This window comes from Tamandua tetradactyla, chromosome 16, assembly GCF_023851605.1.
Source record: "Tamandua tetradactyla isolate mTamTet1 chromosome 16, mTamTet1.pri, whole genome shotgun sequence".
In the NCBI taxonomy this organism is placed as follows: Eukaryota; Metazoa; Chordata; class Mammalia; order Pilosa; family Myrmecophagidae; genus Tamandua; species Tamandua tetradactyla.
The window spans coordinates 51,065,297-51,185,948 of NC_135342.1; the positions used below are offsets into that span (position 1 = coordinate 51,065,297).

The following is a 120,652-nucleotide window of genomic DNA, read 5'->3' on the forward strand; positions in this document are numbered from 1 at the left end:
CATTCAGAGCAGAAGCCACATACTTTGCCTGTCTTCTGTAGTAAAGATGTAAGTCATAAGACATCGGGGATTTTTTACCTTTGGGTCTTTGCTGTATCCACAAAGACTGATGCATGTGGGGGCTTAATAAAGATTTTTAGAATTGAAAACAAATCGACATTCTAAATGATATGAACAGCAGCTTATTGGAAACTACATGACCTAAATTGATACCTTTGATACTAAATTCTTAGCTATTCCAGCAGATTACATTACTAGCTTTTAAAGTTTTTTCCCTTAACTATACAAATAGTGGATTGTAAATTAACCCTTGGACTTTAATTAATAATACAACTATAAAAATGTGCTATCATCGATTGCAACAAATGTTTCACACCAAGGTGGTGTATGGGAATCCTGTATTTTATGCATGATTGTTCTGTAAACCCACAACTTCTCTAATAAAAAAAAAAAGAAGCAAAAAAAAAAAAATGAGGCCAGAACAGCTGGAGCAGAGCAAACTAGTGGGGTGAGGGGAGAAGAGGTCAAAGGGGAAGGGTGTAGGAGCACACAGGGCCTTGGGGCCACCCTAAGGTCTTCGGTTTTTCCTCTGAGTGAGATGGCGAGCCACTGGAGCAGAGGGCTGAGGGAAGAGGGAAGGAGAGGAACCAGGAGGAGAGATGGCGGATTTGGGGTGTATTTGGAAGGCAGAAGTGGGGTGTGGGAGAAAGAAGCATGAAGGATGGCACCTGGGTTTCTGGCCTTTCCTTCTGGAAGGAAGGGGCTGGCAAAGAACAGGGGCAGGGGGAGCAGGCGGGAGTGGGTGGGAATCAAGAATCTGGCTTTGGATTTTGGTGGGGTTGAGATGTCTATTACACATGCAAGGGGGATGTTGAGTAGGCAGCTGGAGAGACAAGTCTGGAGTTTGGAGAGAAATTTGGGCATATAGATGATATTTAAAGTGAGGAACACGTACCCGCTGCCAGCTGTAGGCACCCAGGCGGGTGATGCGCATCAAAGCCCTTTAATGGAGTTACTATTATAATCTTCCTTCTGCAGATGTAGAAACTGAGGCTCAAAGAGAAGTGATTTGTGTAAAGTCTCCCCGCCTGTTGATGGGGGAATTGAATTCAAAACCAGGTTGCCTGACCCAGAGTCTTTGCTCCCCAAATCCTTGGCTGTGCAGTGATCCCTCGCTTCAGCTCGTATGGCAGGGTATCAGAAAGGAATCAAATTTGGTTCTAGGCAGTATAATCCACACAAGAATAGGACAGGACTTTGGAAGAAGCGAGACCAAAAATCACACAGTGAGGGAGCACACTGACCCCTGCAGAAGTTGAACATTGGGGAGTGGCAAGGTTGAGGTTGAACAGTGAGAGAGGGGCCAGATTGGGAGTAGGGTTTAGAGATTGGGCTGAAGAGTTTGGGCTGGTGGGGGTAAAAAGCTAGGAGCCATTGAAGGTTCTTAAGGAGGGCATGACACGGCCAGAGCAGCCCTTAAGAAAGACTCACCAGCCGTGGGCGTGCAGGCTGGACGGAGTCAGGAGAGACCAGAAGGGAGGAAAGAGGCCCAGGAGTTGTTGTGACTTCCTGGGTGTGAAGGATGTAAGATGAGCCAGCGGGAAGAAGGAGGAAGTGAGGATTCGGAGCGTCCGCTGTAAGGCAGTCCCACGCTGAGTTGGTGCCCAATGGGATGTGGGGGCTGGAGGCAAAAGATTAGTCAAGGGCAAAGTTTCAGACCCACGGAGCAGATGAGAGGTGGGGAATGCTTCCAGCTTAAACAGAAAAAGGGAAGGAAGTTGGTTCAAGAGGGAAGTCAGTCCAGCATTTCTTGTTCTTGGGGCTGGTGAGGACACAAGTTTCTGCTTCCCAGGAGCTCACAGTGCAGTGCGGGAGACAGACCTGCTCTCAAGATGGAGCCAGCTGAGGGATCTAATAGATAGGCAAGAAGAGGCCAGTGGGGTCAGGACCCAGACACAATAGGTTGGGGCCGGGACAGAGATTTAGGAAGTGTCTCTCCCAAGGTCAAAGGCCTGGGAATGGATGACATCAGGGAGAGAGAAAGAGGGTCGCTTGAAAGAAAATGGCTGAAAACAAAGCCAGGGCACACTTCTGCCGCTTGCTGACTCTGTGTCCTTGGACCAGTTTTCTTAACCCTTCTGGCTGGTCTCCTGTTTCCTCATCTGTAAAATGTAGATAAGAATAATTCTTACCTCCCAGGGGTGTTGTGAGGGCAAAGCACATCAGAGAAGAGGAGCCCAAGGAGAGCTGGGGGAGAAACCGTGCCTGAATCCCAGGGAAGAGGGGTGTGCAGAAGGGAAATGGGGGGCTGGGTGATGATCAGGAAATTCCCTGAGCATCACCTGGAGGCCAGGTTTTTTATATGCATGACCTCAGTTAATTCTCCCAGCAACACCATGCAGGAGCATCTACCACCATGCCCATTTTACAGATGAGACAAGTGAGGTTCATAGAGTTGTTCTTGGTCCCACAACCAGGAATAGGTAGAAGAGGGTCATGGATGATGCCTCCTGAGCATCTGCTCATAACCACCACAGCATGCTGCCTTTGTGAGGCAATGGGAAGTTCAGAAAACAGCCATGGGGAGGGAGCTTAGAGGCCCAAAGAGAATGACTTTCTTTCAGTATCAGAGCCAGAGTCCACATGGCTAAGAATTAAATTGTAAGTGGGCCGAGAGGAAGTGGCAGTGGGAGATGTAGACCACACATTAGAGAAATTTTGTCATGAATGAAAGGAGAAACAGGAGGGTATCATGAGAGGGTGTTGGGATCAAGGAGAGGTTTTTGTGGAAGTGGAGAGACTTCATATTATCATCAGAAGAAGTGGGGTCACAGGGTGGGTGAGTGTGAAGAGGCTGGAGGTGGGGTGGTGTAACTGAGGGAGGGAATCCCCCCCTGGACTAAGAAAGATTGAGACCAAAGCCACAGCTGTAGTAATTTAGGTTTGGCAGGAGGTGGGAAATGGCCACAACCCACAAGAGAGTTGTAAAGTAGGTGGAAAAAAGTCAAAGAGTACCCTTGGTTGTGTTCCTCTGCTTTATCCATGATAGGAAGGTTCAGGTGTGTCTCATGAACTGGTGGAACGTACTGGATCAAAAATAATTTGCACTGGGGTAGAGGAACCTCTGGTATAGAATGTAAATTGGATTCATGCTATTGTTCAGAAGTGTGTAAGTGTCCATCCATGCACCCACCAATCCATCTATCCAACCGTGCCTCTCCCAAGCCATCCATCCATCCATCCATCCATCCATCCATCTATCCATCCATCCATCTATTCATACATGCATCCACTGATCCATCCATCCATCCATGCATATACCAATCCATCCATCCATCCACACATCCATTACCTACCCACTCATCCATTACCCACCCATCCATCCATCCTCCATCCAACTATGAATCCATTCATCCCATTCACCCATCCATCTACCTATCCACCCAACCACTCACTCCTCCATCCATTCAATAGACATATATTTTGATCACCTATGAAGTACTAATTCCTGGAGGGATAAACTGGAACCCAACCAAGATCCCTGTTTTCAAGGAGTTCACCATGACACCCAACAAATAAATCAGCAATCACAATGCAATGCAAAGTGTGCCATGCTGGGAAAGTCAGTGACCTCTGTGGGGACACAGAGAAGGGACAGGGCCGAGGGAAGACAATGAGGTTTTAAAGCTGAGATCAAAAGAAGAGTAGGGAAGAGGGGAAGTGGGGTGAGTGGGACCGGAAGAGTGTTCTAGGCAGGGGGAACAGTCTGTGCAAAGGCTGGAACATAGAGCAGGGGTGGAATAGTGAGGCTGGAGACCAAAGTCGAGGCTGGAGAAGTAGAGGAGGATCAGTGCTTCATCTTGAGGGCAATGCAGAGGCAATGAAGGATTTTGAGAAGGGCAGACTTGCGCAGACGTGTGCTTTGGAAGGGTCATTGGGCTGTAACGAGGAGGAGGAAGTGGAAGGACAAGCCTGGAGTCTGGGAGACGAGTGTTGAGGCAGGGGCTAAGGGCCAGTAGAGACTTGGGGAGGGGATGGCCATGCGGACGCTGAGAAGGGAATGGATTCAAGGCACACGGTCTTATTCTACAGGTCTTGGCGATTGGCTGGATGTGGGAGGTGTCAGAGAACCTGAAGGCAGGGATGCCCTTGGGTCTCCAGCCTGGACTCGGAGAGACGGCCCTCTTGTCAGGAATGACCCCCTCATCAGGCCCTTGGGACCCGGGGAGTGGGATACACTTTGGGGTGAGGGTGGAGACAATATTGGGGTTCCTTACATCTCAGCTGGGCTGCCCTGGTCCCTGGTCCTTGTCCCCAGGTGCAGACCAGGATGAGTCCAGCTTCAGACATTGGAGGGTAGAACCGAGGTGATAAAATACTAGATGCTCTGGGAGACCCAGGGCAAGTCACCCCAGCTGAGCTGAGCTGGCGTGAACTGGGGTGACAACCCCTTCCGGCCCTCCTCTCCTGGTCAGGGACATCCATCAAGTGCAATTTGAAGACGAAGAAGCGCTCCCACCCCAGCCCTGCTTCCCCAGCCTCGGCCCGAGGCTAGCAGGGGCCCTCCCTCCCACCCCTCAGGCGAAGGCCCCGGAGTCAGAGTCGGGCTGGTCCGGCCACTTCAGGCCAAAGCAAGGGTGGGGTGGGAGATGGGAGGTTGGGGTGTTTGCTCCCCTCCAGCTGGTTTGGCCCCCAAGGGCCTCCTGAGTGGCAGGAGCTGGGGCGGGAGGACGGGCAGGTGTCTGGCTGGCTTTAGTCAGGGGCGTGGGGACAGGGCCTCCCACTCAGAGCCAATTCCCTTTCACACCTCCCAGCCCCGGCTGCCCTGGCCCTTGTCTTCAGCCTGAGCACCCTCCCCCCTGCTGCCTCCTCCAGGGAGCCCCCTTGATTCCCCGAGGGGCTTCCCAGCCCCCCAGCCCTGAGACCCCCGTAAGGCCTCTCAAACTTTCTCATAGGCCCAGACTCCAGGACGGGGGATCTGGAAGGTCCCTTGGAATCCACTTCCCAGCTGGCAGAACTGAGGAGGAATGTGCCTGTTGAATCCCTGGTGGGGAAAACACCTCAAAACTTTCCCTGAATCCCGCTGCCTCCCCAATATGGCCCCTCTTTAGAGAGGTCCTCATAGCTGTTTTCCCCGCAGATTCCTGCTCAGTCTTGCCCTTCCTTCAGTCCTGGATTTACTCGCTCAAACCTCGTGGAAAGGGGACACAGGGTGGGCAAGGCAGAGTCAACCCCTGCCCACGTGGAGTTTGCTGGCTCTCCAGTATCTCCTCCCAGTTGTTTTGGCCCAACAGGGTTCGTTTCTTCAGTTACCTCTGCACTTCCCTTTCTCTGTGCTAAGCGGTTCCTTGATGCTAAATGCCCTTCCCTTCTTCTCTTGGAATGAGCCCTACCATCCTACAAGGCTCAGCACCCCTGCTGCCTCTTCCATGCAGCCTTCCGACATGCAGCCTTCAAGACTTCCTGGTCTGAAGCAACCTCTCTCCACTCAGGCCCGAGGCCCTTTATCTTACCTGCATGGTAAATGTGACGCCGGGCCTCGCTCCCCCAAACCCATTCTACTGCAACCCCAAGGGAAGGGGCTGTGCCCGATCTCTGCCTGTCCCACAGCCCCTGGCCCGGCACTGGGCACATGGCACACCCTCCCTGGCATATTTGCTGCCCTGCTCCCCCGCCCCTGAACAGTAGCCAGCACCTGCACAGGGTCAGTCCAGAAACTTCTGCTTTGCTGTTGTGACCCATTCCCTAGAAGGGACAGGGGAATTTGGGGCCTTCTGGAGAAAAGTTCTGAGTCTGTAGCAGAACAAAGCAGAATCAAATCATACCAAGGGAATTTCCCCAGAACTGGGAACTAGGGGTGGGGGTGGGGGGGCTCACTACTCATGAAGTTGCCAGATGATAGCAGGCATCTGGCACCGCAAAACACTTGCAGCCTCTTTGGGAGATGGTTAAACCACAGGAGGATCTCCGGGGCAGAGGGCACTACACAGGTCAATCAGCATTAAGAGACATCCCGCCCCACCCCACGAGGGGCAGCTCTGGCAGAGGCCTCTCCCTTCACCTCCTCCTAGGACCCAGGCCCTCCCCAAACTCCCGGACAGTGGACAGCATCTCTGAGGCTTCTGCATTTCCTTCTTCAGCTCTGAGAGCCCCCATCCCCAGACCAGCCCGGCCTCCCATGACTCGGCAGGAGTGGGGGCTCTGCAGCCGCTCCTCTGATGGAGGTGATGGTTGCCCCCCTTCTGCAGGGAGCTGGAGGCGGGGCTGTGCACAGGCAGGAAGATGGCACCTGCTACCCCTCTGTGGCATGAGCCAGTGGAAGTCTGGCTGGGATGGGGGGCTCAGCCCAGCTAGCCCACCCTGGGCTGTGGCTTGAGGAGGGGTCAGGGTAAGGGGGTCTATGGCAGGGGACATGACTCCAAGGGACTCACAGAAATGCTGGCATGAAGCAATCCATTCAGGAACCCCATCCGTCTCAGATCTCAGCAGGGTCCCCCGGGACAGTCCAAACTTCCCTTTAGAGGTGATGGAGGCTCAGAGGGGCCATGAGCCACCGCGGACCTGCCCACAAGGAGTTTCTGACTGGGCCAGAGGAAGCCCCCACCTCCGCAGCCGCCCAGGGGGTCCTGCATGGGAGCAGCGCACAGTTCTTCCCTCCTCCCTCTATCCCAGTGTCACAGCTCCCTCCTTGCAGAGACAGGTTTGAACAAATGGCAGCTGCCCTTATCATCATGGTCCACGGACATTTAATAGCAATTCAATGCCGGAGAGAGGGCCGAGTGCGGCTGTGCCCTGCCGGATGTCACTCTGAGCTCCCCTGGGTCACACGTATCAGAATCAAAGTCCGGGTGCCTCCCTGCACTGAGCCACCCTGCCGGCCCGGTGCCCACCTGGGCCCGGTGCCCACCTCCATGTCCCACCCTGGGGAACCCTAAGCAGACAGTTGGCCATTTTCCCGGCCACCCGGGGGACCAGCCAGCACATAGTGATGCTGTGGCCTGGGGCTGGCAGGACGCCCCACCGGGGATCCTGGTCTGGTCCAATCCAGAGTCTGCCAGAAGCCAGACGTGCTCGTCTCTCCTAAGACGTGACTGGGGCAGGCTCCCCATGCAGGGGACTCTGGGCTTCCCGATCAGTAGAGCTGGTGACCAAAGCTCCTCTGGGCTGTGGCCGTCTGTGGTTTGGGGCCTTGCTGGGGGGGAGGAGGGGGGGGGGCGTGCAAACAAAATTGTTCTGGGCCTTTCTGGGCCCCAGGCTGTTTTCAGATTCAGATGAGGCGGTGCAACACCCTGCAGCGAGACGCCCAGCACCCCAGGTGCTCCTAGCACCGTGGAGCTGGTTCCTGGTCCACACTGCAGCAGCCCTGCTCTGCCCCTGCCCTGGTCATCCACCTGCATCCGTCCCCTGCTCAGGGTGCCAGCCCAGAGCAGAAATGAACCCAGCTGAGCTGGACGTTTTCCAGCTCTGCCAATACAGGAACCAAGAACTGCCCCCTTTGAAAGGAGAAGTGTATCCCGGTCATGGCCCCTGTCCCTGCCATGTGTGGCCCACCCATCCCTGTCCCAGGCGAATGCCCATTCTCTGAAAAGCCACAAACATTCCAAGACAGGACATTTCTGCAGAATTTGTCTCAAATCCTCTCAACTGTCCTGGACTAGGGAAGGACATCAGGGAGGGGACAGGAGGTGGGGCAAACCCCCCGCTGAGCTTAAATAGGTCATCTCCCCACTCAGCCTGATCCTGCCTCCCCTGCACAGAGGGAATCACAACTCAGAGACCCTCTCCCAGGCTCCTGGCACCATGATCCCCCTGCAGACGCTGCTTCTAACAGCCCTCATCCTGGGGACTTCTCTGCAACCCAGCGAGGCAGGTGAGAGCAGGGGGCAGGGGCGGGAAGGGCAGCCCCAGCGTCTGCATGACTCACACCCCCCTATCCCCACAGAGGAAGGTCCAGGAGCAATCGAATTTTATTATTATTATTTGGGAATTTGTACATTGACAGAAATATCATGCAGGAAATAGAGAGCAATAAGATTTTGAGGGAGGTGATCCAAAGAAAAATAATTAGTAAGGGTGCCCCCAGCACCCAGGGGTCAGCTTCCAGCAACAAATGGCTTGCAAGGTGCGTCCTGCAAAGGTGGGGCCAGTCACTGGGACACTGGCTTTACGGTGGAACGTGGACAATTCTGAACATGAGAATTATATATTATTACATATAATGAGCTTTATATAGAATGAAGGAAACAACATGAAGACAGGAGACTTGGTTCCCAGAGCATGTGCAAAAAGAGATTTTTATATTGAGTTGGGAAAGGAAAGTGAGATAAGTTTGCTACATTAGAAGCAAAGCTGGTAGCGCCTGCGTGGTTCCAAAACTGTCATCTTTGAAGGTTAGCGAAGAAGATGGTTGTCCTTTAAGTGGGCGGACGGTTTGCTCAGAGTAGACAGGGCTGAGGAACGGCCGGGTCCCGTCAGCTCTGCAGAGTTGGTCAAGCTTCTTAGAAGTCCCCCAGTGGGATGTTAGATAAACAGCACCTCCTTAGTTTGCCGGCTTCCAAGGGTTGGATGTGTTTTCTTGTGCAAAGATGAGGAAACTGAGGCCCAGGAAAGTGTCTTCCGACCTTGGGCCTCCATTTTACCATCTGTAAAATGGGGTAGCGACCACCCCTATCTCCAAGTGTGCTGTGGGGACGGCATGGCCCGCTGCAGGAAAAGGCTCTGCCCAGAGACTGACTCAGAGAGAACACGTGGGGATGGGGCTGCTGCTGGAGTGTGCGTGCGGACACACACCAGTGCACAGATGTGGACACACATACACACACCTACAATGACACACATGCACACACTTACACACAGACACCTCCACCAACTCCCCACACAAAAACACACTTAGATCCCCCGTCCCCCCAAACACACACACAACAGGACCCTCGGCAGCACACAGACCACACAGGGCCAGCACCCAAAGCCCCTCCCAGGCGCACACAGGCAGCCTGCCGGGCTTTCTTTTCCTGCAGCTCGAGGGACCAACGTGGGCCGGGAGTGCTGCTTCAAGTACTTCCAAGACGCCATCCCTGTGCGGAAGCTGGTGGGGTGGTCCGAGACCCCCGCGGAGTGTCCCCGGGCCGCCGTGGTGTGAGTCTGCCGGGGCTCTGCGAAGGGAGGAGGGGGCGGCCCTGGAGCTCCCCGCACAGCCCCGGGGAGCAGAGGAGCCCGCAGGGCCCTCCTAGCACGTGGCCATCGCCCTACTCCCCTGGGCAGTGCCCGCTCCCCAGGCCATGATCCCCAGGGGCCCCCAGGCCGGGAGGGCCCACCTCCTCACCCAGCTGGCCAGGACTGCTGTGGCCGCGCCCCTCGGGCCGGGGCCCCTCCCACGCCTCTAGTTCCCAGACTCCAGGGCCGGTCTGTGGGTGCAAGGAGGGGGTGCAGAGAAGCCTGGAGCCCTGGCTCCCTGGCAGAGATCCCTGGGGGATGGAGTATCACTGAGGACAGACCCTGGTGTCCCAGAGTTGTTCCCCCACCCCCACACCTGCGCCCTGTACGGCCTCAGGCAGCTTCCTCACCCCTCCGGGTCGCAGGCCTCTGGTGGGCTCAGGGCAGGGCTGGGCCCCCCCCTCATGTCCCTGGCGGCTCTGTCCCTCTGTGCAGGCTGAAGACCGCCCACGGCAGGTCCATCTGCTCAGACCCCAACAACCCGAGGGTGAAGAAGGCTCTCCAGTACCTGAAGAAACAGGTGAAGTCCCGGGGCTCCAGTCCCCGGGCTTCCTGATCCCCTCCTTGGCCCAGGAGAGGCTTGGCGAAGACACAGGAGCCACAGCGATGGAAACCCCGACCCCTTTTCTGAACTGTAGCAGCGAGCACAAAAGGACCCCAATTAAAGTCTTTCTCCCTCAACCGGGATCAGTGTATTCTCTGTCCTCACAACACAGGGCGCCCTCCCACCCCGGCCCTAGGAGAAAATCTGGTGTTGCCCTGTCCATGTCAGAAGGGGAAACTGAGGCTTAGAGGGGAACATGGCTGCTACAGGCCACACCAGCGGAGGGGCGGGGGGATGAACAGGGCAGGGGAGGGCAAGAGGCTGGCCCCTCCTCCCTCTGCCCCCCCCCCCCCCCCCCCCGCACAGGGACAGGGGGTTCTGGGAAGGGCCTTCTCTGCCACTGAAGTTCCCCAGGGTCCTCTCAGATCTACCTCTATTCTCAGCTGTAATCCCCTTGTCTGATGCAGAGCTGAGAACTGCTTCCCCTTACACATTTCATTCAATGTTTCCGGGTACCTTCCAAGTGCTGGGGAACCCCGTGGCCCAGGGGTTCCTGTAACCCCTCTTCCCACCTCTCAGTAACCCTCCCCCCGCCCCCTCGGTGGGGCCAGGCTGCACCTGTACCTGGCCCCGCTCCCAGCTCAAACACCTCCCCACTGCCATCTGAGCTCCCTCCTGCTGCAGCGTCACCTCCTGCTGGCCTCAGCCCTCACCCACCCCGGCCAGCCTGGTCCCCACAGTGCCCCGTGGCTCCTCCCGAGTCGATGCTGCCCATCACCCACACATGGCCCAAGCCCAGCCTCGGGGAAGCTTTTCTTGAGAACAGCTGCCCACCAATTCTCTCTTCTTCCCTGATTTCCTCCAGCTCTTAGGGAACTGCAGAGCTTGCAGGATTTTTCTCCCACTGATTCCCCTGTGTGTCGGTCCCAACTTTTCCATTAACTGGGAGCTCCGTGAGCGGGGATGGATGCTGATCCGCTGCCCACGTGCTCTGAAGGGAGGGGGCGGGTGCTGGACTTTCCTCCCCCAGGGCTGGAGCCATGGTGTGCAGGGGGGGAAACGGTCAGGGTCTTTGGATTCTAGTTCTCTCTCAATGTCCAGGATGCAATCCAGGGGCAGGGGCACTGAGTCCTTCTTCTAGGACTCTGTGACTCACACTATTTGCTGGGGGGGTGGGGGGTGGGGTGAGGGTGGCAGTTGCGGCTTAATTTGGGGGCAAAGTCTTGGTCTCTTACTCCCCCTTGTGGTCAGTTGCATCATTGCAGGCCAGATGAGAGTCCAAGCCCGCTTTTCATCAGTGCCAGGACTAAAACAAAACAGCAATAATTCTAAGTCTAATAATGGTGACAACCTGGCTTCTCTGTAACTCCGGGGTCTCCTTGGACCTGAGTGGACTCTTCCCTGCCCTGAGGCCGAGGAGAATCCCTTGAACAACTTGGTAGGGACAGCCTAGTCTGAATTCTTTGTGGAAAAATGTCCTCTGGATCCATGGGATGAGGGTAAGATGAGTGCAAGAGGACAGCAAACGGGCAAGTGCTGGGGCCCGGACCCCACACCTTGCAAGCTTAAGCTGGAAGGACCCTCAGCAGAAGTTTAATGCAGCTCATTGCCAATTTTTCTTAAAAGAAGCATAACCTTTTTTCCTAGTTATATCTTACTCAGGAACTATATTGTAAAGTCAGATAAATGGATCTGTTACTGAGGGCTGCATAAAAATAAATAAAACAAAATAGAATTACTACATCTGAGATATTTAAAATGGAGTTGGAAGGTCATTTTGGAGGTTACTCTTGGGCAAATCTCAGCCAGATATCAACAATGTTCCTCAAAACTTTAAGGACACCCGGACACCATAAACAAACCACAAGATAAAGAACTAAGTAACTATTAACCTGAAGGACACTTGGAGTTCCCCAGATAGCCACAAGCTTATCTAGTCTTCTCTTCCTTTAAAAACCCTTGCCAGGAAATGCCAAGACAGGACGCCGTTTGGGTTGTTGCCTGATTCTTAAACCTGAAAGAAATGGTTTTGTTGTCTTGCAGCTTAGTTTGTTACTTCTCCATGGACAACTATAAGGAGGTTGGGAGTTGCCAGAGGGCCCTAAAAGTAAGAGAGCAGGGGGTGTGCATAAAGGTCAGCCAGGACAGATAACAAATGGAGGACTCAGAGTCCAAGAGTTTAAAGGCAGAATCAGGAGTGCAAGACGGGCGGGACAAGATGCAGAAGACCAGCCACTGTGGTGACTTAGAGACTCCCTTGGGGCCACTCAGTGTCCTTCCCCTTGGAGGGACACTGTTCCCTCTTCCATTTCTGAAATCTAGTTTCTTTTCCAACCTTAGTTCATGCTGTCTCCTCCATGAAGCCCTCCTTGGTCTTCTTGGTTGCATTTGGTCCCCACTGTTTGCTCTGACCTCAATATAACATTTATCATACACTATCTCCTCCATTCTGGCTCTCTGCATGTTTGATTCACCTTATAAATTCATCGTGGCAGGTATTTGGGTCAGATGACTCAGTATCTGATTCATTTATAAGGGGAAAAAACGGTTTTGTGCATAACGGACGTTTGATTTATACATTCTCATCAACAAGCACCAGATGAACGTCACAGGTGGACTACGGGGGAAAGAGGAATTCCCGGGAGGAGCAGAGCCCTGTAACAGCTGGGCTATGTGCACATTCTTTAAAACGGTGGAAATGAGAATTGGGTGGTGTTTCAACCGCCCACTAGGGGACGCTCCAGCCCTACAGGAAAGATCTGAGGCTGCGAGCGCAGCCCTGACCTGACCACCCAGACCCTGGCCTCGCGCTGTCCTCAGTAGGGGTTCAGAACCCCGCATCCGATTGTGGCTGCTCGGGGCAGGGATGGCTGAAGCTGGCCGGGCTTTCCCCTGCGAGAGCAGAGGCAAGGAAACTGTCATCTCAACGCCCTGGGGTTAGCTGGATGCAGAGGAGGAAGGCAGAGCCGCCCCAGCCCCGCAGGGCCTCGTCCCGCACGCGTGCGGCGTGGGCAGCGCCAGGAGCACCGCGGGCTTTCGGTCGCTGTCCTGCTACCGGCTGGGCCTTGATGCCTCCGCTTCACCTTTCAGGTTTGTCTCTCAGTAAAAGGACGAAATGGGACCCTTCTCTCGGCTGCTTTAGCCCCAGTGGGGAGAACGGGGCTGAGTCCTCTGCCCTTCCTTCCGTCACATGGCCCGAAGGGGACAGTGTCTTACAAACCCTGCAGCTTCCCCATAATTGAAGGCCGCAAACTGGGTCCTCCCCAGACCTCCTCCAAAGCCAGGGAGCACCACAGGGGCGCCTTGCTGAGAAGTGAGCCCCAAAGCGCACGTTCAGTGGGACCCTCCTTACTGCAGAGAAATGGTATAAAGGCACGCGTGTGGGATGACATCACTTCCCGGGCACAGAAGGCCTGGGGTGGGGGTGGGGCTGAGGACTATGGGAGGATTCAGCTGCCTGGGGAGCACTTCCCGCATGCAGGCATTAGAGACATCGGAAGGAAAACACAGCGAAACGCTAACAGCTGTTAACCCCAGTCATATGTCATATTATTTCTGTGATTTTCTGTATTTGAAATTTTTCATAATTTTAAAGAATGATACGTACAAAAAGAGAAGGGAAGGAGGGAAGGAAGGAAGGAGGGAGGGAGGGAGGGAGAGAGAGAGAGAGAGAGAGAGAGAAGGGAAGGGGGAAGGGAGAGAGGACCCAGAGCACTTGGGAGCCAGCTCTAAACGTGTCCCCAGATTGGGGGCAGGGGCGAAGGCCTCCTGCCTGGTGTGGGCGGGGGTGAGGGTGGGGTAACAGGTCGGGCCACCAAGCTGACTACAGGGAAGACAACGGGAGGCAAACTTGGGGTGGCTAAGGGGGGTTCAGACCTGTACTGCCCTCTCCAAGCCTGCCACCTTGAGGAGGTAGCCATGGAAGCCAAGGACTTAACTGGATCCTTAGCAGAGGAAAATGCTAAGCAAAACCCGGAAGCTCTTCTAGATTCACTATTTCACTCCGTTACAAATAGCAACATTGTTTTATGATAAAGGAGTTTAAGACTAACCATGCCTTCTTTTCTTTCTTTTTTTTTTTTTTTCTGGTTCTATATTTAATTTGATTTTTGGGGGGGTTCTATATCCAATTTGATTTCAAGAATACTAAAGCAGGAAATGCTTTATATACATAAACACTTTCTTAAAAGTTTTTTACTGTTAAATATTACATACAAAGAAAAGAAAGAGAAAGCAATGATTTTCAAAGCACACTTCAACCAGTAGTTACAGAACAGATTTCAGTTTGCTATGGGTTACAACTCCACAGTTTTAGTTTTTTACTTCTAGCTGCTCTAAGAAACTGGAAACTAAAAGAAATATCAAGATAATGATTCAGCAATCATACTCATTTGTTAAACTCTATACCTTCTCTGTATAACTCCACCATCACCTTCGATCTTTCTCCCACTCTTTAGGGGTATATGGGCTCTGCCCATTGTAACTTTTTCATGTTGGAAGGTGCTGTCAATAATGTGGGATAGGGGGATGGAACTAGCTGATGTTCTGGAGAGGCTGGCCCCTCTGCATTTCAGGACTTATTATCTGGTCCAGAGACTTATCTGGAGGTTGTAGCTTTCTGGAAAGTTACCCTAGTGCGTGGAAGATTTGTGGGATATTATATAATGCCCTAGGTATTCTTTAGGATTGACAGGAATGGTTTTGCTTGGGGGTAGGCAAGTCATGGTAGGTAGCCATATCTAACTGAAGCTTGCGTCATAAACACTTTATATACATAAACTTATGTTTATATACGTAAGTTGTACTTGAAAGCTTTGCTAATTCAGGATATCTGGGATTCATACCTAACCAAAACTCGACCACTGAACTTATAATCAGGTGATATTCTGCACTGCTGTCTTCTTTCATTCAAAATACAGTTCATATTGCAGCATTACTGACATTTCCAAAATAACCCATGAAAGGAGAGCTGCCTTATGTGAGAACCACAGCCAAATGACATATACAAAACTATAAGATGTATATAATAATAGCCCCCAAATTATTAAATATCTTAACCCAAATACAGACAGGAAGGAAGATATACAGAGTGGAGATTTTAAGTGTATCTGAATCACCACGCGCATGTTTATGTGTGTATGCATGTATTTGGAGGTAAATTCTTATCAATGAAACCCTTTTGCACAATTCAGTGACGAGACTATATTCTGTGCACATTGATGACAAAGAATCATGGCACACCTTTACTAGCAGTTGCTTAGCTGTCTTCAAATGTTGGGTTGGATATTGTTTATCCGTATCCAACCTTCACATAGGTGTACACTGGATGTTATTTATCATTATCCACCCTTCATGTAACCCAATGCCTAGATTCTAAATGATGTTTAATAAATGCTTGTGGAACTGAATACATAACTCAGACAAGTTTGGAGGAAATAGTCAAGAGGCGGGACATACCCTTTCTTCACTTTTCCTTTGGCTGGCTCTTTGGACCATGCCTTCTTGAACAGTACAGCCTCTGCACGTGCTGGATGATGGGGACTCTAAATGAGAGCTAATAAAACTATTATTTTTACCAGTGAACCTTCTGAGTCACTTTTCCCTTCAATCTATACATCAACTCTTATTTCTGGAAAAGGTACTGAATTGTATATGTAAATTCTGATATATTATTTGTATTTTTTCTATCATGTGTCTGATCATTTTCTCACTGATCCCTTTTTTACTTATTTCCTTGCCATCCAGGTTAGTCTTCTTATTCCCGCCTTCTATGTCCCTGTTTTCAGCATTGTCTGGTCTTCCTAGTGGTATTTCCAATACCAATTTCATTTCTGAAGTGTTTTCTCTTCTTGTCTGAGGTTTGCCATTTCATGTTTTCATCTCTCTGTCTTATTAATCATTTCTTTGAGCTCTTGCATCTTTTATTTTATATGTTTGTATGATTTGTAGCAAAAACTTGGGTCACAGTATTCACCTGCTCTGTGGCAATGCTCTCCCTCTTTTATTATCAGTAGTAATCGTAGTATTTTGCAGTATCTTTATCTTGTGCTGGTCCCACTTTCCAGATTTGGAAAGAGATTTTAACTGGACCAGATATTTCCTGGAGGCTCATGTCAGAGCATAGGACTTTGCTCCAGGTAGGATGGAAATTCTCCTTCAGATTGAGGGTTTTATGAATGGATTTTTCTAGTTTTAAAAGAAAATCCCTTATAGACATAAAATAGTCTCTGTAAGGTATACAAACCAGTAACAAAATAAACACCTGTATACCCACCATCTCAGCTTAAGAAAAAGAAATTTCTGCTCCTTTGGAGTCTCATTTCCCCCTCCTTTGGCCATCCTGCCATCTCCCTCCAGAGACAACTAAGGTCCTAAACTTTGCTTATCATCCCTCCTGATTATCTTCAGATTGTCACATATGTGTGTGTGTGTAACATATATATTTATCCCTAAGAATATATTGGTGCATGTTTTTAACTTTATATAAATATTACATACACATACACGTGCACACACACATACACCTCTGGGACTTGCTTTTGTGGTTCTGCATTTTGTGAAATCCTTCCATTTTGACGTGCACAGCTATAGTTCATCATTTTTTGCTGTGACGTATTTCACCTTGTGACCACGTAATCCATTCTCTTGCTCATGGCCATTTTGGATTGTCTCCAGGTTCTTGCTATTACAAACAGTGCTGCTTTGAATATTTTTTTAATTTATTAATTTTTAAAAAATGTAACAACAAACACATTCTTAACATATGATCATTCCTTCTACATATATAATCAGTAATTCACAATATCATCACATAGTTGTATATTCATCATCATGATCATTTCTTAGAACATTTGCATCAACTCAGAAGAAATAAAAACAAAAAATTCATAAATACCATATCCCTTACCCCTCCCTTTCATTGATTACTAGCATTTCAATCTACTAAATTTATTTTAACATTTGTTCCCCCTATTATTTTTCTTCCATATGTTTTATTTGTCTGTCGATAAGGGAGATAAAAGGAGCATCAGACACAAGGTTTTCACAATCTGCTTTGAATATTTTTAACTTGTCTTCTGGTGTACGTGTACAAGAATTTATCCAGGGCAGTGGCTCTGCACCCTAGATGCCCTTTTGAATTACCTGGGAAAGCTTTGCAAAAATACTGATGCCCTAGGCCTCACTCCAAGACACTTAATTGATGTTTGGAAAAGAGGAGGCTGGGCATAGGTATTTTCTCGCCTGGTTTTAAGTTATCCAGATACAGGCAGAGTGGAAACTGACACTACAGACTGTATAGTGCACAGGACGTAAGTGCTGAACCACTCCCACTAATACGGCGAGGGGCTCCAGATGGGGCCATCTTCTTCAGTACCTGGTGCTGTTCACAGGCTTACACCTCCTCACTCGCAGCTGCGAGGCCCTTCGCCAAGCCTTTCTTCTGCCCAGCACGAGTGCTTCCTACACCTAAGGCTTCTCTGTGGGCTTCTCCTTTCAGCCCCAAGACCTGCCTGTACATTTGGAACCCACCGTCACAACCAGAGTATTTGTTTTGCAACTCAAGGTGTGCCCTCACCTTCAAGCAGGTTTGCACCTTCACTCATTCTCTTGGCTCCCTCCCACGTTCCAGCTCCAAAGCCTTCTTTTGGCACACTCCCAACTATTTTGTGGTTCTATTTTAGCTGTCTCCTAACCTTGGGAATGTGTGGCTTGTCTTTGCTGCCCATTCCATTTATTGCCTTAAGAGTGAATGAAGGAAACCCCAAATGCCTGCTGCCAGGTCCTAAGCGAAAGACCTAAGAAAGTTTAAAAAAACAAAACAAAACAATAATCAACTAAGTTTCCCAGCTCCATCTCAGGTCTATAGACGCGGAATGTCCAAGGGCAACACTGGGCACCAAGACTTTCAAAAGTTCTTAGGTGGTTCTGATGGTAGCAGGCCACCCTCTTGCTCTGTTTCCTCAAATGTAAATTGAAGTTTTATTCAGTGATATCTGAGATGCTTTCTGGCTCCAATACTGTGAACTTATAAAGACTAAAAGCTCTGCTCAGAAATGCTGTCTTCCAAAGTCACACGATGTGAGGACTAGCTGTCCCCTCCTATGTCCCCTTACTGGGCTGCTGACTGCCAGGCCCTATTTCTAGCAGGCTGGACCTGACTCTCAGATTGGCTGGCTTCCCTCTGAACCCCCAGGAGTGACAGAGCAACTGACAATGTGATACCGTTAGCCATGCTAATTGTGGCAGACAGGAGGCAATATCAATCTTTCCACCAGCTGCAGGTGGGACTCAGAACCATAAGGTCAGCCCTGGCTTGTGGCATTTGCCTACGACTCCACTAAACCCATACCAAGAAGCCCTTTGGCCCAGGATCTCTTGCTCCCAGTCCAGAGGTAGATACCTTTGTCCATCAGCAACTGCAGCAGACACAACCAACAGTGGTCTAGCAACTCAATAAAGAGTTGTTAAACCTAGACTGGGAGGATATATTTATTTTCTATCACTTTATATTAAACTACCACAAATTTAGTAGCTTAAAAAAAACATACATTTATCCTACCAGTTTCTGTGATCCAGCTTAGCTGCATCCTATGCTCAAGGTCTCTTAAGGCAGCAACCAGGGTGTTGGCTGGACTGTGTTCTCATCTGGAGCTGGGGTCCTCTTCCAAACTAACATAGTTATTGGTAAAATTCAGTTTATCGCAGCTGTAGGACAAACTGAGGTCCCAGTTTTCTTGTAACTGCCAACTGGGGCTGCTCTCAGGTCACTGTCCTGTGGCTCTCACTGACCCTCTTAAAACATGGGGATTCACTTAATGAAGGCCAGCCAGGGAAACTGTTCTTTTAAAGGGGCCAAATGTTCAATAAAGGGTTATTGAGTCAGGCCCACTCAGAATAATTTACCTTCTGGTTAATTTAAAGTCAACAGCTACAAAATCCCCTCACTTTTGCCATATAACATGACCTAACTGTGGTAATGGTACCTTATCATATTCACAGGACCTGCTTGGACTTACTATACAAGGGCATGGGTCATGGGACGCTAGAACTCTGCCCACCACAGAGTTTACTAGGATTTAACCACACCAATAACTAAATCCACTGGCAGAGGCCAAGATAAACAAAAGCAAACTTAAAAGAATCAAATCAGGTTTGAAGGACGGACACCAATGAACACTTTCATTTGCTGGTATATTTGGCAAGATCAATTCCAAGTCTGTGTGGGTAGGTGACATGGAGAACCAAAGAGCTCCTGCTCAGGGAGACTTAGTCCAGATTCTTTCCTGCTTCCCTCTCCATTCTCATCTCCCCGAACTCTTCTAAAGTAAATAGAGAGAGGTGCTATTCCACAAGCCTAGGACTGAGCACCTGGATAACACTGAGTCCCTCCAAAAAGAAAGTTTAGTGACCCAAGTTGGGTTAAGATAACTGTGTGCGTCTCTCTCTCTCTCTCACACACACACACACACATACACCCTCTCTCCACAACTGGCGGATAGAAATACACAAGTTTAATACTGTATAAGAACAGAAATGACAGCAGAACACAAATGCTATGCTATAAGGAAACAGTGTGGCTGGAGTGGAAGGGGCAGAGAGGCACTGCATATAATCACAGCAACCAATGAATTCCTTTGGTGTGCTCTTGAGGTCCTGAGACACTTAACTTATGTCACCAAGAACTGCATATTGAATCAGCCACCAACTCTGGAAGACAAGTAGGTAGCACTATTGCTGAGCCTAAAATATAGGCAAGTGCCTGGGATTTTGCCACAGTATTAATATTAATATTCAAGGATGTCTGGGCTCAAGAGTGTCATGGTCAGCATTTTAACCTCAGAGAGGGGCTCTTCAGGCACACTCCCTTTCCCTAACATAAGAAGAAACAGGTCCCCCCACTCAGGGTAACTGGGCCCCACTATACCTTGGTCTTTTGATACATAGCAGCACTATTCACCACTCTCCTTCCCACTCCCCCCGCCACTCCCAGCTTCACTCTATCTACTAAGGCCCCTCTCCTCACACAGATTTCAAACAGAGTGATCAAATCAACGGGATGAGAGGAATGACAGTGGTGGGATTCGAGGGGCGAGAAGCGACCAAGGAACAGAAGGGTCCAAGTTGGTCCCTCTTAGGCATCATGGAGATTGCTATTGCTCAGGAGAACCTTCTCCCCAGGTTTGAAAGCTGGCATCCCAAGGTAGGGGCAGCTGGCACAGCGGAAAGCATCGCCCAGGTAGCACTGTTGAGAGAGAAGAGGCAATCACACAGGGAAGGTGGGTATTAGCTTACCCCAGATATCTAGGCTAGAAGATAGAGCTTTCTAATTATATAACATGGCCACAGTGGCCTGAAGGAAAATGGTGGGGTGAATTTGAAGATCCAACAGGGACTGAAATACTAAGAATTTTAAAGATCACTGGCTTTATGAAAAACAACAGTCATGAGAACTTCCTAATGATGTCTTATTTCTATAGTCTAAGCACTTCAAATCATAGTCCAGAAAACAGCCAAATGGTGAAATATCAAGCCACACTAGGAAGTAGTAGACCCCAAATAAAAAAAGGACAAGACAGCCTCCCCCACAGACATACTAACCCACTCTCAGGAAAGAGCCTCCCCTCCTCGTTACCGCCTACTTGCGTGTTCTCACACTTCCGCTCATCATTAAACCATTTGGGCAGTAAGTTCCTTAGGGTCAGTGCTAGTCTTGATTAGTTTAGGATGAGACCCAATCAATCCACTGGGGACTCTGTAAAGGCTGAATGATGATCCAGATATTTACATTTCCACAAGCTGACTTGGGTTGGGAGCTCTTCTGTTCCCTTGACTTCTCTTTTTCCAGTTCTTCTGCAAGGCCACAAGTGCTGGAAGGAAAATCAGTAACTGATGAATGAGATTTGACTTCACCCAGAAACTCCAAATTCTTGACTTTTCGCTTTACATCAGGGTGTCATAACTCAGACACCTCCAGGGCCAGGTATGTAACATCAATGAACCAGGCCCTTTAGATACAATGAGAGTGACAAGAATGCAAACAGCTATGGGGGTGTGTCCTGTTTAGAGAGGGCAGCCACTATTCAGTTCAATCAGCCAATTATCATTGTGGAAAAAGCAGACCCCGTATTGCCACATTTTCCAAATTTAAGAACAGTCCACAAAATCTGGATTTTAACTTGAAATCTCCTGACTTGCAAGTGCTGGCAACTTTCACACAAAACAACAACAACAAAAAAAAACCACTGATGATTAAAACAGGAAGGAGGAAAGCTAACACAAGATAAAAGGGAAAGGAATCCTCAAGGGCCAGTGAAGGGAGACCCCTACACTGAGATGTCAACTCTACTCCAGACACAGAGCTACACATGCATACGAAAGCAAGTGACTCAAGAGACAGGCAGGTGAGAGAAGGCTGCCACCGTCAAGATTTCCGCTGCCTTCATACCTAGGGGCTCAGATCTCCCAATTAGCAATTTGTCTTCCACTCTTTTTTTTTAAAGCAGCTTTGAGACAGAATTCATATACAAGTTATCCATTTAAAGTGTGCAATTCAATGACTTTTAAAATAATCAGATATATGTAACTAGTACTAAACCAATTTTAGAACATTTTCATCACCTCAAAAAGAAATTCTAAATCCTTTTTCTATCACCCTCCTATCTCCCCATCCTCCATCCTCCAGCCCCAAGCAATCACTAATTTACTCTGTCTCTGGATTTTCATTTTGGATATTTCATATAAATGGGATCATACAATATATGGATTTTGCGATGGGCTTCTTTTGCTTAGCATATTTTCAAGGTTCATTCGTTCTGCAGCATGTATCAATATTTCAATCCTTATTATGGCTCAAAAATATTCCACTGCCTGGATAGAACATGTTTGTTTATCCAGTTTTCAGATGATAGACATTTAGGTTATTCCACATCTTAGGCTCTTTTAAAATATTACTACTATGATTATTTGTTTACCAGTTTTTGCATGGATATGTATTTTCATTTCTCTAGGGTACTGTCCTCCACTCTTCATCATGAAGACAATCAAGGTTTACCAGACATCTTAAGAAAGCTTCTAACATGGAAGTCAGAGACCAATGCAAAAGGAAAAAAGCAACTTGGAAGAATGGAGACTGTGCAGGGAGGGAAAAAAAACTGAAAAAAGAATCACTATGCTCAAGGGAAAAGAAGACACACCAATGAAATAAGAACAGGATGCTATAAAAAAGGAGAAAACACAATTTAAAAAAATTTTGCAGCACTTACGGACATGACTTTAGTTTATATTGAAAAGACGCATCAGGTACCTGGTACAACAGATCTTTATTGAGGCATGCTATCCCAAAATGACACCAAGGATAAAGAAGATTCTATACACTTCCAAAATTGGAAAAAAGGTTTTATAGAAAGAAAAGAAACAGAATGGTCTCAGATAACTCAACAGCATCACGGGAATTATGACGATAATAGAACTGCCTTCAAAATTAAGAAAATTATTTTCAATCTAGAGTTCTATATCCAAATTACCAATTTAAGAAGGCAGAAAAAAAGGCATTTTCAGACACAAAAAGTCTCATAAAAAAAGAAAACAATTTACCTCCCAGGTATCTTTTCTATAGAAACCATTAGAGGATTTGCTTTACCAAAGCAAAAGAGAAAACCAAGAAAGAAGATAACACAGGAAAGCTAACACAAGATAGAAGGAAAGGAATCCTCAAGGGACAGTGAACAGAGACCCCAAGATGTCAGTTCTGTGCCGACACAGATCCACACGTGCATACTAAAGCCAGTGACTTGAGAGACAGGCAGGTGAGAGAAGGTTGTACTCCCAAGATCCCTGCTGCCGTCATACCATCCTTTTATCCTGATGGCAGGTGAGCTGGCCCAGATTCTGTCCATGGCTTGTTTTGACCAACATGCTGATAATGCTCATCTCTGCTTTTCATGCCCTGGTATTCGATCAGCTGATGACACTCATTTCACCCCATAAACATTCTGCTTTGATCTATTCCTGACAGTAGACTATGGTGAGTTTAGAGCAGTCCATTCCCTCTGACCATATTTCTGTTGGTCAGAGGGAGCGACACCACACTACGACCCTGCCAGTTGTTCTACTTGTGGCATGCCTTTCATTTCCTAGAACTAACTCACGACTTTTCCTACTGACTTCTCCAGAAGGGGCTCTCATAGATTCTCAGAGAAGCAGAGACCAAACCATGACTCACTGACCCTGTTCACCTCCTCCTCCCCTGGGAGTCTTTATGCAACAATGGGAATACTGACCTTTCCTTATATAGTTAGGTGTAGGCTTACTACTCCGTTCTTTACAACCAAGTAACACAGTTTGACGATTCATACATAAGTGGGAAATCATGAGAAAAGCCAGTGAGTGATTAACATAAACTTAGGAGACTGGTGACTTCTTGTGGAGGCAGGAAAGGAGATGCAGGTGAGGAAGCACAAACAGGGACCATCTAGCCCTAGTAATATTTCTGTAATCAGTATATGGGTGTTCACAGCCAGCTCTGCTTACCCCAGCACTTACCAGTTCTTACAAGCCTTCCTCTTTTTCCCTTCTCCACATGGAGCAGCCCGCAGGGAAGCTGGATCTGGCTTCTTCAAATCTTCTGGATCTAACAGCTCATCTGAGTCAATGAGATCCTGGAGAGTGTTCAAAGCAAATTTAACAACACAGTTTTGTCTCTGCCAATGAAAAGCTAAAGTGCTCATCAGTTTCAATAGCAGACTTATCCCATCCAGCATAAAGAAGGCTTCTGCCCAGTCCTACAGCAGGTTGATCATCACCCTCACTCTGAGCACCACACTCAAAAGGCCAATGGCAAACTAACATATGTCCACAGAAGATGTGTCAGGATGGCGAGGGAATTAGAAACTAATTCACATGAGAAATAGTTATAAAACTGGCCTACAGCTACTGAGAATATGCATGTATAGGTATTGAAGGGAGGGAAAAGCAGGTAGGAAAAAAAAAGAAAAGTGTCATATCTAATTATATGAAGGTATCATATGAAAAAAGGAAACAATCATTTTCTATATAATTAGAGAAAAAAAGGCAAATAATTATGCATCCATTTGTGAAACTGTTTGTTCAATACGCAGATAATTTGTCTGCAAATCCTCTGAAAGGGCACAAGTCAATCTATATTGTGCACCACTCTAATCTCAATGTTTGTACAAATGAAAAACTTTACTAAGACAGAGCTGATTAAAGATGAAAAGTGCTGCTTTTCACATAAGTGGATGTTCAGTGAGTTGCCCAGACAAAGGGGCCAACAAAAATACTTTAGCTGATAAACTCTTTTCAGGTTAACAAATGCCCATGCCAGTCTTTACTCTATGACATGAAATGAGAACAACAAAACCTGTGGGGAAGAGATGTTAAAAAGAAATTTACAGTTCCACCAACATGAAGTTTCCATCTAAATAAAAAATGCCAGTAGCAGTACAGCTATGATGCTGGGCTTTAAACACTCTCAACATTAACAGGTCCAGGAAGCCCACTCCAAACTACACTTATTCATACCCAGTATGGGACCTGGAAAGAATGACCATGACACCCACTCACCATGCTCTCATCCTCCATGTCGTTGGCTGAAAGGGTCCAGAGCTTGGCAGCAGCAGGGTCCAAAGCAGGCTTCACTGACCAATAAAAGAAAAACTACTCTATAAAAACAGCCAGATTCAAACAAAGAGCCTCTGACTGAAAAACCATGCACAGAAGAAAACACACTGGACTAGGATTTAGAAGCCTTGGGTTTAAGGCCCAGGTCTGTGAATTACAAAAGGCATGACCTTGGGCCAAACACTATATGAGAGTAAAAGATGTTGTCACTTGTTAACCACTTGCTTTGTACCTGATACTGTATTAAACGTTTTTACATGCATGGACTAATTTAATCCTGCTAACAACCTTATGAGGTAAGTGTTTACTTCTTCTAATTTTACAGATGGAAAAACAGATTCAGAGAATCTAATCAATTGGCCATAAATACAAGACTGTCTGACTTCTAAGAAATGCTTTTAATCTCCACTCCAAATTGCTTTCTCCTCCATATCTTGATTTCTACCCCTATAACATGGGGTTAAATAGTACTTCTCACCAGTACTTTGAGGATTAATTGAGAAAAATATGTCAAAGACTTCATAAGCAGCAAAGCTTTATTTAGCCTTACACACACCTGTCATTTAAAGGCAAATGGGCTCTAGAGGTGATGGCAGACACACATGCTGCAGACCTCTCACCTCCTGATTCTCTGCCTAGGGGTCCTATCTTCTTGTAGGCCAGGAGAATGCAAGGAAGGGCCTGAGAGGGCTGAGACCACTGGATTCAGTCTGGGACAGATCCTCGACCAGGCCTTTGGGGCAAGTGCATCCTCTAGCCATCACAGACACAACTGAATGCTCAGACCTTCCACAGGGCAAACTGCTCAACAAAGTGGTTCCTGTTCCTATCTACTAGGGGACTACGATTTCAAAGGATTTCTTAAAGATTTAGACTGGATAGTCGAAACAACATGGTGTGAATGTACCAGAAATTATTTGTAAGATTTTGCATACCTCACAGCTAGGACAATTTTTCTTAATTCAGGTATTAAAACATAGTAATAGAAGCATGAGAATGGGAACAAAGGGGCTGGGGGAAGGTTGCAGCTATCCAGGCAGAAGAAATACTGTTTTATAAGTATTTTACGATTTCCTCAAAGTAAGAAAAGCTTACTTTACGAACATAGAAAGGGGGGGGGAAAGGACATATGGAACAAGACACCTTGTCTACTAGTGTCATACTGTGAGGTCCTCTGAGGATAACTGTACTTCTGGGCCTGAAAAGTCTTCATTAACCAAAGTATGTGACTAAGGCCTTTAGAATGAAGATACCTCAGAGTCCTCTGGTACAGAAAAAGGAGCTGAACAAGGTAATGTCTACACATTGTTTCAGTTCTGAATACGAATATGATCAGGATATTAGCACATCATGGATTCTTCTACTAGAAATAGCAGGAATTCAGGAAGGACTAACCAACCCTATGACTTAGCTCTCTAGTTCAATTTCTAATGTCTCTCCAGACCCATTTAAATAGAATAATTTTCCTAGGCCAGGCTTACCTGAAGGAGAAGACTTTGTGGCAATGGAAAGCTTAAGCTGACTAGAAGAACCCACTTCAAAGTCTGGTTTTTTGCCTGTGATCTGAACGGAAAGCAGGCTGTCACTTTGGTATCCCAGATGTTCTTGGACAGACTGCTTCTCCTCAGGGCTTAAGGATTCCTGCTCCAGCTAGAATTCAAGATGTCAAAAGGAATTAGTCCATATATTTTCTGTATAATATATATATACTTATATATTAAGTACATTAATGTATTAACATATAACATACATACTTATATGTTAAGTATAAGATAACTGACAGTAACTGTGCCTATGTGAAAGTATTATGTACCCCAGAAAAGCCATGTTTTAATCCTGACCTACTATTACGCAGACAGCTGTCTTTTAATCCTGATTCAACATTGTAGGTGGAAACTTTTGATTAGCTTATCTCTACTAAGACATGACATCACTAATTGTGTATGTGACCTTTCGATTAGCTGGGGATGTGACTCCACCCATTTAATTCACTGGAATCCTTTAAACAAGGAAACATTTTGGAGAGAGCCAGAAACAACAGATGCCTCAGATTCGACAGAGCCCAGAGCTGTAACAGATCCTGACACTTGGAGAACAGATGTTTTGAGATGCTTGGAGCCCAGCAGATGTCACCATGAGATGTTAAGCAAGCCAGAACCTGGAGAGAGCCAAGGAATGCCAAGATATGAAAGCCAGCCCTGGAGAAGCAAAGTGAGGAACTTCCACAGGAACAGAGGCTGAAGGCATGGGAGCCCAGGAGCAAGGGACTAGCAGAAGCCAGCCACGGGACTACCCAGCTGACAGAGGCATTCCTGACCCAATGGCCTTCCTTGAATTAAGGTATCTTTCCCTGGATGCCTTAGTTTGGACAATTTTATAGGCTTAGAACTGTAAACTTATAACTTATTAAATTCCCTTTTTAAAAGTCCTTCTAGTTCTGGTATATAGCATTCTGGCAGCTTGCAAATTAATACAGTAACAGACTATTTCACCTTACATTCAGTTTCTCACTGATCAGAATCCTAGAGTATAACTTTTGTCTACATGTTTACTTTGAGTTTACCCTTGGGAAAGTTTTAAAGTAGTTATCAAATATCTATCAGGTATAAGGCTAGTCACTGTGGGAGTTATAATGATTATGATTATCAAGATGATTCAATGTCCTATTGAACAGGATCAAAGCCTATAGTAGGGAAGCAGATGCACAATGAAGATAGGAGAAATTTATATCCTAAGAGGGAAAGAACTTTAGGGGAAGGGAAATGCTTTCTACATTCCTTGGGAAGAAGTAGCAGATGGTAAATTACAAATTGGTCCAATAAATCACAGTCCACATACAGCATATAATACTGTTGCATCATCAGTAAGAATGAAGAGAAATACTCTGAGATAAATGTAGAAAATATCTTGGGAAGGGGAAAAAGCCAGTGATGGATCAATGTATACATATGATCTTTTTTACATTAAAAAGAAGCATGTGGAGTTGACTTCCGGAGAAGATGGCGGCTTAGTAAGACGCGCGGGTCTTAGTTCCTCCTCCAGAACAGCTACTAGGGGAGTAGAAACGATACAGAACAGCTCCTGGAGCCACGACAGAGATCAAGAAGACAGCGTACCCCATTCTGGAACGGCTGACTGGCTGGGAGAACCCGCTCTGGTGAGATCGCCGAGGGGGGCGGGCTTCCCCGGGCCGGGGCGGCAGGCGGCCGGAGCCCCTCCCTCCCTCCTTCCTGGCTGGCTGGGAGAATTGGACAGGTGGTCCCCTCAAGCTGCGGCGGCTGGTGCCCCCCCCACGCGCGGCCCCCTGGACCAACTGGGAGAATTGGATCGGAGATCCCCACGCCACGGAGAACGGTGACCGGGGTCCCTTCCAAACATGTGGCTTCCCGGTCCGGCTGGGAACGGTGCACTCCCCCGGGCTGCAGCAGCTGGCGCCCTCGGCCATGCTTGGCGCCCCGAGCCAGCTAGAAGATTTGGACGGGCGCTCTCCCGGGCTGCGGCGGCCGGCGACCTTCCCCGTGTTTGGATCCCCGGGCCAGCTGGGAGATTCGGACTGGCACTCTTCCAAGCCACTTCAGCTGGCGAACCTTCCCCACGGCGAGAGTTTTCCAAAGTTAAAGGACCCACAGCACCTTTTTACTGGTGGGACCCACAGACAAACGAGTGCCATGAGCGCCACCTACTGGGCAGGATAAGAAAAACAGAACCCAGAGATGTCACAGAAAAATCTTTCAACCTGTTGGGTCCAACACCCAGGGAAATCTGACTAAATGCCCAGATGCCAGCAGAAGATAATGGATCACGCTCAGAAAATTAAAAATAATGGCCCAGTCAAAGGAACAAACCAATAGTTCAAATGAGATACAGGAGCTGAGACAACTAATGCTGAATATACGAACAGAAATGGAAAACCTCTTCAAAAACAAAATCGATAAATTGAGGGAGGACATGAAGAAGACATGGGCTGAACAAAAAGAAGAAATAGAAAAACTGAAAAAACAAATCACAGAACTTATGGAAGTGAAGGACAAAGTAGAAAAGATGGAAAAAACAATGGATACCTACAAGGATAGATTTAAAGAGACAGAAGATAGAATTAGTGATTTGGAGGATGGAACATCTGAATTCCAAAAACAAACAGAAATTATAGGGAAAAGAATGGAAAAATTTGAACAGGGGATCAGGGAACTGAAGGACAATATGAAGCGCACAAATATACGTGTTGTGGGTGTCCCAGAAGGAGAAGAGAAGGGAAAAGGAGGAGAAAAACTAATGGAAGAAATTATCACTGAAAATTTCCCAACTCTTATGAAAGACCTAAAATTACAGATCCAAGAAGTGCAGCGCACCCCAAAGAGAATAGACCCAAATAGGCGTTCTCCAAGACACTTACTAGTTAGAATGTCAGAGGTCAAAGAGAAAGAGAGGATCTTGAAAGCAGCAAGAGAAAAACAATCCATCACATACAAGGGAAACCCAATAAGACTATGTGTAGATTTCTCAGCAGAAACCATGGAAGCCAGAAGACAGTGGGATGATATATTTAAATTACTAAAAGAGAAAAACTGCCAACCAAGACTTCTATATCCAGCAAAATTGTCCTTCAAAAATGAGGGAGAAATTAAAACATTCTCAGACAAAAAGTCACTGAGAGAATTTGTGACCAAGAGACCAGCTCTGCAAGAAATACTAAAGGGAGCACTAGAGACAGATACGAAAAGACAGAAGAGAGAGGTATGGAGAAGAGTGTAGAAAGAAGGAAAATCAGATATGATGTACATAATACAAAAGGCAAAATGGTAGAGGAAAATATTATCCAAACAGTAATAACACTAAATGTTAATGGACTGAATTCCCCAATCAAAAGACATAGACTGGCAGAATGGATTAAAAAACAGGATCCTTCTATATGCTATCTACAGGAAACACATCTTAGACCCAAAGATAAACATAGGTTGAAAGTGAAAGGTTGGGAAAAGATATTTCATGCAAATAACAACCAGAAAAGAGCTGGAGTAGCTATACTAATATCCAACAAATTAGACTTCAAATGTAAAACAGTTAAAAGAGACAAAGAAGGACACTATCTACTAATAAAAGGATCAATTAAACAAGAAGACATAACAATCATAAATATTTATGCACTGAACCAGAATGCCCCAAAATACGTGAGGAATACACTGCAAACACTGAAAAGAGAAATAGACACATATACCATAATAGTTGGAGACTTCAATTCACCACTCTCATCAATGGACAGAACATCTAGACAGAGGATCAATAAAGAAATAGAGAATCTGAATATTACTATAAATGAGCTAGACTTAACAGACATTTATAGGACATTACATCCCACAACAGCAGGATACACCTTTTTCTCAAGTGCTCATGGATCATTCTCAAAGATAGACCATATGCTGGGTCACAAAGCAAGTCTTAACAAATTTAAAAAGATTGAAATCATACACAACACTTTCTCGGATCATAAAGGAATGAAGTTGGAAATCAACAATAGACGGAGTGCCAGAAAATTCACAAATATGTGGAGGCTCAACAACACACTCCTAAACAACGAGTGGGTCAAAGAAGAAATTGCAAGAGAAATTAGTAAATACCTCGAGGCAAATGAAAATGAAAACACAACATATCAAAACCTATGGGACGCAGCAAAGGCAGTGCTAAGAGGGAAATTTATTGCCCTAAATGCCTATATCAGAAAAGAAGAAAAGGCAAAAATTCAGGAATTAACTGTCCACTTGGAAGAACTGGAGAAAGAACAGCAAACTAACCCCAAAGCAAGCAAAAGGAAAGAAATAACAAAGATTAGAGCAGAAATAAATGAAATTGAAAACATGAAAACAATAGAGAAAATCAATAAGACCAGAAGTTGGTTCTATGAGAAAATCAATAAGATTGATGGGCCCTTAGCAAGACTGACAAAAAGAAGAGAGAGGATGCAAATAAATAAGATCAGAAATGGAAGAGGAGACATAACCACTGACCTCACAGAAATAAAGGAGGTAATAACAGGATACTATGAACAACTTTACGCTAATAAATACAACAATTTAGATGAAATGGATGGGTTCCTGGAAAGACATGAACAACCAACTTTGACTCAAGAAGAAATAGATGACCTCAACAAACCAATCACAAGTAAAGAAATTGAATCAGTCATTCAAAAGCTTCCTAAAAAGAAAAGTCCAGGACCAGACGGCTTCACATCTGAATTCTATCAAACATTCCAGAAAGAATTAGTACAACTCTCCTCAAACTCTTCAAAAAAATCGAAGTGGAGGGAAAACTACCTAATTCATTCTATGAAGCCAACATCACCCTCATACCAAAACCAGGCAAAGATATTACAAAAAAAGAAAACTACAGACCAATCTCTCTAATGAATATAGATGCAAAAATCCTCAATAAAATTCTAGCAAATCGTATCCAACAACACATTAAAAGAATTATACATCATGACCAAGTAGGATTCATCCCAGGTATGCAAGGATGGTTCAACCTAAGAAAATCAATTAATGTAATACACCATATCAACAAATCAAAACAGAAAAATCACATGATCATCTCAATTGATGCAGAGAAGGCATTTGACAAGATTCAACATCCTTTCCTGTTGAAAACGCTTCAAAAGATAGGAATACAAGGGAACTTCCTTAAAATGATAGAGGGAATATATGAAAAACCCACAGCTAATATCATCCTCAATGGGGAAAAACTGAAAACTTTCCCCCTAAGATCAGGAACAAGACAAGGATGTCCATTATCACCACTATTATTCAACATTGTGTTGGAGGTTCTAGCCAGAGCAATTAGACAAGAAAAAGAAATACAAGGCATCAAAATTGGAAAGGAAGAAGTAAAACTATCACTGTTTGCAGACGATATGATACTATACGTCGAAAACCCGGAAAAATCCACAACAAAACTACTAGAGCTAATAAATGAGTACAGCAAAGTAGCAGGTTACAAGATCAACATTCAAAAATCTGTAGCATTTCTATACACTAGTAATGAACAAGCTGAGGGGGAAATCAAGAAACGAATCCCATTTACAATCGCAACTAAAAGAATAAAATACCTAGGAATAAATTTAACTAAAGAGACAAAAAACCTATATAAAGAAAACTACAAAAAAACTGTTAAAAGAAATCAAAGAAGACCTAGATAGATGGAAGGGCATACCGTGTTCATGGACTGGAAGACTAAATATAGTTAAGATGTCAATCCTACCTAAATTGATTTACAGATTCAATGCAATACCAATCAAAATCCCAACAACTTATTTTTCAGAAATAGAAAAACCAATAAGCAAATTTATCTGGAAGGGCAGGGTGCCCCGAATTGCTAAAAACATCTTGAGGAAAAAAAAACGAAGCTGGAGGTCTCGCGCTGCCTGACTTTAAGGCATATTATGAAGCCACAGTGGTCAAAACAGCATGGTATTGGCATAAAGATAGATATATCGACCAATGGAATCGAATAGAGTGCTCAGATATAGACCCTCTCATCTATGGACATTTGATCTTTAATAAGGCAGTCAAGCCAACTCACCTGGGACAGAACAGTCTCTTCAATAAATGGTGCCTAGAGAACTGGATATCCATAAGTAAAAGAATGAAAGAAGAACCGTATCTCACACCTTATACAAAAATTAACTCAAAATGGATCAAAGATCTAAACATTAGGTCTAAGACCATAAAACAGTTAGAGGAAAATGTAGGGAGATATCTTACGAAACTTACAATTGGAGGCGGTTTTATGGACCTTAAACCTAAAGCAAGAGCACTGAAGAAGGAAATAAATAAATGGGAGCTCCTCAAAATTAAACACTTTTGTGCATCAAAGAACTTCATCAAGAAAGTAGAAAGACAGCCTACACAATGGGAGACAATATTTGGAAACGACATATCAGATAAAGGTCTAGTATCCAGAATTTATAAAGAGATCGTCCAAGTCAACAAAAAAAAAGACAGCCAACCCAATTACAAAATGGGAAAAAGACTTGAACAGACACCTCTCAGAAGAGGAAATACAAATGGCCAAAAGGCACATGAAGAGATGCTCAATGTCCCTGGCCATTAGAGAAATGCAAATCAAAAACACAATGAGATATCATCTCACACCCACCAGAATGGCCATTATCAACAAAACAGACAGAAAATGACAAGTACTGGAGAGGATGCAGAGAAAGAGGCACACTTATCCACTGTTGATGGGAATGTCAAATGGTGCAACCACTGTGGAAGGCAGTTTGGCGGTTCCTCAAAAAGCTGAATATAGAATTGCCATACGACCCAGCAATACCATTGCTAGGTATCTACTCAAAGGACTTAAGGGCAAAGACACAAACGGACATTTGCACACCAATGTTTATAGCAGCGTTATTTACAATGCAAAGAGATGGAAACAGCCAAAATGTCCATCAACAGACGAGTGGCTAAACAAACTGTGGTATATACATACGATGGAATATTATGCAGCTTTAAGACAGAATAAACTTACGAAGCATGTAATAACATGGATGGACCTAGAGAACATTATGCTGAGTGAGTCTAGCCAAAAACTAAAGGACAAATACTGTATGGTCCCACTGGTGTGAACCGACATTCGAGAATAAACTTGGAATATGTTATTGGTAACAGAGTCCAGCAGGAGTTAGAAACAGGGTAAGAAAATGGGTAATTGGAGCTGAAGGGATACAGACTGTGCAACAGGACTAGATACAAAAACTCAAAAAGGGACAGCACAATAATACCTAATTGTAAAGTAATCATGTTAAAACACTGAATGAAGCTGCATCTGAGCTATAGGTTTTTTTTGTCTGTCTGTTTGTCTTTTTTTTTTTACTATTATTATTATTTTTATTTTTTTCTCTATATTAACATTCTGTATCTTTTTCTGTTGTTTTGCTAGTTCTTTTCCTAAATTGATGCAAATGTACTAAGAAATGATGATCATGCATCTATGTGATGATGTTAAGAATTACTGATTGCATATGTAGAATGGAATGATTTCTAAATGTTGTGTTAATTTCTTTTTTTTCTTTAATTAATAAAAAAAAAAGAAGCATGTGGAAAAAAGAAAAAGAAGCATGTGAATACAAGTGGTCAATGAGAGGGAGGGATAAGGGGTATGGGATGCATAGGATTTTTCTTTTTTCTTTTTATTTCTTCTCCTGGACTGATGTAAATGTTCTAAAAATGATCATGGTGATGAACACACAACCATGTGATGATATTGTGAGCCACTGGCTATATACTTTGGATGGACAGTATGTGTGTGAATGTATCTCAATAAAAATATTTAAAAAAAATTAAAACCAAAAATAAGAAGCATGTGTATATGTCTGTTTGTAAATACACAGAAAAGGTATAAAATGATGTATAAAAAATATATTGGTGCTCACTTCTGGAATAATACAGAGAAGATAAGCATGGCCCCTGTACAAGGATGATGTGTAAATTTGTGAAGTATTCCATATTTTTGTGGTACATTTATTACAACTCATGAAAGAACATTTTAAAATTTGTACTATTAACTAAAGTCCATGTTTAACATTAAGGTTCATTGTGTGTTGAACAGTCCTCTGTTTTTTGTTTTTTTTTAATTTTTTATTCAAGTAACATACATATAACCTAAAATTTCCCCCATTAGCCACATTCAAATATATAATACAGTTGCTGTTGATTACATTTACAATGTTGTGCTACTGACACCAACATCCAACGCCAACACATGGTCAACAAATTTTAAACAGTCATGTAATCTAAATAAAATTCTGGTAGGAAGAGTGAAATTTATATTCCAGCATAAGAAATGGTGGGAAATTGCAGAGTATGCCTTGGGGAATGACATAATTGAAACCCAACATTCAGAGAGGAGAAAAGTTGGAGATAAGATCAGAAAAAGTAAAATGGTGTCTTCTTCTGGGAAGGGAAGTACAAAGCAAGGACTGGAATTTCATTTTATAATCTATATTTTTCCATATAATTTGAATTTTTACAAGCATTCCTTATTTTAGAATGGAAAACAGAAAATCTTAAACTAGAAGAAAAAAAGAAAGGCCAGGCATAAAGAAACAAAGAACCCACGTAATGTAGCCTATCAGTGGCACAGTTATAAATGAAATCTGTTCTCATGGTATAGCATTAATCATGGTTGAACACTTACTTTTCACATACAAATTTCAACACAGAAGATGAATATAGAAACAGAAATACCTCTATCTAATTGAAATAGCTCTGTTGAATTGTCAAAAATGGGAATTCGCACCCCAACCTACTCCAACCTTCCATCATAAATCCGAGGTTGATCTAGGTGACCACATCTCCCTGGTTCCTAGATTTGGGTCTATAAAGAGATGTGTCTGAAGCAGCAGAGCTGCTGCTCTTCTGACCTCAGCTGTCACCACTGCTACACCCAAGAGACCAGAACATGCCCTGAACCACACAGGCCCAAGCTGAGTCTCTTCAAAGGAGATTATTTCCCAAAGGTTTTGTCCTTTGAGGCATGACTGTATCTCACTTAGGTAGCATTTCCCAACTTATTTCGTAGTTCTAAGCAACACCAGTCACCTCACCTTCAGGGCTGTTATTTCCCCGATTCTCTCTGTATGGGTCTGACAAATAGACACCATTTCATCACCCAAGGTTTAAATTCCAGCAAAGAAAGTAGTCTGCAAACATACCTCTTTCACTTCCACCAGACCAGAAAGTGTCATAGCCGAACACAGTTTGGATGCTGTCTTCACTTTGCTATTGTTAACTGCCAAAAAGAAAACCTCAGTTAACAGCTTTATAGGTCAAAGCAAGAAAAATAATAAAGGCTGTACCCTATCTGGGTCAGCAAGCATTAAAACAAAAATAATCTATTCTGTTTAATGAATACATATTTTGATGATAGTTTCTTATTTTTTTGCATGGGCAGGCACAGGGAATTGAACCCTCGTCTCCAGTATGGCAGGTGAGGATAGTATTTCTTTTTTCACTAAAGAATGAAACATTTATTGATTACCTGCTATGTGCTAGGTACTGTGCAAGTTAACAAGGATGTCTAAAGTTAAAAAAATCAGCCCTGTCTTTATTAAAGTATGACTGAAAATGTAATGGAGAACAGATTTTCTAAATAGAATAAAAAACAATATTTAATGGCTACAAATTTAATGATTTAAATGAAGAAAGTATCTTATGATATAATTTGCTTTAGACACAAATCTTTGTGCTGGAAAGGCAGTGTATCACAGTAGATAAAGCATGGGCTAAGAATCAGGAAACCAGGTTCACATTCCTCCTTTATTGCTGTTCAATCATTAATTCAACAATTTATCAACTATTTTCTGTGAGCCTACACTGTAGGAGAAATTGTATTAAGTTCTGGAGGCATGGTAGTAAATTAGAGACCAATTCCTTGTTTTCTGTGTGAACATGAGCATGTTTTCACTTGCCCATGCCTTGATCCCAAAACCTCAGGTTAGACTAGATGTCTGAAGTCTCTTTCAAATCTAAAATTCTCAGTTTTGTGATAGCCTTGTGGAGGAAGAGGCTGTCCAAGTACCCTTGGTCCTCACATGTTTTCCTTGGAATTAGCTCCCTCTTAGAGGGCTAGCCCTTGTTCTCATTTCAAAATAATTTTACATGCACTGTTTTTAAAATGTTTTGGTCAACCTCTCTCAGTAGCATCTAAGTCATTTTGGCAAAGCCTGGGTGTGGCAATTCATGCTCATAAGACTTCAGAGGTAGGTCAAAGTTTGGCAAAAGTGGATGACTTTCCTTAAGTAACAGCAAGGCAGAGGTTCTTGCAACAGTTCTCTCTGTGGTTCCGCTTGGCCTTCCAAGCAATAAAACAGCTACTGCCTGGATGACCTTTTGCTCTTCTGGTCTACGGACACATAAATCTGTTCTAGTACCCTGTTCATCAGGGTACTAGAAGTAATTGGTTTCGTGGGGCTTGAAGAATTTTTCTATCCTCTCAGTTTTTTCAGTGGGTATCAACGTGACAAATTTCTTAACTGCCTTAAAAATTGCAATAGCTTTCTTGCTTGTAGCCAAGAAGAATTTTTCAAGGCAAAAAAATGGATTTCTGTATCAGAGAAGGAGAGAGATTGAGACTAGATCACATATTGTGTCAGAATACAAAAAGTAACAATCAGGGAAGCCTCTGCGTAGCTGTAGGGAAATGAGCTGGACTCCTCAGCCAATCTGAACTTCCTAATCAATGAAAAAGACATCGGGTTTGTGGTTCCTTCCAAAACAGGGCTGGCTAATTTAGCACCTGGCATGAATCAAAGGGTTTGTATCTCTGTTCCTTGAGGAGCTCTCTCACTAAGACCTACCACAGCCAGAAGAGACTGGAAAAAGAAATTTAAAAAATGAGGAAAGAGGAAGAAAAGAAATACTATCACTTATGGACGATATTAAGGGTAAGAGCAAAATTGATTTGATCCGAATTTAGAAAAAAAAAAAAAAAGACGAAGAAGGAAAAATAAAAAGGTCATATCAAAAGCAAATATTTGAAATAGCAAGAGGCAAAAGCCCTGAATGAACTTTCCCACCCTCTTTCTTCTGAGAAGAGGTAGAGAAAGAACTTTGGGAAACCTTTTAGGAAGTAAAGTCTGGAATTGTTGTCAAGGGTGGCTCTCGGGCAAGCTGGAGGGGCTCACGGATATTCATTATCAACTTGTATTCAGATCTGGGTTTTTGAGAGGCAAATGACCTCTTTAATCCCTTTGCAGTTTAAGAGGCAGCTGTCTTTCTCCTCTACAGTCTGTAGTTATCTTGCCCCTGGTTGGTACCTCAATGTGTTTGCTTAAAGATGCTATGCTCCTGTATAGGGGATTTGTTTTGTTGTCGAGTTTCTTGCATGCTTTTCTGTTGTGAAATTAGCAACGACTTCTTTCTTTTGGGCATTTTCTGCTAGAAGGGAGAGCCGCACTTGCTAGCCCATGGGAGCCAGGAAGAATCTCTGCAGCAGTGTGGAGCTACCTGAGCTCAGAAGACAGTCCTCTGGAACGTAGAATCACAAACCTTCATCATCTCTCCCGTCTAGTATCCCTAGAGGTTTAGCTTGAGGTCAGGAAATTCCAAACCAAGGCATAATCAAGGAGAGGCCTTCTTCCCGAAGACCAGCTGCTGGTGATCCTTGGTTCCTAAGCCACATGGCAAGGCATGTGGCAGTGTCTGCTGGTCTCTCCCTTCTCTTCCAGGATTTTGTTGCTTCCACCTGCGTGATTCCATGACTTTCTCCAGTGAGAGTGTTTTAATTTGACAGATTATTTTGGTTGTTTGGAGTGGTCCTACCTGTGCTCCTAAGTGCTATACTTCATATTACTGTTTCTGACCACTCTGTGCTTCTTGGAAATAACTACACTTTCAGGGGTTGTTGGACAATAATTGCAAAAGAGGCTTATAAACTGTAAAGGACATATAATTACAAGTATTCTGTCTGTGTAGTTCTGACAAAAAGACATCGTGTTTTGCCACTGAAGTTTTTAATTCCTGAAGAACACTGATATCTGCTATACATACCACAAGTCTGGATTTCAATATAAACAATGAATACCTTTATATATCTCAAAACACTTTCATTTTTATTATCTCATTTGATGACATACTATTTTGATTGAAGGCTAATAAAAATTGCTAAAACTCCAGAAGTGAATGACCCTTTGATAGCTACACTACTGAGCAAAAAAGAGATTTTAATTTCTTGGAGCCTATCATTAGTTTCACATGAACCAATAATTATCTCACCGCTCCCAAACTTCCAGTCATTATTATTCTTACTTTTTACTTTGAAATATGTATACAGTAACAGGAAGTTTGGGGAAAAAATAGTCCAATGAGGCCCCGTGTGCCCTTTACCCATTTCCCCCCCAATGGCAATGTCTTACATAACTATAATTTGATAAGAAGACCAGGATATTGACACCACCATAGTCCATAAAGCTTATTCAGATGTCCTCAGTTTTACAGGCCCTTATTTGTGGGTGGGTATGTAAGTATAGTTCTATAAAATCTCTTATTTTTTCATAGTGCACATCAGGTGTAATTTTTTCCATATGCCATTCTATTATTAACATCTTGTATTAGTGTCACACATCTGTTATAATTCATGAAATAACATTCTTACATTTGTAACAGTATTAACCCCAGGCCATGAGCCACAGCAAGGTTCACTGTTACATAGTCCCATGTTCTATCTTCTATCTTTATTTCTAGTAACATACACAACCAAAAACTTTCCCTTTCAACCATATTCACATATATAATTCAGAGCTGCTAATTACACTCACAATAATGTGCTATCACCATCATCCATTTCCAAAACTGAACAATCAACCTAAACAGAAATTCTATAAAAGTTAAATATCAGCTTCCCCTTCCCATGAGTTTGCTTATTATAATTAGTTCACATTACTGAGATCATACAATATTTGTCCTTTTGTGTCTGGTTGATTTCACGGAGCATAATATCCTCAAGGTTATTCCATGTTGTGGCATGCATCAGGGCTTCATTCCATTTTACAGTGGAATAATATTCCATTGAATGTATTACCACATTTTGTTTATAAATCAGTTGATGGACACTTGAGTTGTTTCCATCTTTTGGCAATTGTGAATAATGCTGCTAAACACTGGTGAGCAAATACCTGTTTGAGTCACTGCTTTTGATTTTTTTCTGGGTATTGTAGTAGCAGGATTGCTAGGTCATGCAGTAAGTCTATATTTAGCTTCCTTAGAATCTGCCAAACTGTATTCCACATTTCACACTCCCACCAGCAATGAATGAATGTTCCTATTTCTCCACATCTCCAACATTTGTATAATTTTCTGTTTTAAATTTAGGTATTTGATCCATTTTGAGTTAATTTTTTACTGTGAAATATACCATATATTCAAAAAAGCAATTAATTTCAAAGTACAATTTAACAAGGAGTTACAGAACAAGATTTTAAAGTTTGGTATGGGTTACAGTTCCACAATTTTTCTTTTTTTCTTCTAGCTGCTCCAAGACACTGAAGACCAACAGAAATATCAGTATAATGATACAGCAGTCACGTGCATTTGTTAAATCCTATCTTCTCTGTTAATACTCCTCCTTCTCTTCAAATAACATATATACATAAAAGCAATAAATTTCAAAGTACATCACAACAATTAGTTGTAGAACAGATCTCACAGTTTGGTATGGGTTACAATTCCACAATTTAAGGTTTTATTTCTAGCTGCTCTAAGGTACTAGAGGATAAAAGAACTATCAATATAATGATTCAGCAATCATACTCGTTTGTTAAATCCAATTTTCTAATTCCACCATCATCCTTGATCTTTCTCCCACCTTTAAAGGGTATTTGGGCTATCCCCATTCTAACTTTTTCACGTTGGAAGGGGCTATTGGTAATATGGGATAGGAGCATGGAATTAGTTGATGTTCTGGAAGGGCTGTGCCCTCTAGGTTTCAGGACTTACCTGGTCCAGGGACCCATCTGGAGGTCGCAGATTTTGGAAAGTTACCCTACTGCATGGAATCTTAGTAGAATCTTATATAATATCCTAGGTATTCTTTAGGATTGGTAGGAATGGTTTTTGTTGGTGTTTGGCAAGTTATGGTAGATAGCAATGCCTAACTGAAGCATGCATAAGAATGACCTCCAGTGTAGCCTCTCGACTATTTGAATTTTCTCAGCTACTGATACCTTACTTGCTACACTTCATTTTCCCTTTTTTGTCAGGATGACATTGTTGATCCCATAGTGCCAGGGCCACTGAATCCCACTCATCCTTGGGATTCATCTCCCATGCCACTAGGGAGAGTTTCATCTCTGGATGTCATGTCACATGTAGGGGGGAGGGCAATGGTTTCATCTGCAGAGTTGGATTTAAAGAGAGAAAGGCCACATCTGAGCAACAAAAGAGGTCCTCAGGAGGTGACTCTTAAGCATCTCACAGGTAGGCTAAGCTTCTCTGCTTCATACTCTTGCTTACAACAGCAAGCCACTTTGAGTTAATTTTTGTATATGGTATGAGAGGGGGAACTGTCATTCTTTTGCAAACAGATATCCGGTTTTCCCAGCACCATTTGTTGAAGAGATTATTCTTTCCCAACTGAGGGGACTTGGCAGCCTGTCAAAAATCAATTGGCCATCTCTCTCCAGCCAACACAACAAGCAAACTCACCACCCTCCCTCTGTCTATGTGGGACATAAATCCCAGGAGTGTGGACCTTCCTGGCAATGTGGGACAGAAATCCTGGAATGAGCTGAGACTCAGCATCAAGGGATTGAGAAAACCCCTAGAATGAGCTGAGACTCAGCATCGGGGGATTGAAAAAACCTTCTCAACCAAAAGGGGGAAGAGTAAAATGAGACAAAATAAAGTGTCAATGGCTGAGAGATTCCAAGCAGAGTAGAGAGGTTATCCTGAAGGTTATTCTTACGCATTAAATAGATATCACCTTGGTCAAGATGTAGTGGAGAGGCTGGAGGGAACTGCCTGAAAATGTGGAACTGTGTTCTAGTAGCCATGTTTCCAGAAGATGATTGTATAATGATATAGCTTTCACGATGTGACAGTGTGATTGTGAAAACCTTGTGTCTAATGCTCCTTTTATCTACCTTATCAACAGACGAGTAAAACATATCGAATAAAGATGAATAAATAGGGGGAACAAATGTTAAAATAAATTTAGATTGAAATGCTGGTGATTGGTGAGGGGGAGGGGTGGGGGTATGGTATGTATGAATTTTTTTCTGTTTTCTTCTATGTCTTTTTCTGAATTGATGCAAATGTGTGGGAAATGATCATCATGATCAATATGCAACTATGTGATGATATTGTGAATCACTGATTATAGATGTAGAACAGAATGATCAAAAGTTAAGAATGTTTGCATTTGGTGTTCTTTGGTATTTTAACAAAAATTTTAAAATTAATAAAAATAAAAATCAATTGGCCAGAGGTGTGAGGATCTACTTCTGAAATCTCAATTAGAATACACTGGTTGATATATCTATCCTTGTGCCAGTACCAATGTGTTTTGGCCACTGTAGCCTTGTAATACACTGTAAAGTGAAATAGTATGAGTCCTCCAACTTTGTTCTTTTTCAAGATATGTTTGGTTATTTGGGGCCCCCTACCCTTCAACATAAATTAAATAATTGGCTTTTCCATCTCTGCAAACTAGGCTGTTGGACTTTTGATTGGGATTGTGTTGAATGTGTAAATAACATTTAACCTTAACGATATTTAGCCTTCTAATCCAGGAACACAGAATGTCCTTCCACTTATTTGGGTCCTCTTTGATTTTTTTACAAGGTTTTGTGGTTTTCTTGTACAAGTCCTTTACATACTTGGCTAAAATTATTCCTAGAAATTTAATTCTCTTAGTTGCTATCATAAATGGAATTTTTTTTTAAATTTCCTTTTCAGCTTGCTCATCATTAGTGTACAAACAGTACTGATTTCTGCATGTGGATCTTGTACCCCAGCACTGTGATGAATTTGTTTATTAATTCTAGTAGCTTTGCTGTCGATTTTTTTAGACTTTCTATATATAGGATAATGTCATCTACAAATAGGAAAAGTTGCATTTCTTCCTTTCCAATTTGGATTTGTATTCGTTTGTGAAGCTGCCAGAATTGCAATACCAGAAATGGAATGGTTTTTAAAAAAAGAATTCAGTAAGTTACAAGTTTAGAGTTCTAGTGCTGAGAAAATGTCCAAACTAAGGAACCAACAAGAGGTGTTACCTTCACTCAAGAGAGTGGCTGATGCCATCCAGAACCCGTCAGCCGGGAAGGCACGTGGCTGGCATCTGTTGGTTCCCTGCTCCTGAGCTCTGTTGCTTTCTGTCTGTTTCCTATAAGGCTTCCTCAAATGGCATCTGTGGGCCTTCAATTAGCTCCTCTGAGAAACAACTCTGGGTTCTGGCTTGCTTAGTATTTCATGGGAAGACACATGGTAACATCTACTGGGCCTTACATCTCCAAACATCTGGGTCTTGTGTTTGCTCTGTCAGCTCTGAAGCAACTGTTCTTCAGGCATCTGCATAGGCTCTCTCTGTTGTTTCTTCAGAATGTTTCCCCTTTTGAAGGACTCTGGTAAATGAATCAAGACCCACCTTAATGGGTGGAGTCACATCTCTATCTAATCAAAAGGTCATACCCACAATTGGGTATATCACATTTCTGTGGAGATAATCTATCAATGTTTTTTTGATAATGGCCATTCTAGTGGGTATGAGATGATATCCTACTGTGGTTTTGATTTGCATTTCCCTAACAGTAGGGAAGTTGAGCATCTTTTCATATGCCTTTTAGCCATTTGTATTTCCTCTTCTGAAAAGTATCTGTTCACGTCTTTTGCCCATTTTTAAGTTGGGCTGCCTATTTGTTGTTGAGTTGTAGAATTTCTTTATATATTCTGCATATTAAATGCTTATCTGACATATAGTTTCCAAATATTTTCTCCCATTGCGTAGGCCGCCTTTTTATCTTCCTGACAAAGTTCTTTGATGCACAAAAGTGTTTAGGTTTGAGGAGATCCCATTTACCGATTTCTTTTTTCATTGCTCACAATTTGAGTGTAAGGTCTAGGAGACCACCTCCTATCACAAAATTTATAAAATATTTCCCTACATTTTCATCTAAAAGTTTTATAGTCTTAGCTCTAATGTTTAGGTCTTTGATCCATTTTCAGTTCATTTTTGCATAGGGTGTGAAATATTTCTTTCATTCTTTTGTATATGGCTATCCAGTTCTTCCAACACCATTTATTAAAGAGGCTGCTCTGTTCCAGTTGGGTTGGCTTAAACAGCTTATCAAAGATACATTGTCCATAGATGAGAGGGTCTATTTCTGTACACTCAATTCAACACCATTGGTCAGTGTATCTCTTTATGCCAGTATCACGCTGTTTTGACCACTATAGCTTTGTAATATGCTTTAAAGTCAGGTAGTATGAGCCCTCACTGTTTACAGATGACATGATACTATGTGTGGAAAATCCTGAAAAATCGACAACAAAGTTACTATAAGTAATAAATGAGGACAGCAAAGTGGCAGGGTACAAGATCAACACCCAAAAATCAGTAATGTTTTTATACACTAGTAATGAGTGATTCTGAGTAACAGTGGTGATACTAGGCATCCTGATCTTAGAGGGAAAGCTTTCAGTCTTTTCCTATTGAGTATGATGTGAGCTGTGGGTTTTTCACACATTCCCTTTATCGTGTTGAGGTAATTCCCTTCTATGCCTATCCTATGAAGTGTTTTTATCAACAAAGAATGTTGAATTTTATGAAATGCCTATTCTGCATCAATAAAGATGATTATGTGGTTTTCTACTTTGACTTATTGATATTGTAAATTACATGAATTGATTTTCTTGTGTTGACCCATCCTTGCATACCTGGAATAATTCCCATTTGGTCATGGTGTATAGTTTTTTTAATGTGCTGCTGGACTTGATCGGCAAGTATTTTGGTGAGGATTTTTGCATCTATATTCATTAGAGAGACTGGTTCATAATTTTCTTTTCTTGTGGTGTCTTTATATGGCTTTGGTATTAGGGTGATATTGGTTTCATAAAATGAGTTAGGTAGTTTTCCCTCCTCTTCAATTTTTTTTTGCATGGGCAGGCACCAGGAATCGAACCTGGGTCTCCAGCATGGCAGGTGAGAATTCTGCCCCCTGTGCCACTGTTGCACCACCCTTTTCAACTTTTTTTTAAGAGTTTAAACAGAAAAAAAAAAACAGTTTAAGCGGGATTGGTACTGTCTTTCTTGAATGCTTGGTAGAATTCACAAGTGAAGCCATCTGGTCCTGGACTTTTTTGGGGGGTAAGGTTCTCGATGACTGATTCAATCTCTTCATGATTGCTTTATTGAGGTAATCTATTTCTTCTAGAGTCAATGTTGGTTAATTATGCTTTTCTAGAAAGTTGCACATTTCATCTACATTGTCTAGTTTATTAACATATAGTTGCTTATAGTATCCTCTCATTACCTCCTTTATTTCTGTGGGGTCAATGGTTATGTCCCGTCTTCCATTTCTGATTTTTTTTATTTGCATCCTCTCTCTCTCTCTTTTTTTGTCACCTTAGCTAAGGGTTCATCAATTTTATTGATGTTTTCAAAAACCACCTTCTGGTTTTGCTGATTTTCTTTATTGTTTTCATATTCTCAATTTGATTTATTTTTGCTTCAATCTTTGTTTTTCTTTCCTTTTGTTTGCTTTGGGGTTGGTTAGTTTGCTGTTCTTTCTCTAGCTCTGGGTGAACAGCTAATTCCTTGATTTTTATTTTATTTTATTTTTTTAGTTTTGGAATGCATTTATTTTTATTATATTAGCACATGAAACAGTGAAAATCTGCTTCTGGAGAAACTGAAGGTTCTCAATTCTTTCTTGTATCCCACTGTGTGTGTGTGTGTGTGTGTGTGTGTGTGTGTATATATCATCTTTCAAAATCCTCAAAAATAATACTTTCTGATGGATCCAAACTTTACTTGGAACAAGGAAAAATAATTTAAAGCTTTTACTTAAAGTCACTTTGCTCACATGCTACTAAATATAAGTAAAAGCAAACAGAAATAACAGGACTTAACTGAGCAAGAGAAGGAGCTCTTCAGGTTATGTGGATGCTGCATCTAAGAGTAAGGAAGATTGATTTTCTGGTGAAAGGCACACACACAAGAAAACATTAACTGACATTCTAAACTGAGGACAATTGTTTATGATGTATGCTTGAAGATATATTTGGCAACAAACTGGACAGCCAGCATGGTCACTTCACAGGTTGACTTTATCCAAGACTCTGGAAGGAGAAAACCAAGTCTGCCTTTATCTCGGAGTTCAAAGTCAAATGTGTGTTTGATGCCTAGATCAAAAGCCCAGTCTAAAGAAGAACCTGATATTGGGTAAAGTTTTTATACTAATGGGCCACAGATATAACAGGTTTCATATCAAGTTGATAGAACAACTGCGCCAATCTTTGCAATTTGGTGAGGTCCTTGTGGTTTGCGGCGTTCTGAAGTATAGCCATGGGTAAACAATAGTATGTGGGAATCGGGATGGAAGGTGAGGTAGGCCTTGATTGATTTCAGGTGGTCTCGAATGAAGCCGGTGACAGCTTCTGTCTCTTTCTTGGACTCAGGTGCTGATCCTCAATAGGTACTGGCGTATGGGTCCTTAGTGTTTGGGAAAGCTGCAGAGGACATTCATGGAGAACATGATCCGCTCTCATCAGTGCAGCCCCCTCCTCTTCTGGTGGGAGTTCTCCCCATGTTTTAACCATTTCAGGGTGACATCAGTGTCTCTTTCGTCACCATGACTGCAGACTAATTTGTATACATACCAGATTGTAGAAGCCTTCATCTCTAGGAACATTCTGGCCTCATTTATAATCTCCTCTTACCAGGGTCATGAGAGTAACACATGGAACAGTGCAAGGGATGGGGCCAATTCCACCCCACCCTTCTTTCTTCTTTTTTAATACAAGCATTCAGGGCAATAAATTTCCCTCTCAACACAACATTTCCAGCATCTCATAAGTTTTGATATGTTGTGTTTTCATTTTCATTTGCCTTGAGATATTTACTGATCTTTCTTGTTAATTTCTTCCTTGACCCACTGTTGTTTAGGGGTGTTTTTTAGCCTCCATATATTTGTGACTTTTCCAACCCTCTGCCTGTTATTGATTTCCAACCTTATTCCATTACGATCCAAGAAAGCACCTTGTATTATGTCAGTCTTTTAAAATTTACTGAGACTTGCTTTGTGGCCCAGCATATGGTCTATCCTTGAGAATGATCCATGAGCACTTGAGAAAAATGTATCCTGCTTGTGGGTGTAATGTTGTATAAATGTTGTGGGGTGTAATACTCTGTAAATGTCTATTAAGTCTAGTTCATTTATCTTATTATTCAAGATCTCTTTTCCTTACTGATCCTCTATCTAGATGTTCTATCCATTGATGAGAACAGTGAATTGAAGTCTTCAGTTATTATTGTAGAAGTGTCTACTTCTCCCTCCAGTGTTGGCCTTATGTATTTTGGGGCACTCTGGCCTGGTGCATAAATATTTATGATTGTTATGTCTTCTTAATGGATTGTTCCTTTTATTAATATATATAGTTTCCTTCTTTGTCTCTTTTAATTACATTTTAAGTCTAATTTGTTGGATATTAATATAGCTACACCTGCTCTTTTCTATTACATGAAATATCTTTTTTCAACCTTTCATTTTCAATCTGTTTTTGTCCTTGGGTCTAAAGTGAGTCTCCTGTAGACAGTATAGAGATGGGTCCTGTTTTGTAATCCATTCTGCCAGCTTATGTATTTTGATTGGGGACCTTAATCCACTAACATTTAGTGATTATTGTAAAGGCAGTACTTTCTTCTACCATTTTGTCTTTTGGATTTTATATGTCATTTTATTTTTTTTCTCTTTTTCCCTTTACTGATAGTCTTCATTTCTACACTCTTCTCCAAATCTCTCTCCTATCTTTTCCATCTGCCTGTAGTGCTCCCTTTGGTATTTCTTTTTTTTTTTTTTTTTTTTTTTTTAAGGAAAGACAGAGAGAAGGAAGGAAGGATAGAAGGAAGGAAGAGAGGAAGAAAGGGAAACATCTTTTTAAACATTTTCTTGTTTTATTGTATTTTGTTTCTCCGTTTTCGTTACATGGGCTGGGGCCGGGAATCGAACCGAGGTCCTCCGGCATAGCAGGCAAGCACTTTGCCCGCTGAGCCACCGCGGCCCGCCCCCCTTTGGTATTTCTTATAGCGCCAGCCTCTTAGTCATAAACTCTCTCAGTGACTGTTTGTCTCAAAATATTTTAAACTATCCCTTGAAGGACAGTTTTGCTGGGTATAGAATTCTTGGAAGAGTGTTTTTCTCCTTCAGAATCTCTGAAGGAGAAAATTTCATACCACTGCCTTCTTGACTCCATGGTTTCTGCTGAGAAATCCATAGTCTTATCAAGGTTCCCTTGTATATGATGGATTGCTTTTCTCTTGCTGGTTTCAGAATTTTCTGTCTTTGATATTTGACAATCTGATTATTAAATGTCTTGGAGCAGGTCTTTGGGATATATTGTTTGCTGCACTTCTTGGATCTGTAATTTTATGTCTTTCATAACAGATGGGAAATTTTGGGTGATTATTTCCTCCATTGGTCTTTCTGCTCCTTTTCCCTTCTCTTCTTCAGGGATACCCATAACATGTATATTCATTTACTTCATGTTGTCATTCAATTCCCTGAGACCCTGCTCATATTTTCCCAATCTGTTCTTTTGCATGTAAAATTTCAGATATCCTGTCCTCTAGTTTATTAATCCTTTCTTCTCCCTCTTCAAATCTGCTGTTGAAGGTCTCCATTGTTTTTTTTTTCATCTCTTTTATTATGCCTTTCATTCCCCAAAGTTCTTCAATTTGTTTTTTCAAATTTTTGAGTTCTTCTTTATGTTCACTCAATGTCTTTATATCCTTCATGTCTTTTGCCACGTCTTCCCTCAATTCATTGATTTGATTTTGCATATCTGTTCAAACATCCTTAATTAGTTGCTTCAGCTCTTGAATCTCATTTGAAATGTTGGTTTGTTCCTTTGATTTGGCCATATCTTCAATTTTTCTAGTATGATTCATTATTTTTTGCTGCTGTCTAGGCATTTGATTTCTTTAATGAGTTTATTCTGGAGGTCATTTTCACGCTTCTACCTAGGGTTTTCTTGTTGCTTGGCTTTCTTCTCCATACGTTCTTTGGCCTTCAGTTCAACTTATTCTAGACCTTTAGCATAGCTTCTGTTTAACTGATAAGAATTGTTCAGCTCCTGTTTTTGTTTCTTGCCCTGCCTATACAGAACTTTTTTGAGGAAGGTCTCCTCAGATATGATCAACCCCAGGTCAGATTTTCCCAGACTACACAGACCCACATCTCAGGAGGAGAGAGTAAGCAGTGTCAAGTTCCCCTGAGGTTGAGACACAGTAGGTTGTCAGACTTTCCTATGAAAGACTCTGTGCTTTTCTTATCCTGTCCAGCATTTGGCACTTGTCAGCCCACAGCTTCCCAACAGTGTAAAGAGATGAGATGACTTTAATTCTACGCTGACCGTGTACCTGCCAGGGAAGCGGTCGAGACAAAGGCTGCAGTAGAGAGAGGGCTTACGTTGCTTCTGTTTCCTGGCTCCTGGGGCCTGAATTCCCTGAAGGAGGGCTGCCACTTGAGCTAGGCCCTGCCTCACTTTTCTTGTGGAAGATGCACACTCTAGGAAATACCACCATTGACCTTACTAGTTACAATTCCACCCTTGCCTGAGGTAGTGCTGAGGCTTGAGAATGCTTCCAGTTCTATCTAATGGGCTGTCAAGAAGTTAAAAAAAAAAAAAAAAAAAGGGAAAAAGCCTTTTCAGAATGGGACCCCTGTTCCCTGGGTTTGCCAATCAAGAGCTGGAGTTGATACATAGCTTTGTGTCCCCAGGCTCTATGGACCTCCTTTTCTTAGGGTTCAGCTGTTTTCCAGTATTTTGTGCTGTCCAACTAAAAAGCCCAATTGTTTTTTTTCTCCATCAGCCCCCAAATCTTTCTGCTGGGGCAAAAACTCCCAGTTCCTTTAGTGCTTACTCCAGGTTTATCTGTGATCAGTCTGAAAACAGTCCAAATTTGTTAATTAATTCCCCAAATGGACATTGGTTCATGTCCCTTTCTTGCTACTAGTAGTCTGTTTCTTTCTCCCTTGGGAACCAGGCTGCTGTGCCCATGGGGGAGGGGTGCTAGCCTCCAAGGCTTGGGAGACTTACAGTTCTGTTCAGTATCTCAGCCATTACACCCATTCTAGATTGGTGTATGATGTGTGCTGGTCTCTGGAGTACCCCCCAAAAGTTTTCCAGATGGTTCCTGGCTATTTACTAGCTGCCCAGGAGGACTAATTAAATTCCATACCTCACTATGCTGCCAGCTTGCCCTGTCCCCCACATCCCATAAGTTTTGACAGGTAGTGTTCTTGCTTTCATTTGTCTCAAGATATTTACATATTTCCCTTGCAATTTCTTCTTTGACCCAGTGATTGCTTAAAAGAGTATTATTTAACTTCAATATAGACTGTGAATTTTCTAGTTTTCCACCTGTTACTGATTTCCAGCTTCATTCCATCATGGTCAGAGAAAATACTTTGTATGGTTTCAGTCTTTCTAAGTTTATTGAGACCTGTTTTCCAACCCAAGTGTGGAGAAGTATCAATGAGGACTCAAGAAGAATGTATATCCTACAGTTTTGAGGTGCAATGTCCTATATATTTCTGTTAGGTATAGTTCATTTATCATATTATTCAAATTCTCTGTTTCCTTCTAGATTCTCTGTCTAGATGTTCTATCCATTGATGATGATCCAAAGGCTCCAACTAATTTTTAGAGGTGTCTCACTCTCTTTTCAGTTTTACCAGTGTTTGCCTCACGTACTTTGGGGCATTATGGTGAGACCCATAAATATTTATGATTGTTATTTCTTCTTTGTGGATTGCCCCTTTTATTAATATATACTGTCCTTCTTTGTCTCTTATAACAGCTTTTCACTGAAAGTCTATTTTGTCTGCTATTAGTATAGCTGCCCCAGCCCTTTTTTAAGTTACTGTTTACATGAACTATCTTTTTCCATCCTTTCACTTTCAGCCTATTTGTGTCTTTGGGTCTAAACAACATACAGCTGAATTATGCTTTTTCATCCATTAACATTCAGTGTTTTTACTGTAAAAGCATCACCTATTTTATACTTTGGTTTTTTTTTAAATTTATTTATTAATTTAAAAAATTTAACAAATGAACTAAAACATTAACATGTGATCATTCCATTCTACATATATAATCAGTAGTTTACAATATCATCACTTAGTTGCATATTCATCATTTCTTAGAACATTTGCATCAATTCAGAAAAAGAAATTTAAAAAAACAGAAAAAGAAATAAAATGAAAACAGAGAAAAAAAATTATACATACCATACCCCTCACCCCTCACTTTCATTGATCACTAACATTTCAAACTAAATTTATTTTAACCTTTGTTCCCCCTATTATTTATTTTTATTCTACATGTTCTACTCATCTGTTGACAAGGTAGATAAAAGGAGCATCAGACACAAGGTTTTCACAATCACACAGGCACACTGTGAAAGCTGTATCATTATACAATCATCTTCAATAAACATGGTTACTGGAACACAGCTCTACATTTCCAGGCAGTTCCCTCCAGCCTCTCCATTAAATCTTGACTAACAAGGTGACATCTACGTAATGCATAAGAATAACTTTCAGGATAACCTCCCGACTTTGGAATCTCTCAGCCATTGACACTTTGTCTCATTTCACTCTTCCCCCTTTTGGTCGAGAAGGTTTTCTCAATTCCTTGATTGAGAAATGAGTCTCAGCTCATCCTAGGGGTTTTTCTCAATCCCTTGATGCCGAGTCTCAGCTCATTCTAGGATTTCTGTCCCATGTTGCCAGGAAGGTTCACACCCCTGGGAGTCATGTCCCATGTAGACAGGGGGAGGGTGGTGAGTTTGCTTGTTGTGTTGGCTGGAGAGAGAGGCCACATCTGAGCAACAAAAGAGGCTCTCTTGGGGGTGACTCTTAGGCCTAAATTTTAAGCAGACTTGACCTATTCTTTGTGGGGTTAAATTTCATATGAACAAACCCCAAGACCGGGGGCTCAGCCTATAGCTTTGGTTGTCCACACTGCTTGTGAGAATATCAAGAATTCAACTTGGGGAAGCTGAATTTTCTCCCCATTCTCACCATTCCTTGAAGGGGACTATGCAAATACTTTTCCACTCACTGATCAAATCACTCTGGACAAACCAACAAAATCTCATATCCTACCCAAGATTCTAAGTACTTATAGTGTTCAATCAAGCTATCTACATAAGTCATATTAGGACATGCACTAGTCAAATTATAAATTTTTGTACTTTGGTTTTTATATACTATATCTTTTTTCTGTCTCTTTTCCTTTATTGAAACTTTCTTATCTGTATAGTTGATCTTTAGTGATGTATTTGACTGACCCCTTTCTCATTTCTGTTTCTGTATATTTTTTAAATATTTTCTTTGTGGTTACCTTGGGGTTTTATATTACACAACCTACATCTATAACCTACTAACTTGAAAAAACCCCAACTTAGTTTCAATAGCATACATGTTCTCTGCTCCCAGATTCCTCTGCTTTTCCTCTTTATGTTATTTTTGTCCCACTTCACCACTTTAGATTTTGCATGTCCATTATCAGGAAATATGTCTTTTTCTTGTTCAACTGTATTCTGATTCTTATATGAAAAGTAGAATTGTATATTAAAGATACTGAACTTTTTATCCTTTTGAATTTACCCTCCTAGTTACCCTTACTGATGATCTTCATTCCTTCACACTACTCCAAGCCACTCTCTCCTGTATTTTCCTTTAACTCTGCAGAACTCCCTTTAGTAATTCTTGTAGGGCAGGTCTTATATTGATAAACTCTCTCACTTTCTGCTTATCTGTGACTATTTTAAATTTCCCATCACTTTCGAAGAGCAGTTTTGCTGGATAAAGAATTTTTGGCTGGCAATTTTTTTTCTTTTAGTACCATTTCTCAGTTACATGGATTATGATTAAGATATCGGAACTTAGTCTTAATGAGGATCTTTTATATGTGACCAACTACCTTTCTCTTGCTGCTTTCAGAAAATTCTCTTTATCTCTGGCATTTGATATTCTGATTAGTATGTGCCTTGGAGTAGGTTTCTTCAGATTTATTCTGTTTGGAGTACTTTGTTCTTCTTGAACACATAAATTTATATCTTTCCTAAGAGTTGGGGAATTTTTGGCTATTATTTCCTCAAATATTCTTTCTGCCCCTCTTCCCTTCTATTCTCCTTCTGCGATACGCATGATGACTATGCTTATGTACTTCATGCTATCACTCAAATCCTTGAGACACAGCTCAATATTTCCTATTTTTTTCTCTTTCTGTTCTTCTGATTGTATGATTTTGACTGTCCTGTCTTCTAGTTCACTGACTATTTTTTGCAAGGGTGAGCACTGGGAATCGAACCCAGGTCTCTGGTGTGGCAGACAAGAAGAACTCTGCCTGTTGAGCCACTGTGGCCCACCCTGACTCTTTCTTTTGCATTGTGCAATTTGTAAGACTGCACTTTTTTGTGCAATTGTTTGACTTCAGAAGACACCTTCCTTTCCTCTGTACCTTCTCTGGGAATCCAAATCTGTTCTGTCTTGTTTTTGTGAAGACTTTTTTCCTAGCTCTTATGATTTGTTTAAATTCTCTCCCTGACTCAGTGTCCTGTTTTCCCTACATTAACCACCACATCAAGATACAGAACATTTCTGTAACCACAAATAGCCTTATATTACCCTTTTAGAGCCACACATACATCCCATTCTTAATTCCTGGCAATCGCTAATCTGTTCTCCATCACTATAATTTTATTTCATGAAGGTCATATAAATGGAATCATACAGCATATAATCTTTTGAAATTGGCTTTTTTCACTCAACATAATTCCCTTGAGATCCACCCAAGTTGTTACATGTGGCAATAGATTATTACTCTTTATTGCTGTACAGTTTTCTAAGTTTGGGATATACTGTGGTTTGTTTAACCATTCACCCATTTAACAACCTGGCCATTTTTACCTGGGCAGTTTCTTTATATTTTACTACATGAGTGGACAGAGATCACAATCTCTTCAGGTCTGTTGCCTCATATTTTAGCAATAATTTATCCCAAGGGAGAAGGTTTTACTATAGGAATACTGATCTCTAAACCACATCTCCTGCTCTGAGAGATACAGCCAGGATATCCAGAGATTCAACCCTGTTAAAACTCTTGTCATTCAAATGAACACTGCCTTACCTACAGTGGTCTCTACTGGCTCTTTCAGAAAAAGACAGCCACCAGGCCGAAGAATCCGCGCCATTTCAGCCAAAATCTCAGCACTGTGCACAGTGGTACTTCCCGGAATTACACCAGATAAAATAAAGTCAAAGCTGGATTCTTTGTGGGCAGCTGAAAAGATGGAAGAGTCTCATCAGCTAGCATCTGAGTCCCGAAAACAATCTCCCAATCCTTCCCCATCTCCCACAAAGTCTACAGGCCTTACCCGAGGAGAGTGAACACTGACTTGTTCAGCAAACACAACAGTGTTACCACCATTACCAACAAGGGGGGTAGTGAAGATGCAGCCCTGCTTTCCCTCAGTTTTACTACTTTCATATCCTTCTATACGCTCAGGGAAAAAAGTAAAGAAAGTGGGAAAAAAGTAAGCTTTTTTTTTGTTTTGAATGGAATGGCTAATATGAAACAATAACATACACAAATCATCAATTACACTCCTGTAATATCTCAACTGAAAAACAACAGGGTGACTGCCACTACTATCATATACCACCCAAAACAAAAACTCAGATATCAAGAACTACACACCTGCAGCCCTCCCATCAAAAGCCCTCAGATCTGTAAAGTCAACATGGGCAGGTACTTACATTGCAACAGCTGGTTGATGTTTTCCACAGATACTCGGCCTTCACTGCCAGTTAACACTTGAAGCTTATCTACCAGATCCTTCAGAGCCTCTACTGGGGATGAGTTATCCCAGACCACTGCTACAAAATGGCCAGCTGAGATCCCAAACTCCGCCATTTCTGCAGTGTTGATGGACCTAAAATCTAGTGGCCAAAGGAAAATCACGACTGAGCTGAAACAAAAGTGCAGTTTAATCCATGGGGTACCATCAAATAAGATTAGAATTATAACCTAATTTCAGACCTTCCAACAAGGAATCCTGACATTAGAAAATCTTATTGTAGCTGCTATAATGGTTTTCTAGCCTGAATAAATGAACCCATTATCTCAGTTTCATAATCCCAGCACTCTTGAACAAGGCATTTGACTTCCTTGGGGAGAATCCTGACCTTGCAGAGTCAAGAAAAGGGGATTAGAGTAAAGTAAGAAGGTTGAAGGCACAAAGCTTATTTCCTCTTTAATTTAGAAGATAACAGTTTAAAAACTGTTTAAAACAGTAAAAAACACACAAGATGTTAATTAGGCAGAAGAGTGATTCAGCAAGGAAGGCATATAAATTGGCAGACATAGCCCAACTACAAGTTTAATTGAAAAAAAAATGACACTTTTAAGTTTAGCAAATTTAATACTATTTCCCCCTTCACCAAAATAAATACAAAAATTCTATTGAATTCGCAGTGATCAAGAGTAGCTACTTTGTATTTGCAAAGTCCCCTTGGGGGAATGGTGAGAAAGGAGGAAAATTCAACTTCCCCAAGTGGAGAATTCTTGCTATTCTCACAAGCAGTGGTGACAACAAAAGCAACAGGCTGAGTCTCCAATCTTGGGGTCTGTTCATAAGAAACTTAATCCCACAAAGGACAGGCTAAGCTTACTTAAAATTAGGCGTAAGAGTCACCCCCAAGAGAACCTCTTCTGTTGCTCAGAAGTGGCCTCTCTCTCTCTCAGCCAACACGACAAGCAAACTCACTGCCCTCCCCCTATCTACGTGGGACATAATTCCTGGGAGTGTGGACCTTCCTGGCAATATGGGACAGAAATTCTAGAATAAGCTGGGACTCAACATCAAGGGATTGAGATAACTTTCTCAACCAAAAGGGGGAAGAGCAAAATGAGATCAAATAAAGTGTCAATGGCTGAGAGATTCCAGAGTCAGGAGGTTATCCTGGAGGTTATTCTTATGCATTAAATAGATATCACCTTTTTAGTTAAGGTGTAATGGAGATGCTGGAGGGAACTGCCTGAAGATGTAGAGCTGCGCTCTAGTAGCCATGTTTCTTGAAGATGACTGTATAATGATATACCTTTTGCAATGTGACTGCGTGGTTGTGAAAACCTTGTGTCTAATGCTTCTTTTATCTACCGTAACAACAGACAAGTAGAACATATGGATTAAAACTAAATAAATAACAGGAGGAAGAAATGCTAAAATAAATTCAGTAGATTGAAATGCTAGTGATCAATGAAAGGGAGGGGTAAGGGGTATGGTATGAATGAGTCTTTTTCTGTTTTCTTTTTATTTCTTTTTCTGAATTGATGCAAATGTTCTAAGAAATGATCATGATGATGAATATACAACTAGGTAATATTTTGTGAGTTACTGATTATATAACAAGAATGGAATGATCATATGGTAACAATGTTTGTGTTTGTATGCGGCTATGTTTCATTAAAAAAAAGATTATGGTGAAGAATGCACAAATATGTCATGATATTGTGAGCCACTGATTGTATACCATGTATGAACTGTATGTTTGTGAAGATTTGTCAATAAAAATATATTTTTTTAAATTGAAAAAAAAAAGAGTAGCTACTTTGTTAGTGAAGCAGTCAGAAGGCTATATATTAGAAATGGAACATCTTTTAAAAAGGGAATTTAATAAGTTTATAAGTTCATAGTTCTAAGGCCATGAAAGTATCTAAATTAAGGCACCAAGAAGAGGTTACCTTCACTTCACTGATGCCATCTGGAACGCCTGTCAGCTGGGAAGGCATGTGGCTGGCATCTGCTGGTCCCTTGCTCCTGGGCTCCATTGCTTTCAGCCTGTTTCCTGTAAGGGTTCCTAACTTCATGTCTATAGACCTTCGTTTTGCTGCTCCGGGACCAAACTTATGGTTTTATGTCTTAGCTTAGTATCTGCCAAGGCCAGAGATTTCTGGCTATTTCTGTGAGTTCTTGTTTAGAGCCCAGGCTATTTCTGACTCAATCTCTAAACCTCTACATCAATTCTGTCTGTCAGCTCTGAAGCAACTGTTCCCTAAGCGTCTTGATCTGTTGGCTGTCTCCAAAATATTTCCTCTAAAGGACTCCAGTAAACTACTGAAGACCCACCTGGAACAGATGGAATCACATCTCCATCTAATCAAAAGGTCACACCCACAATTGGGTGCGCCACATCTCTAATCAAAGTTTATGCCCTACAATACTGAATTAGGATTAAAAGAAACTGCTGCCCCCACTGGATCAGGATTAAAGCATCACTTTTCTGGGGTACATAACATTTCAAACCAGCACAATTATTATCTTTCTTTAATATTTACTATTAGCCAGATTGCTCAAAGCACTTTATATACACCATGCCACTTGAAGCTTAAAAGTGCCTTAAAGTAGACATTATTATTTTATAGTCAGGAACCTGAAGCAGTTGACTTTGTCTGGGTCACACAGGCAAAGTCAAATGCTGACTGCAAAGACCATGCTTTTAACTGATGGAAATTTACCCTATAGGACAATTTTCCTTTCCACTCGATCCTCAGGTGAGTATAGATTGTGCTCACAATGAAATGAGACCAGGAGACAGTATTTTACTCAGCTCTTCCTTCTATTTCTTAAACATTAATGCCACCAAGTTTTCAACTTAAAAGGGCTCAAACAAATGAAACAAACACACAGCTGTAGTTGAGGGGTCAGATACGGATTAGGCTTATTCTGAACACTTTTAACTCTGCAGAAGTGGCTAACTCAGTGACAATTATGCCACCAGAGACACTGTGGAAGTGAATTTAAGCCACGTCCACTACACTCTTTCTTCTTTAAATTCAGTCACTTCAGATGACTCCTTCCTCTTTGCCTACAAAACATGCCAAGTTAGCCAGCCGCCCTTAAATACCACAGTACGTTTATCTTGTCTCTCATTTCCTAAAGGAGTTTCTAAATAAAGGTTTTATTTTCTAGAGCAAATGTCAAATCTTCTTAGCCTTCTGCTTCAGGTCCTTCATAATCTGACTCCACCTGTATCTCTCACCCTCCTGTTCCCACAGCTCAATTTTCAGTCTTGTTCTTGAAAAAAAAAAAAAAAAAACTTTGCATTTTCATTCTCACGCTTTTTTACCTGGTTCCTTCCATATGGAATGCCTATCTATTATTATCCTGACAGCACTGCAAACCCCAATAAAGGACATTTTCATGGCGTTAGAACTATAAACTTGCAACTTAATGAATCCCCCTTTTTAAAAGCCGTCCTGTTTCTAGTATAGTGCATTTCAGTAGCTAGCAAACTAGAATACTAGCTTAGAGAGAGAAGCCATATCTGATAAGAGTTGCATTTTGTGACATCTTAAACTGCAACCCAGCGCGACCATGTCAGTAAACTAGAAAAGTGTAAAATGCTGTGTTTCATATCCTCCCAAACTAACATTCTTATGGCAAGAGGCAGCTCATATGCAGCCTTATTAAATATCAACCCTCAAAAGAGAGAAACTTTCAGGTAGCACATTTTCCAAATAAAATGGGAGATAATGCTCTTTTAAATATCTAAAAGCCAGAGTATGCTACTTGTCACTGAAGTTTTGTGTTCTTGTTGTGAATCTGTTTTTTTAAAAAATCATAGAAAAAAGTCCAGCACTTAAGCCAACATACTCAGAAGCTGTGACTCAGAGCCTGGTTTAATAACTAAAAAGAGGTGGAGTGGAAGTCATTGTTACACCACTGGGCTTATTCATTAGGCACCTTTTCAACTCTGACCATTACACATACACGTCCACAGCTCTTTAAAATGTTACTGGCAGACAGTGAAAGCAGTTGTCTCAGAATACCTTCTTGGAGATGCACTCATTTATTTCAAAGTAGCCAGTAAACATAAAACAAGGTTAACTTTAGGCTTTAGTTCAAACCAAAGACTAATCTTTTTAAGTTAGGGGCACAAAAAATTCTGAGAATACCAAGTTACTGATTTATAAATTAAAATGAGCTAACTGAAGCATACATGTGCTCTCATGCACACACAAAGACTTGAAAAAAAAGGGGTGGTGGTGGTACAAGGGTTGTTCAGTGATAGAATTCTTACCTGCTATGCAGGTAAGAGACCAGGTACTTCCCAAACAAGCAAAAACAAACAAACAAAAAGTTAGACAAAAACAAAAATTCAACAAATGGTGTTGCATTTCATAGAAAAAGAATGAAATGTGACCCTTGACACACAGCATACAAATAAAAAAAAAGTAATAATCAGAAAGGAAATGGAAAACTCAAAGGAAAAGTGGAATACTTTGTCTCCAGACAACTGGGTATCTGTCACAAGTTAAGGGTTTCAGTACTGGTATCCAAGATGAACTAGAGTTTCCACAGGCAGGGCTCGTTTGAAGATGGATAGATGGAACTCACAAAACAAATCCTCGTTAACTGATCAGCAGTGCTTTAGCTGAATCCAGAGATATGGATCCAAAATGCTAACATATGTGGAGTAGTTTCAGCTTAGGCCCTCTCTCCTATGCCCACACCCACAGAAGGGGAAAGCAGGATACTCTGAAAAAACTAGAATTGATAAAGTGGGATGCAAAATACAACTTTCAAAGACACAAGGAACCTGGTTTAATTGCACACACAAAATGTACAGAATCACATGCTTAGCTTCTGTCAGTTATCCCGGATCCAAAACCCACTTACTTCCTACTGAGTCTTCCCTGATGATAACCCAGGAAGGTGCTCTGTGCTGATATTCCTATCTAGTCCCTAGGCCATGGCCTCCTTAAGCCACCCAGAGCCTGGCACTCAATAACAGCAGAATGAGCAACACCAGCCTTTCCCGAACTTGCAGATCTTTAAAAAGTACCTGGGGTACTTTTTAAAATAAGATTCCTGTACCGCACCCAGACACGCTGACTCAACTTTCCAGGAGAAAAAATTGAGTGTCCGCTTTATTAATAAGCATCGTAGATGATTCTTTCGATCTGGCAAGTATGGGAAATAGTTATATCAATTCAACACCATGGAGACTCAGGCAAGCAATAGGCTCAAAATTACAACCTGCAGTACCCTCCGGGGGCTCAAATCCCGGCCGGCTGCACGAAAGACGAGGTCCCCGGATAAGCCAGAAGCCGGCCGCCGGCCCCTCGCACTGGCTTCCCTTAGTTAGTTAAAAGCTACGGAGGTTCTCAGGGGGGTGGACATGGTTACGTTCCCACCGAGGGTGGGGACAGGGAAAAGGCAATGAGAAGTGGGGGATAGGGGGAGCCGAGGGCAGGGAAGGAGCCATTGAGAGACAGCCGGCTTTCAGGCCTCCAAGACCGCGCTCACCTTGCCGCCTGGGTCGCTAGGAGTTTCTTCGCAAGCGGCGGCTCGGCAAATCGCACCTATCGCGAGAGGAGGAGGAGGCTACGGCAACCCCGAGAGAGCGGAAGTGGAGGCGCTACATTCATGTGGCCGCGCTGCACGTCACGTGGCCGACGGCGCCGTCGTGGAGGCGTGCCCGCTTCCAAGATGGCGGTGGCGGTGTCCGGTGGTCTCAGCCGGGTGGGCAGGAGGGTCCTGCAACTGCGGTGCTGGCCCGGTGAGGGGGCGGCTGAGCCGGGGAGACGGGAGTAGGGGGGTGGGGACTCGAGGCCGAGCCCGCTGAGTGCGAGGCGAAAGGGGCCATCGTGGCGGCCCGCGAGCAAGGTGAGGTGAAGGACATCGGCGCCGGGTCGTCGACCTGTTAGTCACGGGCCTAACGGACCGCCTGGCGGGGCTTGGGCTTCCCAGCCTGGAGCTGTCGCAGGCAAGAGACAGGATCTATCACCCCCATTTTATGGAGTTAAAGAACCCGTAGAGACGGCAGGGGTGGCCGGGGTCAACAGCTCGTCGATTGTAGAGCCGGCAGACTATCATCTTGTCACTGTAAATTTAGTATTTTTATTTGTACGTCTGAGTTTTTATAGTATAAACATTTAACTCTAAAAGAAAGCTTTTTTCATGCCATAATTGGAAAGCTAGTATCACCTTCCATAACTAGAATGTATACGTTGACTCGTTAGCATAAATATATAACTAATGAAATAATATTCTCTGTGGTCCACCTAAAATTTTCTCTTGGACCACAAAGATTGCACAATCATACTTTGAGACCTGTCACCTTCTTTTAAAAATGTTGAGTATTTGCTCCAATCCTTTTTTCTACATGAACTACATAAAAGTACATTAAAAAAGATACTGATATTTTTACACATATTGTTCTGTTCCAGCCCTTTTGAAGCCATTATTCCCTGAGTTATTCCATAGATTCTTTTTTTTCGTAGTAAGTCCTCATTTAATTGGAACGTGGAAGAACTATGACTTTGAAGGCACTAGTTTTTGAAAAGTTTTTTTGTTTTGTTTTCTCTGTTCGTATAATTTTTGTTTTCGTAAACATAATTCTTCCCACAAGATTGTCTTTCTTTAGTCATAGAAGGGACTGGTGCATTGGGTTCTCTATTCTGAAGAGAAAGATTTCTAGGCGGGACCACTGATGCGGAGGATGGCTGGCCTGGATGTGTTTGATTACAGGATAGCTGCTAGAATCATGCTTGTGATTGAAATCCTGATATAAAGTCATTTGTTTTGTGATGTGTCTCTTCCTCCTAAAAACTAGGTGAATAGTACCCAGTTTAAAAAAGGAAAAAAAAAGGAATGAGAAGAGAGATTTCAATTATTCAGTGTTCTCTGTTTTCCAGTGAGGGATAAAGAAGTATAAACCAGGTCCTCCTCCCACAGAGTTTACATTCTGGGTGGGGAACAATAAAGATACCATTTAACATAGTCAGATGATTCCAGAAGATAATGTACATGAATGTTTCAGAGTACAAATTCTTATACAAATACAGAACCCACTACTGTTTCCATGGTGCCTTGGTTATATTTGACAGGGCTCTGAGAAATAAGAAATGCTGTTACTAGACAAAACTGGTGGTCCATCTAATGCAAGATCCTTTCCAGTAGCACCAAAGGAAATTTTAGAGAGAGAGACGTAACTCTTAGATAATTTTTTTAAATCTGTAAACTCACCCAAAGCTTGAAAATACCATGCAGAATCTTAGGGATCCCAGTAATCAGTGAATAGGATAACTATATCTCTATAGCATTCACAGGCTAATTACATATCCACTCAATTCTTCAAGTGGGGATATATGAGAAGTTAATAATTTGCACATCCAACTTCCTCTTTCTTTGCCTTTCCCTCTCATATCTTCAGTCAACTATTATGTGACGCAGAGAAGTAGTGGAAAAGTGTTCAGTTCTGACTAAGATAAAATCAGACTTAAAGGCAGATGTTTAACCACTCATGTTCACATACAAGCTAGTGAATGAGAATTTTGGGTTCAAAGAGTCACATATTCTCCATACCTGAGAAATCTCAGTAAGTTTCTCATCCAATGAATATTTTCACATTGTGTTTTGCTGCCACAAGCCAAGTGGGTGTACACTTTTGAGTGTTGATTCATCGCTAAAAGATCTGAGTAAAAAACAGAAAACATATGTATCTATGCACTTAAAAAAAAAAATCTGTTCATGAAAAGGAGCCAGGTGTCAGTTTCCAAAGGAGAGAATCTTCTCATGGAGGTACTGTAAAGCTAAGTCTGTCCCCTTCATTGTTTTTTTTTAGCGGGTTCTGTGGTGCCACCATTGTCTTGTTCAGGTTCAGGAAGCTCATTCACTGGTATTGCAGTATACTTACAGGGCAGCTTGTCTTCTCACCAGACATCATTAATCAAATCCAAAATCCTTCCATCTTGCTGTACCTCACTGTCCTTCTGAAGTTCTGAGCTTGTCAGATTGGTACCGGGCTTGCCGCAGTAGCCATATCTGCTGAGCCACAACTAGTCCTTAGATTCTTAAAATCAATGCCCTTTTGTTATTTTCATATAGAATTCCAAAATAAATGTTTAGTGAAAGTAACATCTAGGGTTATGATTTCCATCATGACAATATGAGTTCTGCTGACCTGTTTCCCTGAAAAATTAGTGAAAACTTTAAAAAAAATCAACCATTTAAAGCTTCTGGAAATAGTCCCAAGGGTAAACAGCAGATGAAGAAACATGTCTTTAAGAACGTCTTTGAGAATTCCAGAAAGGAGAGTCTATTGTATTTGGACCAGGACTGTTCCCTCCCACCCCACTCTGAGCTCAGCAAGGCGAAATCTCTACTCCAAGATGCTGAAGCCAAAATACAGGGCTCAGCACACAGATGGAGGGTATGCTTCTCAGGGAGTGTTATTGAGAGTTGGGAACTCTCTTCTGGCCACTCATGGAACAGAGACCCTGCCTTCAGTGTGGTGCCTTGAGATCATTCTTGCCCCTGTGTGAAGTGGTGTTTCCCTGCCAGGAGAGGCAAGAGGAGAGAATCCAAGACTGCTTCCTTTCCCTACCCAAGGGAACATCTAGAATGGGTTGCCACTGAGAAGCTTCTCATTGTCCCCAGCTCCAAAGCCCTGGTTTAGAGATTTTGCCTAGTGCAAGAGATAGATTATAAAACAGCTCAATCTCCCAAAGCAACCATGTCCTCTGCTACAGACAGTGAAGAAATTGAAACCTAAAGACACACTCATAAGAACAATATAGGTTGTGAGAGGCAGTTGTGAGAGGAGGACGGTCAAGATACTGCCTATACAGAGCCCCCAGTCTTGGGGTTTGTTCATATGAAACTTAACCCCACAAAGGATAGGTCAAGTCTACTTAAAATTTAGGCCTAGGGGTCACCCCCAAGAGAGCCTCTTTTGTTGCTCAGATGTGGCCCCTCTCTACGTGGGACATGACTTCCAGGGGTGTGGACCTTCCTGGCAGCGTGGGACAGAGATCTTGGAATGAACGGAGACTCAGCATCAAGGGATTGAGAAAAACCCTGGAATGAGTTGAGATTTAGCATCAAGGGATTGAGAGGGCCTTCTCGACCAAAAGGGGGGAAGAGGGAAATGAGACAAAGTATCAATGGCTGAGAGATTCCAAACAGAGTAGAGAGGTTATCCTATAGGTTATTCTTACGCATTAAATAGATGTCACCTTGTTAGTCAAGATGTAATGGAGAGGCTGGAGGGAACTACCTGAAAAAGTAGAACTGTGTTCCAGTAGCCATGTTTCTTGAGGATGAATGAATAACGATATAGCTTTCACAGCGTGACTGTGTGATTGTGAAAACCTTGTGTCTGATGCTCCTTTTATCTACCTTGTCAACAAAGGAGTAGAACATATGGAATAAAAATAAATAATAGGGGGAACAAATGCTAAAATAAATTTAGTTTGAAATGCTGGTGATCAGTGAAAGCAAGGGGTAAGGGGTATGGTAGGTATAATCTTTTTTTTCTTTCCTGTGTTCGTTTTATTTCTTTTTCTAATGTCTTTTTATTTCTTTTTCTGAATTAATGCAAATGTTCTAAGAAATGATGAATATGTAACTAAGTGATGATATTGTGAATTACTGATTATGTATGTTGTTTTATTTTGTTTCTTATTTTTTTAATTAATAAATAAATTTTTAGAAAAAGGTACTGCCTATATTGTAGGCCAGCTAGTTTACAGGCGAGAACTTGTAATAAGATAGCTGAGAGGAACCTTCCTGTGATCAGAACAAAAATCAAATCCTGATGTCAGAAACTATTCCTTAAAAGGAGCCGGAATTTGATTGCATTAGTTTGTAGAGCAGCTTATGCCCCCAGGGCATTGTTGGAAACACTAGAGCAATCAGTGAGCAATTAGTGCAGTTAGTAACTGAAACTGGTTAAGGAAAGAGGAAGACAACCCTATCCAAACCACTGTTATCCCTGTACCTTGAGATACAGTGTGAGAGGCTGAACAGGGAGGATAAACAGACTTCTTTAAAATAAGCCAAGAAGTCGCTAAACCAATAAACAAGGAGATAGCAACAATAAGCCCGGGGGGGCGGGGGGGTAGGGACCTGTACCTGTAGAATATTATGTTCAGTTTCTGAGAAAAAAATTATAATGCATGCAAAGAAACAGGAAATTTTGACCCATACGCTGGGGAAAAAAGCAGACAGAAATTGCCTTTGAGAAAGACTAGATGCTGGATTTATCAGAAAAAGACTTTGAAGTGCTATTATATACATGTTCACAGAACTAAAGGAAACCATGACTAAACAAGTAAAGAAAGGTGTGACAACAGTGTCCCATCATATAGAGGATATCAGGAATGAGAGAAATGATAAAAAAGAACCAAATGCCCTTTTATTGTAGAGTTATAAGATTATTTTTAAGATATTCTAGATACATATCTCTTATCAGATATATGATGTGAAATAATTCCTCAGAGTATGTGGATTGTCTTTTTGCATTTATTTAGTGTTCTTCAAAGCACAAAGTTTTAAATTTGAAGTCACATTAAAAAGAAAAAAAGAACCAAATGGAAATTAAGGAGCTGAAAAGTATAGTAACTGAAATAAAGAAATTCACAGAAGCCCTCAACAGTAGATTTAGGCTGGCAGGAGAAAGAATAAGTGAACTTGAAGATAGGTTGATAGTAATTATGCAAGCTGAAGAACAGAGAAAAAAGAATGAAGAAAAATGAAGAGAGCATCAGAGGACTGTGGGGCACTACTAAGCAAACAACACATAATGGGAGTATCAGGAGGAGAGAAAGAGAGGAGCAGAAAAAATACTGGAAAAAAATGATGACTGGGAATTTCCTGAAGTTATTGGAAAGTGGAAGACCTGTCCAGAGATGCCAGTTGGAGAGTCAAGACTCAGATCTAATTTCTAGCCCAGTGCTCTGGCCATAATATATAACTGTAACATTTCCAAGGCGCTTTCACTTTTTATTTGGATCTTACAGCCTTTCCACTGAGCAAGTACAGATTACTCTTAATTTGCAGATTTTAAAATAATGCACATGGGCTTGGGTGATGACTTGCCAAATATCACACAGCTAACAAATTACCGGTAAACAGGCCTAAAAGCCAGGTCCTCTGTTTCCAGCTCACCACTTTTGCTGCCACACCGTATTCCTCAGTTGCCAGTTTATCTGTGATGTTTGTGTAAGACCCCAGTGGTCAATTGAACTGTCCCAGTGTAGACTCAACTCTGCTTTTCCTCCTCCTTATCCTTGGTATCACTCTTGGTCTCAAAAGTTCTTCCCTGAAAAGTGTGCCTGAATGACCTACCCAATTTCTGTTTCAGTGTTTCGTTACCGACCACCTCTGGTGCCACGTGCTTCCTCTGCTTCCGCTGTGCGGCTCACATCTTCAGGGGGGCAGAAGCAGCAACCTCCCCCCTCTTTTTCTCAGCAACACTCTGAGACACAGGGGGCAGGAGAGCCCAAGCCAGAGTCTTCTCGTTCACCTCCCAGGTAAACGCCAGATCCCCAATCTGCCCATTTCTGGGTGTATTTGGATATTTCTATTTCTCCTCCACTTCTTCCTCTCTCCTCTCCACGCCCCTCCTCCTCCTCCCTTGTTTTCAAGGCTGTCTTTGAAAAAACTTGTTGTTTTTATAAAAATGGTGCTTGCCTATTCTAAAGCATCTAAACAGTACAAAGAAATGCATAAACATAAATCAAAATAACCAAAATTTATGAACCCAGAGATACTCATGCTCACATTTTGGTAAATATACTCTTAGTAGATGTCTCGCTAAGCATATTTCATGTATTAATCTATGTATATAATAAATAATTGCACTATAAACTATATATGCAGTCCCAGATCCTGTGTATTTTTTCCCACTCTTTCATCATTTGCCTTATTTTAAATGGCTAAATAATGTTCCAGTAAATAGCTGTGCCAAAATTTTTTTAACCTTTTATTGATGGGTATTTAAATTTTCTCTGCTAGTATGAAAAATGATTTAAGTATGTGTTTCCTTAAAAGCGGGAGCGTTGATTAAAGGATGTGTACATTTAACCTTTTAATACATATGTGGGGCCAAACTGTCCTTCAGAGATAATAATAATAATGTACATTTTTGTTAGATATGTTTTTTTCTTCTTATGCTGTCACTGTGAAGTTTCTCTAGGTCTGAATAGAATATTCCTAGTCATTTATCTGATTTCCTGATTAAAATACTTTTCATTTCAATTCGCAAATTTTTTGAGGGTCTGCTGTTTGCCAGACCCTGTGAATAATATAAATATAATCCCTGCCCTCATGGAATTACAGTCTGGTACAAATACAGTTAAAGAAACAATATAAGCAGTGCATAGTGAAGGCTTTAAGTGGGGAAATCCAGGGTGCTACGGGAGCATTTGCCTTTATATTGCATGTCCTCCCCACCCACTGAATCCCTTTTCTTTAAGTCTGTATGGGAGAGGAGGAATGACATCATTTCTGTCCTGTGGGCATTAAAACATCAATACTGATAGAAAAGTAAATATCCTCCCATTGTGTGCTTAGAGATGGAGCATGGTTTCTGGTCAGGCATATCTGGCTGGCCAGGCAGTAGCCTGTGAAGAGGTGTGCTGGTTTTGTCCCCATGTCTCTCTTGGGTCTGGGTCTCAGGTACACAGACCAGGGTGGCGAGGAGGAGGAGGACCATGAGAGTGAGGAGCAGCTGCAGCACCGCATCCTGACGGCAGCCCTGGAGTTCGTGCCTGCCCATGGGTGGACGGCAGAGGCGATCGCAGAAGGTGCCCAGGTGTGTTGAGGCAAGGGTCATCTCTTGCCTGACCCAAACCATCCAGGACAGAGTTAGACCAGCAGAGCAGAAGGCCTTATGCTTTCTTCCAGCTTGGCTCTGAGGCCCTCCTGGCTACAGGATTTTCTGGGGATTTTGTTTTTTCTTCCAAAATAGTGGAAATAGCTTTATTTTACTATTATTTTTTAATATAAAAAAATTAAAGGAATATGAAATGTAAAAGGAATGTACCATGGAGTTGATTCTTAGGAGTTAGGTTCTCAAGGCATCCTTTAGGCAAAAATTGCCTATGGTCAAAACTACCATATTTTATTGACTCTCAGATACCACTGGTTGTAAGAAACACTATTATTTTGTGCATCACTACAAAGAAAAAAATGCTGCCTATTAAACTATTGCACATCATCGACTATACAATTAACACTGATTGCTTAAAATGAAAAAAAATTGCATCTTAGAATCGATGAAATATATTATTTGAAAACCTCAGGAAACTATCACTTTGGAGGCCAACACACATGATTGTTTCTCACTAATTCCAACAGTCAGCTTCTCTTCCTGCTGCTTTAGATTAAGTAATAGAATTATATGTAGGCCATCTTGTATAAAAAGGAATCATACAGCATAGACGTATACTCATAAGAGGTAGATGAGTTCAGAGACTAAGGGAATTACAGATTTATGTCTCCCATTCCAAGCTCCTACAGGGTGTCTGTTCGTGGAAGGGATAGTGGGAAATTTGGCTGCTTTACTTAAATTTAAATTATTTCTTTTGTCTACTCCCACTCTCTCTCAAGAGCACAGTGGTGATAGAAGTTACATAAGTGAATGTGTATACTCTATAACTCCACTGTATGCTCATTGTGAAACTGTGAACAGTACAGATACAAAAAAGTATAAAAAGTTATCTGTCATCACGCTAAAGATTCTACTATTAGCATCTCAGTACCTATTCTTCCAAACATTTTTTAAACCTTCATTTATTAATCATTCATTCTTTAAATATTTATTGACTAAATAGTCTGTGCTAGGGCCTAGGGACATCATAATGTTCAGAGTGGACTCGATTCCTGCCTTTGTGAGCTTCCAGTCTAGCATCATTAATCAAATATATACAAGTTTGTCAGTTGCTTGATGAACCTGGTTCTGCAAATATATACAAGTATAGATTTGATATTGCTATTAAATATACACTTGATAAATGCTATCAAGAAAAGGTGCTTTTCATGTAATGAAGGCACCTGACCTAATATGGGGTGTGTTTGGGGAGTGGCCAGGAAAGGCTCTTGAAATGAGAGCTGAGGAGTGATGGAAAGAATGGGCAAGTCCAGATAGAGAAACAGCTTGTAGAAGTGGTAGAGTAGGAGATCCAGAGTAAACCATTGTACAGTGAGCAGGGAGCACGAGGGAAGAGAGATTTGTGATGAGTAAGACTGGAGAACTCATTCGAAGCCAAATCAGTCAAAGCCCTGAAGGTCAAGTTAAGTTAGGATTTGATTCTAAGAGCAACTGAAAATATAGGCTTAAATTTGGCATTTTGTAAAAGATCCCTTTGGCTGCTGCATGTAAAAATGGATTGGTGGCACAGAGAATCATTGTGAGCTGTTGCCCTTCATTCAGGAGAAATGAGGTTCAGCCAGGAGCGATGGCAGGGAGCATGGAGGCAAGTGGGAAGGTGACGAAGTGGAGAGGGTGCAAGTAGATTGCTACTTTGAGGCATTTAGCTGTGAAGAGCAGAGGAGAGATAGAATATAAAGAGGGGAAATGGGCTGAAAGTAAGAGCATGTTTGAACATTGATGAGAAGAGTACAGAAAACAAGAGTAAGGACAGAGATACAAGAAAAAATAGGCAGAATCTTCACGTGGAGCCAGAATAATCTTTCTGTGAAGGTAAGAATTATGAGATCCAGAAAACTGGTTGAAGGACTGGCTTTAGATGTATTGGGGGGGAAACTGGAGAAGATGACTGTGGGTTTAGTTTCTAGAATGTCAAGGGAGTCCCTAGGGGCTGGTTTTCTCTGTGAAGTAGATGTGGTTGTCTCATATACCTGAGGTTAGAAGAGGTTGGGAAAGGTTTGAGGGGAGCTCATTACAGAGGGTGGTGGAACAAGTAGATGACAGAAGTGTGAAATGATTTTTTGGAAAAAAAAATCTGATTTTTTAGTATTATATAACATATATGAGCATATCTCTGATTAGTTTTCTTTAGGGTAGATTCCAAGAAGTGAAAATGCTCTTTCAGGGAATAGGGGACAGAAACCACACCAATTATTCAAACAGAGAGAATTTAGTACAAAATAAAATGTTAACTACCTGTAAACTTGGTAACTAGGTAACTGAAAAGATAAAAGTTAAACCCAGGATATCATGAAGGTAGCAACTGTGGGAAGCCGCTCCTGTCCCTCAGGCTAAGGGAAAAGGGAAGGATTAGAATTACTAAAACTGGAAGCTTGGGGAAGAGACCCTGTGGCGGTGAAACTCTGACCTCTGAGGAGGAGATGCTACTCAGTTGATGCTGGGGTCTCTGAGTTTGGAGGAAATCCCTTGAGGCTGGCAGCCAGACCTTAGGAGGAGCCCTGGCCAGCTGGTGCTGGTGAATGGTGGGGAGGGGAGGAGAGCAGAGAGAGGTCAGTTGCTTGATGAACCTGGTTCTGCAAATTTTGGAAAAACTGCAAACTGGATTCACCTGCTACTGTGGGAGAGCACTGCTGCCTGGATGAAGAAGCATTGAATGGTGATAGTTACACAAGCAGACAGGAAGTAAACAGGAAGGAGCAAGTCTCTTTTTCCTCCTCCAGACTTGCAGTCTCCCTCTAGTGACCTATTAGCAGAGCTTAACCTGGAGCCAGAAATGTGGTTTGCAGAATCCCAGTTCCTGCATCACAAAGTAGAAAATAAAGAACAGGTTTAGAGTTGAGAGACAATAATTTAACAGCTGGCTCATAGAGTATGTATATTTTTGAGGTTCTTGTCACATCTTGGAAGCAGTATGGTATACTAGTTAAGAGCTTTCTCTCTAAGCCTAGGTTTCCTCTTCTGTAAAATGGTGATTATATTACCTGTCTGGTAGACTTGGGAGGAGTCAGTGTACCATGTGCTCAATAACGAGATCCCTGGCACCCAGTGAGCACATGATAATTGTGGGTATTGCTGCTGCACCTCTGCTGTTGTCCACATTGCCAAGTTGTCCTCCAGAAAGACCATACACTTCCAGCAAAAGAGAGGTGGTTTCCCCACTGTCAGAGTGGGTTATTTTTTGTTCCTCTCTTGCCTCCTGTCTCTGCTGTCAAGGTTCTGCCTCCAGTCGATGCTCAATGATTGCTGTGTATCAGAAATAGAAGTGGTCTTCACGGCTTTGTTAACTCCTTGACAACTCATTGTTTGTTTGAAACAACTGAGAGACACAATTCCCAGGAGACTTGGACTCTATGAATTGCTCAGCGAGAGAGTTACGAGTGCTCTTTTAATCTTTTTCTTTTCCCAAGCCTGCCCTTGCTATGTTAGTTAGGGCTCTTTAGGTTGCAAGTGGTAGGAGCCCAACTCTAACTGGCTTAATCAAAAAAGGGAATATTTTGGCTCACTTAGTAACAGAAAACATCTGAAAGTGGTTCTGGTACAATTTTTTTAGATTATGCTGCCAGGAACTAGCTCTTTTTGTTGCCTCTGCTGTGATTTACTCTCTGTGAGCTTTATTCTCAGCAGGAGCTTCCCATGAAGGATTGAAAATAGCTCAGCAACCGTAGCAAGAGGGGAACACCTCTTTCCCATTAGTGTTAACAAAAGGCCTAAGGCAGACTCTTAGACATAGATCTGATCTTATACCCATCCTTGAGCCAGTCACTATGAGCTCCAATTATCTGAGCCTATATCCCATGCTTTGCATACACACCAAGGATTTTTTTTTTGCATGGGCAGGCTAGGAATCGAATGTGGGTCTCCGGTATGGCAGGTAAGAACTCTGCCTTCTGAGCCACCATGGCCCACCCACACACCAAGGATTTTTTTTTTTAGTATTTTTATTGGTAAAATTTAACATAAAAACATTCTTTTTTTCATCACATAATTGTGTATTCATCGTTATGATCATTTCTTAGAACATTTGCATCAATTCAGAAAAAGAAATAAAAAGAAAACAGAAAAAAATTAATAGATACCATACCCCTTTCCCCTCCCTTTCATTGATCACTAGCATTTCAATCTATTAAATTTATGGTAACATTTGTTCCCCCATTATTTATTTATTTTTAATCCATATGCTTTACTCATCTGTCCATAAGGTAGCTAAAAGGAGCATCAGACACAAGGTTTTCACAATCACACAGTCACATTGCAAAAGCTTTATCATTATATAATCATCTTCAAGAAACGTGGCTACTGGAACACAGCTCTACATTTTCAGGCACTTCCCTCCAGCCTCTCTGTTACGCCTTAACTGAAAAGGTGATATCTATTTAATGCATAAGAATAACCTCCAGGCACACCAAGGATTTTGATGTGGTTTGGGGGGATCAGTAGTCAGTCAGCTTCACCTACATCACATGAACCAAGAGTGGGGAGTGGGGAGTGGGGGTGCCCCACTGAAAAGCCAGTGTTGTTACTCGAAAGAGACATTAATGATAAACAGGCGACAGATGTCCACTGTACTTCTCACTACTTTTCTGTTTCCTCTGTCCCCTTTTGTAGTCTCTGGGCCTCTCCAGTGCAGCAGCCAGCATGTTTGGGAATGATGGCAGTGAGCTGATACTGCATTTTGTGACTCAGTGCAATGCTCGGCTCAGCCGTGTGCTAGAAGAGGAGCAGAAGCTGGTACAGCTGGGCCAGGCAGAGTGAGTCCTGTGGCATTATTGCTCAGGGTGGCAGCTGAGGAGCAGGGAACTCAGGCTACACGAGCTGTCCCCAGGAGATCAATCCAAGCAGAGCCAGGAGAGAGTGGCATTGAGTAGCCCTGCTGCTTTGTTGGGACTGAAACCCAGTACCCTGTCACTGGCAACTTTAGTCAGGCCAGCATCAGGAGATGGTGGGACCTGCCTCCCTAAGGCTGAGTAGACTGTAGTGGCACCGAGCCCATTCCTTTGATCCAGAGATACACTGTTTTCTTTTCCCTCTTCCAGGAAGAGGAAGACAGACCAGTTCCTGAGGGATGCAGTGGAAACCAGACTGAGAATGCTGATTCCGTACATTGAGCACTGGCCCCGGGTACAGAGTCTAAATCCAGGCCCAAGAGCAACAGTAATATTCACAGCAGCAGTAATATGAATGTTCAGAATTCTCAGCACGTTTCACTCAAGGACTTTCTACACTTCAAAAGTTAACTCTTATCTCCACATACACATGAGTGCGCTCGGTGGAGCTAGGGTTCCAACATGGTAGTGCCAAAGAGTAACTGAGACATCTGAGTCTCAGTCCCTGGAAATGTGAGTGGCCTTGGATACTAAATCATACTCTAGGTAGGGTCTTGGTGGCCTGAATGTGCTACCAGGTCTTCAGTGAGAAGGAATCCATGGAGAAATTTAAGAGAAGTCAGAGGATTTGAGTGGGCATCCTTACTTTTAGAAATAGTCCTGTCATATTCCAGATCTCAGAGAACTGGCACTTCTTATTGAATTGTCAGTATGATGCTTGGAAATTGGAGTATTCATGCCAAGAGCTATTTTCCGTTTTTTGAAGATTCAATTTCCCTTTGTTTCAAGGATGTCACAATGCTGGGCCATTTACTCAGTTGAGAAAGTATAAAAAGTCAAAGCATATCAGGAGTGCAAGGGACTCAGAAATCATCTCCTGTACTCTGTCCAGCTGGAAGACTATTGAGCATGTACCAAATCAACATGAGTTAACTTAAGCAAAAAAGGGGGGGAGGAATTTATTGTGACATTGCCATAGTGCATCAAGGGCAGAATGCTGCTAGGCCCTAGGAGTGGCCCAGATTTTGAAACTGGAAAAGCCCCAGCCTCCACTCCACCCCCCATCTCTGCTGTTTCCTCCATGTTCCAGAACAGGGATCCCTTTTCCTTCCTTGTTCTTTGTAGTTTTAGAGATACCAGTCCCAACCCTCTAGCTATCTGCATTCCCAATTCCAAATGCCAGGGATGGAGAATCTGATTGGACCAGCTCAGGAGAGGACTCCGCCCCTGGCTTTCATCAGCTGCACGTTGATGCCAGGAGCTCACTCCAGTGGGGGCGGATGGTGGGTCTCAGAGAACTGGAGCTGGGAAGGCCCCTTTGTACCTTTGTGGCAGGGCAAGATACCAGTCACCTGTACTTGGTTGTTACCCATGTGCAGTACCTGTTCCCTGTTGTTCTCTCCTCAGGCCCTCAGCATCCTCATGCTCCCTCACAACATCCCACCTAGCCTGAACCTACTCACCAGCATGGTGGATGACATGTGGCATTATGCTGGGGACCAGTCCACTGACGTGAGTGCTTTTCACGGGACCGCAGAATCCTGGGAAAGGCTTAGGTTACAGCAAACTGGTGTCTGCCCTGAGCATTTCTTCAAGACATTTGTGAAATTTCTTTGGTCACAAGTCCCTTCAGGGGACATGCAGTGTCATTCTATCTTGGAAAGGAGAGGCTAAGATGTAAAGAAGGTCACTCAACAAGCCAATCTGGTATCTAGGTCTTCATTTAGCATCAGCATTCTAGCTACAAATTGGTGATTATTCCTTCTGACCTATAGTGGGACATCAGGCATTGGAGGGACTTTTGATTGGGCTGCCTTTTTATAGCTTTTTTCTTTCATTCTCCTAAGATTTAGATTCTACTACAGAATCTCTCAGTGTGTGTCTTTCCTGCGACTGATTTTTTAAAAAGAAATGCCACAGAAACACCCATTGCTTTAGAAAGAACCTTCCTTTCCCCAGCCTTGCTTTGCTGAGAGAAGAAAAAACTGTTTAACAGGCACCAAGAAAGAATCTGACTTGTTAATGCTGCCATCTTTCTGGTAGGAAATTTTTTTCATGAAAGAAAGAAAACATATACCTTCATAAAATAAATTAATATGTGATGATACTTTGTGGAATTCGGATGGGGAAGAAAGTGATGCTCCCATCAGAGTTGTAACAAAGTGCTTTAATAAACTTCCCCTATGTAGGAATAGACCACCAACTGAGATGGTGGGAAAATGAAATTAGAAAGAAACAAAATTAAAGGAATAAAATACCAAGCAGCTGAGCTGGTGCTCGGAAGCATAGTTTGCCAGGACAGTCAAAATTTGTCAAGAGACTTGAACTCTCAGTTCTTCCTAGATGTTCTAATCTGTCCATGACCCTGCTCCAGTCCTCACTTCATTGATGAGCACACCAGGGTTTGGTCATAACTGGCTGATCACAGAGTCCCAGGACCAAGTTGTTCTAAGAATTAGTCTTTTCACCAGTAGTTCCAAAATAGACTGGATTTAGCAAAGTCACCTGAGGTACTTATTAAACATCTAGTTTCATGATGCTTACTTCAACCCACTGACTCTAAACTTTAAGAAGTTGAGCCCATGAGCTTATAGTTTTGTTCTCAGGTAATTCTGATGCCCAACAGGTTTGAAACTAGTAGGGTAATTCATGTTGTCTGGAGGGCTGTATGGATCTGAGGATAAGAGGAAATAATGAGAGAGCCTATAAATCTCCATGGGCTTGGGTAGGGACTGCTTCAAACGTCCTCAAACCCACAACAAGGGTGACTCACCTTCCTGGATGGGTTCCTTTGCAGTTTAACTGGTACACTCGCCGAGCCGTGCTAGCTGGCATCTACAATACGACAGAGCTGGTGATGATGCAGGACTCCTCCCCAGACTTTGAGGACACATGGCGCTTCCTGGAAAACAGGATTAATGATGCAATGAACATGGGTCACACCGCCAAACAGGTAATTGGGGCCAGCCATTTGGGAAGCCTCACTAAGCACACGTGTTCTCCTTGGACCACAGCTGTTCACCTTTCTGTTCTCTTGATCCCTTTTGGCCTTCCCAGGGGGACCATCCAGTTTTATCTCATGCTGGCAGTACCTTTGCCCACTTAAGACTATATTGTCCATAGGCTCTTCCCCTAGTACCAGGCCCCCTCATCCCCACCTGTTGTAATTTACAGGTCTCCTGATTTGTCCTGTCTGCCCCAGTTTTGGCTTGTGTTGGGGCTTAAGGGAACCTGACTCTGACTTCTTCTAGGTCAAGTCCACTGGAGAGGCACTGGTACAGGGACTCATGGGCGCAGCAGTGACAGTGAGTATCACCCAGCTCGTTCCAGCCTGCCCCCATCCCACTCCAGCCCTGTGATACTTACATATGTCACTTCCCCCACAGTTTAAGTAACCTTAAACTGGAAAGCTAATAATAAGACTGACAGTGGTTCAGCCTTGTAATCTTTTGATTCAAATACCCTACCTCTTTATTTTTTTATTGGGTATCAAGAAAAGTCACTAGCTTCTAGGGCCCAGTTATGTCAAGTCACTGTATCATAGCCATGCCTGCTCCCTTAAAAATGCTGATTTTTCCCAGTGGAGTCCCATAGGCAAGGCTAGGCCCCCACCATTCTCTCTCTTTTTTCATCCCTGTATCAGCTTAAGAACTTGACAGGTCTAAATCAACGCCGGTGAGAAAGAAGCCTAGTGTGCCCAGAAAAAAAAAAGCGGATATATTTAAAGGGCTTTGAAAAGTGTGACTGCCATCCATAAACAGGATATTGATGGAAAAACACTGAAGGACATCTGGGTCACTACCACAGCCACCTGGAAACCACAGGGCACTTGATCCATTTCTGGCCTGGAGTTGGGCCACATCTTCAGTTCCAAATACCAGACCAGGATTCCTGATGCCTTCTGCATTGCAGCTGTATGATTGAAAAAAATTAGTGTCTCAACCAAGAATTCAACACAGAAATTCACCTCATCCCCATCATGATCCCATGGGCAACTTGATCTTGTAACCTTAGAAATGCTTTCTGGGGCTCCCAAGCCAGGGTCAGTATCTGAAGTCACCGCTAGGTGGCAGCTGAACCCCAGTACAACCCGGGCATATGCACCAGAAGTGTTCCTTGGGTCCCCTTTCCCTCTCAAAAACTCTTCTGAGTTGCTGCACCTGGGACAGGTACCTGTTGACAGTGATACCCAGCCTGGCCAGAAGTGTGATCCCAGGCCTGGTTTTGCATTATACCAGCATGCATTGCAGGATCATTCATGAACTTAGAATCTGTAAAAAAAAAAATATATATATATATATATATATATATATATATATATATATAAAATAAATGTGTTTGAAGCAGTTTCCTGTTGTGTAGTTGTTTCCATATAGGCCTTAGCAGGTATCTGAGACCCCAGAAGAAGAGAGTATTGTGGAGAATGCTTCAGGCTAGCAGCAAGGCTAGCTAGTTCTGGAGCTGGCCTATACCTAATGAGTAATTATGGCGACTCTGCCTCTCTGGGTCTGGGTCTCCCCAGAACTGCCTTGACTGCTCATCCAGCTATACCTAACCATTTGAACTGGCTGGGCTCCCTTTGCAAGTCTGGTTAGCTCTGTCCTCTGCTGTACCCTCCCCTAACCATGTCTGCTGCATATTGACAGAGGAAGTCATGAGCTAATAGGAACCTCAGGTCTCGTCTCATGGGCTTCTCATTAGATCCTTTCAGCACCTCTGTAATTCTTTTCATCTCTTGACACCCTGGCAAGTTCCCTGCAGCAGCTGTTTCAAATTTCATTCCATTCTTTCCTTTACCCTTCATAGTATCTACCTCACACTCAGCAGAGGACCTGATTCTGACTTTATTGAGAAGACAGACTGTGGAGCAAGGGTCCATTCAATGCCCTTCCTCTCTTGAATTAGGAAGAGGTGTCTCTCCTTGCCAAGGCAAACTCCTGTATATCTCCTTCCCTCATTACTTTTCCTTCTCCTGCCCCCTCAATGTAGCCCTGCCATGTTCGATTTTAGGGCCTCTCTCTTCTCTGTATAAGCTTCATTATTCTCAAGTTCCCAACCACTCCTACGAGTTCACCTTTTTGAGGTCTGTTCAAACCTCTCTCTAGACTGTTGGTGAACTTTGGTATTTCTTTATTGAGCATGCACCCTGTGCTGGGCACACTGCCAGGCAGTGGGGCTGCAGAGATGAAGAGCCCCCTCAGGAACTGCACAGAGCTCTAAATGATTGTTTTTTTTCGAGCAGTGGTAAGTTTACAGAAAAATCTTGCAGAAAGTACAGAGTTCCCATATATGTCCCTCCTCACACATGGTTTTCCCTATTATTAACATTTTTCATTAGTGTGCTACCTTTGTTATAATTGATGAATCAAAATTATTTAATTATATCGTTAATTAAAGGCCGCAATTTACATTACGGCTCATTCTTTGTGTTGTACAGTTTTATGAGGGATTTTTTGTTAATTGTGGTAACATATATACAATATAAGAATTTCCCTTTTAACTACTTTGCAGCCTACAATTCAGTGATTTTAATTACCTTCACAATGCTGTGCTACCATCAACACTGGAGATAATACATTTTATTAAAGTAAAGAACATTGGGCTTTTTTCCCAGCAGCTTCAGAAGCCACATATGTGACCCAGACTTGAGGGTGGAGGGGAAAGGATGAAGGCCTATCATTTAAGGACTTGAAAATAACTAGGGTTTAATATTAGCAAGAGTGGAAAGATAGGACATTCTTAATACACTCTCAATGAAATTCGTAGAATCTAGTGGACAATCTGACTATAAAAATCTGCATAGTTGATTCAATTAAATAAAAATGTATTCAAAAAGATCACTTTTAAATCAGATTAACAAAGAATAAAATGTTTGATAATATCCATGTTGCCAAGAAATGGTGTTCTAGTTTGCTAGCTGCCGGAATGCAATATACCAGAAACAGAATGGCTTTTAAAAGGGGAATTTAATAAGTTGCTAGTTTACAGTTCTAAGGCCAAGAAAATGTCCCAATTAAAATAAGTCTATAGAAACGTCCAATCAAAGGCATCCAGGGAAAGATAACATTGATTCAAGAAGGCCAATGAAGTTTCTCAAGTGGAAGGCACATGGCGAACACGGTCAGGGTTTCTCTCATCTGGAAGGGCATGTGGCGAACAGGACGTCATCTGCTAGCTTTCTCTCCTGACTTCCTGCTTCAGGAAGCTCCCCAGGAGGCATTTTCCTTCTTCATCTCCAAAGGTTGCTGGCTGGTGGACTCTGCTTGTTGTGGCTATGTCATTCTACTCTGCTCTCTCTGAATCTCCCTTTCTCCAAAATGTTTCCTCTCTTATAGAATACCAGTAAACTAATCAAGACCCACCTGAATGGGTGGAGATGGGCCGCCACCTAATCCAGTTTAACAACTGCTCTTGATTAAATCACATCTCCAGGAAGATGATCTAATTACAGTTTCAAACATACAATACTAAATAGGGATTAGAAGAAATGGCTGCCTTTACAAAGTGGAATTAGGATTAAAACGGCTTTTCTAGGGTACATACATCCTTTCAAATCGGCAAAGATGGAAAATCAGGAAATAACATCATGAGGGGATTTACTGGAGATTATTTGGTCATATTTATCAAAAATGTATTCATACCTTTTGAGCAGTTTCAGGTGAAGGAATTTGTTTAACTGGTACTTAACTGTGGAAAAGGATGTTCATACAGCCCTATATATAAAAGTAAAAAACTAGCCACACCCTTAATGTCCATCATTATAGAACTGATCAAATAATTATATTTTTATATGATGTAAAGAATTATATAAAAGGAACAAGTTGATTTGTATGTACTGATCCTACACACTTTGGAAGGCTCTATAAGAAATTTAGGTTTTCCAATTTATTTCCACAGAATAGCACTTCCAAATGTGTGTTTTTTTATTTAACCGAGAAGGCACAGGCTGTATTAATTTCCTGTGGCTTTCTAAACAAATAATCACAGGCTTTGTGGTTTAAAACAACAGAAACTTGTGCTGTCAAAGTTCTGGAAGCCAGAAGTCTAAAATCAAGGTGTCCACAGGGCGTGCTTGCTCCAGAGGTTCTTGGGAGGTTCTGCCCTTTACCTCCTCCATCTTCAAGTAGCTATTGGCATTCTTTAGCCTGTGACTGCATAACTCCAACCTTTGCCTGCACCTTCACATTGCCTTATTTGTGTGTGTCTTCTCTGTGTGTTATCAGGACACTTGTCATTGGATTTAGGACCCACTGGATAACTCAGAATGATCTCTTCTTAAAATCCTTAACCTAGTTATATTAACAAAGACAAATACGATATTCACAGGTTCCAGTGATTAGGATGTGGACATATCTTTTGTAAGGGCCCCCATTCAGCCTCACTAGACAGGTCATGGAGCTAGGGCCCTCAAGCTCTTCCTCTCAATCTCAGGAAGAGGTCTCATTTCTTTTATTAAAATAAGGAGCATTAACTTTTGTCTTTTGTTTTCAGCAATTTGAGAAGCCACTAGAGGGGAAGGGATAGGGTACAGACCTGTCATTCAAGTATACTTTGCTAAAGTATTCTCATTACTAAAGCATACTTTCATTTTCCATAGAGGTTAAAAATTTACTTCTGTCTTCTTATGGGCTTCACTTTATTCTTATGTATTTAACCAAGTCTCTATCAACAGACAATTGGTTTTGTTTGTAATCTTTTGGCATTATAAACAACACTGCAGTGAATGTCCCTGAATATGTATCTTTACTCACAAGTGCAAATATATTCTGCTGAGGAATTCCTAAAAGTGTTATTGCTGAGTTAAAAGCTATATGCATTTGGGTCTTTTCCTAATATAACTTATGTGGACAGCTTAATCGAACACCATAGTACTTGGAACCTTGCGTAGGGCATGAGATTTTGTATGTTTGTCCAGAGTGATGTCCAGATAAATCCCAGAGCGATTTGAACAGTGAATAGGAAAGTATTTGCAGAGTTCGCTAGGGGAAATGGTGAGGAAGGGGGAAAATTCAACTTCCCCAAGTGGAGAGTTCTTGATGTTCTCACAGGCAGTAGGCGACAGCCAAAGCAATAGGCCGAGCCTCTAATCTTGGGGTTTGTTCATATGAAACTTAATCCTGCAAAGGATAGGCTAAGCCTATTTAAAATTTATAGACCTTAGAGTCACCCCCAAGAGAACCTCTTCTTTTGCTCACATGTGACCTTTCTCTCTCTTGGCCAACACAGCAAGCAAACTCACTGCCCTCCCCCTCTCTACATGGGACATGACTCCCAGTGGTGTGGACTTTCCTGGCAACATGGGACAGAAATCCTAGAATGAGCTGGAACTCAGCATCAAGAGATTGAGAAAATCTCGACCAAAAAGGGGGGAGAGCAAAATGAGACAAAATAAAATATCAATGGCTGAGTGTTCTAGTTTGCTAGCTGTGGGAATGCAACACACCAGAGACATTGGCTTTTAATAACGGGATTTATTTCGTTAGTTCTTCAGAGGAAAGGCAGCTAACTTTCAACTGAGGTTCTTTCTTACGTGGAAAAGCACAGGGTGATCTTTGCTGGCCTTCTCTCCAGACCTCTGGGTTCCAACAACCTTCTCCAGGGTGATTTCTTTCTGCATCTCCAAAGGCCTGGGCTGAGCTGTGAGTGCTGAGATGAAGTATATGAGCTACTTGGGCTGTGCTACCTTGAGCGCTCTCATTTAAGCACCAGCCAATTAAATCAAACATCATTCATTGCAGCAGGCACACCGCCTAGCCGACTGCAGATGTAATCAGCAACAGATGAGGTTCACATGCCATTGGCTCATGTCCACAGCAATAGATCTAGGCATGTTCACCTGGCCAAGCTGACAAGTGAATCTAACTACCACACTGAGAGATTCCAAACAGAGTTGAGGGGCTATCCTGGAGTTTATTCTTACACATTAAATAGATATCACCTGTTTAGTTAACGTGTAATGGAGAGGCTGGAGGGAACTGCCTGAAAATGTGGAGCTGTGCTCCAGTGGCGGGCCGTGTTTCTTGAAGATAATTGTATGATGATATGGCTGTCGCAGTGTGACTGTGTGGTTGTGAAAGCCTGTGTCTGATGCTCCTTTTATCTACGGTATGGACAGATGAGTAAAACATATGGATTAAAAATAAATAAGGGGGAACAAATGTTAAATTTAGTAGATTGAAATGCTGGTGATCGGTGAAGGGAAGGGGTAAGGGGTATGGTATGTATGAATTTTTTTCTGTTTTCTTTTTATTGTTTTTTCGGAATTGATGCGGAATCAAGAAATGATCATGATTATGAATGTACAACTATGTGGTGATAGTGTGAGTTATTGATTATATAACAAGAACGGAATGATCATATGATAAGAATGTTTGTGTTTGTATGCGGTTATGTATCATAAATAAATTAATTTTTTTAAAGCTATATACATTCAGGACTGGGGGCAATGTCAAATTTCCCTGCGAAATGAACCTGGTGCGTTTTGAAGCAGTTGGATTTACAAAAACTTCCTTCGATAGTCAGGCCCGGAGCAGTTTTGGTCTCCGAACAGCAGGAGACGCTGTGAGCGCGTCTTAGCGGAAGTAGCCGGGGCCTGCAGGCGACTTCCGGTATGGGCGGCCGCTGAGACGCCGCGGAGCTGACGGCAGAGGCTGGGCCGGCTGCGAGGCGCAATGCCGTACGCCAACCAGCCCACGGTGCGAATCACCGAGCTCACGGACGAGAATGTCAAGTTCATCATTGAGAATACGGACTTGGCGTAAGACTGCGGAGGGAAGAGACTGAAGGCTCTAGTGCTAGAGTGTCCCAGGGAGGGGAGGCTGGGGACCTCGTATCCTTCCAGAACTGGCACCTCCTGTGCCAGGGTCTTCGCTTGGGAAGTGGGGCCGGCCGTGGCGGCGCCTTCACCCTGCTTCATTTTCCCTCCTCAGGGTGGCTAATTCTATTCGGAGGGTCTTCATCGCCGAGGTGCCTATAATAGGTAAGCGACTTGGCCACATTGCCTCTCCACCCATGGGGCTTCTGCTGCAAACCCTTGGGTGAGGCTGGGGGTAAGGGTGGGGTATAGCTGGGAGCACTGAGAAAACAGCAATGCTGGAGACTTACCTAACCCCATGTCCTTGGCCTGGCCACTGTTGGTCACTTCCCTGACTCTCACGGGTCACTTAGGTCCACCGTTCCATATACACTGGCATTTAGAGGGGACAGACTCGATTTCTGCTCTGGTTTTCCAGGTACTTGATATATTGACAAGTATACTACAGAATTTTCTGAGTGTCTGCTCCCAGAGTTTTGCTTAAGCAAAAGAAGAATGTTATAGGTACTGCATCAGTGTGCAGTCTATTGTGAAATGAACAGGCCAAGTGATAAGCCACAATGTTATTTTGTGGCTTATCTCCCACCTCGGCACCAATCACTTCTTCAACTCAGAGCATGGAGTGCTAGTTGGACTTAATGATACAGCCTGAATTCTGAGTCTAAATGCCACTTGTTCCACAAATTCAATTCTGCAAATATTGGGTACTTCCTACAGTCCAAGCCACAGCCAAGAATACAAAGGTTAAGGTATCTCAAGACTCTACTGCAAAGAATTTTCAAAGCTAGAAGTAGAGTCAAGGTGCACACAAATAAAATACAAGGCAAAATATGATAAATGCCTTGAGAGGTTTGGACAGTTTTTTGAGTGAGTTCAAAGGGAGAGAGTGATTGCTTATGTCTCATGGAAGGCAGGCAAGGCTAGGGTTTTGGAGAATCAGGATTTCAGCAGGCAGAGGGGAGGGTAAGGGTATATCAGGGGGAGTAATGAGGCAGAAACAGAACAGCTTGGGTTATGGTCCTTTTTCGGCTGAAGCAAATGGCTTGGGTTGGGGAAGCAGTAGAAAGCATAGCAGGACAAAGGAAGTCAGGGCTGGCTAGGGCTGGCCTTCTTCTGACCCCATTCCTCATGTTTAGGCCCTTCATTTGAATGAATGAACGTGTGTTTAAACAAGTATATGTGAGAATAGAGCCCTTTTCCTCCCACTAGCTCATTAGAAGGTATGGGGTTCTATACTTAGTATGCCTTGTCTGTTGAGGAATTCAGTTAACATGAATTGATTTAATAAAGTGCAAAATTGGGTGAACTGGTCACTAGTTCATAAACTGAGATAAGGGCCATAAGTCTGTGTTACTTCTGTGAGGTTTTACCCAATTTTTAAATGTCCAAATAATTTGTGTTTTTGGAATTCATGTTCCCATGGGTAGCAAATTAGTGCTTCTCATGAAAGTATTCAGCACAAAGAAATATGTTCCCACTCCCAGTCTCTAAGACAATGTTTTGTTTTTGTGATAACAAAGACCCCTTTGCATTACATTCACCGTGTGTCTTGTTAAAATGAAGATTCCTGGGCCACTCTAGAGCTGTAGGATCAGTCTCTGGCAGCCTGGCCAAGGCACCTATGATATAATAAATAGCAGGTGATTTCTAAATCTCACAAACCACTACTCTTAATTCTGTAGCTGAATTTGGTGGCTAAACTGCATCTCTGTTTCCTTCACTTTTAGCCATTGACTGGGTACAGATTGATGCCAATTCCTCAGTCCTTCATGATGAGTTCATTGCTCACAGGCTTGGTGAGTGTTGGGTTTGGGTGTTGGAGGGTGCAGTGCCTGGTAGAAACCTTACTTGCATCCATCGTGGCATCTTCTAGGTTCCCTTTTGGGTTGGCTGCTTAGCCTTTAAAGTGTTTTTTTTGTGTTTTCCAGGATTGATTCCCCTCACAAGTGACGACATTGTGGAAAAGCTACAGAACTCCCGGGTATGCTTTGTGGTTGAATAAAAGGGGAGGCAGAGTGGGAGATGCCTACCTACAGTTCTCAGAGTGGTTTTGCCCAACAGTCTGGATATGTCAAGAACCTGAGACAGGGCTTGGTCCTCAATTCTGACAGGGCTTCAGATTCAGTAGGCTCAGGGGGCATCAGGAAGTCCCATTAGGTAGCCACACAAGAGGATAGTATATACCCCAGAATGCTCATTTATACTGAAGAGTGAGGGCTGTATCTTCTCAGAGTCTGAGCTATTCAGACTCTGTATTCCAGGGCCTCTCTTCCCAGTGACGGAGGCTTAGGAGGCTAAAGGAAGTCAATGGGAAGTTGGGATGGTGAAGGAGAGGAGCAGAAGGATTGGGAGCTGTCCCACAAGAACTGCACCTGAGGGACTGGCTATTCGTGTCTGCCAGGTTCATGCCCCTCCCCCGCAGGTGCTGCAGGTTTGCTCTCTACCTGTACGTTTGCTCTCCCAGAGGATGCAGTAAAAGGTCTTTGTCAGACTGGGGATAGAGTGGGATTGGGTTGGGTTCCCTTCACTAGGGCTGCATTAGGTAATTTGAGACTATTAGCTCATGATGTCTTTGGGTGATCCTGAATTGACCCTTTTCTAATATTCCCAAGGGCATGTCATTTCTGCGGTGGCTAATTCAATATATCTTGTAAGTCTATATGTATTTTTAAAAAGACATTCAAACATCCAGAAAACTATGGAGGTAGTTTAACAAATGAAGATGTTCCTATTAATTAATGTCCCATCATAACATTTTGCCATATTTACTTCACATCTCCAGATTTTTTTAAAGAAATAAAATGTCACAGATTTTGGTAGGGACAGTTGTACAACCAAATGAAGAGCAGTTTGATAATATCTTATATAAGATATGTATACCCTAATACCAACCATTTCCCTCCATTACATTTTTTTCACTATTATATTTATTAAAGATGGTATGTTCCTCTTTTTTTCTTAAATTTGTCCAAAAAATTCCAAATCTACAGGAAAGTTGAAAATGTAGAATAAACCTCTATTTACTTTTCACCTGTATGTACGCATAGTTAATATTTTGCCACATTTACTTTGTTTTTCGTATCTGTTCGTATTATTGCTGAACTATTTGAAGGTAGGTTACATATCATAACATTTCTCCCCTAACTGCTTCAGCACACATCACATAAGAATAAGGATATTGTACACAACCTCAACACTGTTGTCACCTCTAAGAATAAAGGTTTTCTATGAAGAGTAATGCTGTCGTCATACTGAGAATAAAGATATTCTACACAACTGCAACACTGTTGCCATATGTAAGAAAATTAGCATTAATTCATAATGTCAGTAAATAGTCTATGTTCATATTTTCCCAGGTGACCCCAAAATATTCTTCGTTGTTTTTTGTTTGTTTTTTGTCTGTGGGCCTATAATCCAACCAAGGTTCATGGATTGCATTTGGTTGTTTTATCTTTTTAGCCTGTTAATCTAGAACAGTCTTCTCTCTCTTCATTTTTTTTTTCTTTTTGAAGAGGCAGAGAGAGTACCTTTTCATGTTTTTGTCTTCCATTACATTTTTAAAAGTATTGTGATTATAGGTATATATCTATAAAACCTAAAATTTGCCATTTTAACCATTTCTGAATACGCAATTTAGTGGTGTTAATTACGTTTAAAACATTGTTGTGCTACTATTCCATTCCATCTTAAGTCTTCCATTTCTTATTTCTCTCTAAGGAGTGATTTGGTCTCAAAGGTCTGGTTGCTTTCCTGCCTCACCCATGTGTGACTGCAGACCACCAGTTGTGGTCTTTAGTTGTTCTCTCATCATGTTGCAAACTTCAGAAGGATGTTGTATTTTCCCCACTGCTGTGAGGGAGAAACAGTCTCCTTGATTGTATTCCAGTAACTCTTCGTGGGAAAATTAAACTGCAACACAGACCCTGACATGGGAAGTATATTGTGTAAAGAATGGCAACATGTTGGTAATTAATAATGCTGGCCAGTAGTTACTTAGTGGCAGTTTATTATACTGTTCTCTACTTCATACAAAATCTCCCATAGTAAAAGTTTTTTGAAGAAAGGTTAATAGTCTAGAATTTGAACTTGTATTTTCCCCTGCTGGTCCCTGGATTGATGTGTTTTAAGTGTTGGTTACATTCCTAAGCTAGTCCACTTAGCTCATGGGAAGCTGTCCTAGAGAGTATGAAAGCATCCTTCTCTCGCTTATAGTCGTGGTCCTCTGATGAGAGTGCTCCAAGGGCCAGGGTGAGATATTTGGAGTATATCTCCTAGGGGTGGCCTGCCAGGTTTGGGGGTGGGAAGGAAACATGGGTGTCAGTATGCGTATAGGATGTCTCTAAGCCGGGAAGTGCCTGCACTTGAACTACCCTTGAGAATGGTGCACCAGATTGACACAGCACACAAGAGGCTTGAGACTACTGAGCTCAGCCCCTGTTTACATAGGAGGAAACTTAAGGGATCCAAGTTAGGATTTTGCCATCTGTCCTACAGACCATTCTTCTTCTCATCCTGCTGCAGGACTGCACGTGTGAAGAGTTCTGCCCCGAGTGCTCAGTGGAGTTCACGCTTGATGTCCGGTGCAATGAAGACCAGACTCGTCATGTTACATCTCGAGACCTCATCTCCAACAGCCCCCGGGTTATTCCAGTCAGTGTCTGAGAGCATCCTCCCTAGCTGGGAACTTTCCTTTTCTCTTCCTGGCTCCAGATGGGCCAGATTGGGACAGAGTCTTTAGACGCTGACTTTCCCTGTGTTACCCTCTGTCCTAATCTGATGCCTGGAAGCACTAATTCTGGAGTCTTCCTGGGGTGGGCAGAAGCATTGTTGATGCTGTGTGCCCTCTGTTACCTATGAACCCTTTTAAAAGCCATGGAATTGTTCTGACTGAAAAGCTATCAAATTGCTGTGAAGTGGGGGTTGGGGTCCAGCCACAAGCACAGATTGGGTCCTTGTAAGCACTTCTTTCACCCATTACAGGGTAGATTTTCCCTAGTTCTGGCAGATGATAGTCTGGAGGTGCTGGGAGGTGGTTGCTTGAAGAGATGACCAGGGATAAATACTTCTTGCTTTCACTCCCTACAGGTGACGTCACGGAGCAGAGACAATGACCCCAATGACTATGTGGAGCAGGACGGTAAGGGAGACACTGCCCCACGTGGCAGTTGGCAGGCTAGAAGGGAGGCAGAGACCAGACACAGCTTCTCACACTGCACTGCCTGCTTTTCTTGTAGGCTGGCTTTCGACACATTTTTCCAGATGTGTGTGGTCAGTAGTGGCACACCAGGCTAGCATTTGGAGGACTGTGCCTTTCCTGGTCCTTGACTGACTCAAACCTCTCCCCACAGACATCCTCATCGTCAAGCTCAGAAAGGGGCAAGAGCTGAGACTTCGAGCCTATGCCAAAAAGGGTTTTGGCAAGGAACATGCCAAGTGGAACCCTACTGCAGGGGTGGCTTTTGAGTATGATCCAGACAATGCCTTGAGGCACACAGTGTACCCCAAGCCAGAGGAATGGTATGTTCCTGCTGCCAGTGAAGGCAGGCATTTAGGGTGGGTGGAGGTAGAAAAGGCTCCTGGTGGCCAATGGGACAGGCTGAATAGGAACATAAGTGCCCTAAAAGCAGCAGTAGCAGCCCTGTGCCAACCTGTGTTTGACTTTAGGCCAAAGAGTGAGTACTCGGAACTGGATGAGGATGAGTCACAGGCTCCTTATGACCCCAACGGCAAGCCAGAGAGGTAAGACCATGATCTGACACTGGAAGAAAAAGTGCACAAGAATGTCCAGTTTGGGTGTGGGACAAACTCCCTTTGAGTTAGGGAGATGTCTCCCTCACGTCCCACGTCCCATAAGCTCAGGAGCAATCAGTGATTGCTAAGCCATGGTGTGTGTGCACATTCTGGGGCAGGTTACCACCCCACCTTTGGTGACTATGGAAACAAGGGACCCTCAGTTACCTAACTTGTTCCTGATATTTTCAACACCAAAAGAAGGGGCTCTTCAGGTTCAAGCCAGGGGCAGGAACTTTGACCAGGGTCTTACAGTGATGACCATGATGGCACTTTAAACAGGTGATCACTGCTTATGTGGTTTGCTACTTTCTCCTCAGTGTGGACCACATACATACAGAATTGTTTGATTTTCCCAGTATCTCTTTTGAGGTAGCTCCTCAGCCAAGTGGGTTGGGTCCACTGTGTGTGAGAAGTTTGGGTGAAGGAAGGTCAACCCTGGAGCAAGGTTGAATTTCTGGTGGAAAGTCAAGGAGTCAAGACCCAGAAGTAAGGAAGGGGTACCCAGGCCTGAAGCTCAGGCTGGCGAGCCTTTCTTGTGGACAGCTCTCACTGGACTCTCGCCTCTTAGGTTTTACTACAATGTGGAGTCCTGTGGTTCTCTGCGCCCTGAAACCATTGTCCTCTCAGCCCTATCTGGATTGAAGAAGAAGTTGAGTGATTTACAGACCCATTTAAGCCATGAGATCCAGAGTGATGTGCTAACCATAAACTAACTGCAGCTCGCCTGTTTCAGCAAAAAGGGGGATCCAAGCCAGCAGCTGGATTTCAGGTCTCTCCTGTGACTCTTCTAGCTTTTGAGATCTAGACTGCCATTGCTCAGACTTCTTGGCAGGGCATCAGTACCAACCAGAAAGGAAGCATGGGGAAAGGTGGGCCCTTTCCAGATTTTCTTGGCCACAGATAGATTACTGGGATGCCACTGGTATTTGAGGAAAGACAGTATTTTAGAAGACATTAAGCATCCATGGCCCCCGCCTGCTAAATGCCAGTAATGCTCCCTGGAAACCAAAATATCCCTTCCACCCTGTTTCCTAATATGCCCTTGGGGCAATCCTGCTTCCCTGTGGAGAATCACAGGGCTGGACTGCTCTTCTTCTCCTAAAAAGGTCATCCCAACTCTTTAGACTCTATCTGTTCAGAAGTTTTCACAGTTGTACCATGGGTTTCTGTTGTAGGACTAGGTGCTGAAACCCTCGTTCAGGCTGCCTACAAAGCCTTTCGGTCCCTTGCTCAGGGCCAGCTTGATGCATCACTCTGATCTCCAAATGTCCCTAATTTGAGAGGCCATTCTTTGGGATAGTGTTAGGCCTGGCTGTCCCTTCCCCCCACAAAATAAATGCACTATTTCATTGTCTACTCATCAGTTATGACCTCCTTCACCGCCAAGGGCCTGATTATTTACTTTGGTGGGGGGACACAGGTTCCCTCCCTCATATTTTGTTTCTCTTTAATGAAAATGTCTGGCCATGACCCCTTAGCACTGTCTCTAGTAAATTAGGCTACCTGGCAGGGGAAGCCTGCAGAAAACCTGAGATTCAGTACAGAAAGGAAGGGATGTTTATTGATTAACAGTAATTGTCTTTTTAAAAGTTTTTATTTTTGGCAATAAAGAGCACAACATAATCTCCTTCATGCATCATCGTGCCACCAGCTGAGCCAGCCAGCTCTACCTCCCTCCCCACAACCTCTGGGTCAGGTTCCCCTCCTCAGGCTAGCTCATTCCTCTGGGTGGTCATGTCCTGGGTCAGGTTCAGAGCCAAGCTAGCTGTGGCCACCAGCTTGGCTCCAGGGCTCTGTGGGGAGGGGGCCTCTTGCTTTATCATCCTCCTGCCACAACTTACACAGCAGTTATTTACAAGAAGGTCTATTCCCACAAATCAAAATCTTAAAGTTTTGTTTTTTTTTTTTAATAAAATAAAGCACGGGTGGGCCACAGTGGCTCAGCAGGCAGAGTTCTGACCTGCCATGCCAGAGACCCAGGTTCGACTCCCGGTGCCTGCCCATACAAAAAAAAAAAGATAAAAAAAAATAAAGCACGCAACCAAAGGTTTGATGTGACTAGAAAGATAGCCCTTCTGCTCGGTAGTCAATAAATACCAGCTAAAAAATCAATTGCTTTAATTGCATTTCAGCAGGGAGCCTCAGCACCATGTGGGGAAAGGGAAATGGGAAGGTCCTTGGTTTCCGAGTGCTTCTGGCTGGCCATAGGGGAGCAAACAGGGCAGAAGGGTTCCCTCTGCTGGGGCATTGTCCAGCCCTGGCCAGTGAAAGGGGAAGCAGGGGTGCTGCCCACGGCAGACCTGCTGAGGTCTTCCGATTTGGCCTGGCCTGGGGCAGGGAAAGAGCTTGAGACTGGCCCTTCTCCATCCACCACCTGGCTGAGGTAACCAGCACCCCACCCCAGGGCATCTTCTCAGCTCACTAGGCAAGAAGGAGCCTGTGTAGAAATTACATTTTAAAGTCAGATTTTCACCTGAGATGTCAACCAGATGTCACCTCTGCTTAAAACCCAAGTGCAAGGCTGTTAATGAGCACAGTAGAAGTTTGGATCCTTCCTGTGTCACTCTGGGCCCAGAGCAACTCAGAAGCCATCTGTTCTTGGCCCCTGAGCTCTTGGGAAAAGCCAGTGGCCAGATACCAACCTTCAGTTCTGATTGTCCCCTCTGGCCCTGATAGCTTGAGCAGATCCTGGCAGCAGGATGGCTGGAAAACAGCTGCCCTCACTCAAAAACAGCTTTGACCAGGGCCTGGTCATAGGATTATGGTGACAAGGAGGGATAGAGGGGAAATCTCAATATAGAATATGTCATAAGCCATATATATTAAAATCATTACAGTATATAGTCCCACAGTAGCTCTAGCCCATCATACATGCTCAGGTGGTGTGGCCAGCCCTTTGCCTCGGTCCATCCTCACCCTGGAGGGCATGGAAGGGACAGCTTGCTCCCTTGCTCCAGGTTCTTGGCTAATGGCCAGCAGCCCCACAGTACACTGCAGTCAGCCCTGCAACTGGCAGCCCCCAGCAGTCATTGGTGCCCACCAGCCCTGCTGTCACTGTGATGGGGTCTTAGCCTCGTTGCTGTCCCCCTGGCTGGGCTTTGGCTTTAGCAGGATGAATCTGTTGAGGAGGTCTGTTTCTGAGCTGGCCTGGGCTGCCCCATACCCCTCACCTGTGGGCACAGAGGCAGGCTCAGGACTCAAATGCAGGTCAAAAGAACCCTGCCCAGCAGGCCTTGTCCAACACACAGCCTCCTGGCAGGGGGATGTGGGGCACCACGGTGACTCACCGGCATAGCTGGAGGCCTCAGCTATATTCTGTGAACCCGTGATGTGGTGCCAGTAGGCGCTGCGCGGCAGCATGGTGGTGGGTGTGCAGGGGTACGAATAATGCTCCGTGCCCTTGTTCAGCAGCTGTGGGGCAGAGAAGGGGACTTCCTGTTAGCTCTCGGGGCAGTGCTTTAAACCCAAACAGCTGACTTACCACACTAGCTGAAAAATTAGCTGACAGACTGTAGGCCCAAGGGCCTGCCCACCCACTATCCTTCCCCTGTACCTTGGACTGAGATGCCCACTGCCTCACCCTTACATTCTTCTCCATTTCCAGCAGAACCCGTTTGTGCTGCTCGGCGATGGCCAGGGTGGCGCTGTGGACCCGCTGGTAAATCTGCTCCCCCTCTTGCGTCTGGAAGGTGTAGAGTCCTTCCCCAGCATCACACATCCTGGGGACACAGGAGGCAAACCCCACCACTCCTGCTCATGCTCAGTTGGGCTCTCCTGCTTCACATGCTGTGTCTGCACCCCAGCCCCAAGGCAGCCCCGGACCCTTGGGTCTGACCACACAGCTCAGGATTTCCTCTGTGCTCATTGGTCTAAACACTTTCCAAATATCAACCCATTCAATTTAGTCTATGCACTATTATAGTTTCCTCATTATTAGTTTTCTCAAGTCATTTTACAGAGGAGGAAACAAGCATAGAGGTTATGTAGTTTAGCAAAGGTTACACAGAGGATTATATTAAATCGAAGCAGATTTGCTCCAGAGGTCATTGTGAGGTCAGGTACTTTTATTATCCTTATTTGACAGATGGGAAACAGACTTAAATCCACAGTCAGAGTGCTAGCAGGTGTCAGGGGCAGTCTTGAGCTAAGCAGTTAGACTTTTGGTAAACAGCTGTTGACCTGCTGTGGGTATTACCCCTCACAGCCTCAACTTCTTCAATCTGTAAAATGGGAATGTTACATCCTCCTTGGGATGGCTATGCAGATATATAAATTAACCTCCTAGCACAGTGCCTGACACATGAGTGGCAGCCACCATCATGACCATGGTGGGACAGGTACCGGAGGAGGGAGGGTCCTACCGGCCAGCCTCGAAGGTAAAGCGTGTGGCATCCCGGCCATAGCGGCGCAAGGAGCAGAGGGGCCACGAGACGAGCTTCACGCGGGGTTTGTGTATATCCCAGAGGTAGATGTTCTCGTGGGTGATCTGCAGCTTGCACTCGCCGTACACATCAAGGTTGGGGCAGGGCAACAGGAAGACATTGAAGCGGTCTGATGTGGGAGAGGACAAGGGGCCTGGAGCTTTCCAGTGGAAGGACTCCCCGTCCCCTACCTCTACCTCCTTCCCTGCTCCTCCCCTCCTCCAGCTCCAGCACCAGGCCTTACCTGTCTGCTCGCACTGTACCCCTGGGGCCAGGAGGTCTGGCTCCCCCAGACTGATGTCATTGAGCCGCGACCCTAGACACTCCACGGACAGTGTCTTGTACCACTCCTCCGCCTCCAGCTCTGGAGAAAATGGCCCCTCATCATGCTGTCAGCTCAGGGTCCCCAGCAACCTCCACCAGACACACCATCTGCCTCAGCCTGAGTAATCCCACCAGGCAGGGCAGGAAGGGCAGGCCAGGCCAGGTAATCCTGTCTGCCTGCCCCATCTCAGTCCTGGGGGTCTGTTCCCTCTAAGGTCCCCCTGACCCATGCATATCTATCCCCAGCCAAAGCCAGCCCAACTCTGCCTCCTCCCACCTGGCCATGACTGTCCCAGGGGAGGCCTGCAGCCCAGGCTGCTCACCTGAGTCACAGGTGAAAGTCCGGGCCGAGTCGTCCGTGAGTATGATGGCCACTGCCTGCCGCTTGGTCTCCTTGGGGAGTCGCATGACACACTTGACATTGCTGATTTCGGTCACCTGGGGCAGCCACCACAAAGGACTCAGCCAGGCTTGAGCATCTCCCCGCTTGGAATCCCCCCTGCACACTCACGGACACACCATACTCAAAGCAAATCATCTTCGCTTACAAGTTGGGATGCTAGGGCCCAGGTTACCTAACCTTGGGGCAGCCTCGGAGGCACACTGACTTCTCATCTGGATACTTCTCCAGCCGCTGAGGCCCCTTGCTGGAAGATTTCCGAAATACCAGCCAGCATCGCCGGTAGATCTGTGGGGCAAGGTGGCAGGGGTATCAGGCCTTGCTGAACCGCTCCCACCCCAGCCATCAGGGCACTGCAGTTAACCCTGTTGGCCACAGGGGGCAGTTCCACACAGCCCTCCTGGGAGCCCCAGGCCAGGAGAAAACCCAAGGGTGGCAGACATCAGCAGAGATGCCTCCCTGGAGCAGAGGCCTCTTTCCCAAATCAAAAAGGTAGTCATTGCCTGGCTGGTCCTGAAGGGCTGTTCTACAAAGAGTGCTCTCCTAAGCTGCCATTTATTTACAGCATAGCTCTTGAGTTTAACAGCCAATATTTATCAAGCATTTCCTATTTGTACTTTTTGTTAACAATATTTTGTAAAGGAAATCCCCAGAATCACTCTTATGTTGGTTCTGTTATTACCCCCATTTTATAGATGGGTAAACTGAGGCACCAAAAAGTTAAGTAATAGCTAATAAATGGTGGAGCCGCTATTCAAACACGGGTTGTCTTCCTCCAGAACTGCCACCCCCACCCCACTGGGCCTGACATTCTGGCCAGGGCTCCAGGGCCAGTGACCAGCCCTTGTCTACTTGCAGCCTTGCACATCACCACAGCCTTTATTCAGGGCCAGGGGCAGGGGTGTTGGCTCTCCGGTGTTGATAACTGTGCTCATCTCCAGGACCTTTCACCCTCTCTTTCCATTCTCTTACCAGCCAAGCCACGTTGTTGGGGCTGTTTCTTGTGCCAGGTGGGAAATCAGAGGCTCTCAGGTATAAAGAGTCAGAACTAAGAACCTGGTGTAATCCCCAGGGCACAGTGCCTTCCCTGGCACGGCTCTCTCCTCATCCCAGCTGATGCCAGTGACTAAATCTTAAGCCATCTATATTCTCTATTGCTTCATGGACTTCTTTAGAGCAAGGCCCTCCCCAGGGAGGGTGGCACCAACCACTCTCTAGGGCTAAGTGGGCAAATTGGCTTTCAGACCCCTTGTAGGGTAGCCCCGGCTGCCTATCTGTAGTACTGACGCTTCCCTCCTTGGTCTCCTCCCTCCCACTCAGGCTCTCTTCCAACCCAAAGTCTGTGAGTGGAATCCAACTACTCCTTTCAGTAGGCACTCCAGAAGACTGGCAGCTTGTTCCCTAGAAACCTCTGAAGGGCAGTGCTCCTCTTACTGGCAAACCATAGGGAGACTAAGGGCCAGCCCCAGAGCAGAGGCAGTGAGAGAAGCCTCTGCGTCATGGCCATAGCATCCCCTAAGCCCTGCCAAGCCACGCACGAGGACCACGGCAGCAGGGTCCCAGGACACAGTGGGCCTAGGCAGTCCCCATCCCAGGGGCCACTCCAGGTGGGCACAGCCAGGGGCAGGGGTAGGGGGCCGAGGTGTGATCAGGCCTAGTCTTGGGGGTCTCAGAGCCAGGCCATTTCTGGCTCTTGTCTGGGACCCTGGGAGGCATGTCCACCCCTGTGCCCCTGCCCCTGGCTCAGCCTCTTGCCCATCCAGCTAAACCCCAGCAGACCTCAGCTCTCTCCCAGCCAGGGAACCCCCTTTTTGAGATAGTGACTTTTTCTCAGACTCTTCACTCACATCCTGGTAGCCTCCTTAACAAAGCTTTGCTGAACAAATAAGTGACCATATGAAGGGACAATGATGGGATGATGGCAGGACAGCTGAATGAAAGCTGACAAGGCAGACCCACCCTGCAAGAATGAACCCCATGGGGTGTGCAGCTTCAGGGGCAGGAGGCCTGGGGGCCTGAGGATACAGGATACACACACATGCAGCACCCCCCCAGGGAGCCACTGCACCCAAGAGCCCTACTCTTACAGGTTTTGGAGCAGTGCTTCAGAAACTCTGACACAGCTCTGCCACTGGAGGTAGGAAGGCGCTAGCAGGTAGGGGACAGCTTCTGATCTCTTTCAGTTCCTCCCCTCATTTCTGTGGGCTGAGACAATGACTGCTCTGGGGTAAGTGCAGCCCTTTGCATCAGGGGTACTGAGGCTCAGGTCTGCAGAATGAGCTGGATTCCCGGGGGGGGAAGACACCCCAGACTGGGTCTAGTCATGCCCCAGCCCCCAACAACTATCCTGGCTGTGCCTACGTGTTCCTAACACCTGCCCTGGCCATACCCACCTGTCAGCTTCTGGGGTTCCCAGGTCTCCTGGAACAGATCTGATGCCCACCCTCTGGCCTGTGCCTTCCTGGCAAGCTTTGCCCTGGACAGGGCCTCAGCTCAACTGGCCCCTGAGTCCCTGCAGGTCCGGGGCCAGAGGACCGATGAATGCTGCTAGAAGCTGGGCTTCTACTGCCTCAGCCTCCCCCACCTGGGCCGCCCTCAGCCTCTCTCTTTGTTCTGTGCTCTCTTGAATCAGGAGGCTCAATCCTCTCTCAGAGGAAGGCTAAGTGGCTGCGCTGCCGGGGCGCAATCTCCCCCAAGGCTGGGCTACAAAGTCAAATCCAGATGAGATTCTAAACAAGCCCAGCAGCTCAGCCCTGTTCCCCCACCCACCTGCAGTGGGGCCACCTCCTGCCTGGCCAGAACACACTCTCATGAGGCCCTCGGGGCCACAGGAGGTGGGGACGCGCCAGAACCATCCCCCTCCAAGGCCAGCCCTGCAAGCCTGGTGCCCAGGCAGAGGGGTGGGCACTGGGGCCCTGCTCCTCCAGGGCTCATCCTCTGTGACTCCCCCACTTCCAGGGAGCCAGGAAGCCTCCCGCAGTCAGAGTGCTCATCAACCATTTAGGGAGGCAATGGGGGAAGGAAAGAGGGAGGGGCAGAGCCCCAGGTGAACCATTAAGATCTGGGCCACCAAGGTCGCCAGGGCTTCCTTCCTATTGGGGGGAGGGGGAGGACAGCCACGGAGGCCTCACTATGTCAGGGAGACCACAGCGACAGCTCTTGGACAACTAACTCACCAGGAACATTAAGTTGATCCCTGGGGTCCCTGCTTATGTCTTCTGGAGAGGCTTCACCAGTAGGGGGCCTTCAGGGGATGGGAAAGGGTGCCATCCAGCAGGGACCGGGCCTGTCCAAGCCCCCAGCTTAGGGGCCAAGCACCCAGCCAGCACGCAGCGGCCAGCCAACAACTTGAAGGAAAACAGCCTGTCCCAGAGCCACAGGCTCTCATTTACAAACTGCATAAATATCTGCATCTGTACCCCCAAGTCCCCACCCCCAATCAACCAGTCTCCTGTTCAAACACTTCTTTAACATTAGAAACAACCAAAAATATCTGCACACAGCAGCCATCGGAAGTAGGGGGGAGACGATTAAAAGAAAAGAAGCAAGGAGAAGGGAGGAGAGAAGAGGGGAGGCGACAGAAAGGAGAGGCGCCCAGGGGAAGTGAGGAGCTGGCTGGCACTCAGCTCAGAGACAGCCCAGCATTTCCAGCTGCTCGGGCTGCTGCTGCTCCGGCGACAACTTCAACAATAGCAGGGGAGCCGCCTGCCCATCGGCCGCGCCACCGCTGGCCCAGCCGCTGGGATGGCAGCCAGCCCTGCCGGGGCGGGGGCTGCAGCAGGCACATGCCCGCGGCCGGCTGGCAGGGAGCCTCGAGACCACCGACGCCCCGACACACGTCGCCAGACCCGAGTCCCTCCTCCCCATCCCTCGGGGGGCCCCGTGGAGGGTCGCTCACCCCCAGCTTTCTGCTCTTCATCTTCACATAGCCTTGCTTGACGATGTCGTTGAAATTGGTCGCCATGGTTCCCCCGCTGTCTTCGGGGCACCGGGCTGGCGGAGGCGCGGAGGGGGCTGCCCAGGTGGCCTCGTTTCCAGCTCCTTCGATCACCTGTGCGAGACGCTCCGTCGGGGCTGCCGCGCGGGGCCGCGCTCACCTCGACCGCCTCAGCATTGTTCTAGCTGCTCCTGCGCCCGGAGCCCGCTGGAGAGAAAAATGACAGGGAGGTTAGAGACAGTGACATCTTTTTCTGCCCCTCGCTGGCTCGCTCTCTTTTTTTCCTTCCTCTTCCCACACGCCTCCCTCCCTCTGCCCGCCCTTCTTCCTTCCCTTCCCTCCCCACCCCAGGACGACAGAACCATTCAGGAAAACCGAGGTGGAGGCAGCTGTGGAGGAAAATGGTCCAGCCCAGTCCCCTCCCTCATGGCTGACGGTTAACCCCTTCCTGTGAGGGTTGGCTCCGGCTCTCGCTGTGGAGGTGGGGGTGCAGAAGGGAAGTGGACGCGAGGCCCGGGCTGTGCTCCAGGAGTTGCTGCCCCTCAGCTCCTCGGGCCCAGGTGGCAAATTCGCCTATTGCAACTTTGAGGCAGAGTTAGAACAACGTGCCCCAAACCAGGCCCCAACCCGTTCACATGAGTCCCCAAGGGAAAGCCAGAGAAGGGAGATCCCGGGAGATGGCGCAGAGTCCGGCGTCTGGGTGACGTTAGAGATTATTGGCCTGGTCAGTCTCAGCAGAGCCCTGAATCCCTCTACCTCACCCTGCCCTGTATTTGTTCTCTCCATCCCCAGACATGAGGATCATCTTCCTTAAACCTACTTGGGCCCTGCCCGCTGCCCCCAGCCCCTGGAAAGTATCAGTCGACAGTTCTTCTAGGTGCTACTTCCTGGGTGTGAGGACAGAGTCCAGCAGGGCAGGCCCCCAGATAAGCCCGTGGAATGTGCCGGGCCAGCTGGAGGTAGCCACAGGGGAAGCAGACGCCACACCCTAGTGCTGGGAAGACAGGGTCACTGTGTGAGGGCAGGGCCCACACCCAACAAGCCACGGGGCCTGGCCAGGCCAGGCAGGGCCTCCATGTCCTGACCATAGGCAGGAGTGAATTACAGGGTGAACTAGGGCCTCGGGCAGAGGACACAGCCCAGGCCTATAGGAGACAGCGTGGAGGACCATGCAGAGCTCAACATGGAGCCAGAAATGGGGTATTTGCAGGGCAAGAGAATCAGGTAGGTCAACAGATAAAGTCTCAGACTCAGGGGGGATCTTAGCGATGACCCAATTCAAACCTGAATCTGGCATATGGGAGAAAGAAAGTTGCCCAGAAAGGGTAAGCAACATGGCTAAGGTCACACAGCAAGTCCACTGCACAGCCAGAGATGGGTGAGAAGATTCGAGGTGGGTGATGGAGGTGGACTCAGGGGACTGCCTGCCACCACCTTAGCCCTCTCTGTTATCCAACCTCAGGAGCAGGGCTGTGCCAGCAACATGGCCGCCTGCATCTCCAGGACTGCTGGGTCAGAATGGAGGAGAATTTCTGGAGTTCGCCAGGCATCTCAGCTGCCAGGATGGGGTTGTGGGGTAGGCATGCTGCTGGATCTGCCAGCAGCTTGGCATTAATTAATCTCCTGGAGGCCTGTCTGGTAAGTACCTAACAAGGAACAGATGGGGCTACCCCAGCGAACACATACAAACAAGGGAAGGGGCTGAAAGGGCAATGCTCCCCTGTCCCACTTCCACCTGGTGGCTCTCCCCAGCATCCCTCCCTTTCTGCCCATTCACTCCTTCTCTTCTAAGAGAAGCCCCTCCCATGATGTTTTCCTCCTGTAAGGTCTGGGGTCCCTTCCTTGGCACTGACCCCAACAGCCCTGCCACACTGGATTCTGGCAGTCATAGATGGGTCAATTTTCCCAGTTCTGTTCCCAACTCCCACCTCTGGGGTGCCTTGCCCCCATAGCAAAGGCCACGAGGATGACAGCAGGCTGCCACTGGCTGTGGGTCCACAGGACAGAAGGCCCCATTCAAAACACACCTACAGTAGCAACCGTGTCTCTGGGGTCATCCAAGGTGGCCTAAGACGTGGCACAGTCAGGAGGCCACATGGACTGGCAGAGACGGCCGAGCTTGCAGAGTTTGAATCCAGCTGGCTGTTGGTTCTGAGCAAGCCACTTAATTTCTCTATACCTCAGTTTCCCCATTGGTAATTTTTTTTTTCAAATGAAGATGAACCCACCGGCTTTAAATGAAGAAATGAATCCAGAGGGCACTTTACCCCAAATACTGAGTCCAGGAGCTTATGCCTGCCTGCCTGCCTACTTTGGACCCAGAGCTTCTGCTGCAAAAATTCCACAGGTAGTTTTTGGTTCTCTCCCCACCCCCAAAAGCTGCTGCTCAATCATGCATCGTTCCCCTCCTCCATGGGGCTTATGCAGCCATCATAACCCAAAAACCTGCCCAATACAGGCCTGCTCCTTCCTGCGGGTCATCTTCCACGGGGCCCCCCCAGGGATGGGTAGGAGGGACTCAGGTCTGGCAATGTGTGTTGGGGCATCAGTGGTCTCGAGGCTCCCTGCCACCTGCGGCCACCCAGCTCTTAGGGTACACCTGCCTTGTCTGCCCATAGGAACCACAGCCCACCTGTATGCCCCAGCCCCTAGAATCAATCCCCCAGAAACAAACCAACGGGAAGAGTGACCTTTGTGGAGGAGCCTAGGTGGCAGAGAGCCTGGTGACTTACTCTGGACCAGAGTTCCAGGGACTCCTGGCCACACTTAGTTCCTATTGAGGTTTGCTAGAGGCTAGACCCAGCCTGGGGCCAAAAATCGTACAGCAAAGGAGGTTGAGGAGGCCGGAAGGAAGGAGATAGGCCAGCAGGTGGTCTCAGGAAAGAAACGTCACTCAAAATTTGCAGGGCAATAGGATCAAGGTCGCGATGGGGGGAGCCAGGACCAATCCACACCCCCAGAAAGGCTGAACTCTAGCAAGAGAGGCAGCCCCCAGCTGAGTCTCTGTAGGCCCAATAGAGCACTGGAGGGGGCAGGGAGGGCACTGACGCCTCAGCAGGCCAGGAACTGGACTTATTTGGCCATAGGAGCACTATCCCCATTGCTCCTGAGCCACCACCAGCTCTGTCCTCTCAACCGCCTGCTGCAGAGAATGGCCCACTAATTTGAGAGGACCTGGGGGCTCCGGGCCCTTCCCCAGCATCAGGCCTGCTAGCTTAGCTCTGAGCAGCCTGAGAAACTAAGCAGGATTTCCAGCAGCATCTCCCGTGATGCAGCGGGGAGCAAGGACCCGCGTTCTTCCTCCCAGCCTGGCATCAACACAGCTGCTTAACTAGAGACCACTGGCTCCTTTCAGAAAAAACAAACAAACAAACAAAAAAACAGGCTCTGAAATGCTCCTCTCCCCAGGAAGAGCAAGTGTCCTGCTGGGGAGGGTGCGGCAGACTCCCTGGTGCCCAACAGAGGGGCGAGGCTGGTCCCTCCCTGCCCACCTGCCCCATGGGACAGCCACTCCGAGCCTTCCTCCCTGCACCTGGATTCTGCCTGGAGGCTTTGGCTCCAGAACAAACGCTACTTGCTGTGGTTGGCAGCCAATGACTGAGCAGGAGTGGCTGCCTGCTTGCTGGGCCTCCCCACCCCATGACAGATCGGATCTTATCAGAGCTTCAGGGAGGCCCTACCTGGCCATCATCTCACTGAGCCCACCCCTTGGCGGAGATCCTATCAGAAGGCTTCTCTCCAGCACCAGTGACATTTCCCATCACCTGCCAGGCTGGCCTTCTCTCCCCCAGTTGATTGTCATCAGGGGGGAATAGGGAGCTTGTTCCCCCATGCCCTACCCCCACAAGGGGCCACCACCTGAAACACTGCAGGTCTCATCCAAGGTAGGTGGCAAAGACAGATAAAAAAAACCGGATAGGGGCAGAGAGATCGGTGGGGGGAGGGGACATCTGAACAACCACAGTCCTCTGGCCCTGAAGTCTGAAAATAGTGGTGCAGTGTCTCCTACGCCACCAACACTCTGTTCTCTCCCTGCTCCTCACCTATCTCTCCCGTCTCATCTGTCCCTGCTCAGTAAACCCAGCAACGCTTCTTCCTGTCCCTCACATGCCAAACTCCTTCCCACACAGGGCCACTGGACTTGCTGTTCCCCCTCTTGGAACTCTTTTCCCTCGGACAGTCACAAAGCTCGTTCCCCTGCCCAAATGCCACCTCCTCTGAGAGGCCCTCCCTGAATACCCTGGGCAATCTGCCTCCTTCTATCACAACATCCACTTCTACTGTCCTCATCACACCGATCACTACAGCTTTTCCTTGTTCTTGCATCTGTCCACTGGTTACCAGGCTGCTCTCTGTGCCCTTCCCATGCACTCAGAATGTCAGCTCTCTGATGGCTGGGTCTTGTCTGTCTAGTTAGCTCCATTCCAGTGCCTGTAAAGGTACCTAGCATAGAGTAGGGGCACAATGCATATTTGGGGACTGAGCACATAATTCTCTCTGGGATCGGTTCTCCTTGTACCTTTCTCCCACCTCCACCAGTGTCGGTCTGGCCAGACCCAGCTCGGCTTCCAGGAGTGTGTGAGCAGCGGCAGGCTCCTGCCTTCCTGGGTCTCAGGGCTTCTCTGGGTGCTGACTGTTACGGCCAGCAACCTGCTGTTTACTGGATGACCATTCGGGCCCAAGATCCACAGTCTGGCTCAAAGCTGCCTCAAGAGAGAGCGCTGCTGACACTGCGGCCCAGCCCAGCAGTCCCACCTAGGCCAGGGTTGTTGGGTGAGTTCATGCCCAGCCCCCTGCCATGCCCGTGGGGAAGGGCTAGGAGCAGCCAGCACCTAGCCTGTCTAGGTCAGCATCTGGGAGGGAGGGGGCTTAGCTCCTGGGACGCCTCCTGGGTGGAGGACCAGGAATGGCCTGAGCTGGAGACACATCCCTCAGAAAGGGACAGAAAAAGAATGTGCTCTAAATAAGCTCAGTACCCAACTGCTGCGGTGCCCCCTCTCAGGGCTGACCAGATCCTACAGCCCACACCCTCCATGCAAGTGCTCTGGCAACCGCTGTCCACCCACCGCTTGGGATGGACCGGTTGCGCCCAGTTCCTGCTCTGTCCACATCACCCAGGCGTCCAGCCTCCATTCATACACCTTCGTGGTGACAGAAAGTGTTAAACTGGAAACAGAGCTGTGCCAGGCCCTGGGGAGAAGGAGGGCAGGATCCCATGGCCGGGTGAGAAAGGTTCAAAGACACAGGTCAGTGGACCTTGAGTTTTGGCTGTGGGGTAGGAATGGCATTTGCAGGAGGGGGTGCGAGGGTAGGGGGCGGTTGGTGGAGAAAATAGGGGTTATGCCCCTCTAGGTGGCAGGCTGGGGTCAGGGAGCACAGGTATCTGGCGCTTCTCTGACAGGGTGTGTGTGTGGGGGAGGGCAGGTCTCTACCTGGCTCGGGACGCCCCCGTGGGAAGGGGAGCCGAGCTGCCTAAAGCTTCAGGGGATGACAGGGGCCTCGGGCTGGCTTTTGGGGTCGGGTCTCCCACCGAGTAGGACGGTTCCATGGGATTGGAGGGTGGTTACTTGAGATCCCAAGAGGTAGCTGAGGGTCTCCAGGTGTGGCAGTCGCCCAGCGTCCCACGGGACCTAGGTTTCCCCCGAGTTCCCAACCTCCACCTCGCACGGCGCGCCACCCCATTTACCTGGGCGCCGCGGTACCGGCTCGGGGCGCTCGCTCGGCGGGGCCGCGGGGCAGTCTCATGCCCGCGTCAAGGCGCGGCCGCGGTGGCGCCGGACTCCGGGTGGGGACGGCGAGGAGGCGCGGCCGCCGGGCCGGGGCTGAGGCTGGGACTCCGCTCCCTCCACCACCCGGTCCCGCCGCCCCGCGCCGCCCCGCGCCGCCCCGCCCCGCCTCACGGCACCGCCTCCTGGCCGCCAGCCCCCGCCGTATTCCTCCGAGCCGCGGGGCACGCACTTCCGGCGCGATCTCTCCCGCGTCCCTCGTCCGTCGCCTTCTGACGGTCCCTGTTTGGGCTCCAAATTTCAAGTTGCCCCTCAGCTACTGAACACTGAGCTCTTCATTGCTTCCCGGACCCTAAATTTCAATCCCCCCTCCATCCCCCGCAACTTGCTCAGAAACCTCATATACATCCATTACTCCCCTAGCCCCTACAAGATTCCCTGGGTCCTTCACATCCTACCCTCCCCCAGCACCACCCCCACCTCCTAATAGCCCCATGTGCCGCCCCGCCCCCCCCCCCCCCCCCCCGCACTACCAATGCTGCCTCTATCCCAGACCCATCAGCTCCACTAACTGTCTGCCAGTCTCTCCTTCACTTCCCTGGCTTTCTACTGGCCCTCCCATTCTTGGTCTCCGAGATTGCCCTCAAGTCCAAACCCCCATTCCCCTCGGTCATCCCCTCAGTCTCCACCATCCAACCACCTACTCACCTGACCACCCTCAGGCTTGTGCAGGGTCATAAACCAGGAGCCTCCCCAGCTCTGCCAGGCAAGGACGGGGGAAGTTGCCTAGCACTTACTTCCCTTCTGGAGGGACAGCCTCACCCCTCTAGTTATATGTCTACCCCCTTTCACACCAGTGGTTCTCACAGTGTGGTCCAGGACCAGCAGCAGCAGCAGCAGCACACACACCCCCCCCCCCCCCCCGAAACTTACTGGGAAGTTTCCACCCCAGACCTATGTGATCAGAATCTCTGGGGGTGGCGCTCAGCAATCTGTGTTTCAACAGGCTCCCCGGTGATTCCGATGTGAATTATATTTGAGAATCACAGCTTTAGACCATACATGCAAGCCCAAACAAAAAACCACACCTGAGCAACTGGAATCCTGTACAACTTTTGTCCAGACTTCCCAGAGGGATAAGCCTAATTGCAATGAGGCATCAAGAGCCGCAGCACTCACCGAAGCCGTTCACACTCCTGCCTCCAAGAGACCTGGGCCCCAGCTTTGCCCAGCCTTGCCAGGAGATATCTCCTAAAGGGGCTGCTTCCCTTCCCCCCAAAATTTCCCTGGATGGTCACTGCAGGTCTTAGCCCAGGAAGGGGGCTTCCGTCAGCCCTGGGCTGGAGCTAACCAGCCCCAGACTGCTGGGGGAGGAGCTGGCTGCCGAGTGCCTACTGGTCAAACTGGCTGGGGTTTCAACTTCCTGACCCATGCATCCTCCAAACTTGACCCTGCCTGCTCTGCTTCAAACCACAGTCAATAAAACCCCCAACACTTGATCCATCACAGCAAACTTTTTTTTTTTTTACTGCCAGAAAACTCTGGAGGAGTTTTGACCAATAAGAAAAATGAATTTTCCCAGTAAAAAGACATCTCTAAGTTCAGCTTCCCAAACTTCTTCATTCTCTAATCTTGATAATTGTTGCTCAATCCACTCTCCATCTATTGTCATCTAAATATGCCAACTCATTTTTTAACTTTTCATTTTGAGATTCTGATATGGACTTGGCTGTGTTATGGTGTCCAATTATTGGGTCGAGCAACCACTAGCCTGATTGTTACTGTGAGGATATCTTGTGCATTTAAATCATCAGTAAATTGATTGCATATATGGCTGATTGCATCTACAATCAACGAAGGAGATTGCCTTCAACATGGTGAGAAGTCTTATCCAAATCGGTTGAAGTCCTTAAAGGGAGAACTGATTTTAGCAGTCAGAAAGAAGAATTTCTCTCTCTACTTCAGCCAACCAGCCAGCTTCTCCTATGAAATTCATTAAAATCTTCATCGGGGCTCTTAACTTGTGGCCTGCTTTTTAGAATTTGGACTTGCCAATCCCCATAGTCACGTGAGCTAATTCCTGTAATAAATCTCTTCATATTTTCATATATATCCTGTTGGTTCTGTTTTTTTGGAGAACCTTGACTGGTAGGGTTTAATTCTGCCATTTTGTTTTTTATTTTCTATCTCTTTGTTTCTGTTTTCTTTTTCCTTCCTTCCTGTGGGCTACTTGAACATTTTTTAGAATTGCATTTTGTTTTACCTACTATGTTTTTTAGTGTATCTCTTGGTACAGCTTTCCACTGGTTGCTCTAGGAAATACATTAGACCTGTATAACGTCACAGGCTACTGCTATCATCATTTTACCAGTTTGAATAAAGCATAGAAATCTTACCACCCTTTCTACCCCTTTACTCGCCCCTATTTATTTATAATATAATTGTCTTTAAATTTTCCTCTACACAAAGTATAACACTTTTGCTTCAACTGTCAAACAGAAATAACTCAAGAAGGAAAGCCTATTTTTATTTACCCAAATATTTGTTTACCACGTCCTCTCTTTTCCCTGATGTTCTAAGATTCTTTTTTTTTAAGTTATTATTGAACTTCCTTTAGTCATTCTTTATGATAGGTCTACATTTTCTTAGTTTTCCTTTATCTGAGAATGTTCAGATTTCTCCCTTAATTATGAAGAAATTTTTGCTGGGTGTAGGATTCTGGGTTGACAGTGCTTTTCTTTCAGAACTTGAGAACTCTTCCTTCTGGCCTCCAGGGTTTCTGAAGAGAAATCTTTCATTCAAATGTTTTTTGCCCCTAAAGTTACGGTATTGTTTTTCTTTGACTGCTTTCAAGATTTTTCCCTTTGTCATGAGTTTTTAGAAGTTTTATTATGATGTATTTTAGAGTGGATTTCTTTGGGTTACCCTGGTTGGGGGTTGCTTAGATTCTTGAAATATTTCCTTGAAATTTTTTTTAGCCCTGACCATTTTCTCCTTTCTTTCCAGGACTCCAGTGACACAAATGTAAAATCTTTTGTTGAAGTCGCAAAGGTCCCTAAGGTTTTTCCTTTTTCTTCCCCCCACTCTATTTTTTCTTTGTTGTTCAGATGGGGGAGTTTCTGTTGTTCTAATTTGCTGATTATTGTGCCTCCTCTTTACTGCTGTTGAGCCCGCACAGTGTTTTTTCTTTTTAATTAAAAAAAATTAACTAACAAAACATTTAGAAATCATTCCATTCTACATATACAATCAGTAATTCTTAATATCATCACATAGTTGCATATTCATCATTTCTTAGTACATTTGCATCGATTTAGAAAAAGAAACAAAAAGACAACAGAAAAAGAAATAAAACGATAATAGAGAGAAAAAAAACTATACCTCACATGCAGCTTCATTCAATGTTTTAACATAATTACATTACAATTAGGTAGTATTGTGCTGTCCATTTCTGAGTTTTTGAATCCAGTCCTGTTGCACAGTCTGTATCCCTTCAGCTCCAATTACCCATTATCTTACCCAATTTCTATCTCCTGATGGTCTCTGTTACCAATGACATATTCCAAGTTTATTCACTAATGTCGGTTCATATCAGTGAGACCATACAGTATTTGTCCTTTAGTTTTTGGCTAGTCTCACTCAGCATAATGTTCTCTAGATCCATCCATGTTATTACATGCTTCATAAGTTTATTCTGTCTTAGAGCTGCATAATATTCCATCGTATGTATATACCACAGTTTGTTTAGCCACTCGTCTGTTGATGGACATTTTGGCTGTTTCCATCTCTTTGCAATTGTAAATAATGCTGCTATAAACATTGGTGTGCAAATGTCCGTTTGCCGCACAGTGTTTTTATTTTGATTATTATGTTTTTTCAGTACTGGACTTTCCATTTGACTTTTCTTTATTCCTTCTATTTTGTTACCTTTTTTCCCCATTTATTTCAAGCATGTTCGTAATTGCTCATGGAAGCATTTTTTATCATGGCTATGTTAAAATCTTTGTCAGATAATTCTAACATCTCTATCATTTTGGTGTTGGCATTTATTGATTGTCATTTTTCATTCAGTTTAAGATCTTTCTGGTTCTTAATAGGAGAAATTTTCAAAACTTGGACATTTTCATATTATGAGACTCTGTATCTTGTTTAAGCCTTCTGTTGTTGGCATTTGTTGATCATCAAATATCATTCCATTTGAGATATTTCTGGTTCTTGGTGTGAGTGATTTTCAAAACCTGGACATTTTCATATGCTGTTGTGAGACTCTGGATCTCGTTTACGCCTTCTGTAGTAGCCGGCTCTCTGCGATGTCATGCTATCAAGGGAGATGGGGGAATGCCACCTGGCTACCTTTTGGTGAATGTAGAAGTCCAGCCAGATGCTCCATTTGACCTCCATTGACACAAGATCATGGGCAGAGAGGTCCTTGTTACTCTGGGCGGGGCCGTGACTTTCACCTCCCTGCATGGTCTCCACTGACGCCAAGGTGGGGATGACCTCATTACTGCTGGGTGATGGTGGGTGTCTTGCCTCTCTACGAGGTCTCCTCTAATACCACCCCAGGGCGGAAGGGGTGTGTTCTTGCTGCCTGGCAGGGATGGAAATCCAGGTTCCACCTATGGCCTCCTTGGCCTTCTCTGATACCATCCAGCACGGGTGTTGGGTTGGCTTGTTATGGTCTGATGAGGGTAGCTCTTCTCTCAGTCTTTGCTGGTGGAGATGTAAGTGGGGCCACGGTATTTTCCTGTTATGTTTGGTTGGAGTAGAGTGGTTATTATCTAAAAGTTTTCTGTCTTGCAAGCTGCCCCTTTTCTGGTCCTTTGGCTAGATGACAGGCTTTTATTGGGTCTTTTTTATCTGCACCCACGAGTGTTTTCAGATTGCTGGTGTCTTCAACTCTAAGTCTGCTATATACGAGGCCAAAAGAAAACCCAGGGAATTCACCACCTTGTTATTTCTTGGGTTTTGAAGTCCCTAATCTTCTTCTCTCCACCTTTCAGAGTCTTCTCGTATTTGTTTTACACGAAATGTCTGGAGTTTCTAGTTATGATAGCAGGTGGACTAGGGAAAGTCAGACCCTTTCATCTTCCCAGAACACCATCTTTACTCTACCCATGAACTCAGCTGTAATAACCATGAAATCACAGGTTTGATGCTGCTAGTTTATGTGTATTTTATTTCCTTTTAAACAGCTTTTTTGAAGTATGATAGACACACAATAAACTGTGCATATTTAAAATGTATAACACCAAGAGTTTTGACATAGGTCTACTCCCATGGAACCATCAGCACAATCAAGATAATGAACATATCCATCATCCCATAAAGTTTCTTTTGCCCCCTTGTAATCTGCCTTCCCCTCCCTGTTTTCCAGGCCCTCCCCTCTCCCCCCTCACTGTTTTCCAGGCATCCAATTATTTGCTTTCTATCACTATATATTAGTTTGAATTTTCTATAATTTTATATAGTCATACAATGGAATGCAACTCAACAATAAAAAGGAAAGAATTACTGGTACATGCGACCATATGGATGAATCTCAAAATAATTATACTAAATGAAAGTGAACTACGTAAAAACAGCACATGCTGTATAATTCCATACATATAAGTGCACACATCACCTTTATCTCCTACGTGTCATAAATATGACATATATGATCATATATGTCACATATATAATACCACACGTGCACACACACATACATCACATCTCAAAATATGGAGCTATTTCATTCATGTGAAGCCTACAATCAGGGATTTGCAAAAATCTGAAAAAAATCTTCCCAAGATCCAGTTTCCAAATCTGAACTCATAAGGTGGACCTAGCAGGTATTGGTTCACCCCTTGGGTGTGGAAAGTGAGGGTGGCAGGAACACAGGAAGAGGGGACAGAAGGGGTCGTCCCAGCCCTGGCCTGAACTTCCCCTGGCTGTGAGGCCATCAGCAAGTCATTTCGCCTCCCAGAACCTCAGTGTCATTTCGCCGCCCAGAACCTCAGTGCCCTCATGTTTAAAATCCTGGGTGGCGCCAGGGTTGCCCCACATCTACGGATGCATGTTGCTCCCCTCCCCCATGCCCGCCAGGCTGCCTGGGGAAGATTAATGAGGATTAATGGGGTTGGCACCAACAGCTCTCCAGCTCAAGGGCCAGGTCCTCAGCCCCAGGCTCAGCCCAACATTGATGCTCAGCCCTGAAGCCTGGGGCATGGGACAGGGTGGGAGGCGGCATCCGTCCCTGGCTATGTTTGCTTTGGTAGATCCCTCAAGCCCCAGATGTCCTCCTACTGAGCCCCTCAGGGCAGACCGGCTTTATTACATTTTCATTTTGCAGCCACACTCCTCCTAGGAGGGCAGCCTGGCTTTGCTTCTCAACGGAGTAGGCTTTCGGGTGCTCCCGGGGCTGGTATGTGGCCGGTGTCTGAAAGGGGATGAATGAGCATGAGCATCCACCAGGCAGAGGGAGGACCAAGCCGGGCATTCTCCTGAGCAGTATCTGGTTTGCCCAGGAATTGTGATGGCCATGCCAGGCTGTGCCCAGGATTAATCCTTCACAGATCCTGCTGCCTTTCCTCCCCCTTGGCCCTACTCACTAAGACACCACGGTCCTTGCAATCAGTACCTCTAATCAGGACACAGTGCCTAGGGAAACTAAGGATCAAGGGGGTGCTGTGTGTATTCAGCTCTGTGCCTCTATTTACCCACCTGGAAATGAGAAGACTGATCCCCCACAGGGCCCACCAGAGAGGCTGTGCTTTGGTCAGGAGGGCTCTAGGTAGAGATGGGTATGGCTTCTAGAACCAAACCACGTGGCTCAAGCCTAAATTCCACCACTGGGCAACTTACCCAGCTTCTCTGTGCCTCAGTTTTGTCATCTGTAAAGTGGGCATGATGGCGATGATAAGAATACCTCCCTCCTCCAGTTCTGAGGAAATTTGAAGCCTTTGGAAAAGGGCCCAGCCTGTGAAGAGAACCCAAAACGGATTAATTTATCATGCACAGCATTTTAAATTTCCTTCCTCTTTGCTTATAGGTTTTCTAAATTGTCTACAGTGGCTGTGGGTAACTTCTGCCATTAAAAAAATGTTGTAGGCACAAAATCTGTTACTTCACATTAAGGGGATGTGGTTCATTGTCTGCTCCCCAGTGAGGCTGTATTGGGTGGGGGTGGGGGGGCAAGGGTTTCACACAGGAGTCTGAGAACCTCCTGAACCCAGGTCTCAGGGCTGACCCCAGGCATCCTGCTGGGAGTGGGCAGGGGGGAGGGAGCATCCCCTGACCTTGACATCCTCCCGGAGGACAGAGGCAGAGAAGCATCTGGGAGCTACTCGCATCTCTGCTACAAACCTTTCACCATGCAGAGCCTCAATTTCCTCCCTCTGAATTGGGAACAATGAGGGTGAAATGAAATATCTGTGGAAATCTCTACCCAAGCCCTGGCACATAGAACAGAGGGCTATTCACACGTGTTGCTCTTTCTAAATTGTTAGTAACACTCTCGGGGCTTGAGGCACTCAGCCTGAGATTTTCTCCCAGGAAATGCAAAGCCCTTCTCTGCGGTCAATCCTTCCATCCCTCAGACTTCACTACGTGTTTATACATTCCTTGACAGTTTTCCAAGTATTTTTGCCCACGCTACAACAGGATTTCCGAAGACCCAGGCACTCTAGTCACTTCATGATTTTTGCTATATTCAAGCACCTCCTATTATTTGCTCAATATCTTTCTTTAAATCACCTCACATTTTCCATTTGCCTCAAGAGCAAACTGTATAAATAAAATACCTGGAAAAATAAAACAAGTCCATTAAATTCGTCCTGGCTAACACCACCTACCTACAGAGCTCTACGGCTTTTGTTAAAAATATCAGCCAGGGTCAGAGAGGTGTTACCCTCCCACTCCAGCTGCCTGAGACTTTTTTGGTGTGACTCCATGTTGGTGAGGAGTCGGGATGGTTAGTTTTATGTGCTGGATAAACTAGAGCACCAACTATTCCACCAACAGCCAATCTAGATGTTGCCCTGAACGTTCTTGACAGCCACAATCAGTTGATTTTAAGTAAAGGAGATTATTTTCGATTATCTTTGATGATTTGGGTGGACCTCACCCAATCAGTTGAGGGGCCTTAAGAGCACGGGTTTCCTGGGGAAGATGAAATTCTGCCTTAGAACTGTAGCATTAGCTCCTCTCGTGGATATTATTATTGTTACTATTATTATTATTATTATTATTATTATTATTATTTTGCATGGGCAGGCACCGGGAATCAAACCCAGGTCTCCGGCATGGCAGGCTGAGTGTGGCACCAGCTCCTGGCAGAGCGTTTCCAGACTGCGGACCTGCTGTAAGAGTTCAGACCTTCTCACGCCATGTAAGCTGATTCTTGGATAGAATATTCTACCGGTGTGTTCCTCTGGAGAAAGCTGACTGATACAGGGCTATTTTGTGGAATGTGATGTCAGCTGGGGAAATGCTGCCCTGTCCATCTCATCTTCACAGCAGCCCTTCAGAGTAAGTATCACGACCCCCACGGCACAGGTGAAGAAGCTGAGTGTAATGGGTGGATTTGGCCAAGACGACACAGCCATGCCATGCCTTGGACCTGTGACTCTGGAGTCTCTGCTTCCTGGGGCCTTAAAACAACCTAAAAGGATGAGACTCTGTGCGTGTTGGCTGGCCAGGGGTCTGCGGTCCACCCGTCTCTTAGAGAAAGAGCAGGCCTGACAGGGCCAGAGCCAGAGGAGAAGGAATCTGGAATCCCAGGCGACCCCGCTGCAGCCGCCAGATTGGTGAATTCTTCTCAAATGAAGGGAGGCTGGTGTCCACCCGAGAGAGCCCTGGACCCCTCAGGAGCACCGAGGTCAGGGCCAGCTCACCAGTTAAGACACGGCCCCATCCTGTCTCCCTCCCCCAGCTCCACGGTGACACAAACCAGCCTCCCCGAGAGCCCTCACATCAAAGGGGACTGACCAGGAGGGGGCAGGGGGAAGGAGGGGGAGCCTCCTTGCTCCCTCTGCTTCCGCCCAAGGAGGACAAGCCGGGGATGGACACAGAGTGCAGCTCTCAGGAAGGAGGCCGGGGACAGCATTCCAGCTCGGCCTCCCAGTACAAGGCTCGATTTGGGCAGCCTGCTGTGGGCTTCCTTCCTGAGCACGTGTGTGAAGTGCCACTCACAGGCCTGACAAGCTGTTCACTGGACAGTGCTAGTAGCAGTGATGGAGGAGGGGCCAGAACCCCTCCTTCACTGATCCATTGATTCATCCAATGAAAACCTGAGCACCTACTCTGTGCTACAGAGTAGCAAGAACAGCCCATACCCTTGAAGAATTCATGGTCTAGTGCAAGTCGTAGGCATCAATCTAGAAATTCCACAGTGGCAGATGCAATTATGAGAAGGGCAGAGAGAGAGAGATAGAAAGGGCTATGTGGTGCTAGAAGAAGGATGGGGAGACCTGACCCATTGGGGAAGGCTTATTGAGGAAATGGCTCTTTTTTTTTTTTTTTTTTCCCTTGGGATTTTCTATGTAGGCAATTGTGTCATCTGCAAATAGGGACAGTTTTCTTATGTTTTTTATTTGTATGCCTTTTCTTTCTTTCTTTTTTTTTTTTATTAATTAAAAAAAGAATTAACAAAACAATTAGAAATCATTCCAATCTACATGTACAATCAGTAATTCTTAATAACATCACATAGTTGCATATTCATCATTTCTTAGTACATTTGCATCGATTTAGAAAAAGAAATAAAAAGACAACAGAATAAGAATTAAAACAATAATAGAAAGAAAAAAAAAACAAAAAAAACAAAAACAAAAAACCTATACCTCACATGCAGCTTCATTCAGTGTTTTAACATAATTGCATTACAATTGGGTAGTATTGTGCTGTCCATTTCTGAGTTTTTATATCCAGTCCCGTTGTACAGTCTGTATCCCTTCATCTCCAATTATCCCTTCTCTTTTTTTTTTTTTTTAATTAACGGAAAAGAAGAAATTAACCCAACATTTAGAGATCATACCATTCTACACATGCAATCATTAATTCTTAACATCATCACATAGATGCATGATCATCATTTCTTAGTACATTTGCATTGGTTTAGAAGAACTAGCAACATAACCGAAAAAGATATAGAATGTTAATATAGAGAAAAAAATAAAAGTAATAATAGTAAAATCAAAACAAAACAAAACAAAAACCTATAGCTCAGATGCAGCTTCATTCAGTGTTTTAACATGATTACTTTACAATTAGGTATTATTGTGCTGTCCATTTTTGAGTTTTTGTATCTAGTCCTGTTGCACAGTCTGTATCCCTTCAGCTTCAATTACCCATTGTCTTACCCTGTTTCTAACTCCTGCTGAACTCTGTTACCAATGACATATTAGGAAACGGCTCTTAAGGAGACAGCAAAAGGGTACATTAACCAGGTGAAGTGGGGAGGAAGGGTACTTCAGGCTGAGGAAAATGCACGTGCAAAGGCCCTGTGGCAGAAGAGAGCCTGGCCTTTATAAGAACCTGGGAGGAGGCCAAGGTGGCTACAGGACAAGGGAAGAGTATAAGCCTGGTGCTTGGTGTGGCTGACCATGCAGAACTTTGAAAACTAGTTCAAGGTTTTGGTCTTCATCATGAGAGCAACGGGTAGGCAGTCAAAGGCTTTCCACAGGGAAGGGGATGGGATCAAATTCTCATTTTGAAAAAAATCCCTCTTGCTGTTACTGAAGAATAGATGGAGGGAACTGAGAGCATTTTGGGGAGCAAAACAGGAAGTGAGGGTGAGCCTTGCAGGTGTGGTGGTAGCAGGGGACATGGGAGCAGTGGGATTCCAAGAGATCCTCGGGAAGACAAGTGTCCTGAACTCTGTGATATCCATTGCCACCGGGAGTGAGGAGTCAAGGATAACAAAAAAGAAAAGCCACGACCCTGTGTGCTGGTTTGAAATGATGCATGTACCCTACAAAAGCCATGTTTTAATCAAAATCCCATTTCGTAAGGCAGAATAATGCCTATTCAATACTGTATGTTTGAATCTGTAATTAGATCGTCTCTCTGGAGATGTAACCCAATCAAGAGTTGTTGTTAAACTGGATTAGGGGAGATGTGTCTCCACCCATTTCAGTGGGTCTTGATTAGTTTCTGAAGTCCTATAAAAGAGGAAACATTTTGAAGAATGAGAGAGATTCTGAGAGAGCAGAGAATGATGTAGCCACGAGAAGCAGAGTCCACCAGGCAGCGACCTTTGGAAATGAAGAAAGAAAATGCCTCCCGGGGAGCTTCATGAAACAGGAAGCCAGGAGAAGAAGCTAGCAGATGACGCCGTGTTCACCATGTGCCTTTCCAGATGAAAGAGAAACTCTGACTGTGTTCGCCGTGCATCCTTCCACTTGAGAGAGAAACCCTGAACTTCATTGGCCTTCTTGAACCAAGGTGTCTTTCCCTGGATGCCTTAGATTGGACATTTCTATAGACTTGTTTAATTGGGACATTTTCTCGGCCTTATAACTGTAAACTAGCAACTTATTAAATTCCCATTTTTAAAAGCCATTCTGTTTCTGGTACATTAAATTCTGGCAGCTAGCAAACTAGAACATCCTGTAACCCAGACTCGGACACAACCACGCTGACACTGTGGAGTCAATTCATCCCGACAGAGAGAGCAGAGTGGGTCCGTGTTGCATATTATATTCAAATCTGATTTTTCACTCACTCCCCCTTCATGCACAGGGTCGATTTTGCTGACTATCCAGCATCCCCTGTGGAAAAATGCAGAGTCATTTATTTAACCAGCCCCTGACCGCTGGCGATTTATTTGTCGCTACTTTTGCTTTTATAAACAATGCCACAATGAGCACTCTGGCAGTTAAATGCTTGCTCCCACATTCATACATTAAGCCTGCTCACAGATTTCCTTAGGATAGATTTCTAAAAGTGAGCTGTCTTTGTTTTTGCTGCACTTTGCCAAATTGCCCTGCGGGGGATTTCTGCCCCTCTGCCCTCTGAGGACAGGGACTTGAGGCTGGAGGAGGAAGCTCAGAAGGTCAAAGTAGTTGTACCTTTAATATCCGGTGTCTGAAAAAAACACATGTTGATCAAAAGCTATTATGAATTTCACAGATCATTTAAATTCATTTGAATTGTGTCTGCTGTGGCCTTGAATGCTGCCACTTGACGTGAGTTGTGCCTGTTCAGGTGAAATAATTTGTTCAGTCCACAAATGTTGCTTGGAGAGCACCTGGTTTTAGGGACCCCCTTGCTATACCCTCTGAGGCTCCTCCCCAGGATCTAAGACTCAGAAGATTGGGTGAATCATTCCCTACTAATTTGCTTGCCGAGACTTCTCTGCTCTATCCTGAGCTAATAAATGCCAGGATCTCCAGAGTCCTGGCTGCTGTGACCTCTTCCTGGACAGACCCAATGACCCAGCTGTCATCAACCTACAGGGCTAGGGGTGGGATCCTCAGTCTCTCCTATGTGCTGCTGCTGTGAGGGTCTGAACTTCTGGGTGTTTCTGCTGGAAGAGGCCTGGCCCCTCATTGTGGGTGCTGCTCTGCCTTTGCTGGGCTCAGCACCTCTTTCCCAGCAGGTCTCTGCCTGGGCTGCACCCAGAGGTGCTCTAGCCCCAACTTCCCCATAATCCACTCCCAAAACTTAAACAAGCAAGCTCAGCCCAGGCTAGCCTAAATTGGGAGGGCTGGGCGTGTTGAGGGGGCTTCAGCCTTGAGGAAGCTTGGCAGTGGGGCTCCTGGAGGGTGGGGAGCACTGGTTGAGGGTTTGGTAACTCAGCTGGGCCCCTCTGGCTCCTCCTCTGTCCACTCCTTGACCCATGCTCCTTGCCTTCAGAGCAGTTAGCACTTTCTGAGTGTACCATCCTGCTTGTTATTTGTTTACTTCCTATGCCAGTTTGAAAGGATTATGTACCCTAGAAAAACCATGTTTTAATCCTGATCCATTTGGAGAAGGCAGCCCTTTCTTTTAATCCCTATTCAGCACTGTAGGCTGGAGACTTGATTAGATTATCTCCACGGAGATGTGACACGCACAATTGCATGTATTAAACTTTGATTAGATGGAGCTGAGACTTCACCCATTCCAGGTGGGTCTTGATTAGTTTACCAGAATCCTTTAAAAGAGGAAACATTTTTGGAAAAAAGCTTGAGAGCTACAGGAGGGCCATGAGAACCACGAGAGCCCACGCAGCCAGAGACCTTTGGAGATGAAGAAGGAAAACATCCCTGGGGGATCTTCATGAGACAAGAAGCCTGGAGAGAAAGCTAGCAGACATCGCTGTGTTCACCACGTGCCCTTCCAGTCCAAAGAGACACCCTGAACATCATTGGCCTTTCTTGAGTGAAGGTAATCTGTTCTGGTTCCTTAATTTGAATATTTTTATAGATCTGCTTTAATTGGGACATTTTCGCGGCCTTAGAAATGTAAGCTTGCAACTTAATGAATTCCCCCCTTTAAAAGCTGTTCTGTTTCTGGTATGTCGCATTCCGGCAGCTAGCAAACTAGATCACTTGTTTATTGTGTCTCCTCGACTAAATGCACGGTTCATGAGGGGAACCTCTTTTGTTCACTGCTGAATCCCTAGGCTACAGAGTAGGACCTGCATGTGCTAGGTGCTCAATGTATGCTTGTTGAATGAATGAATGAGTGGGTGGACAGCTGAATGGATCCAAGCATTTGTTCCTTTATTCATTCATTCATTTGCCCTCTCTACTGCAGGCCACTGCAGATGTTATTCTTGGGACTGGGCGGGGGCGGGGGGGGCAGACCCGAATGGAAGTCAGGAAGGGAAAATCCCTGACTTCAGGCTGCTGATCAAGTTCCAGGGAGGGGAGTAACCCCCTGGACCCCTGCAGAGCTCCTCCCGGGCTGGAGGAGGAGGACCTGGGCAGGGCCTTCAGCTCCAAATGTATGTCATTTTATTCTTGTCAGTTAAAAACTATGATGTGATGCATACCCCTCTGTCAGACACATCACAGACACGTGCACAAATCAGATTTTTAAAAAATATCTACCTCAGACTCAGAATCCTAATTTTTGATTTGCAAAATACGGTTGCTGCCTTTGGAATCGAGGCCCACCCCAGGAGCTGAAGAGTTCCTGGGGGAGGGAGGGGAAGGTGGGTGCTGGAGGAGGGCTCTCTGGAAGTGGGGAAGGGAGGGCTTTGGCTGGGCCTTGGAGGATAGGCAGGATTTCCAAAGTAAAGACGGAGGGCTGAGGGGCAGCCCAGGAACCTGACAAAATGGAAACACATGCAGACGGAGCTTGTCTTGGGCAAGAAGAGTGGGGAGGTATGGGCTGCTGCATGAGGAGGGAGGAGCCACTGAAGGCTTCTGCGCTAGGGAAGGGCCTGGGAAAAGTGAGGAGGGGGAGGCCAGAGTTTAGGGGGCAGTCCTTGGACTGAAGTGCGCTCGAGGCCACCCTGGGAGCATTTCATGAAGTGGGTCTGTCCCAACCTTATTTGCTGGGCCAAGTGCAAAAGGAAAATGCAGGGGCTCCTTTTAAAGTTATTAATAATTTCCAAATGGCAACAACAGGACGTTAAACCAAGCCTGGGCCTGTCCCAGTTCAGGACCCTGTGCAACAATGGAGGCAACAATACTCGTGAAGCTGGAGGAGTCTCTCCCTGCCAGGAAACAGGTGCCAGGGACACAGTGCAGCAGAGAGGAAGCGGAGGAGGCCAACTTAGGGGGCCAGTCCAGTAAGAAAGGGTCGGGGACCAGCTCCACCCACCCCTGACCCTTTGCTGCTGGGGCCAGGGACGCTGGGCTGCCCATCTGCTGATGGAGGAGGTGCAGGGGAGAAGCAGCTTGCTGCCAGAGACCCTCAGACAGGTGGGCACAGAACACCTCTGCGGCCACAAGGAGAGTGGGGGGTGGGGGGGAGCGCTGATTCAGAAACTTTTAGAAGGCCACAGCAGCGTGGGGGAAAGGCTGAGGCTAACAAGAGTGAGCAGCTGTGGCCCCTTACTGCACTCTTACCAGACTCTGTACCCTGAAAGCCACCCATGAGGTAGGTGCCAGTGACACCCCACCGGGCATAGGAGGAAATGGAGGCCCAGAGAGGTGAAGTGGCAGAAGCCAGGCATTCTGATTCCTGCCCCCCCTCTAGCTCAGTCCTGCCCGGTACAGATGGAGGGACAGAACCCTGGGGTGGGGGAGCAGGGTGCCGGCCTGTTGCCCCACACCCTCGTGGAGCCCTTGTCCTCTACTCCCTTTCCCGTCACAGAGTGGGCACGGGGGCTCAGGCAGGAGTGTGGGCACGTGCGTGTGTACGCGTCCTGGAGGTGAAGGGGGTCCCCCTTCGTCAAGGGAGTCAGCCCCACCCCTCCGGCGTCCAGAGCCCAGGCCAGCTCCACGGCCCACGCCCTCCCGGTCCACCCCCAGATGTTTGGCCCCGGCGCCTCGGTTTCTGTTTCTGGCTCAGCCGTGCGGCAGCCCTTTTACTCTCTCCAGCTTTGATCGTCCATAAAAAAATTAATGGGCCCTGCAAATAAAGAAGCACAACAACAGAGGAAGGCTTTTTAGGCAATCAATTAAAAGCCTAGGAGAGGGATTATCTCATTGAAATATCAATTTTTAATAGCACCGCATCTTTGAGTTTCCTCTCAAAAAACTTTGCACAGCTCATTTGCCTGCCCTGGTTTATAACTCCACAGTCCTGCTACCTTTGACTGACCTGTACCTCAGGGGTGCCCAGGGCAGGACCTGAGAGGACACATGGAGAGTTATTTGTTCATTCATTCACGGTGGCTGAGTTCCTGACCCTCAGGGAAGAGTTTAGCAAGGGAGCACCGAAAGGGAAAGGGGAAACCAGAGCTCACCTTGGAGGCCGGCGACAGGGCATGTGCTAGATTCCAGAAGCCCCAGGAGCCTCCAGTGGAGTCATTACCAGCCTCAGTCCTGGCCCCAGAGAGCCAAGAGCAGTGGCCTTGGTTCAAATCCTGCATCTTACCTGCCCATGTGACTGCGGGAAGCTGCTGAAGGTGTCATCCTCAATTTTCTCACCTGTAAAGTGGGATAAAATTTGTGGTCGCCTCCCTGGGCTGTCATGAGTATCAGATGAAGTCTCAGAGGCAGAGGCCTGGCATGGGCACCTCTTTTCTCTCTCTGCCCCCCACTCCCCTTTGGTTACCAGCGTCCTCAGTTTACCCCCCACTCGGGGATCAGATGAGCAGACGAACTTTACGTAAGAAAGGATTCCCACCCCCAAATTCCCAGCGGATTTTGTTATATACCTGGCTCCAGGTGATCAGCTAACAGGTGCGGGGTTGGTGGGGAGGAGGTGGAAGTCCAGAAACAAAGTGCCTTTGCTCCCAAGCCCCATTCTGCTCCCAGAATTAAGGGCAGCAGGTGAGTGACCAGATGGAGGCTTCTGTGGACTGGACCGAAGGCCGGGCAGCTGGGTGGGGCTGGGTGGGGTGGTTCGTGCAGGCAGAGGAAGATCCTGGACAGGGACCCCCGAGGGTGAGCAAGGGCTCTTTCCTGTGGCCGGGCACCTGGTCTCCCATACAGAGGTCACGGGTGCCTGGGACGGGGGTGGGCCAACAGCAATACTTCTGGGTGCTGAAGCCTGTGTTGGGGGCTTGACACCCATCCTTTCCAGTTTCCACCGTGGTATCCCGTGTTACCTATGTGGAAACCGAGGCTCAGAGAGGTGAAGCTTCTTGCTTCACTAGGGGCGTAGCTGAGCCCACATCTGTTTGGCTGCTCTCTCTCCTGAGTCGTTATAAAGGTGGGGTCAAAGGAGCAAAGGATTATCATCCTATTAAAATGATCTGGGGATTCCGAGGACATGTTGGCTAGGTGATCTTGGATAAGCCACTGTGCTCTGGACTCAGTTTACTCATCTAGGTAAATAGGTTCCTAACTCCAGTCTACCTAAGTTAGAGGATCCAGTGAAGCACTGGATGAGAAAGAGGGGAGAGGAGATGAGAGGGAATATACAACTATGTGATGATATTGTGAGTTATTAATTATATACCAAGAATGGAATGATCATATGGTAAGAATGTTCATGTTTGTTTGTTGTTATGTTTAAAAAACATAAAAAAAATTTTAAAAATGTAAACGACCTAATTGGTAGGGAACATGAATCCCTCTAAGGATTCCGATGCCCACCTCTGGAGCCCCTGCCCTCAGTGAGGTCAGATGAGGCATGTCCCCAAGTTATCACCCAGTCTGACCAGGTTGCTGGTGCTCAGGCCACAAGGCAGGCACACAGAGGGTGCTGGGGAAGCCAGTGCAGGAGGGACAGAGACAGCGAGGGCCCTGTCTGGACTTAATGCTAGAGCAATAGTTTGCTGAGCCCAGAGAGAATGTGTCCAAGGACAGAGCTGCAGTGACCCATGTGCCAGGATGTCCAGCACTGGAAAGCCACGGATCGTTCTTGAGGGCAGGAAGGAGAGGTCAGGATGTTCTTTTCAAGTGTGGCTAGACTCAAGGTTGGAGAAAGCCTGGGAACTGTGGGAGCCATGGAGAGAGGGTTAATGTTTACTCCTTTCCAGGCCCTCTCCCCGGGGAACAAGTCTGGGCATCATGGATCTCCCACTGCCCGGCTGGGTCTATGGGACCAGAAGAGCATGGGGAGACTTTCCAGGGAGCCCTTGCTCCAGTGGGAGGCACTTGCCTGTGGCCTAGGAGGCAGCTGGCATCTTACAATCTGCAATTAGTAGAATCGGTGGGGGGTGGGGTGGAGGCTGGGAGCTGCATGCAGCTGGTTCCTAGGTGCCACTTCTGTCCCCGACCCCCACCCGCTGCCCTAGAAGGGGTGCCCAGGGTGGCCGGTGGGGCCTCAGGCAGACGGGGCACCGGGGTCTTGGCGGGGGGTGCAGAGCAATAGGAAAAGCCAAAATTACTTGGTGTGGGTTTGGGCATCCATATGCCACCAGTGTCCCCATTTTACAGATGGAAAACCTGAAGCTCAGAGAGGGGGAAGAGCTTGCCAGAAGACACACAGCCAGTCAGAAACCAGGCTTTCTGGGGTGCTGGGCTGTAGAGGGCATGGTCTTCAAGGGAGAAAAGCTGAGGGGCGGCCTGGTGGGGTCAGAGAGGGCAAACCGACCTGTAGTCAACAATGAGGGGAGCCAGAGCCTTCAGAGGACAGACTCCAGGGGGCCCCCAGTCCCCACACTGCAGGGGGAGGCGGGGCTGGGGCGGCAGCATAGTGTCTGACCTAGACAGTTCCCCCGCCTGTCTGGGCACTGGGGCCTGGGAGGAGGGGTCCTGGCGTGGCTGCCCCTGAGCTGCTTCGGCTTTCCTTTCCGGACCTGGCCCGACCGACCGCCTCGGGAACACTCCCCTTCAGGAGGAATATTTGGCGGAGCAGCAGAAAAACTGGTCTCAGACTGGTCTGGCAGGTAATACAATGTGGGACGAGGGAGGGGAGGGGTCCATCTACATTCTCTTATCACCCCATCCATCCTTCCTTCCTCTCTCCCTCCCATTCATCCATCCATCCATTCACCCATCCATCCATCCATCCATCCTTTCTTCCCCCCAGCAGCAGTTAGGGGAGCAGAAGAGGTGGACAAGTAAACAACCTGCTAA

At 45.1% G+C, this 120,652-nt stretch overlaps 5 protein-coding genes, 1 long non-coding RNA gene and 1 other non-coding gene across 13 annotated transcripts; 5 read left to right on the forward strand and 2 right to left on the reverse strand.

Annotated features, from left to right (window-relative positions):
* The first annotated feature begins 7,720 nt into the window (after positions 1–7,720).
* Positions 7,721–9,887, forward strand: CCL17 (C-C motif chemokine ligand 17). The gene is made up of 3 exons (XM_077133639.1): positions 7,721–7,870; positions 9,018–9,135; positions 9,649–9,887. The coding sequence occupies exons 1-3, from the start codon at positions 7,801–7,803 to the stop codon at positions 9,767–9,769; spliced, it is 309 nt and encodes a 102-aa protein (XP_076989754.1). The 5' UTR covers positions 7,721–7,800; the 3' UTR covers positions 9,770–9,887.
* Positions 9,888–12,524: 2,637 nt separating this feature from the next.
* LOC143659503 (uncharacterized) lies at positions 12,525–28,634 on the forward strand. Its single transcript, XR_013163581.1, has 3 exons — positions 12,525–12,847; positions 21,766–24,693; positions 26,359–28,634. It is a non-coding gene; the product is annotated as an uncharacterized LOC143659503 (long non-coding RNA).
* On the reverse strand, positions 18,931–59,616 carry CIAPIN1 (cytokine induced apoptosis inhibitor 1). 2 transcript variants are annotated; one of them, XM_077132536.1, is made up of 9 exons: positions 59,489–59,616; positions 53,934–54,116; positions 53,305–53,457; positions 35,103–35,179; positions 25,879–26,047; positions 24,341–24,414; positions 23,300–23,415; positions 20,544–20,625; positions 18,931–20,000 (listed from the first exon to the last, which is right to left on the reverse strand). In XM_077132536.1, exons 2-9 carry the CDS (start codon positions 54,088–54,090, stop codon positions 19,890–19,892), a joined length of 939 nt encoding a protein of 312 aa, XP_076988651.1. In that variant the 5' UTR covers positions 54,091–54,116; positions 59,489–59,616; the 3' UTR covers positions 18,931–19,889. The 2 variants fall into 2 exon arrangements, with proteins under 2 accessions (XP_076988651.1, XP_076988652.1); XM_077132537.1 differs by having other exon boundaries at positions 53,934–54,145; positions 59,489–59,593.
* LOC143660440 (U6 spliceosomal RNA) lies at positions 33,797–33,900 on the forward strand. Its single transcript, XR_013164042.1, has one exon. It is a non-coding gene; the product is annotated as a U6 spliceosomal RNA (small nuclear RNA).
* COQ9 (coenzyme Q9) lies at positions 59,614–75,995 on the forward strand. 2 transcript variants are annotated; one of them, XM_077132534.1, is made up of 9 exons: positions 59,614–59,741; positions 65,331–65,499; positions 66,647–66,782; positions 71,466–71,608; positions 71,894–71,978; positions 73,091–73,195; positions 74,481–74,636; positions 74,935–74,988; positions 75,327–75,995. In XM_077132534.1, exons 1-9 carry the CDS (start codon positions 59,672–59,674, stop codon positions 75,360–75,362), a joined length of 954 nt encoding a protein of 317 aa, XP_076988649.1. In that variant the 5' UTR covers positions 59,614–59,671; the 3' UTR covers positions 75,363–75,995. The 2 variants fall into 2 exon arrangements, with proteins under 2 accessions (XP_076988649.1, XP_076988650.1); XM_077132535.1 differs by having other exon boundaries at positions 75,343–75,995.
* A 5,282-nt stretch (positions 75,996–81,277) lies between these two features.
* Positions 81,278–88,913, forward strand: POLR2C (RNA polymerase II subunit C). The gene is made up of 9 exons (XM_077132544.1): positions 81,278–81,440; positions 81,613–81,662; positions 83,225–83,293; positions 83,426–83,478; positions 86,019–86,147; positions 86,583–86,634; positions 86,846–87,014; positions 87,162–87,236; positions 87,859–88,913. The coding sequence occupies exons 1-9, from the start codon at positions 81,355–81,357 to the stop codon at positions 88,001–88,003; spliced, it is 828 nt and encodes a 275-aa protein (XP_076988659.1). The 5' UTR covers positions 81,278–81,354; the 3' UTR covers positions 88,004–88,913.
* A 478-nt stretch (positions 88,914–89,391) lies between these two features.
* DOK4 (docking protein 4) lies at positions 89,392–102,097 on the reverse strand. Of its 5 annotated transcripts, none has more exons than XM_077132541.1 (8): positions 102,059–102,097; positions 96,334–96,579; positions 92,616–92,723; positions 92,359–92,473; positions 91,956–92,075; positions 91,652–91,841; positions 90,871–91,009; positions 89,392–90,701 (listed from the first exon to the last, which is right to left on the reverse strand). In XM_077132541.1, the coding sequence occupies exons 2-8, from the start codon at positions 96,397–96,399 to the stop codon at positions 90,342–90,344; spliced, it is 1,098 nt and encodes a 365-aa protein (XP_076988656.1). In that variant the 5' UTR covers positions 96,400–96,579; positions 102,059–102,097; the 3' UTR covers positions 89,392–90,341. The 5 variants fall into 5 exon arrangements, with proteins under 5 accessions (XP_076988656.1, XP_076988655.1, XP_076988658.1 ...); XM_077132540.1 differs by lacking the exon at positions 102,059–102,097 and adding an exon at positions 100,892–101,552; XM_077132543.1 differs by lacking the exon at positions 102,059–102,097 and having other exon boundaries at positions 89,392–90,460; positions 90,578–90,701; positions 96,334–96,667.
* Between the last annotated feature and the right edge of the window lie 18,555 nt (positions 102,098–120,652).

Bases quoted from the DNA above. Each gene is read 5' to 3' on its own strand.
- CCL17 (XM_077133639.1), top strand. From the start codon at position 7,801: ATGATCCCCCTGCAGACGCTGCTTCTAACAGCCCTCATCCTGGGGACT. The intron at 7,871-9,017 runs GTGAGAGCAGGG...CTTTTCCTGCAG, and splicing joins TCTGCAACCCAGCGAGGCAG to CTCGAGGGACCAACGTGGGC. The intron at 9,136-9,648 runs GTGAGTCTGCCG...CCCTCTGTGCAG, and splicing joins TGTCCCCGGGCCGCCGTGGT to GCTGAAGACCGCCCACGGCA.
- CIAPIN1 (XM_077132536.1), bottom strand. From the start codon at position 54,090: ATGGCGGAGTTTGGGATCTCAGCTGGCCATTTTGTAGCAGTGGTCTGG. The intron at 24,415-25,878 runs GTAAGCCTGGCC...TTTATTGGTCAG, and splicing joins CACAAAGTCTTCTCCTTCAG to TGAAGCCTGCTTTGGACCCT. The intron at 20,001-20,543 runs GTAAATATCTGG...CTCTCTCAACAG, and splicing joins CCAAGTCAGCTTGTGGAAAT to TGCTACCTGGGCGATGCTTT.
- COQ9 (XM_077132534.1), top strand. From the start codon at position 59,672: ATGGCGGTGGCGGTGTCCGGTGGTCTCAGCCGGGTGGGCAGGAGGGTC. The intron at 65,500-66,646 runs GTAAACGCCAGA...TCTGGGTCTCAG, and splicing joins TCTTCTCGTTCACCTCCCAG to GTACACAGACCAGGGTGGCG. The intron at 71,979-73,090 runs GTACAGAGTCTA...TTCTCTCCTCAG, and splicing joins ACATTGAGCACTGGCCCCGG to GCCCTCAGCATCCTCATGCT.
- POLR2C (XM_077132544.1), top strand. From the start codon at position 81,355: ATGCCGTACGCCAACCAGCCCACGGTGCGAATCACCGAGCTCACGGAC. The intron at 86,148-86,582 runs GTCAGTGTCTGA...CACTCCCTACAG, and splicing joins ACAGCCCCCGGGTTATTCCA to GTGACGTCACGGAGCAGAGA. The intron at 87,015-87,161 runs GTATGTTCCTGC...GTTTGACTTTAG, and splicing joins TACCCCAAGCCAGAGGAATG to GCCAAAGAGTGAGTACTCGG.
- DOK4 (XM_077132541.1), bottom strand. From the start codon at position 96,399: ATGGCGACCAATTTCAACGACATCGTCAAGCAAGGCTATGTGAAGATG. The intron at 92,724-96,333 runs GTGAGCGACCCT...CTTGCCCCACAG, and splicing joins TGAAGAGCAGAAAGCTGGGG to ATCTACCGGCGATGCTGGCT. The intron at 92,076-92,358 runs GTGAGCAGCCTG...CATTTTCTCCAG, and splicing joins GACTTTCACCTGTGACTCAG to AGCTGGAGGCGGAGGAGTGG.